General features: G+C 36.1%; 6 protein-coding genes across 10 annotated transcripts; 3 read left to right on the top strand and 3 right to left on the bottom strand.

Moving 5' to 3' along the window:
- The first annotated feature begins 6139 nt into the window (after positions 1-6139).
- Positions 6140-19754, top strand: MS3_00008853 (uncharacterized protein). 3 transcript variants are annotated; one of them, XM_051217196.1, is made up of 9 exons: positions 6140-6522; positions 6554-6756; positions 8875-9036; positions 11309-11497; positions 11638-11926; positions 11963-12178; positions 13835-14038; positions 15727-15926; positions 17644-18584. In XM_051217196.1, the coding sequence occupies exons 1-9, from the start codon at positions 6418-6420 to the stop codon at positions 17804-17806; spliced, it is 1731 nt and encodes a 576-aa protein (XP_051073891.1). In that variant the 5' UTR covers positions 6140-6417; the 3' UTR covers positions 17807-18584. The 3 variants fall into 3 exon arrangements, with proteins under 3 accessions (XP_051073891.1, XP_051073889.1, XP_051073890.1); XM_051217194.1 differs by having other exon boundaries at positions 11638-12178; positions 17644-19754; XM_051217195.1 differs by having other exon boundaries at positions 6554-6785; positions 11638-12178.
- A 494-nt stretch (positions 19755-20248) lies between these two features.
- On the bottom strand, positions 20249-35384 carry RSF1 (respiration factor rsf1). The gene is made up of 6 exons (XM_051217182.1): positions 35297-35384; positions 35123-35253; positions 32969-33420; positions 31416-31879; positions 28724-30715; positions 20249-21912 (listed from the first exon to the last, which is right to left on the bottom strand). The coding sequence occupies exons 1-6, from the start codon at positions 35341-35343 to the stop codon at positions 21219-21221; spliced, it is 3780 nt and encodes a 1259-aa protein (XP_051073888.1). The 5' UTR covers positions 35344-35384; the 3' UTR covers positions 20249-21218.
- A 15755-nt stretch (positions 35385-51139) lies between these two features.
- On the bottom strand, positions 51140-68312 carry TRAF3IP1_1 (TRAF3-interacting protein 1; the record flags this gene model as incomplete). 3 transcript variants are annotated; one of them, XM_051217168.1, is made up of 11 exons in its annotated part: positions 51140-51966; positions 54506-54726; positions 57166-57248; positions 58329-58519; positions 60640-60702; positions 62974-63025; positions 64165-64387; positions 67362-67618; positions 67657-67848; positions 67878-68108; positions 68149-68280. In XM_051217168.1, the coding sequence occupies 6 exons, from the start codon at positions 63015-63017 to the stop codon at positions 51804-51806; spliced, it is 765 nt and encodes a 254-aa protein (XP_051073887.1). In that variant the 3' UTR covers positions 51140-51803. The 3 variants fall into 3 exon arrangements, with proteins under 3 accessions (XP_051073887.1, XP_051073886.1, XP_051073885.1); XM_051217167.1 differs by lacking the exon at positions 67362-67618; XM_051217169.1 differs by lacking the exon at positions 67362-67618 and having other exon boundaries at positions 67657-68108; positions 68149-68312.
- Positions 68313-91429: 23117 nt separating this feature from the next.
- Positions 91430-95874, top strand: MS3_00008819 (uncharacterized protein). Its single transcript, XM_051217161.1, has 4 exons — positions 91430-91460; positions 91509-91598; positions 94351-94451; positions 94485-95874. Exons 3-4 carry the CDS (start codon positions 94396-94398, stop codon positions 94858-94860), a joined length of 432 nt encoding a protein of 143 aa, XP_051073884.1. The 5' UTR covers positions 91430-91460; positions 91509-91598; positions 94351-94395; the 3' UTR covers positions 94861-95874.
- A 437-nt stretch (positions 95875-96311) lies between these two features.
- ZDHHC5_2 (Zinc finger, DHHC-type containing) lies at positions 96312-129155 on the bottom strand. Its single transcript, XM_051217151.1, has 14 exons — positions 129007-129155; positions 128851-128972; positions 128644-128813; positions 128439-128611; positions 128269-128371; positions 127439-127530; positions 127270-127396; positions 120319-124743; positions 117421-117573; positions 110313-110529; positions 108617-108906; positions 101965-102229; positions 100785-100971; positions 96312-99506 (listed from the first exon to the last, which is right to left on the bottom strand). The coding sequence occupies exons 1-8, from the start codon at positions 129096-129098 to the stop codon at positions 123154-123156; spliced, it is 2469 nt and encodes an 822-aa protein (XP_051073883.1). The 5' UTR covers positions 129099-129155; the 3' UTR covers positions 96312-99506; positions 100785-100971; positions 101965-102229; positions 108617-108906; positions 110313-110529; positions 117421-117573; positions 120319-123153.
- An 11399-nt stretch (positions 129156-140554) lies between these two features.
- On the top strand, positions 140555-142369 carry PNO1 (pre-rRNA-processing protein pno1; the record flags this gene model as incomplete). Its single annotated transcript, XM_012945012.3, has 3 exons — positions 140555-140900; positions 140936-141169; positions 142127-142369. The coding sequence occupies exons 1-3, from the start codon at positions 140658-140660 to the stop codon at positions 142367-142369; spliced, it is 720 nt and encodes a 239-aa protein (XP_012800466.3). The 5' UTR covers positions 140555-140657.
- Positions 142370-144179: the final 1810 nt, after the last annotated feature.

Genomic DNA, 144179 nt, shown 5'->3' with positions numbered 1-144179 from the left:
GTTTTGTTATTTCTCCTGCTTTGATTAGCTTGTTTAAGGTCTTTGAGATTTGGTTGTCTAATTTTTTGACGGGATTTGTATCCATCAGTTTGTATGTGCTCTTATCTTCCAGTAGTTCTTCGGCTTTTTTGACTTATTCTTCTTTGTCCATGATTACTGTGGTGCGTCCTTTGTCCGCTGGTATTATGACAATATCCTTTCTATTTTTGAGTTCTTTTAAGACCTTTTGTTCTTGTGGAGTCAGTTGGTTGTTTTCCTTCGCCTGTTGAGTTAGCGGTACTATAGTTTGCCTTATTTCTTGTTGTGTTTCTTCTTTGATTCCCGAAGTTTTGAGTGATGACTCCAGTGCTGCGAAGAATTCCAGCTTCGAGGCGTCGCTTGTATTGTAGTTTAATCCTTTTTGGAGTAGGTGTTCTTCCGTATTTGTTAGTGGTTGTTTTGACAAATTGATCACGCAGTTGTTTGTGTTTTCTTCCATGGGTGGTTTTGAGATCTTGATCAGTTTTTTCTTTAAGGCGTTTCTTCTTTGTTCTCTGTGTCGTTTGCATATCTCGATGGCTGTTGTCAAGATTTCTAAGTGTTCTGACGTAAGTGTCCTTTGTAGCTTCATCTTTTGGTTCTCTATGGCGTGTTGGTATTTGCGGATTCTGTAGTGTGCATCCGTTATCATTAGGTGTACCATTTTTCTTCCACTTTGCTCAGCTATTTTCCATCCTAATGGGCAGTTGATTGGAGGTCTATATCTTACACTTGTTGGTAGAACATGCTGGCGAAGACACTCATGGAGAAAATATAGTTGTTCTCGGGTGGAAGCCTGCCTTTTGGCGAAATTCCCCCATTTTCGAACAACGAGAAGCGTATTACGCTCATATGATTTTGAGATGGTGGAGAAGATTTGTAGCTCAGGTGGATGATTTTGGTGGAGTTTTGTTCTCTGAGCTGGATGGTTTGGTCGTGGAGCTTTCAAACCAATGGGAGACACAACCAAAACAAAGAAGTAAACAATGATAAATTTAAGGTCAACAAGAACCAATGAACATCGAGGTGCACAGAACAAGCTGTGAAACACATATGAAGAGATTCGAACACTTCACTTCTATCGGAAGTTTGTGCTGATGATGTCGTTCAGAAGAACGATGAAAGCTCCACGACCAAGGCTTTCGACAAGGTGCCAACTAATAGACTGCTATTGAAGTTGGAAAACCTTTGTATTGCCGGACCTCTTTTAAAATGGATTAAGGATTTCCTAGTAGGTTTTAGACAGAAAGTAAGAATAAATTCCAAGTGCTCCATCTGGAGACCAGTACTTAGTGAGGTACCTCAAGGTTTCATCCTAGGTCCTTTACTTTTTGTAATGTATGTTAATGATCTTCAAGGTATAGTAAGGTCCCCAATACGCTGACAATGTAAAGATCTGGCGAGTAATAACTGGAGACGCAGATGCATGTGCTCTTCATGTAGACTTAAATCATATGACTAACTGGTTTAAAAAGTGGCCGATGCCTATCAACGCGGCAAAAGGTGTATACATGCACTTTGAGGATACAAAAGTTAATTGGTACAGCATAGGGGAAGTGCCAGTACTCGTTGTCCGGTCTCAAAGATCTGGGGGTGACAGTGATTCATGATCTTAAGACGACGGCCCATGCCGGGAGGTCTCAGCTAAGGGGTTTAGAACTCTATGGGCTTTAAAACGGACATTCACTAAGTTAGATAGTACCACGTTCACCACAGTATACACATCCTCAGTGAGAACTAAGCTTAAGAACTGCGTTCAGGCTGCAAGCCCCTGTTTAAAAGGTGAATCGGATATCCTGGAAAAAGTTGCCCATGCAGTTCGAGCTCCGGGGTTCACCATACAAAGAGCGGCTTGAAAAGCCCGACCTGTTGATCCTGTCCTATCGAATACTAAGTGGAGATCTTATTTTAATGTACAGAATACTAAGAAATGATTTTGGACCTAACTTATTCTCTCCTTTTCTTCCCACTAGATCGGAACATCTCAGAGGACATAGCAGGTGAGTAGAAAAGCGAAGAACGAACAAAATAATCGTGGCATAAAGGTTTTCACACCGAGTTATCAATACTGGGAACCTGCTGCCCGAAGCTTTTCGAACGAGAAGTTTAGTCCTTACGTGATTTGCATTTCTCAAACTTTTGCTGTGTTCTTACGCAACAAAAGTACCATTTCTGACCAAAAGAATCTATCCTGAGCTATACGTTCGGTAGATTACTTTTTTCCGAGTTTCACCCAACTTAATAGTTAACTGTGGTTTTGCCTTAGCTTACTTTTCGGTTTTTTTTCAGTTTTTCACGTAAAAACTAGTTCAGTTTATCTCATCCGTTTTATCCATTTTTGTCCCTTTTTAGTGTGCTTTTCAGTGTATTTTTTAAGGTCTTACACTTTTGCCAGCATCTACAACACAGTTCACGTCAATACAGTCATGAAAAAGTCATGCAAACGACCTGGATGCCGTTTTGCTGTTACATTTGGCATGCAGTGCGGCAACTGCAAAGGTTGGTTCCACGAAGCGTGCACAGATCTCACAGCAACCGCTTACAACAGACTCAGCAAGTCGGGTCATAAGTGGGAATGTGTTACATACAGCGCGGATGCTGTAGTCTTGCTGAGTAATATCATTGTCCTACTGACAGGTCTGCAGAGCAAGTCGTCGGCAAACTTGGGAAAAGACAGTCAAAAAATGGGTAGACAAACAAGAGAGCGTATTGAATACGAGAACAGGGATGTCGATAGGTCTACCAACGACGGAGCATGCAACAACATTAATGATGACACGCTGAAACTCAGCACCATGATTACGACGACGGTACTCGACTCCCTCAGCAAACTCGCGTCTCGCAGCTCTAGGTCCTTGAACGCGACGGTGGTTCCCAAATACCCTGTAGGTGATTGGACCCATGTTAAAAGAGCTAAAAAGGACCAGACATCACAGTCTAAGTTGAACATCCCAGCTGTTGAACGGAAGTCAACTGGTGATCTATTCGCACAGTCTACCCCCAAGAATGTCCGTACGGTCATCAAAGAGCCAAGGATTCATAAACGTGCTTCAACCTCCAAACAACAAGGTGCTTAACCTGAACGCACCGAAAAATCTGGGACGACAATAACGGTTCGTGATGACTCTCTCATAGTCATGAACTTCAAAGACAACCCTGACCTTCCTCTCAGTTTGCAGGACAAAATGATAGGATGCTCCGGGGAGAACTGAACAAGAAACTTGAACTTCCAAGAATAGAGCCTTTGACAGTCACACGGCTCACTCGGGTAAAGGAATCCAAGCATCAAAATCACCCGAGGCTACTTCGTGTAACACTTATAAATGCTACCGATGTAGAGGATGTCTTACTAGCGAGTCATTTACTGAAATCAGATAGGAATGTAAGATTACTGCCTGACATACCGTATTCTGAGCGCAATCTCATCCGAAACATCCCCAAAGAATCTCGCGATCAGTTTTTCCGCGGGAGGAATATAATCGTGCAAGGTATACTGGAAAACACGGACCCTACTCAATCAAAAACTGACATCAGGGAATGGAAATTCATCAAACAGTCCTTGAGGCTCAAAAACATACTGACTCAATATGTGACGAGACTAGCCAAGAAGGACGGTGATCCAAACCCCGTCCAATGAAGATAACCTTCCCATCTTCCCATATGGCGGCTGCAACTCTGGAAGCATTTCGTGCCAACAGACGTCGGTTGTCAACTGGAATCCACAAGCACCCGGACAGGCCATATGAAGCCAGGACCAAGCACAAAGGCAAGTTGGAGCTGATCATTCCACTTATGGACTGTCTTGATGATAAAAAATGTGTAAAGGACAGGGCCTACCAACTCAGCAAACCTTATACAGGTGGGCTACCTGTCCATTCACGTAGGATATCCCACCAATAACTTGCGTTGGAATTTTAAACGATTGAATGTGCCAGCTCTACACGACTATCTACAACAGGTGGTTTGGGATGTTCACCCCCAATCCGATGTGGACGGTCATTGGGACTTCTTACTGCACACGCTCTTACGTGCTACAAGCCATTCAGTTCCTCAAACGGTTCCCAAAAGCTGCAAGCCACCTACAATAATCAAGAACCGTACCCTTCGCCTGCTAAGCCGCAAAAGGCACTGTTGGGCGGAATACAAACGAACTGTTAACGACGGGGCGTACAGGTAATATAAGCATATCAGGAACATATGCACGAAGGCTATAAAAGAAGATAGACTTCAGTACCAGACAAAGTTTATGGACAAATTTTCCTCTAACCCTAAAAGCTTATTCCGTTATGCAGCCTCTCTTCGTCACGCCAAAACTGGAGTTTCCCAACTGGTAGGTCTTAACGGCCCAACCAACAACGATGGCGACGCCGCTAACCTTCTGGCTGAACATTACTCCCAGACATTTCAAACGACCGACATCAACTTTACTGATGAAAGTTTCATCTGCAATTCCACAAGACTTTCCGAAGTGAACCTAAGCGCTGACTTGGTGTTCCGGAAACTGCAGCACTTAAGACTAGACACTTCTCCTGGCCTGGACATGGTCCATTCCGCCATACTGAGGGAAGCAGCCTCAATCCTGGCAACGCCGCATAGCGTGATGTTCTCACACTCGCCAAGTCGAGGAAAACTACCGGAAAATTGGAGGCTGGCTCACATCACAACAATTTTCAAAGGAGGTTGACGCGGCCAACCTTCAAGTTACTGACAGGTGGCTCTCCTCTCAATACCTTCAAAAATCATGGAGTCCATGATATGCGATGGTATAAATGACTATTTACTGTCCTTAAATTTCTTCTCACCCCAACAGCATGGTTTCAGGAAGGGTTACGATTGTATTACCAACCTGCTGACTGCGGTTTACAGATGGATAAGCATCCTTGATCACAAGGGGAAGTTTGATATCATCTACCTAGATTTCTCAAAAGCTTTTGGTAAGGTTAACCATACATGTCTTATCAATAAGCTCAAACGATTGGGTATCAGACCACCTCTAATCGATTGGCTCACTTCATACCTGAAAAATCGACATTTTAAGGTCACGGTTAATTTCACTTTATCTCAGGCTATGGAATGTCCTAGTGGGGTCCCCCAGGGTTCAGTACTAGGACCTCTTCTCTTCTTGATATACATAAATGATCATCCTCAACAGGTAACATCAGACTTATTACTTTTTGCCGACGACGCGAAACTTTGGAGAGAGGGATACGAAACCAAGACGATATACAGGCACTTCAGTGGGGTCTGACTCGATGATAACCGGCTTACCTTTAATACTTCAAAGTGTAAAGGAGTCCATCTGCGACATGTTGCAGACTACAGTTATAACTTAGGAAACTCCTCTCTAGTAGTATCCCAAGTCGAAAAAGATTTAGGAGTCCCGGTGCCCTACGATTTAAAGTCTTATGCTAACTGTGACAAAAGTGCCTTCCGAGCAAACCTTGCACTGGCAACATTGAAGCGCATTTTTGGCCAATTTGACGGACGAATTTTCCATACAATCTTCAATAGTTTTATCCGTCCCTATTTAGAATACGGAAACACAGTATTTCCCCCCTCACTCCAAAAGGATAAGGACACTCTGGAGCGTATCCAACGGCGAGCCACGAAATCAGTTCGAGGACTCAAATTTAAACCTTACGAAGAGCGCCTTCAATCAGTTAACCTTTACTCATTAGAGTATAGGCGTCTTAGAGGTGACGTTCTAATGGCTTACAGTATCCTTAACACTTCTGGACATCCACTTAAACACCTACTTAAGCTTAGTTCCAACACTAACCTAACAGGTAACACCTAGAAACTGGAGATACAACATAGCAGAACGGACTGTAGACACGACTTCTACTCCTTAAGAGTCGTCAAATGCTGGAATTCGCTTCCGGTCGAGCTAGTCTAAGCGACTTCCCAGGAGTCCTTTTAAGAGGCAACTCGATCTATTCTTAAGGACTAAGGATAGTATCACACAGTGATTTACTAATTTCTTTTCCTCTTTTATTGTTAACATACCTAGGTTCCTGCCTGGAGGTATTGGTGATTCCCTGCTACTAGACACGGAAGCCTGTTAAGCGAAAGCTTCTTCTATTCCGTGCACAACCATTTGAACCATTTGAAGCAGTGGTGACCGCACCTTCAATTGACTCTTTCAAGAGAAGACTGGACACTCACAGGAGCATAGTAGAAAAGGACTAAAATAGGCCGTAATCCTTCTGTCCTTACTACACAAATCTGAATCTAAATCTGAACTAAAATACCTATATTAATGGACTAATCAAATGCGAATAGAGATCTGGCGCGAATATTCAACTGATAACTGCTTCTGCTGTCGTTTCTGTCCGTCCCAAGTGTCTTGGAGAATGGATATTGGGAAAGATTGCACCGTGAACTTTAATCATTGAAAAGATGGAAGAACTTCAAACTGCCTTTGTGGGGTCACCTCCACCTTCAGGAGAGGAGATTTGCGCTTCCGATATAAACTTTGATAGGACTCTTCCTGGTTTGCATCAAGTAATTTAACTTCTATCTAAGTAGTTTTTAGTATCTTGGAACAGATTTTGTAGATGTAGGCGGGAGAACGTTTTTGGAGCCTGGGAGTGAGACTCATATGTATGCATTTTATCGCAAGGATGTTGTGTTGGTGCCCGGACATTCTCTTCCACTGATACCTTATGATCCATTGGAATCAGATCTTCTCCAAAAAATTAATAAGGAGAGAAAGCCCTTGATATTTCTTCCTGGGTAGTGAGTTGTCATTGTTCTACGTTTTCCTAGTGAGCATTGTATTTCACACATTTGCTACTTGTTTTTAATTCACAAGAACTAAAATAAATTGTTTTTATTTTTGAGTAGAAAATATTTGTGTAACTTTTTTGCTGTTCATTTACCCCTAAACCGCTAGCTATGATAGGTGCAAAATGAGTGCTGTTTTACTCTCAAACTACTGCAAAGTGATGGACCCAGGCAGACTTGCCCAGTCATCTCTACAAATGATTTCCTAGTTTTAAAGTGTGCGTATTTCAGTTATCTATTCGCATATCTATCTAGGCTGTTTATGTCTAAGGTTCAACCCTGAAGCGATCACTTCAGAGAAATATATGACTAATTTATATATATCAGGACAGGATGTTCGTTTGACAGCTGTCTTTTGTAACTGTATAAATCACTAGCGATTCCCGATAATTACCACCATCGCCAGGATTACCTACAGATCACAGTTTCTGGCTCAGGAATGCTTAAATGATTCATACTGGGGTCATTTGCTGATAACTCGAATATGTACTGGACCTGAAGTAATTTGAAATCGTCTGTTGGATTGTGATAATGATCTGCTATGAGCTAAATTTATCTTCCGTTTTGGCAGTCGAAAAGTATTGCGCTTAACGAATTTGTGTAAGTAAACTGGCTTCACTTACCATTCCATTCAAAGTGGAAAAATATTGGTTTAAGTCACTTGACAAAAAATGTGTGAATTCTCTTACCAATTCGTTGTGTCACAGTTATGATCAATGGGCTTCTGTAGTCCTTACAATTTCAGTCAGTCATTCACAACGTAGAACCTGATACGTATGTACATCTGTTCATGTTGCCCTACCCCTTAGCACACCGAGATGAAATCGTCAGGCCGAAACGTGGAGTTTATTTATTTAAGCACATAAACATTGGTACAAGGAGGCACCAAACAGATATGCGCCACATAAGTCGAATGATTTGTATGAGGGCCGGGATACTGCCCGGGTGCCCAAACTGAAGCAGGAAATCCCGGAATAGTGAAGGTAGTAACAGTATTAGTGGGAATAGGAAGATCAGGCATCGAGGATACAGTTCGACAAGAAAATATAATTTAGTGAAGGAAAGATAAGATACGTCCTGGAAAATTTAGAATCTCACGATTTGAGGTAAGACAAAAATGGATTCATCTGTGTCATTGCAAACGATTTTGAGCCATGTCATTTAAAGTCACTAACCATTGGTTACGATTATCGTGCGGACCCCAGCCAGGCAGTTCACACCTATTAACATGGCTAAGTCCAGTGGTCTATGTGTCCCCTGTTTTTATTTGACTGCTTATTGGCTTTTTCCCGTTCTACTCCATCAGGAAACCGGTCGTTAAGGTTGATGGTAGTTGGGCATACGTGACATTTCCCAACCATCTCAGTCGATGAAGATTTACTACATCGTCAGTCAATTTGTCATCCTTACCTAGCATCATGTTCCTAACTCAGGCATTACTTGCTTCCTGGACCTGAAATAGACGAGCAATGCTTCGAAGACACATATAATCGAATACCAGTAACCTACGAATATCCTCTTTTCTAATGGCCATGTCTCACCTTTCAATGAAAAACATTGCCACAAAACTTCATGATCAACGGAGTCGAACTCTACCTTAAGGTCTCTTACAATCCGGTCTTTTCCAGATTGCATGTGCGACAATAAGCCTAAGTCCGTAAATTTACAATTTTCCAATCCTTACGTAAATATTCCGTAATCTTTAGGTCAGTCTGTGATACAGAGTTGGGAACAATAGGTGCACTTAATAATTAAGGAAAACTGTTCTGACTAATCCCAAAGACTGTCGTTTCCAACTCTTAAGGAATGGTTTCATAATTTATGAAATTACCAAGGGTCGCACATCTCACCAGTTGAGCTATCCTCTTTACATCCAGATTGTCTATCATAAATTTTCTTGAAATCTGTCCTAATCTCTTTTCAGACAAATAATTATGGGGAACTCTATTTACTCTTCCTATAGAATTTCTTATAGCTAATTTGGGAATATCTCATTGTGATATTTTCAACCTTTAAATACTTGTTTTTAACATTGGCTTTCATCTTGCTTTCCTGTTTGTTGAATTTTAGTCAAGATCATGTGAGCTTGGGGGATTTTATTGGTTGTGTTGGTACTACGGCTGACTTAGTTGCCATCTGTATTCCTGATTCAAACGAAAATGCTCCTATTCGTGCTATGTTTATTGGCAGACAACGGATTCGTATCACTAAAGCAACGCGTGACTCTTTATAGTAATTTTTTCACATAAATTATCGACTTCATACCAATTTTTTATTTGATCGTAGCATAACTATATTCTTCGTTAACACTGATATAATAGTTCCATGCAGTCCAGATTTATTTCAATAAACGAAAATACTCACTGAGAAGAGTTCTCTTCTCAAAGAATTCGTTTTTAAAGCTGCACAACCGCAACTATATACTTTACAGAAGGATAATCGGTAATGAGTTAATTACGATAATAACAACTACTCATTATAGCAGTAATAGATTCGTTAAATATAGTAACCGAGCGAAATAAACTAAAACACATAAATGTTATACTTAATAGTAAATTGACGGTTCAGTTCCTATAAGCTTGAGTAAGAAGAATAAATGGCATTTTGTGGTAAGATGAAATGTCGAAGCTGTGATGACTTCTATGATCGGAAAAAGCATGGTAACAAAATGAGTCGATTGGGGGGGGCAAAAGGTTAGCTGAGAAGACAGGAGGGAAAGTGATGAGTTTTAAAAACTTTAAGATTAAGGCCATAGTTTCTCGTGTATATATAGTTCTGGGTTTTCCAGATGTATCGTGAAAGGTTCGGCAGTGTTGAAAAGACGATGATTCACTGTCTTTGACAGCTTTTTGTTTACATTGTAGATGACTAAACTATATGTATTTTAGTCGAATGACATGTGTCCACATGGTGTTCGATTTTGGAACTTCGTACCAAACCGATTCTGCATCTTTTCAGCCAAGTTGGATTGTGTTGTTGAATTCTCTCGTATAGACCGCGCACCGAACGACACGTAGAGGTAGCCCACGTGAGCAGGTGGATTGATTAATGTCTATATAATTGGTCAAACATCAGAGTTTGTCCTATAAATTGCAACTGAACATTGGTCGACTGTAAAATACTAATCGTAAGGTAGCTTGCTACATGGATACGAAGAACTCACAGTCCCAAAACGACATAATAAAGTAGACTTCTTATGGAAAATGGCTATCGAGAGTGGGTATCAACAGAAATTTGTTGACAAATACAATTCAAACTATGCTCCGACGTCGATTTTAAAGGTGAAAAATATGCGGACATCTTGAGAAAAATTTGTGACTATCAAAAGAACTTTCTTCGCACCCACCTTACGATTAGTATTCCACGATCGACCAATGTTCATTAACAACATTCGACTATTTGTATACGTATTTATCAATTCTCCTGCTGTCATATCATCAGAACTGGATGAAATTAAGAAGATGAGAAAATAGTTATCTCCATGAGATTATATATAAAAGATAAAGTAGAGATGTTGCGCAACTCTGATTGGAGAGTAGCTAGAGGTTACTTTAACTATTACTCACTGCTTCACCCAGTCGCCAGGTCTAAAAGTAGAAAATACAGTCTTTTTCCGGTATATTTACGTTGGCCGCTGACATTCTAGTCTCAATTCTTTTGATTAGTCTTCGCAGCTGCCCCATGTTTAATTTCATTAAAAATCTATCTATTTTATCTCCTGTCCCCATCAGGACTCAATATCTTTGCGTTAAATTGTAGATATGGTGTGAAATAGGTTTTAAATGTCAAATGTTGTGACTTTTTTTAGAGTACAAGTATTTTGACGCATGTTTTTATTTGTTGAAATAATGAAATCCTCCATAATACTTTGTACTTGATCGATAATTACTCATAACATTGAATTACTGTCCTAGCCTCCTAAAATAAACTGATATTAATTTAAAATTGAGATGAAATTTTTCCTGGTAAGTCGACACGCTTATATACAAAACACTGGACGCAAGAATAATCATTATAGGTTGTTTAGAACAAGCAGTTTTTATGACGTGAACTTCGTAAGCCACTTACGCATAAATACAGCTAAGGCTTGTCTGTCAGGGTTATATCTTGCTCGTCACCTCAAATACACTTTACTACTCATATTTTGAAGAATAAATATACAAGTTGACGTAATGAACCTTTCAATTAATATCATCGCGAGCGTTTAGTTTTCATTCAGAAATAAGAAACTTAGAGTCATAAAATCTTTTGTCATGTTTTCCTATCCATTCAGTTTTATAAGGATTGGTAGTGTGAGCAGTAAAACCTCCTAAGGTAGTAATAATTGAATATCCTAAAATAGAATAATGTAATTTTTTCTTGTGGACTGCTTTCAGAATGATAGTTTTCCTCACTTGGCCGTTTCAATCTTAGTTATTGTTCTTGTAAGCTTCTGAACGATACATTTGTAAATTCCCACGTCTTCCTTCATATTCTCTGTTTCACTTCGCTTTCTTAATTATAGCCCTCTTGTTTGTCATGGTACAATTTTACCAGAAGCATCTTTTGATCGTGAAATGGCCAGTCACCCTTTGGGTTGGGGATTGATTCCTCGATCATGGGCTCGTTTCGGTCGCGACCCACTACCAGCACGTCCAAGTTCTCAGAATTCCAACTCATTAAACCAAGTTTCAGTCAGTGCAGTGTCTACAAAGTATGTTTAGCATAGTACTTTGTTGAATGATAACCAAATTTCATTGTATTTTCAAAAAGTCATTTTTTAAAGTGTCAGTTATGATCTGTTGCGGAGGATCTTCATTGTTAAGACAACTTCCTTGCAATTATTATTTTTAGGTATTCAAACACTCGTCCCTCTCACAATAGTCTACCCAGTTCTCCCCCATCACATTCTCTCACAGTAAACTTTTGTGTCCCACCAGCAGGTAATGCCTTTTCTATTTTCGATTCCCGGTTGAGTACCTGGAGAACTGCAGGACCCATCAGCTCTGGAAATATATATCCGTCATGTAGCTCCGCAGGAGCTCGACTTGATCATTTTGTTGACGATGGTTCAGACCAGGAAGACAACTCAAAAAAATCGAAATGTGATCCTGATAAGTTTGACAATGAAGGCGATACGGAGGTAAATTGTGCATCATCCAGTTATAACGAAAAGCAGGGTGTAAAATCAGGAAATAAACTAGCTAGATCTTCCTCACTTTCAGAAGACATTGAATTAATTGTGGATCGTGCTGTTGATCGAGTTGGCAGACCCTTTCATTATCGTATCAAACAGCTTTGTGATCCTCGTCTCTTGGCTCGTCGTGATGTTTTAGCCGCAGTTGCGCAAGCTTACGCTTCTCTACCGTATTGGGTTTATCGACAGTATGATTTGGTAGGTTTCAGTTATCATCTTTCTGATTTTCATGTCTTTAAATTGATTTCTTCATAGTATTTCATCCGTTTCATAACTACAAAAATCAAATAAATGTTCAAATAATTTGTTTATGAGGATCTCATTTGACAGTAATATTGATATCAAAGGTGTACGTAAAACAATAGTTTATGTTGGTATTCATGAAATTTACTTCATTTTACTTAGATCTGTAAATTTTAAGCCTTTTACTTATATGATCTGCCAGCGATTCCGTGAGAATAGCCAATTCATTTACAGATCTAGTTTTATTTGTGTATGTAATCAATAACAGGTGCATCAGGAACGTTAAAATTTAAGATTCGTATCTTTAATGAATAATTCCTCTCAGATCACATTCAATTTTAACCTAAAAGCAATATATCATTATCCTACTATGTCAAGGCCATCGTTTTATGTACCAGTTTAGAAATCATCATTATGTGTGAAGTGTTGAGAAGTTGGTGAATCGATGAAACAGTATATATCGTGTAGTTGTGAATATATGATGATGTTATACATATAAGCTATTGTTTTGTTTACATTAGCTTTATTTCGTATCCACGGCTTCACTGTATGACCCTTAGGTACAATATTCTTGTTCACTTTCCTGGGAATATAAATATTATTACCTCAAAAACATTTAAAATTTATATGACTTTCATGTTTACGTATTGCACTAATATATGTGGATTCTCGATTCATTTGTGTAAAACTAACATTACTTTGGCCCACAATCTTTTCTGTTTTTCATCTTTATTCATTATCACTAGTTATTTTTTAGTTTTAATACGTGCCTAGATTCCAAAAAGGGTTTAGTGACTAAAGTTCACTCGCTCCTGTACGTAGCCCTGAATTTTTGTTTATCGATCTACCAAAATTGGTTCCAGTTACCTCTTAATAACAGTTACATTTTTATGTGACTAACTATTAGTGCCTCCGTTTCAAATAGGTGAACAAGCTTATAAACAGTTCGGTATCAAGTGTGGATATTTAGGAGCTGTTGTTAAAAAGTTTTATTTTTCCATATTTATAACCTGACTGAAACCGATAGTCTGTTGGATCAAATACTTTATCTTGCTTTGTGGATAAATATTTTGGACTAGTCTTTGCAACTCATTTTCATAATATACCAGTATATTTGGTAAAATATCTGCTAGTTTTTAGGAATACACTATACATGGTGTTTTATTAAGAGTAAAATGTCACTAGATATGATCATCTTATTTGAATAAGACTGATAGTTCTAGAGGAAGATTGATACCATAGCATGTTCCAAATTCAGAAAAAACGTTCAGATTATTCTGTAAAAATATGGCATAATAGAAAAAGGTGTTAAATGAGCTAAAAAAACCAAAGTTTAGTCTGCTATTAGCGGTATCGCATTTGTGGTTTTTTAATCTTTGGTACAAAAAGGCTTTAGTGACTTACTGATATGGTCGAAATCGCTTACGTGACTAATGGTAATCTCAGCCACTCATTGATAACTTGTCCAAAACGAATTTTCAAGTGATACTCCCTTATTCTATACATAACGAAGCCAGTTGTATTTTGGAAGTGAGTTTAATCAGCCCACTTGTTTGCTAATTTATTGTACATCTTCTAAATCGGAATGCTGTTATATTTAATTGGTTGTAGAATTATTTAGTTGCAGCCATTCAAGCGGAACTTTATAATTGGAATGATACTTGGCAAGTTGATAAATGGAATCCTGAATTAGCCGTCCCTTTTTCTTACTGGCTAATACAAAATCTTCCGATGTCTGGTTCGTTGAAATCTCATATATTGGGTATCGATCATGTTGTACAACGTTTACGAGCTTTGCTAGAAGTTATACGCCGTGTGAGTATATGTATACATATATTTGAACGTAAACTTTGTTACGAAGGGAAACGAAAATATACATGCGTCACACAAATAATTGGGTTTTTGTGAGCTTGAATACTACCTGGGTCCCCAAAACGGTAGTAGTTGGTTTTTCTAGGGAACCACTCTGAGCGTTTGACCCAGAGTTCTAATCCAAAAGGTAGTGGAGCAGCGTTATACGATGCGATCATACGGCAGCCAGTGACCAAGAATATGTTCATACGCCATTGATTTGGAATCGAAGTTTCCATATTCCTCTAGGTAGATCCTCTCTACTTGCCAACCCGGTTTAATTACCGGACTTCGCTTTTCTTCCTCTGAATTTTGTAAACATGCCCACCACGAGAAGGCAGTTTGTAGGACTTCTGGAGAAGTGGCTATATACACCTAGCCATATAAGAGCATTTCGAGAGTAAGAGCGGATTATTCTCACTTTCCGTCGTGCCAGAGCATTTAGGCTCATATATATAGGAGGTGGTTTGTGATCAGTTCGAAGTTAGTTATTTGGTCGATTTGAGTTTTTGAAAGTATATCTGTTTTTAGGGAGGACGCTATCCAAAAGCTTTTTCATAATATAATGACTGATGGAAGCCCAATATCTTTTTTAACGCTCAGTTCTTGTCACTGATAGATGATGGACCCATATAGCACTTATATAAAGGTCTCATAATACCTTTCAACTAAATCCGCATGATAGAATGTTTTTAACGGTTGGATTCATGTGCTGATCTAAGCTAGACCATCATTGAAAACCTGAAAACACTGAGCGGCCGTCTCGTTCTAGTGTGGGACTCCACAGCAGTGGGCATCCACAACCCTACACGTGGGACTCGAACCCAGGACCTTCGGTTCACGTGCGTATTCTTAACCTCCAGACCACTGAGCCGGAATCCAGTGATGTTAATGTCTAACCTCAGTCGACCCATGATCTTGCGCAACCCTTCATCCATTGTCCGAGATGGATAACTGTCTCACTCGACACGGACCAAACTCCATTGGTCAATGCTTCTCACTAGAACTTCAGGAAATCGATCTTAAAGCTAGTCACTAGTGAGCTCATGATTATTATCAGAATGCGAATCTGTTGAAATCGTAGTAATTTTGAAAATCGACTCATGAATTCAACTGTTAAAATCACTACGATCACAAATCCTCATTCTGAGAATACTCTTTATTAGATATCATATGGTTGTTTCTAGTAGTCGATGGTGGGTGTGTACACATTTGCCGGTACTATTTCTTTATATCTATTATTAAAAATCCAGAAAGTTCTGCTTCGCTCCGAACTCGTTGAAAGCTAGCTTTACTAGTTTTTCATGCATAATTTATTTACTGTTGTTTCGTTTTGCTGTCTCTTATCAGTATATAAACAATACGAACGATGAACTGCAATTGTTTTTTGTTCATTAAAGATCACCAGTACATTCCCATTTTGTGCCAGCTTACCGACGTCATTGTAGTTGCATACACCCTTATATATACTATTTTAATGATTCCCATTCATAGGCTGCTTCAAAATATTAAGTACTATTGTTGAATTGCGTAAAACATTATTATCACATTTCCCCCTAAGTTTTTATGTTAATTTACTGATAATACCCATTTTCCTCTTAAAAATCAATCTTAAATTTCTGTTTTCTAAAAACACTATGAATTTTCTTTAGTCGACAGCCTGTGTTTGTTCATCATGTGATGCAAATATCACTTCAAACCAATATATTATATGCCTTGCTCAAGAAGGAAGTTCACAGACGTATATTAATCCGTCTGGCATTTTACACGATATTGTAACTGTGAGTCAAGTCACACCGAATTCTGTTAATCTTATCGGTGAGGCCTCAGCTGAATATTCCTGGTTCCCTGGGTATGTTAATAAGCTGCTTTTCTGAATATATCTATCAAATATTTTATAATGTAAAGACGCAATAAGTCTTGTATTACCGAAAATTTGATTACTGTGATTCTTGCGGGACGTTTTAAAAAGGATTACCCCCCAAAATGTAGACGTTGTACAACACTTTCACGATTGGGATTTTTCAACCATTCTGTTTTGACTTATGGTTTGTCTTTTTCAATCGGTACGCCTACAATCTTCTAATATAATGGAGACAGATCTTCCTCAAACCTTTACCAGGCCCCTTATGCGTACTTCAATATATTAAATTATTAATTGTTTCCAATGTTCTAGCATTATGAGTTAGTACAGACGTTGTGTGTTGTCACTCTATCTAAGTTTGTTTTTCATTAGTCTTTAGAAGTGGTAATTAGTCTCCCATGAAAACCACTTATTATAGACAATTTAACAACTCAAACGAACAAATAATTCATCCCAAACTCATCTCTTCAAACATTTAGGCCGTATCAAGATTTGTAGAACAAATTAACAACTCATTATATGTGAAAATGATATTTGAAATAATCTCAGAGATTGCAATTTAAATATCATTTTCGCATATGATGACTTCTATATACTCGGTGCCCAATTTCTGTAAAACTATTCGTTCTAATCTTGACGAATATTCGTATAAATCAACAAATATTTTGGAGTTTTGTTACTTAAATGACCCGGCAAAATCAATTGAAAGACAAACATCATAAATTATTTCTAAATACGTGCATTCTGTGCAGATTGCCTCTATATTGCCACTGAGTCACAAGCACTATAAGAAAAAGCGGACAAGCCAGTGACTATCTGAACTCAGTAGCTTGGTGGATAACGCGATATTGGACGGTACTGGGTTCGACTACTGGAGTGAACATCAGTCCTGGGATGCAGGTATATCCGACTGACGAGTTCCGAACAGGTCAAAAGGCGCATCTCGGATTCCACTCCTAGCTACCATCCACCTGTGTTCACTATAAAGAGAGCCTTCTCGATTCATAAATGTTCATGTCTTTCGCCCATAGTGTATAATGTACATACTGATTAAATAGACCATACCAAAGATATCAAAATTATGAATTAATTTATTTTGTGATTTGGCTCCATTAAATGAACCATTGGCACGAATGTGCATAATCATCAAAATAAAACGAATTGTTGATTCATTTCATTGGTTCTTATTATTGTGAGAGATTATCTCATTTTCTCATTGTTGTAGTTAGTATTTTTAAACAGAATAACTCTTCCATGTAAGCTTTTGCGCTGCAAAACATTATGTGTATAAAAATATTATCACTCGAAAAATAATTCAAGATTCGATAGGTCAAATAACAGATATTCCATTCTATAGAATTGTAGATGACCATGTACTACATACTGTGTCACATGAGCAGTAGTAAACTATTAAGGATAGTCGCCATTACTGGGTAGCCAGATCAAAAGATTTCGTATATTAGACTTCAGTTCCCCTCTCTCAAATCGGAGGCAGTCAACTGTGATCTTTATTTACTCAGTTTGACGAATCAACCTGGTAAAATAACGCTATTCGTAGTCAGCATACTGGTGAAAGATTTGTGTTGGTTTTGATCATCATAATCTGTCTAACCAAACTTTTGTACATAATTTTTTCTAACAACGCCTTTTAATTTCTTATCTACCTTGTGTAACTACGTGCTCTTCAATACTTTCACTATTTTAGTTATTCTTGGACAATAGCCAATTGTAATAGTTGTTACCAGCATATGGGTTGGTTATTCAAAGCGTTAAATGATCAGTTACGTCCACGAAAATTTTGGGGTATCCGACGTCAGACAGTTGTACCCGGTTTAATAAGTGCATCAGATTGGCGTCCTTGTATTTAATTTGTTAAGGAAAAGTATCTTGATTTTTATCTTTCTTTAACAAAATTGTTATCAACAGATATTGTCTTGTTCATTTCCTTTGTCATTAAAGTTTTATATGTGAAATTTGAGTCATATATATCGACAACACATTTTAACTGTTGCGAGTTGTTTATACGCATAAGTTCATAATTTGTCATTATTTTCCTCTAAGGTTATCCCTCGTGTTTATTATAATTTAAAGCTGTAATATAAACAAACATAACTGTATTTTTAAAATAAACTGTTCACCTCGGCTTTAGCTTCTAAGGATTTTTTTTCGAAAATACTGTTCACATTTCGATTGTACTGCTTTTCTTCCTAAATGTGATTTTCATTTGTCAACTCTTGCTCAGTTCAAGTCTGTTTTTTCTGTCGGTCCACAGGTTTTTTGTTGCTTTTTCATTAATTTTAAAATAAAATTGAACAATTTGAGATCGAATTAATTCGTTCATGTTGAATGCATGGGTACTCATATGATGCTTTTGTTGAACATTTTATTGCTTGTTTATCTATTATTTCTTTCACACTAAGCAGAAAACTTCATTGATTTTATGATGACGCTCTCACTTACCTACTCATTTAAATAACTTATTTTTCATGTAATCAATCTGTGTACATTTGGCATTCATTTTCTATCTTATATGATTGAGTGAATGACTTCTATAAATTGATTTATAAAATTTAGGGAGATTGTTACTTTAGCTAACTTTATATGTCAGCATTTTTCATGCTAAAGAAATGTTATCAGTATTGCTGATATTGATTTTATTGTTTATATTGTTAATTTTAGGAAACCAATCAGTGTTCCCTCATTGCTTCTTTATTCTACCATTTACCAGGGCCATAGTTTTATAGTCTAATGATTTAATATAGGTGCAGGTTTGCCTTTGGTTGTCGTCAGTATGAACTGACGATTAATTACTTTTTATTGGGAGCTGATTAGATAAATAACTACATGTAACACTTGATTATTATTCACTATGAAACGCTCATAACATTTGACATCCACACATTTATTCTCTCCCTGTAAGTACGTAAATGATAGGACAAGTTATTTAATTCTCTTACTGTTATAACACAGTACACCTCATACGTTTATGGTGTTAGATCTGTTAGACTTGTGATGTTATGTCAGAAAGTCATATTTTTGATGACACTAGTTACAACTTAGCTGCTATCGATAAATTTGAGATTTCACTTAACACGGAGGAGGATAATCATATAGTCCTTAATTTTATATATACGATCTACAGGTACTAGTTACTAAAACTTCTTACATTGTATGATGCTTTAATTATCATTAGTTTGTTTTTTTTGGACTGGAGAAGACAGTTTATCCTGGATAAGCAGCTCATTAGGTTATTTGATATTGACTTAATGTTAGTCTTCAGACAGCTTTAAATCTGTTGCAATAAATTTGTTCTGTGTAGTACCTACCAATTACCGAGACGTTCTACTTCAAAAGTTCTCACTATTTCTCAGTGTGATTGAACCACGACGATTATACATATAAAGAGATCAGAGGCCAAATGATTATCTCGGAGGATCTACGTTTCATTTAATTCAATACGTTGAATTGTTGAGCCAGGCACTAAAGTATGTCCTACGTGGATAAGTCGTGTTGAGTAGACAGCAAGGAGTGAGAGCACAGTAAAAAAATGAACGAGAGTAGCACGTGGTGGAAGAAACAATTCAATATTCTCTATGAATGTAAACCCGAATAATCGTTATTCAAACAGTAAAGTTAGGATTTAATGTAATGCGTGAATTTATTTCGCTTTCGATAGCTGAGTGTAGAACATACAATGCGCCATCAGAGCAAACGGACTCTACATACACAATATTTGCTGCGGCAACCTCCGGTATTTTTCTGGTAACGCATCTACAACTTTCATTTCTTCATACAAATAATTTGTTAGGTCTTCACACTGCTATAATATACGCATGAAACTGGTATTATCTATTCTAATTTATCGTGTCTTGATTGCAATTTCTCAAAATTATAAATGCTGCATGGTGGCGTTTTGTTTGAATAATATGCAACCGACGACAGCCTGACAAAATCGAACAGATTCACGTTAACTATATTTTCTCTGGTCACTGACTAAAGATGTGTTATTCCGACAACTCACATATCGTGTCTTAAGCTTGCATGTAATGCTTACACACCGCGAATCACCAAAATATACTACGGATTATTTCATTAAAGCAAAGCATTCCAAGTGCACAAACTACATGCTAGTTAGGGATCAGTTTCTATAAAATTGACGGCGGGAGTACCAAAACCGCTGAGAGGATGTTACTTGCTTGTGCAAGTCTCCTTAGCAGTGCATATTATACGGGGTCACAGCTCTGAACTGTCGCGAATATATGTTTAAAACATTGAGTCAGAATAGTTGTCAACATTGCTCATTGTACGTACACCAATATCAACGGACTATGACACAGCATAAGTTAGTGACATCATCTATCCTTAACGACAATCAATTTATGAGAGCAAAAAAATACTAATTGTCTGAAACTCAACGATCCAGTCCTACTGATTAGTGGCCAAATGATTCAAATAAGGATCCAGCGCTCGATAGTTAACACAAGTCACCACCTATAACTGTACCGCGTAACTCGATACGATAAACGATGTGTTCACACGCGATTTTGTGTTGTTAGTAATTTGGAAAAGTAGTAAACTGGGGTTTAACAATGAAAAAGTCTATTCTCATAACGTCGAGTCAACATATATAATTGCGAAATCAATCCAGGAGAAGTTAGTCTATGTTGTAGTATCTGACAACAATTTGAACTTGTTCCCAAAAAGATAAATTTATACATCTGGCACGAAAACTCTGCCCTTAATTATTTTTTGTAACTACCTACTTTACGATGATAAGACACGATATCATCGAATTACAAAAGTTTACAAAGAAAAGTAAGCAATATGGGGAATCTTTTGTGAAATTTTACGAAGAGAAAAAAGCAGTTGCATAACAATCTCACAAAAAGAAAAATCAAATCATTTACTCATTAAAAGAACATTATTTTTTGCATCCGTTGATAGTGTTTAAACGTAGTTAAATGCTTTCAATTATCATGAAAAATTATCATACTGCCGAAAAGGCAACTAAACATTAAAAATAAACGAATGAACAACACATCATAACAAATAAATCGACAGGATTCAACTATGTACAATAAGATAATGAGTATAGATTATTGTAGGACACCAAAAAAATTACACTGAACTTTAGTTATTAGTTTATTACTTGGCGACTTTTAAAACAACTACTGAACACTACAAAAATCTCCCTGAATGTCAATCAAAATGGAAAATATACAAAAGTAACATTAGTCATAAGCATACAACAAAGAACATAATTATAAATAAGTTTAAACTTTAAAAAATATCCGGAGAAACACAAGGTTTGTTTTCAATAATTTGCTTATCAAATTGAGGAGAAACATGTGGTAAAGTACGAACTGGTAGACATTCATCAGCCTCATCTTCTACTTCTTCATCATTTTCGTAATTATTTCCATTTACATGATTTTTAGATGTATCAAATGAGTTTACCATAATATTGTCTGTAGATTCAACTTTACAGCCACCTGATTCGACAGAAACCGATTTCACATTATCTTTGAAAAGTGAATTATCGATATCACTTGTTTCGGAGATGATCAATTCTGAAGTTGAATGTTGGTGATTTGATTCATCTGATTGTGATTCAATAATACCTTTTGATTTTATAGAGATATTTGTTGGTGGAATTTTCCCGTCCGTCGTTAAAGAATCACTATCACCTTGACTGTCCCCTTCTTGATCATCATCATCATCTTCACACGGTTGATAATCACTATCAGAAGAATACTTTAAAACTGTGCGATTAGACTGGGAGCGTTTTACTTTTAGACTGACAGATATTGGAGTAGGAGACCGATCAGCATCCTCTTCTTTTTCTTCCTCTTCATCATCTAACACTCTACGAACTTTACTTTTACTTGTAACAGGAATTTCCGGAAGATTGTGTTCAGAATTATCTGTTGTTTCATCGTTTGATTCACGGTAACTAACAACAGTTCGGGTACACCTATAAATAAAAATAATAAAGTTTCATCCTGTACACTATACCAAACAGGTAATTGATGAGTACACATTATCAACCAGAAAAGATTAGAAAACTAGTTAACAACCATAAAAACACACAAGTTTGTAAAATTATTATGACCAGTATTTATTTAAGACTCACAACGTACTTAAAACGTCGATTGGTTTCAAAACTTCATTAAAAGATAGCATATCTGGGCTGCTGAAACTCATTAAGAATGAATGAAAGTTAGCGTGCCCAACTATGGAAACTTTTATTGTGAAATCAAGTGTCAGAGTGATAAATATTGAGGTACACATTGGTTTAATCTACATATACACTAATATCTAACAACAGGGGTTACCAGACATTGTTGATTGTAATTAAAAAAAAACAGATTAAAATTAAAACTAAGCGGTTCATTAGTGAAAAATAGTTTGCTTGCTGACTTCTCGATCATACAATCCAATTCTTTCTCATGAATCAACATTACTAAAAGCAGATCTAGAATTTCGGCGTAAACAAGGAACGAAAAAATTCTACATATGTTTATAACGCTAATGTATTGAGTATCCAACCATGAACTGGAGGGAAGGAAAATAATCATCATAATTGTGAAACCCGGCAGCCAGTTGCAAAACTTTAAGACAAGGCACAAATGTGTATTCGTTAAGCTTACAAAAAAGGACAAAGACAATGTGACTCCCCACGAAGGTTCAATCGCGTAAGAGAACAAGAATGATAGTTGAAGTGCTAACAGATATGGATAATTACAAATCATGTTAATTTTTATAATCTGAAGTAACAAGCAAATTTTGCTATTATTAACTAAAAAGCAATATAGAAAGCAAAGGCCCATTCTATAAGGATGTTTTTTTCCATGACTTGTAGGATAATATTTGTTCACAGGATAAAAACGATAAGGACGGGCCAAAAATCTACGAAGCAATGATACAACAGAGTCAGCAAAGGTTCTGATAGGCGGATCACAGTCTGGATTTGCAAAAGCATTTTCAAATATAAATCTGCGATTTTTATTTGCGGTTTGCCATCATTTGATAGACTTGACGGTATCTTTATGCGATCAGCCTACAAAAGTCACATATCAAACAAACTCGTAATGCTCATTGACAAAACAAAAAAGGAATTCTGGGGGCTTAAACTGTTATAATTTAAATGTGATGAATGTTCAGTCCGTAGAGAAGGGGGGAAGTGAATTCAAATATTAATTCCTATTTAAAATCTGGGGGTATACCAGGAATATCTTAGATTTTATGTTAATAGTGTGATTTTAATCTAACTAAAATATGATTTCAACGAAAACTGAAAAAATAAAGAAAATCAGAAGCACCACTGTTTTACCAATCTCCCAACAGAAAAATTCTACATTATGTCGTTATTTATTTATTTGAAAACAGAGATATTGATACAAGGGGGAACCAGATAAATATGCGCCACACAAATCTCATTTGAATTGTGTGAGGGCTGAGATACTGCCTGGGTACTCAAACCGAAGCAGGTGGTTTTCTTAGGGGGCCACACCTGAAGCATTTAACCTGAAGGTCTGATTCACAAGGTAGTGAGGCAACGTAAGGTGATGCAGTCCCATGGTAACCAGTGACCAACAATAGGTCCAAACGCCATTTCCTAGAGCCCATATGCACGATTGGTTTGAAATCAGGGTTTTCCAACTCCTCTAGGTGGACTCTCCGTGTCCACCAACCCGGTTAGAGCACCGGACATTTTCTTTTCGTACTCTCAATTTCGGAAACAACTGTAATGCCAAGAGAAGTCAGTGAGTAAGACTTGCTCGGCAGTGGTTGTACGCACATGGCCATATGAGGGCATTTCAAGAGGGAGAGCCGACTCTCCCCACGCTCCGCCGTACCAGGGCATTTGGGGATTAGTGATACTATGGAGCGAGAAGTAAGCTTTCCAGTTAGGTCTTAATCTCACTAACCAACGAAATCTGTACTTTCCAATCATTTACCTTTCAACTGGCGCCTAACAAGATCACATTAGCACAGAGATGCAATGGTCGATTCAAATCCCGTAGTGGTAGAGGTAATAAGAGTATAAGCAGTAATCGGGAAAATTAGTGTTTGGAGATGTTATTTAAAGAGTATAATACAGTGAAATAAATTTGGGAAGAGAAAAAAAAGAGACAAGGAGGAATAAGGAGATCAAAATTTGGGAGAACACAAAGAGTGGATGCACCTGCGCCATTGCAAACGATTTTCAGCCATGTCATTCAGGGTCTCTAACCATCGGTTGCTATCATCTCGCGGTCCCCAACCAGGTAGTCTACACCTACCAACATGACTCAGTCCACTTGTCAGTGAATTCATGGACTTGTGCCATGTTTTGGTCTGGCCGCCCCTAGCTTTCTTCCAACCTACTCCTATACCACTGAACATTGCACGTCGAGGCAGTCGGTGGTTGGGCATACGTAACACGTGTTCCAGCCATCTCAACTGATGAAGTTTCACTACGTCATCAATTGATTTGCCATTCTTACCTAGTACCCGTTTCCTAACAACTGCGTTACTTACTCGATAGTCCCAGGATATACGAGCAATATTTCGAAGACACCTATGATCGAATACTAGTAACCTACGAATATCCTCCACTCTTACCGGCCATGTTTCACTGCCATAAAGTAGGACGGAACGAACTGCTGCGCAGTAAACACGTCCTTTGGTTGATAGACGGATATCTCGCCTACGCCATAAATGACGCAAGTTGGCTAAAGCTAGTTGAGCTTTCTGTATCCGTGCTGAGATTTCGTCACACACCAGACCACAAGGGCTGATGAGACTTCCAAGATAAGTGAAGCGATCGACAGGCTCAATTACTTCACTCCCTATCATTAGTTCGGGTGTCGATGCAACCCAATCCTGAAGCAACATTTTGCATTTCGAGGGGGAGAATCGCATCCCGAACATGCTTGCATTGTTGCTTAGAGTGGTCAGAAGACTCTGCATTTTGTCAGCGTCTTCACCAAATAAAACTATGTCATCTGCATATTCTAAGTCAACAAGTGAACCTCCCGGTAGAAGTTCAACCCCTGGAAATCTAGACGAGGAAAGTGTTATGTCTAAAAGTACGTCGACGATAAAGTTGAACAAGAATGGGGAGAGTGGACAGCCCTGACGAACACCACTTGAGGTAATCAATTCTGATGACAGTTCGTCATAAGCTCTCACTCTACCAGTTGTGTTCGAGTAGAGAGCCTGTATAAGGTTAATGCACTTCTTTGGTACTCCTTTCAGTGACAAACACTGCCATAGAACCTTACGATCAACAGAGTCGAATGCCGCCTTAAGGTCGAGAAATACTACCATTGTGGGGCGTCTGAACGTGTGTCTGTGTTCTAGAACCTGACGTAGTGTGAATATGTGGTCTATACAACCACGTCCAGGTCGAAAACCAGTCTGATTTTCTCTAGTCTGCTCTTCACGAGCTTTAGTTAGGCGTCGAAGTATTATTGAAGCTAATATTTTAGACACTATATTAGTCAAACTTATTCCTCTGTGATTGTCACAAGAGGACTTTTGTCCTTTCTTATAGACTGGTACAATCAGTGATTGAGACCAGTCAGATGGGATTACGTCCAGTTCCCAAATTCTACCTAAGACCTCGGTTAATCTCATTGCTAATACTAAACCACCATCCTTAAAAATCTCAGGAGTAAACCTGTCAGGGCCTGCTGCTCTCCCTCGCTTCACATTTCCTATGGCTTTTTCAACTTCGTAAAGAGTCGGAGGACCTACATTAACTTGCCATTTAGGTTGACTGGAGATCGTGGGAAACCGAAGTGTGGCTGAAGGCCAGTTGAACTGATCCCTAAAGTGTTCTGCCCATCGATCCAATCTCCTGGATTGAGAATGTATATGTCCATCTTTCTCTGAGAGTGTTTCGCTAACAGTTGGTTTCCTAATACCGGTTTCCTTAACAAGTCTGAACAATTGTCTGCCATTACCTATTGCCGCTGCCTTTTCCATCTCTCTCGCTTTCGCTACTCACACTGTTCACGATCATTGCGTAGGCTTCTTGTCAGCTTGCACTTAAGCTGACTCCGCTCCTCATTATGTTCAGAGCCAGGTAGAATGAGTTTCCGAGCATCTATCAGTGCGATAGATGCTGCTGAGATCCAGTGTTGCTCCCTAACCTTACGGGTTACCGTACTAGCAGATATCACTGCTGTTTCCACAGCTTTTCGGATATCATTACATGCTGCATCGGGGTGGGCATCACATACATGGCTGCCTAACTGTTTTCCTAGTTGTTCCTGAAATATACTCTTAGCTTGACTATCATTAAGTAGGGCCCTAAGAGGTTTATTTGCAGCGTCTTTCCTACGTCCAGTAAGACGCTGGCAAATATGCGCTCGTACTAGAGCATGATCTGAATCTAAGCATGTGCTCCAGAATGAGCGACAGTCTTGTATCGAGCCCCTCCATAGGTGGCTGATAGCGATGTGATCTATTTGGGTCCAACGTTGGGACGAATTAGGGAGTCTCCATGTTAAAAGATGTTTTTCCTTATGCTTAAAGTTAGTATTTGCAAGGAACAGGCGGTTATCTGAGCATAGCTGCAACAGACGGTCGCCATTATCTGTTCTTTGAGCCACGACACCATAAGGTCCACCCAGGTGTCTTTCCCTATCGCTTAGTTTACCTACTTGAGCATTAAAGTCGCCGGCCATTATTAATACTACATCCGAGCGCCTAGCTTTTCGGAGTTCGGAGAGCTTTCTGTAAAACTCATCTTTTACATCGTCTGCGCTGCAGTCAGTGGGAGAATAGGCACAGACGACGAAGAGGCAACGACGAGCGTCCCTATCTTTCCGGATTCTTACTGTTCTGTTCAGTCGGACAGCGCACAAACGACTGTCTACTGGGATCCACTCTAAGAGAACTAGTTCTGCCCTAGGACTCAATGTTATACCTACGCCGGCAAGGCCACGGGAAGCAGAATCAGGGCTTCCAGATACACGAAGCGTAAATCGAGTCGGTTATTTATTTTGGTATGGTGAGGACAAGTGAGTGACGCTACTTGGATCCTGTATGCGCGTTTCGGAGACGCAGCACACATCGATGGCGCGGGATTCTAAAGTCTTAGCTAAGGAAGCCTGCTGTCCTATTTGGCACAGTGTTGGGACGTTAAAAGCTCCTACGTGTAGTTTAGAGCGTGGTTTTAGGAGACCAGGAATAACGTTCCGCGTAATCGAATCGTTTGCACCAGCGGTGTGAGGTGATGAAGAGACGTGAGGAGGGTTAGTCATGGAGATAAGAGAGGTATTAGGAGGTGTAGGAGGGATTTGAATGTGATCAACTTGGTCTCGTGTGCTGTTACGGGTATGAGGGCTGATATCACTTCCCGGCTGCCCACACCGTGGAAGGGTATTTCTTGAGGAACCTGAAATGGAAATTGGATTAGTGTTGGTCTTAACGACCTGGGAGCGTGACCGCAGAGCCCAAGGGACAACTGCTTGAGGCCGGTCGCGCACGACCTTTTCGTGGAAGATTTTTAATGTGTTAGCTCCGTTCTTCAAAGGGCCTTACCGCCAGAGACGGAAATCCGTGAGGTGTGACATTTTTAGGGTCGACCTTTTTTAACCCCACCCCTCCTTGTGGGAAGGCAGCATCTCTGCAGATGCTGGTTGTCCGAGGGAAACACCTTACTGCTGTCACACCCCTCTACAGTCAGCAGTACGACTTCGCCCTCAGACCTTGAGTTGCTGCTTTTAATCTTACCGTTCTCCAATCGACCTGCCTGGCATGGTAGAACCTACAGCAACATATGTTCCAGCCAATATAGCTCGGTTGGGTCATCACGATAGGCAAGCCCGACCACCGCGTCAAGGTAGCAGTTTCGGTCGAGACATTAAAACATCCGTTTTCTGGCTAATGGTTTTGTCTTTTGACGCTAATTTCGGGACGTTCAGGTTTGTCAATAAGTCCCATCAGCAGTTATCACTCGCTTACATCGTACCACCACATATCGTCGGTCAATGTGTATTGTATACATTCCCAATCTAACGATTCCAAACTCGTTCATCATCATAAGCATAAAATTTTAATCCAGAAAAAAACAAGGAAGCTTTGATTTGGAAATCCAAGATTTAAATGTCAACAAATAATAACACAAGTTCGAAGCGTCTATAACTTCCCATTTTATTCTTGAAAACGGGAAAAACGCACCATCAGATACTGTAGCTGGGGTTTATTTGAGTAAATATTGGAAAATATTAAATGACCAACTAACTGGAACAACTGCTTATAGTTAGCAATGAAATGGTGTGTAGTTTACCTACCCGTCAATCGTGTTTATAGTGACAATCTACTAACAGAATATACCTTGATATGCAATAGTACAGTATGGCATACAGTATAAATATACTAGTGAGTGAATGTTATTGAACTTTGTCGCAGCTGAAAGTTGTGATTCTGAATTAGACAGTTGGATGCCAACTACTGAATTCCGGGTTAAAACCAACTCTATTTAATCTAGTTTGAGTATCTGGGTGTTGTTATTAATCATAAACAATATGTATAACTAGTAGTACAACACACAAAACTATATTCAGCCATTACGTTATATACTTCCCCAAGGTCAGTAAGCAGACACAACTTTGTGTGCTAAGCTCTGAGCAGAAGCTATTAAGTGGATGATAGTGATAATTCACTTTTAACAAAAAAGGAATGAATGTACGGGATTCACTGCTGTGATTTATTGACTGATAGTTTTCTTTTTAAACTAGTAAGAAATATTTTAAAAACTTGAATGTCGAACTTAGTAAATAGCTCACCTTCTAGTCCGTAATACTGCACGATCAGATCCTTCATCACTGTCTTCAAAACAAGGGACGGGTTTTCGAGACCGGTAAGAATAGTTGGATGATCTTTTCTTTTTTCGAGTATTTCCACGTGACGAACGAGAATTGTGTCGTGCAGTTGAAAGCCAACTATTATCACTTGACAATTGTTCAAACTCATCACTTGAAATATGCTTCCGAGAGTCGACATCATCTTCACTTTCTGACACTTCAGAAGATGATGGTTTAAAATCTTCATCTCTCGTTCGACAACTCCGTCTTGCTTTACCATCTACTGAATCTTCATTCGAATGTTCACTAGAAGAACTAGAAGACAGATCAGCAATGCGACGCTTTTTACGAGATCGCATACTGTTATCTTCTTCGAATTCTTTCCAATCCGGCCCCAAGATATTCGATAGGTCTTTTCCACGTGAACATTTAGGCGTATGACCGTTGAGCTCACATTCTTCGTCGATAACATTTTCACCATCAGTTTGGTTGTAATGTTCACTAGTCTTTCGTTTTAGTTTGCGCTGCTTTTCTTCTTGATATTTTTCGTCAGCTTCTAGTGCTTCATCTAGCTCTTTGAATGCCTCGCTCACTTTATACCTAACTTGGCGTTGACGAGTATTTCTACAAGGAAGTGGTTCATAATCAGACTCGACTGACTCTGATTCTTCAGACGTTTCTTCTCGGAAGTTTACACGGCGTGGTCTGGAAAACGGAGTCTTTGCTTTTGGCCGAACTTGACGACGACGCCTAGTTGGATTCCCTTGAGACCTGCCGTCAACACCAGAGTCAGTGTTGGAGTTAGTATTTTTAGTATCCGAATGGGATACAGAAGCAATATCTTCGTTTTCTTGATCACTATACGAGTCATCACAAGCATACTTAACATTGTTCTTTTGAGTATTACGCAGTACTTTTCCTTTCTTGTTTTTACGCTCATGGAAATCACTATCATCATCTCCTAAAATGTTCGTCATACTGATATTAACAAAATTCAAGCGCTCTTGCATACGCTTCCAAATATTTCGCTTCTTTGATTCAGCCTCAAGAACAGTAATGGTTTCGTTTAAAGCTGATATCAGAGTAGCGTGTTGACAACGAGGACAAAACCAATCGCCTTCCGGAATAATATGTAAAGGAGGTGAGAGACACATAGCATGATGTCCCAAATCGCATCGGTCGCATAACAACATCCAATCGGGTAAATGTGACTTAAAGCAAACCTGACACGGTTCTTCCTTTTCGTCTGCATTACAATTAGTATTTGGATCTGATTCAAACTTCTTTTGTAAACGTTTTTGCCTGGCCAAGTTCCGTCCATCGGTTACACTATCAGCATCACTTTGAATATCCAAACCATTCGGGTCGAAATCACTTTCAGGCGCATCTGACCACTCAGGATTTACGTTTTTGCCTGTTTTTTTTGGTGAATGAAGATTTGATTCATCGCTATCTACATTTAAATGTTGCATAAGTGCATTTTCAAATGAGTCATCTTCACCATCTGAGTCACTTGAAGATGTTCCATAAATCCAAGGATTTGAACCCTTTCGAGGTTTTTTACGATGACGTTTCTTTTTTCGTTTTTGGTTTTTATTTACTACATGGCCATTTGAAGTGAGGTGTATTTTTACGACAGGTATTTTCTGCTTTTTAAGTTTTTCGTTTTCGTTATTGACCTTGTGTAATGAGTTTGAAACTGGGGTTGGTAACTTTGGACGTTTAGATTGAGATGGTTGGATATTAAATACCTGAACAGGCTTACGTTGCCTACTACTGCGTCGTAAATCCTGTTCATTAACAACAATTTCTGAGCTCTTCGTGGAGCTGTTTTTCCGAAACTTCTTTGACAAAACAGTAGTACATGGTTCCACAGCTGATGACTCGGAATCTTGGTTTGTATGTTCATTGCAATCATCTTCTGGTCTTAGGACTTGTTCAGTGGTACATTCTTGCTTGATGTGATATTCTGTGCTAAAAGAATTTAAAGGAAATTGTATGTTTATTATCTTTAATACTGATTAGTAAAAAATATGTAGTTTGAAAAGCAAACAATACTTGGATATTTGATCTGCAGTAACATAATTGTTCAATAACCTGTAACGATTGTTAACCAGTTTTACTTCGTATTTAGTGATGGCTTAAATTCATGGAGAACTTTTGTCATACAAGAGAAGTTAGAAATCAACTGTTTGTTGGAGACATCAGTTGATACAGACGACTGATATTGCCACACATACAACAAAGACGCTGGCTAATAATATATTCTGAAGACAAATCATGACAGATTCACAAATGATCAAGCAAGATTATAGTTTATCTGCAAAAAGTAGGCAAGTTGTTTTTAAATTGTAAACTAAGCTTATGCAGTAAAGTAAAGCGTATTCTGATACGTTATATGTTTGTAAGATAGTGTTCAACTACAACGCCATTTGAGTATATAAGGGAAAGAACGCAATAAATTTCGAATTCTGGATGCTATTTCACCTTCACTTCAATTGCAAGAGAGGTTAATGACTGATAGGTAAATATCAAACACAGACCCCTGTTTTTTTGTCTCTGTGTATTGTATACGCGCTACTTTGGACAAGCAAAATGAGTACGAACAAACATTAGTCTAAGATTTGGATAACTATACAGTAAAAAATGTTTATTGATAGGTAAACAGACGTACTTTGCATCAAGACATTTTTGTTCCACCTCAAATTCGTGAACATTATGATTTTGATCATCCGTTTTCCCTCTGTCACTAGAAACCACTTCTTCACTTAACCCACTATTTTCTTGACTTTCTGTTTTGACTGAATGCTCAATCTTTGAAATTGCTAATAACATGTCGACTGAATGAATAGTTGGTTTTTGATCACAAGTAGGAGTTGGTGGTGGTGTAATTGAAGGTTTTAAGAAATCATTTGGCTGCGATAGCGGTGAAACAACAGAATCCTCGTCATTTTTTGAAATTTCCAGTTCTGGAGAGGCTACATTATCCTGTATCAAGTTTGTCCATTGATATTTCAGATTTGATCTGTCTGAGGCTTGCTTTTTCTTAAAAATACTTTCGAGCTTTTCATCTTCCGAAAAGGCTTCTTTCAATTCCTCGATGAGACCACGAACGTCGTCAAAAGATTCACACAATAACTTAGTGAAGAAAAACACAGAATGAGCAAATTAGGAGTGCTGAGCTAATACTCTTGGATGAAATTAAAACCATAGTTCCTAATATGCCAATCCATTAGTAGGAGTGACTTTAGCTCTAAGATAATAAAAACAATAAGTAATAAGGCTAGTAAAATATGAATTCTGATCAAACAGACAAAATCCTTTCAGTTTTTTCTCATTCGTTCTTGTTTTTTTTAAATATACTTATACATCTCTTATTTAGTTCATTCAGTGTTGTTGAGAATTTACAGAAATTGAACTAAAATACTCTCTAGAGTATTCACTTAATGTAGATAGGCTGTTTAATAAATAAAAGTGACTCACTGGAAATGTTTACATAATTTGCTTGCAGTCATACTATTCATGTTAGCTGTAATACCGCGCGGTTGCCTCGACTAAGGTAGATGAAATGGGATTCCATCCTTTAACACAATGGTTGAAAGCTCAGTACTTTACAAACTAACCTAACACTTCTTGGTCAAGAGACAAAATATAGCACAAGAAAGAGGGTGGGGGGCGCCAGATGTATATGTTCCACCAACCCTATGTGATAAATAAGAGCAGCATTGTTTAATGTTTCACAACAAATCAACCCAGTTCAACTAGTAAATTCCAGAGGAAAAGTGACAATCAAGCACTAATTAAATATTGCGTAAAAAATTATTCCAATTAAAATGAAGAATTGATCTTAAAAGACTTACACCAAACCTGTAGTAAAAGCTCATTGATCTGCTGAGTTTTAGAAATAAGTTGAAAGCTATTTATTGAATATATAATACATAAAATAACAGGATTCTCGCAGTAATTTACCATCACAATGTTAATTTACTTGAATTATTCTTTTATAAGGTATTAATAAAAAGGACTCAGTAACTGTGTACAGATTTACGTTCCCGGCTTCCAGCCATTTTCAGCGAAAGTTATCAATACTAATTTTTGTTCAGACCAAGGTACATACGAAGCGGTATCAAAACTTGGAACTCAAATTTTGAAAATTAAATCATTGAGTAAACAAAGCCCTACCGATAAGTATTACATGAATAAGATAGGAAACACACAAGTACTTACCTGGAAATTGTTTTCCTGATGATCTTCCCTATATAAGTAAATATTTATATCTGAATCCTTCAGAAGCCAATAGCTTCTACCCCAAACATCAATCCCCAAGGGAGGAAATCGTAAATCGACAGGAGAGCGTAGATTTGCCTTATCTTTGAAAGGCTGATTCCGATCAAACTGAGTTTCCAAAAGACAGAGAAGAGTTTTAACACGAACGTTAGGAGAGAGCCTGTAGTAATTAGAGACATATTCAGATGACTCTTGAATGAATACATTCAGCTTTTCATTATTTCCACATTCACTGTTTAAGAGAAGCTCAGCAGCTGTTTGAATTCCATCAATATGAAGACCATGACTAAGCAAGAAACGACCCAAAACTGGTTCCCAACGATCAGGACGAGCGCGGTATTTTAACTTATTGAGCAATTTGACGTGAAGAGTTTCCCATATTTTTGTTTTTGCTAATAAAAAAGAACTGCGAATGATTAGCGCATGACATGCTTGTATATACACAAGAAAATTACACTTTCTGTACACAAAGTAGGGATATTTATTTGTCTAAACATATAAACATTGGTACAATGAGGCACCAAATATACATGCACCACACGAATCACTCAATCCGTGTGGGGGCTGAGATACTGCCTGGGTACTCAAACCGAAGCAGGTGGTTTTCTTAGGGGGCCACACCTGAAGCATTTAACCTGAAGGTCTGATTCACAAGGTAGTGAGGCAACGTAAGGTGATGCAGTCCCATGGTAACCAGTGACCAACAATAGGTCCAAACGCCATTTCCTAGAGCCCATATGCACGATTGGTTTGAAATCAGGGTTTTCCAACTCCTCTAGGTGGACTCTCCGTGTCCACCAACCCGGTTAGAGCACCGGACATTTTCTTTTCGTACTCTCAATTTCGGAAACAACTGTAATGCCAAGAGAAGTCAGTGAGTAAGACTTGCTCGGCAGTGGTTGTACGCACATGGCCATATGAGGGCATTTCAAGAGGGAGCTGACTCGCCCTACCGTCAGCCGTGCCAGGGGATCTGAGGGGCATCTAAAGGGTTCGAGGAAGAACCTATACTTCATTGTGATAATTTACGGACAGCTCTTATACTTGCAACTGATTTATGATGTGCTCGTGATACTTAATGAAGCATCCTCCTGTACTTCGTTGACGGATATTTCATTAACAGATATTTTTCGCGGTATGTTTTCTTAACTAGAGACCATAGCTTCTTTTAAAGAACGTGCTTTGACCAAAAATGCTTTCTTTGGAAACCACATGTTTGTATGTTATTAAAAAAGGAAAGTTACAATATTTTCAAGCTACGAACATAGGTGATATGAAGAAAGAATTATATATATATATATAGTAGGCAAAGAATGGCAGATATATTTGGTGTACAACATGGCATACAGTTAGGTGTAAAACGGTAGTAACAACTGTTGGCTGGGGAATATATACTGAAATATTAACGAATAAGCAAAATATAGTCGATAAGAATTTCAGGTCTCACTCCATCTACCACCTCTTACTGAATTCATTTGACATCAGTACAAAACTTTGTCAGTTAACAGTTTGCCCGAGTTAATCAGTACAGAGATGTGTAGTCAAAAAGTACCAGACTAATTACTCGGAAAGAGATAAAAGTTTATGGTTAAGTGAATTTAAGGACTTCTCGCGTTGTGAACCCAGAAGCTTTCGAGACCCCATTTCTTTTAGTATATAGAAAATAAAATATCGTTCATGTATAGTCAGTTGATGACTACTCATTTGGGCCAGATATACCAACAATCGGCAGTAAGAGCATGCACACTTCTACTTACTTATGAAAACGAAGCTATTTGGTTTTAAACTATTACAGCTAATTGCTTTAGTAACTCAAGTGCTACGAACATCAGACAGTACAGAGTATGCATGGTGGCAAAACGAGTAGTGTAGCATTACATAGAGGAATATAGACCATAATACTATGCGGACTTTATTACAAGTAATCTTTAAGACGACTGGAAAGTTATTGACTAAGTAATAATGTTAACATATACAGTTCCCTTCATAATTATAACTAGTGTTTAGTATTCCAAAATCTATTACGAAACAATAATTTAACAACTGGAGTAATGGTCAGATCAATAATGTATTGCTTACTGCTGCACTTCATACCTGAATTTTGAAGAGCGAGGAAATCATATAACTGTGGGAACGTAAGGTGAATACCAAGATCAGAACCAAAAAATGTCAGGAAAGAACAAAGTGCAGCAAATTCAGGAAGGGACCGCAGATCTCCCGGATTCCTAAATTAAATATGGAAGGATCAACAAAACATGAACAACATACGGAGGAGTCTCCTTTTCACCATCGTATTTAGAAATATCTGCAATCATCCAACGCGACCTTGGACCACTACCATGTTAGGCGCTTAGATTTTCGTTCAATAGATTGTGTGTAAATGACAGTTTCATGTACATTGTTCTTTACTGTTATTATACTTTTCTAAAACCAAGCTTTTTGTCAAATCTCAAGCGGATGTTTTTGGCATGCATATAATTTTCTTCTTTTGGGTCTGATCTTGGGAAGCCTAATGTACGGGATGTTCAAATGGTTCAAATGGTTGTGCACGGAATAGAAGAAGCTTTCGCTTAACAGGCTTCCGTGTCTAGTAGCAGGGGATCACCAATACCTCCAGGCAGGAACCTAGGTATGTTAACAATAAAAGAGGAAAAGAAATTAGTAAATCACTGTGTGATACTATCCTTAGTCCTTAAGAATAGATCGAGTTGCCTCTTAAAAGGACTCCTGGGAAGTCGCTTAGACTAGCTCGACCGGAAGCGAATTCCAGCATTTGACGACTCTTAAGGAGTAGAAGTCGTGTCTACAGTCCGTTCTGCTATGTTGTATCTCCAGTTTCTAGGTGTTACCTGTTAGGTTAGTGTTGGAACTAAGCTTAAGTAGGTGTTTAAGTGGATGTCCAGAAGTGTTAAGGATACTGTAAGCCGTTAGAACGTCACCTCTAAGACGTCTATGTTTCCGTACTCTAAATGTGGACGGATAAAACTATTGAAGATTGTATGGAAAGTTCTTCCGTCAAACTGGCCGAAAATGCGTTTCAATGTTACCAGTGCAAGGTTTGCTCGGAAGGCACTTTTGTCACAGTTAGCATAAGACTTTAAATCGTAGGGCACCGGGACTCCTAAATCTTTTTCGACTTGGGATACTACTAGAGAGGAGTTTCGTGAGTTACAACTGTAGTCTGCAACATGTCGCAGATGGACTCCTTTACACTTTGAAGTATTAAAGTTCAGTCGGTTATCGTCTGCCCAACTTCGAAGCCGAGTCAGACCCTTCTCAAGTACCTGTATATCGTCTTGGTTGCGTATCTCTCTCTCCAAAGTTTCGCGTCGTCGGCAAAAAGTAATAAGTCTGATGTTACCTGTTGAGGATGATCATTTATGTATATCAAGAAGAGAAGAGGTCCTAGTACTGAACCCTGGGGGACCCCACTAGGACATTCCATAGCCTGAGATAAAGTGAAATTAACCGTGACCTTAAAATGTCGATTTTTCAGGTATGAAGTGAGCCAATCGATTAGAGGTGGTCTGATACCCAATCGTTTGAGCTTATTGATAAGACATGTATGGTTAACCCTCTCGCTATTTACTTAATAAGTTACTGGATTAGCAATGTATGGATATTTAAATATCTTGGTAATATTTCATTATAATTCATCCATGGAGCAAGATGAACTCAGTATATTCCTAAAAACCTCAGTCAGCTGTGAAAATGACCGAAGTCAATCTAAAAACCAAGTGGTTTCGATAATCTACTAAACAGTGTCATATCTTTAATTAATGTTTTACTTGCTCCACTGAAAATCTGACGATTGTTTGCACAAAAAATAGGCGACACAAATCTAACACTGAAATCCATGCCAGTTTTCAGGAGGGATAGCTCAAAGTAATAAGTTTTTTCTCCATATGTTTTCAAGCTCTGTCATCTGAAAGTTGAAATCTCACTGATGTCAGTCATGATAGTTAGTTTTCATAATGTTCTGGGTTGGTTTCGTCTAAATCCCCTGTTGTTGATAAGAGTAATCGCATTTTGCCCTCGAATTAGTATTAAAGTGCAATTCTATTCGTCTGTTAAACCTAAGTTGAATAGAGGCTCTGGCCAGTTTTTCAGGTAACGAGATATTTTTCTCTGCTGTGCTTCGTGTGTTCACACTGTACAAAACTCTAGTACATCAAGTAATCTATTTTCCAAGTGATAGTTAATTTGCTGACAGGTTGACATGGATTGCAAGCCACCACCCTTTGTTTCTAAGGTTTTTGTATGTGATCATGGTACTTGCTGGACTCGTTAGAAATAAGCAGTAGCGTCACGTTACTGAGTGAAACGTCAGTTCTTACAGTCGAAACGCTTGTTACAATGTTTTATATGGCGAATTATTAGACCTTATATGTGTGGAGTGAAAGTACTTTTAGATATACGATTTCTTGATTAATAAAATCTGGGATCTAATCTTCGTGTAAAAATTTGTTGCTTTTAAGGTCTCTTGACAGGTCAGGGTTTAACTGCACCACTTCTAGTAACTAACCTTATCATCTATTTCCTACTAGAAACGTGACTTCATCGCTAATAGTCATCTAGTACTCAGAGTGGCGAAGAAATCGACGGATAACATGGTATTGTGTTTTTACTGTTTCTAATTACAGTAAACCTCAAGTACCACAGGATTTAATCATCCTTTTGAGCGAATACTAAAAACCTGGTCACGGAGTGGCATGTGAGTGATTTCCTACTGGAGTCAAAAAGATGAAATCCAGTTCAATGAATTTAGAATTCAATGAGACCTAAAAATGAACAGTGCATACAGAATCTCAGTTATTAAGTTCAAAACTGTTAACGAAATCACAATAAAAGTTGAGTTTACAACTGGAAGCCTGTAATGGCTATTATTGTCAATGTATGCACACTATATCTGTCAAGGCTTGGTGTTTGTCCGCACAAATTTTGCTGAGTGGTTTTCATTGAAATTTTGTACATTTTTTCGATGATTTGTCTTAAATGACATATTCTCAATACGCAAGTTCTAACCGCTTGAAATAGATTTTTTAATAGATGAGCAAGGGTATTTATCACTGATTTAATAAGGCACCAACTACCAAACTAATGGTTTTGTTTTAATTAATAGGACACGAAAGAAGAAAACGATTCATCGTAATAAGGTCGGAGAGGAGAATTACTGGCGAAGGTCATAAACTTATAATAATGTAGGCAGTCATTCCTTTTTGAGACAGGATTAATCAATGTTGGCTTCATAACTTTGATGATTAAACATCTGGTTCATTTAGCTGTGGTGTGAAGGAATCTATATATGCCAGACTCAGAGATAACGTGAACTCACGCACCTTATAGTGGACTTTTTGTTTGCAAAGCCTGGCAAATTGGGTAAAATACACGTTTTGCTCTACAAATTAGTTCAAATGGAGTAAGCTGATCTTCAGTAATGAAATACACAACTTCTAGATTCTTGTGTTGTAATTAGTACTCTGATTTGTTGCACATTAAATGTGATAACAGACAACCGATCTCTTTGAAAGTCATTCAAAATGGTATAGGATTTTCAGCCTCCATACAACTGTGGTCTTTAAGCACATGCTTAATTAGTGAAATAATGTTTACAACAGGAGTAATCAATAAAAAACGTCGTTAGCGAAGTTTTTGTTATCTAAATTGACGAAAATAAAGCATACTACAAGAAAGCAAGGTTTCCATCTACCTGTTGAGGACCCTTGACATGTAGCTATTACGTTTTTGAAGAATTCAGGTAGTATGACGATCTCAAACTTTACAGAACATTCTGTCATTATTTCGAAGAATAAATTGCATGTCAAAAACAGGATCCGATAGTCCTAGAAAACCAACAGTTTTGCTGGGAGACACATGTAATTCACGATACTAACCTCTGCAATGCCTAATAAACTGACTTACTAGCAAATTGAAATCCATCAATATCTACGGCGTTCACCTGCAAAACACCTAATATGCACTGAAAACAAGACGTCAACATTTCTAACGATTTTTAAACTTCTATTTAGTTCATTGCTTCAATTACTCAATGAAAATCATTAACGCCAGAGTGAAATTCCGCTCAACTGAAAAACCTTTGATCGATCACTCGTTGTCGAGAAATAACGTATAGGTTTGCAAAGCCCGTCCTGGTACCAGTTGACGTGGTAGAACCACTAATATACATAGGTAGGAAAAACTAAATAACGCATAAATTTTGTCTACGTACCGAAAACAAGGCAACAAACAATAAGTGAAGTGAATCATTAGCAGAAATACCTTGAAAGCTACCCAACGTTTCCAAATACACATACATACGCATCGCGCACGACTTGTCGGACAACTTCGAGCTATTCAACAAGAGATTGACCATTATAATTCGGCTGCCTATGGTCGTTCAAACTAAAGGAAAGTAATTTTAAAAGAGATCTGGTGTAGAAGGCTGAACTATCTGCTTCCTTTGGTTTCGATCACAAAATTATCTTGATATGAAGCTTATGCTATTACTGACTATTATCTCTCCATAACACCACCTGTAGCTCTTTTAGAGTTAGTGCTGGTGTGAAGACCGGGTAAAGAAGAATGATTGGGCGTGGGGTCGGCAACCACATCCCGTGGAAACAAAACGTGCCAAAATCGCCAACCGGATTAAACAAATTAAACCATCTAATCTCTGTTGTGGGAGTTGAAGGAAGAATTATGACATCTCAGGATAAAAACTGACATTCTTCGAAAGTCACAAGGCCGATACACCTTCTAATAACGAAGGCAATAGTTTTATAGGTACATGTAACGTCCGGACAATGTGGGAGACCGTGAGGACTAATCAAATAGCCACGGAAATGATGAGATACAAAATGGTGATTATCGGAATCAGCGAAGCTCATTTGACCCCAGCAGGACACTGAAGGTTAGATACGAGAGAGATGCTGCTGTACTCCAGTGACGAAGATAAATAATATCCAAAGACTCAAGAATTTGCTCTGATGCTGCCCAAAGAAGCACATTATGAACTTATAGGATGGGAATTCTATGGAGTAAGCATCATCAGAGCATCCTTCAAAACAAAGAAGGAAGTAATCACGGTGAATGTTATCCAGTGTTATGCACACACCAATGATAGCAGTGACGACTATAAATACCAGTTCTATGAGAGGCTGTTCTCAGTCATAGCGAAGTGATCAGGAAAGGATCACACCATCCTGATGAGGAATCTAAACGTCAAAGTCAGAATGGACAGCATCGGACATGAAGATATCATGGGACGACATGGACTGAGAAAGAGACGAAAATGGGGAGAGATCTGTAAATTTATGTGCATTCAACAAATTTGTTACAGGCGGCACAATATTCCGCCACAAACGCATACACAAAGCTACATGGATCTCATCGAACCGCAACACGGAGAATCAAATAGATCATATTTGCATCAGTAAAGAATTCCGAAGCACAATGGAAGATGTGATAACTAGAAGAAGAGCTGACATAGCTTCAGATCATCACATGGTTGTGGCGATGATGAGACTGAGGCTAGAGAAACACTGGACAACTGGGGGGAACAGCATCACAAAGGTTCAATACAGCCTTCCTTTCACATACTATTAAACTTAACGAATTCAAGACAACATTCCACGATAGGTTCCAAGACTTACAAGATTTGCTCAACAAAGAAGAAAATACTATGGAGGTCAATTAGGAAGGAGTCAAAGAAATAATAACTTGAACGTGTGAGGAGGTTCTGGGTCGCAAGAAGCATCATCACTAGAAATGGATCTTCATGGAAACCCTGCACAAGATTCAAGAAAGGAAGAACAAGAAGACAACAATTAGCAACGGTCAAGCAAGAATAGAGAAACTCAAGACACAAGCTGAATACACAGAATAGGAGAAAATTGTGGAAACTTCTTCGGCACTATGGAGGACGTGAGAAAATCGTCAACACCATACGGAATCGATACAACAGAATACAGTGCGAAATCGTACATGAAAGATAGCTGACAGACGTATTCCAAGTAAGGACCGGAGTCAGGCAAAACTGCCTATTCTTCCACTTTCTCTTTCTTCTGTTGGTTGACTGGATAATGATGACATCCACTTCTGACGGGAAGCAAGGAATACAAAGAACAGCTTAGAATTAACTAGATGATTTGAAACTTGCAAATGACCTAGCTCTTCTAACCCATACACATCAATAAATGAAGGTCAATAAGTCAGTGTAGAGGTGGCCTCTTCATCAGCAGGCCTCAGCATACTCAATAGAAGAAGCAAGATCTTTAAACAAAACACAGAGAACACTAAGTCAATCAATGTTAAAAGTAAGTGATTGTGTGCTCTAGCTTGGCCGTTGACTCAAAGTTTCTTTTGCTCTTCTATTCTTTTCAGCTCGCCAAACTCACGCTACTCTGCATGCTACTCTAGTAGACGAAGTTCCTTCTGTCTAGATCTAAACCTCAACATGTGACTTTTCAATCATTCTGCTATTCTGCATTTTGGCAATGAAAACCCGAATTCTGGATGTTGTTTATGAAATTTATTATTGCTTTCATTAAGAATAAAAGTTTGGTGTTTTTACACATAAAAGCAGGATGAAATTATTCTTGGGACTTATTTTTATCACCTTTTGGTTAGAAGCCTGGAAATTATGAAATAATCGCATTTTGATAAAATAAGAGCTGGAGATTTAGGCTTGTAACTGGGTTTGTGTCACATTTACCTGATTTCAGATCAGTATAATAAACTGTGAACGTCAGTTGTCATATAAAGGTTATAGCGAATTCACTGGATCTGTCTAGTCACATCAGTAACTTATAAAATACCGGTTTATACTTCCAGTGCGTCAAGCAACTTACCGTTAACATGACTACTTTACAGGATAATAAAAACATATATTTCTGACATAGCAGTTGCATGCTATGTTAACTGAAATGTCCGATATCTGACAGCAGTGTATTCCAGACATGATACTCAACTGTTAGGGAGAGTAACATTTTTAGAAACACTAATAACTTTACCACTCATCATCTATCACTTTTACTTTGTCATACATTTCCATGTGATTACAGCCCCTACGTCTCAATATCAGAGTCTGAATAAATTTGTTATAGATTATCGCAATATAATAGCGGTGTCAACAAAATTAGTAACGTGAATCTGGGCAACAAGAGTAGAAAACGACCTCAGTATCACTTATTGTTTGCTTGGTCTTTGTTCATAAGGAGCCTGAAAAACAGTGTTCTGCCCCACAAAAGTGGATTGACTGAAATTATCGCCCTCGCTATAAGTGTTGCTACACAATAACATTACTGTGCATAGCAATGTTGTGAACTTCCTTTGATATATTTATGTAACCTATAAAATCACATCGTCGTCTTTTCTGACACATGCTTTTATGATATTGGGTAGTATGTTTTTCATTGACCTAAACAGAAGACATTAATGCTGCGGACAGAATTTCTGTTCGGTTTCTATTCAAGAAAGCTCTACTCTACAGAGCTGACACTCGAGAAATGCTACAAACGTCGTCAGGAAAGTACAAGTATTTATAAACGACTGTCTACGTGAGATGCTCAGTGTCATATGGTCGAATACCATCCGTAAGGACAGATCGTGTACAGACCAAATCGCAGCACTACGGATCATTGTGGAACAATCGATTGGGTGGAATTCATTACTCGACATCAACTTCATTGACTACGAGAAAGCATTTGATAGCGTTCACAGAACAACACTATGGAAGCTTCTTCAATACTAAGGTGTACCTGAGAAGGTAGTCAACATCATACGGAATTCCTGTGATGCATTACACTGCAAAATCGTGCATGGAGGACAGTTGACAAAGTCGTTCGAAATGAAGGCCGGTGTCAGGCAAAGTTGCTCACTCTCACCCTTTCTCTTTCTCCTGGTAATTGACTGAATTATAAAGACGTCAAAATCTGTAGGAGGAAGCATGGGATACAGTAGATAAATAGGATGCAGCTGGACGATCTAGACTTCGCAGATGATCTGTTTCTTTTATCGCAGACACAACAACAAATGCAGGAGACGATCAGTGTAGCAGCAGTCTCAGCAGCAGTAGGTCTCAATATACACAAAGGGAAAAGCAAGATTCTCCGATACAACACAGCACGCACCAATCCAACCAAAATTGACGGGGACAACTTGGAAGATGTAAACACCTTTACATATCTGAGCAGCATCATTGATGAACAGGGTGGATCTGGTGCAGATGTGATGGCGCGGACCGGCAAAGCAAAAGCAGCACATTTACGACTGAGGAACATCTGGAACTCAAAGCAACTGTCAACCAACATCAAGTCAGAATTTTCAGTATAAATGTCGAAACAGTTCTACTGTATGGGGCGGAAACCTGTAGAACTACGAAAGCCATCATCCAGAAGATACAAGTGTTTATTAACAATTGTCTACGCAAAATACTTCAGATTCATTGGCCGGACACTTTTAGCAACAACGTACTGTGGGAGAGAACAAACCAGACCCCAGCGGAGGAAGAAATTAGGAAGAAGCGCTGGAAGTGGGTAGGACACACATCGAGGAAAGCACCCCACTGTGTCACAGTGCAAGCCCTCACATGGAATCCTCGAGACCAAAGAAGGAGTGGAAGACCAAAGAACACATTACGCCGAGAAAGGGAGACAGACATGGGAACAATGAACAACAGTTGGATAGGACTAGAAAGAGAGGTCTTGGACAAAATGAGTTGGAGAATGATGGTCTATGGTCTATGCTCCATCGAGGGTGACAAGCGTAAGTACGTAGTAATATGTATAGAAGTACATCAATTAGGGAACCAAGATTTAAGAAATTGGCATGTTTACCTTCTCTAACTTGTCAGGCTGCTTTGTTTCTCTTATTGTCTATCTACGACAACAATTGTTACATATATACATTTCCACACTTCTCTTTCGTAGTTTACATATTTTGTTTCGCTATTCTGTAACACGGATTAAGTCGAAATTTGAAGATACAAAGGCAACCAACATCCATATTTCAGTAACACCATCGCTTGATTGAGTTGGAGTTAAATCAACCACGACCCCTCTTTATTCACAAATACTGAGGATCATCAGCTTCTAAGGTTGTGCGTTTTACATCAGTGTATTTTCACGCAAATCATAAAGTTGTTAGCTAAATACTTGTTTATTTTATAAATAAATCTACACTCAGTGCAAACTTGGAAGCTGAAATTTCGCTCGACATATTCGCGGAAGATTATTACGGCAGATTTTCTAGCAAAATGAATGAACAGAAGAAAATATCCAATTCTCGTGGCGGTGATATTATTATGGGCATGACAACGCAGTTCCAACAAGGTAACTGACCACACCTGCTTTCTCGGTACACTCCATCACGTAGTTCAATATTCTCCTACATTTTAACTGCCCAGCCCTCAACTATAGTGTACATGTTAAACTAACTAAAAAGTGAAATTTAATCTAGACCACCATGTAAAACCCGAAAGCACTGGACGACTGTTTCGTCCTGGTTTGTGACTCATGAACTCGACTATTAAATTGCTACAATTTCCAGAAAACCACTTTCTGATATTATTCATCATGTGCTCACTAGTGACCGTTTCCAAGAGATATTTCCTGGAGTACTAGTGAGAAGCCGTGACCAGTGGAGTTCAACCGAGTCCGTTGAAGACAATGGTGAACGGTGGCGCAACTTCGTGAATTGGTTGAAGTTAGACATTAACACCGCTGGATACCGATTCACTGGTCTAGAAGTTAAGCGTTCGTGCGCGAGACTGAAGGTCCTGGGTTCAAATAGCATGGGCGGGATCGTGAATGCGCACTGCTGAGGGGTTCTATAGTCGGAAGAAACGGCCGTCCAGTGCCTCCAATTTTTCCATGGCGGTCATGAACTCAACTATTAAAATACCAGAACCTCCACAAAACCCCTTTCTGATAAAAGGTGAAAGATGCCAGTTATCAATAACTAAACAACGCATCACGTCATTTGTTGCATTTTCTAAGCTAGTCAATGCATCACAATCTTCTCTATGGAAGTTATACGGCGACTATTTCAACAACAGTTTTAACACATACAAAATGGGAAAAATAGTTAAAAACCGGTCACCAAGTGAATTAGAAAAAATATTACATTAGGTGATCTTCTGATATCATATTCCTCGTGAGTTTTGTTCAGTCTTGTTAATAAGTTCACTAATCGAGGATACAGCTGAGTCAATAAATCTTGAACTAAGGATGCTGTATAACCGCCATCGATTGATCATCTTGTTTAAAACATATGATAAATAAACTAAAGTGATTATGAAATAGCTTTAAAATCTCTTAAAATCCCTTCGCCATATGCAAGATTCAACCATGGCGTAAACACTTTCTAGCCTACACATAATTCACTGTAACATACTCATATACGGGACTTGTCCAATTTACTTCAATTATGATTGGCAAAAGGTTTACAAACGTCATGGATTTCAAGCCATGAAACGAACTCCTACGAAAAAGAATGTCCAATATCTACTGAATGAAAAGAATGGTGCCGTCAGAGTACATCGTTGACTAGAACAAAATGGTACAGTCAGAGAAATATTGTGAAATAGAAGCAACATTGCAGTTTTAAGAAACAAATGAGTCCGAAAATTTTTGACTGGGAAAGACCTGAAAATGACAATAAAGAACGTATGCGACCCATCCTGGAATATGGTGTCCTATTTCACAGAGATCGTAGGTATAAAGGCCCTGTAAAAATTAAAGATGTCAAGTTAAGATTAATTAAGGCTATTTTAAGGCATTAAAAAGATAGAAATTACTACTTAAGGTGTCACGAACTAAAGTTAGCCTCTGTGGATCAGGCTTGCTGATCTCGAGTTGGAGTTTATCTACATGCTCCTAAGTTGCATTTCTTACTTTTCGTAATCCACCACATAATACTCAGTCACATAAAAAACATCTTACCAGTTCCGAGACTCCGTACAAACTTACGCCCGAATTGTTCGCTATTCAACCCAGTGGAGCAAGTGTCCAGGAAGTAAAGCCATAATCCAGTTCATGTGTTTCATCAATGAACTTCTGTCCGAAATAGGATTTTGCAAACTATTAAGTATCAATGAAATCACCCATGCTTCATACATATACGTACCTTACATCTTTCTGAACTTCACAGAACCGGTTAAAATATCGTGAATGTAATGCAAATCTTGGTGAAACAGTTGTGTTTTGGACGATTTGTCATGAAATTCTGTGATAATTAGGAGTATTCGAATTATAGTATGAACTGAGAATCCCAGAAATAATGTAATCGGATCAAGAAGTACTAGATGACCACAAACGAATGTACTGTATTTGGAATTCGAAATCAAGCATTCAACAAGTGCAAAGGTATCATTAGTTCATTCAAACACCACATCCGCTACAGCTTAAATAAGAGTATAAGTGTCTTTAATCAATTGTACGTTTTCTTCTTCAGTTCATCCTGTGTCTGTCCGATATTGTATGGCATAAAAACTCTATTATCTAGAATGCACTCATTAGTATTAGAATTAACAACCGAAATCGGAACAGACTCACCTGCTTCCTGGGATTGTGTAGTCAGCATGTCGGTTGCATACTGAAACCGCTGCTTCCTAGAATTTGAAACATAGACTTTTAGACTATCCTCCCTCAAGAAATACTCTTGGATCTTTATATCCCCAAGTTATGGATGGTGTGGCTTCATTTAAAACATATTTCTCACATTGGTTAGGCTAAACATTAGAAGTGACTTTGCGATAAGGATAAACAGCAGTTGATATGAAATCATCCGAATTTTAATCAAACTCGAGCTAATTTAGTACTTGTGCTTCGCATTGAACAAGTTTCTCATAAGAAAGAAATACACTACGAGGACAAATAATATTTGATAAAACATCAAGATTTGACTCTTTTGAAATGGTTTCCTCGAATTTATTAGGAATGTCATTGCAGAGTAAAGGATCATTAGAAAATCAGCATCTATCAAAACTACATCAGGTTTTCGATCATAATTATGTTCACTCAACTTATTTTCTTCAGATTTGTAAGAAATTTCATCAGAAATATATGAATCATTAGGAAAAGCCATATTTGGTACAATAACATAAGAAATCTGATAGACCGATTGGTTAGGAACTGTTGTTTCGCAAGAATTTTGAGTTTCATTTAACTCTGAACTGCTTTGTGGCTCTACACTGTCTATTGCAATCGTTGATAAAGATAAATCATCATTATAAATACTCTACATAGTAGAATCAGAATTACAAGACTTTATATTAGTTGCAGCAAGATGAGAAGTTGTGTTAGAAACTGACTGAATATGTCCAATATCACCACGTTTAAAGCACTTAGAATTACGAAATTTACATGAATTAAAAGAGTGGGACTTGTCGCAGGACAAACAATGACCAAACTTGTGCCCATTTTCACGAAATGTATCGCAACTCCTCAATGAATTATCTGCATAACTTTGAGTATGAACTGGGTTGGAATGACGTTATGTAGTGGAATTTTTTATATCCTCATGAATAACTTTACGAAATCTCCCTTTATCGCAATCGAAGTTTGTATACTTAGCATAGTCTAGCAGTAGTTCCTTGACAGCTGTATAAGGAAGCGAAATGGGCTTTTCCGGCATAGCCAGAGTTTTTAATAAACCATATGCTTCTTTTCCGATGAATGTGAGGAAATGTGCTACAATATTAACATCCTCATCATCTTCCTTGGTCATAGCCCAGATTTCGAACCCTTCAAAGTAATCCTCAAAAGCATCAAGATCTGAATGTATGTCAAACCGTTCCATCACAGGTTCAATCGCGATGCCAATGTGATGAATAGGAGTATTTGAATTATAGTATGAACTAAGAATCCCAGAAATAACGTAATCGGATCAAGAAGTACTAGATGACCACAAACGAATGTACTATATTTGGAATTCGAAATCAAGCATTCAACAAGTGCAAAGGTATCATTAGTTCATTCAAACACCACAAATTCTTAATGGTTTCTTCATAACACCTACACATGTACGAGTTATTTGTAAATAATAATATAAAAATGACAGTAATGACACAAAAGACAAATGAAGGGACTGAAAACAGTAAATCCTGATTTTTGGTGAAACAAGGGGATATTACCAGATGAGATACAAACAGAAAAGATTTATATATATATATATACCATGGATATTGCATCAGGGGTTAGAAGCAATTGTGACATCCCATTACATAAAAAAGTCGGCGAGACTATAATTTAGGGACGTCCTTTGAACGTTTCTTAAATGACCTTGACAATTATCCGTCAATCAGAAGACAGTATAAAGTAAAAATACATTATAAGAAAGTAATAAATTACAGTGGATATTCTTCTTTTACATGATTTAAAAACTTGTTAAGGTTTGATAAAGGTTCAGAGGTTCTGAATTCATTATGTATACGGTATAGAAACTCATCCATAGGGTTAGGGTTTGAGGTTAGGGTGACGAGACTCTAATATAGGGACGAGACAATCAGAAGCGTTTGAGCAGTTTCAGGGTCACGAAGCCAAGTTCAACACGTAATGCTAACATACGATCGGTTTACAGCGGATTTTAGAGAAGAGGTGATTATTGAGAGGCTACAACCCTAACCCCTCACACTAACCCTAGCCCTGTAGGGCCAGTGAAATGTCACTGAGCCCTAGCCAAATCATCTGGCAGTTGGATCACTGAATGTCGAACAGATCGTCGCTCCCTGCCAAGGTCATGTACAACAAACGCGCATTGGTTAATCATATGCCATGGACTGGCCCATGCGGCAGTGGTCTTACTTCCGCTTGTATCTACCTTAACTAATATATTTCTGTAATAACGTCCTCTGTGTTGTACAGTCTTCAAAGCATCTATGGTACCTTGATACGTCAATGGGGTAGTCCACGTAAGGTGCTGACCACGAGGTGTGACTTCGACGTTAGCTACTTTATCACACCATTCACGTCTAACTCGAGTAGGCCTCCAATCATTTCGACATAGATCATCTACGTTGGTGATCAACAGCCCTATGGACGAGTTTCTATACCGTATACATTATGAATTCAGAACCTCTGAACCTTTATCAAACCTTAACAAGTTTTTAAATCATGTAAAAGAAGAATATCCACTGTAATTCATTACTTTCTTATAATATATTTTTACTTTATACTAACGGTCTTCTGATTGGCTAATAATTGAAATTTCTCAAACGCTTCTGATTGGCTCGCCCCTAAATTAGAGTCTCGCCGAATTTGTCATTGATTATCTTTTTAGTTCACGCTAACCCTTGTATTAAGTGCTCCCATAATTAGTTATAGATTACTGTGGCAGTTGATAGTTGCATTGGAGTATCCAAAATATTCAATATCTTAATAAGAGGCTGCGTTTATTATACATCATCATGGTTTAGATATCTGTGTAACTTGGCATTCACGGCCCAACATCTTGAAGAAAACTTACTTCTACAACTAAACTGTGGAGATAATATTCACTGGCAACATTCCGTCCAATGATGTCTTGTTTGGATGTAAAACGTATTAGGGGGCTGTTATTTGCGTCTTAACACTTTCTCGTACGAACTACAAAGAATGGATTTCACAACATACTTTTTAGGTTATGTTGCACAAAAATATAGATTTGAAGCGACCACAGATATGCAGAATTTGAAAACACGACTATACCAAACCTCTCCTTACTTGATAATCTCAAGATTGGATCTCACATCAGCAAATATGTGTTGTCATTAACTGGAGTGTATTTTGAAATCTGTAATTGAAGAATCTGCTCTATGCCTACTTAGAAGTATGCAATAGGGGCTTTTCTGTTATGACGTTCATATCAGCTTATCCTAGATTATTAGTAGACGATTCATTCGGATACCACTAGTCATTCTATACACTTGACTCATTTATTTGTTTGTAATCTTCAGAGTCCTTATACGTATGTATTTGATAGTGTCTGTTTACGTGTATTTTTTAAACGGCTTAAAAAATTAGTCATCTCAATATTTCTTGAGTAGATATATAATCTATTGCTAACTCATTACATATACTTCAGCTACATACTTATATTTTGTCCGCCACTGAACATCTGTATGCATCAAATTTACGTATCTAAAGTACCCGTATTCGACTTCGATATACATTGCATCGATTTCATCAGTCGATAGAAGATTTCAGGAGTGAAATAAGCTCAATATTTTGTTAGCATTGTTCGGTCATCATTGTCAAAATAGGGTCAATACGAAGGCACACGTTTTGTCTGTTGAATAAAATATTCTTTTGCCTATGACAGTTTCGAGAATATTGGAAAACCATAATGTTCTTCCAAAATTGACTGAGTGGATAGCAGCTTATGATGGGTCTAACGTGCACGCATTCACAATTAGATTTTGGATTAGAATGTAAAAGTTCTTCTCACTGACAACCATTTGATATAATAGGGGAAAAAGAAGTTTTATACGTCACAATTCAAGATAGTGTTTATTTCTATGTCTATCCTTGTTTTATGACCTTCATGAAGGTGAGTATACCGTTTTAATAAACGCTGCGATTTGTCTCAACAGCACTTGATAGCTTTCTAAGGAACTTTCAGGAATGGGTGACAAGATTTTGCTAAAGATTTAGTGATGCAATTAATCATTAAGAGGCTTCATTTAAACATTACGAAGCAATTTCTTTCCACATGCTCAGTACTTCTTTTAATAAAGCAAATGTATTAGAAGTACTTCAATAACTGCTGATTTGTTAGTTAAAATACATCATAGTAGACATAGATTTAAGCTTAGACTGGATGGACGTAAAAGCAAATCAAATGTCAAATCAACATCCTAATTATGAAGTGAATTAAGGACATAGGAATGAGTAAAATGTCTAGTGAATGTTAGTCACTGGCGTAATTAACAAACTTATGTCCCATACCTTTATCTTGGAGCTTCCTAAATTCTTTCATGGGTGCTTGTTAGTAGTGAATACTTCCAAAAATTTATATCATACAAGTTTAAGTAAATATAAATCTTAAAAATGGTTTTCTGCTTTCTATATTAAATGATTTTACGTTCAAAGTATATTTTACGGTTCCAACTCCTTAATTCGTATGTGCATAAAATTATTTATTATTATTTATTTGATATAACAAGTTTTCACCAACAAATGGTGTTGATCAATTTCCAGTGGAATGACAAAATAAATGTATCAAATCGATAAAGTAAATCCCAATCTCCTGGTTTAACAAGTTCCTTCAAAAAACGATGTTCAATTAATAAAACAGACTGTTCTTTTTTCTGGTGAAATCTCACATATCATCATAAGATGAAAAACAATGAGACAACAAATTTAATCGACCTCACAAAAAATATATCGCAGATAAAGATTTAGGGAAAGCAATCAATTAAATTGAAATGAACAACTAAAAGATTCTTTGAACAAAACACAAAGTAATTTATATCATAAAATATCTTGAAATAATCAACAAAGAAACTCATAATTTATTCGAATCATTCAACAATAGTTTTTAACATTACTTGATAGAAAATGCTTTTTAATTATTTGATGAATAAAATGAACGCGGTTGGTTAGATGAAAGTAAGATCTTTTAGCCAACTCCAAATTCTTTAGGTTTATATATTTTTATTTAAAAAGTGATTGACTTTCATAAATTGTTCAGTAAATAACATTAAACTTTGTGGAAATATATACGACACTATGATGAAACAGAATGTTAAGATGAAAATTCACTATGTTCACTTATTTATTTTATTTTAAATAACTGTTCACAAGACTTTTTCCAATGATTTAAACAATAAATTTTGTATACGCTCATTGTTATGAAATATTTTAGCTTTACATTTAATAATAGCCTTCTCTTTTTCTTTGGCATATTTTTCCAATTCATCTAGTTGAGCTTTCAAGGGTTCTATACATGTTTGGGTTAAACTGAAAGTATAAAGTAATCATGTAGTATAATATTGTCAAATAAAAAAAAATTAAATAACTCGTAAAATAGTATTTTTATTCAGAATTAATGATGAATTATATATTGTGTTATTTAATGAGTCGAATCATTGTTTATTTAACATCTTATTAATATTTTATTACTTATTAAGTAGTATAACGTGTTAGTTTATGAAAATGAGGACTCAAAATCTGAATAGTTTCAATGGTAAAAATGGAATATATTCCACACGGCAATTGAAGTACTCCATACACTTTTAAAGCATAAACTTTTAACAAAAACTACCCTCATTTATCTATTTCAGTCAATCCCAACGACAAGTGGTAGAATGCTTTATGAAGACTGACAGTTTTCTATTGATCTGTAATGCAGTTTAAAATGATAAATCTAGAAATGAATACGAACAGTTAGCATGCCTCAGGTCTTAACATCTGTAGAACACAAAATAGCTGTCCATAGGTCTTACGGGCTTTACCTATTCCCATGAGACAACAACTGGGCTTTGCGTCCCTTGATCCCCAGAATGTGAACATTAAGGGTTATGCCCTCGTCCATTTAGTCCAAAAGGAGATTTCATTAGGCTAACCATTAGTTAGATTCAAGAGCATCAGTTGCTTTTGCAAATACAAATGTAGACAGAATACGGCTGACATTAAATTAGAAGCATTGTAGAAGTATAACGGAAGAAAAGGTGATTGGAAAAACAAGATAAATTGAAGTGCTGTTAGAGGTATGGGAACAATCAATATCTTTTATTTACTCACTCTGTGGAAGAGCATTATTTCAGATGACAGTGACCAATATCATGTGCCCAGATGCTAATCCGAAACCAACTTCTAATTTGATCTGTTATTTGGTTTATGATCTAGTGTCTCTGATTTGCCTAACTACATAACCAACCAGCACGAGTGACCTTGACTCGACAGTTAGGTTCCTGCTGATCCACTGTTAGCTAGCACCGCTATATGCCTAATCTTGGATTCAGACGTAGCAATCAGCATCTACCAAGTCTTCAGTTCGAACAGACGTGGTTTATATACAGAAATACCGGATCTCATTATATCATGAAATAAAAAATAACAATCATACACAAACAGGACAAAAATGTCTGTGAAAAGGGGAGACTGTTAACAGGAATAGTAATTCGTGTGACATTTGTTTTTAAAATTCACCAGAAATTTCAGATAAACGAAATACATAGACATAGCAATTTAATTCCTAATAATTATCCAGTAATAATACACATAATAATGACAACAATAATAATGCATTACTTCCAGGAGTTGCCAATCCTTCAATCTTCATCCTAATATAACAATTACTAATTGAAATCAATCACGTGTCACTATTTTTGAGTAATCATCTTTATTTGCTTTTAATACTCTATTACTGGTCACAGAAATTCTTTAGGTATGATTATTAATGCTGACCTTGGGGTCTACCTTTATGACCACGCCATCCGTCTTACACAAGAAAGTGTCATTGAAAATTCCATCTTTCTATGTAATGAACATGAATTCTGTTAAGCTCTGGTACACTCAATACTATGATTTTGTACCTGGCCCTTTTAATTTTTAGTTTTTTCTTTGCTCACATTTCAATGTGGTAGAAACGCCCAAGAAACATAGCCAAATTTTATCTTCTTAGTAGGTGAGAATAAGAGACATAAAGTAGATATCTACTCTCAGAATACACAACAATTTATCGCTTATTGCTATTTACCTAATGTACTATAATTAATATAACTTACATTATATCTCTCTTCCTTTAGATAAGGTATATCTGTATTAGGCTATTTAAAGTCTTAGTAATATATACAGTTGCATTTATGAAAATATAAATCTAAACTAGGTTATTATTGATATTATGTATAAGACGGTTGTTCACTTTATTAAAGCACAGCAACTAAGAATTATCTGTTAACATCCATTCCAAACATTAAAAAATCAAAGATACAAGAATTCTATTTTAACCGTTACACTGAATATGTACACGATGTTTTACACACTCTACTCAGCATATTGGGAATAATTAAGTTCTGTGTTAGTTTTACGCTTACAACTTTAATATCGATGATTTATTGTGAGTAATACCTCAAGCTTAAAATGAAATCTCTGTTTGGGAAACAGTATACTAAGCAGTTTTATGTTGATTAAATGTTATAGTAAATATTTAATCAAATTCTGTTATTAATTAACATCTGATAAATTAAATGAAGTTTCAAAAACTAATAAATTGATTTGAGAGTTTGCATTTTTGTTATTAAGAATTAAATTGAATCAGTATGTCATCAAAACAGAGGTTATACTTAACCAAGCATTTACATAAGCACTAAATATATATAATGGAAAAGATTCGTAGCTTAAATGAGTTCTTCGGCATTTTTGGGTACTCTGAGTTACGTGGCTGATTTGAGGAGCTTTCATTATCTTTCTGGATAACATTATTGACTCTTACTTTTTACAGTTTACACTAAATGATCATAGTTGAAAGCAGAATATTGATAAAACTAACGCTTACTTTTCCTGTTGTTTCAATTGAGATTTAAGTATATGATTTTCAGTTTTCCAACGTTCATATTCTTGTTGCATTGTTTCTAAATCTTCTTGAACAAAATCCATCAGTTTACTCAATGGAATAGCTGAACGGGATAGTGTTTGCAGTGAATCACATAAACGATTAATTTCTTTTTTTAATAAAGCTTTCTCACGTTCTTTAGCTGCTTCATTCAATCTGCTAGACTTTTATTGAATAAAATGTGTATAAAATAAATCATTTGGTTTGATTGAGAGAAGAAAAGTTATTGTGTTTTGGTGTTTATAATAAAAGACTTAATGATTGGATAACACTTCTAATTATTAACAATCGTTTATAACTAGTTCTTGCAGTCAAATGATTAAATGGCAGTTTAATAAAACAATTAATAACAACTTATAACTGAAAACGATGATAGTAAATAATTTAAGAAAACTAACATGTCATCAGTAGCATTAGCATAAACTAATAAAACCGTTAGACGTGGTTCTGAAATCTGTAGCCGATACTATTAGTATAAATTATACAGTAAAGATGTGTAAACCCTAAAACATCACAACACCGAAAATCGAGTTTTTTTATGGAAATTCACAATTTCTGGAAGAAATCCACATAAACACTCAACTGATCAAACTTTGTGAACTTCATCGATTCAGTCAGTCAGCTACAACGTAGAACTAGGCACATATATGCATCGATCCAAGTTGCCATACCACATTAGCACAGCAAGATGAACATCCGGTTCATATAAGTAGTTAATTCAATGGTGGTAATATATAAAAGAAAGATTGTATATAAAGATATAGTACAGGAAGAAAGAATTAGTACGTAGAAAGATATGAAGCGATTTTAATCCCATCGCTCAGTTTAGATTAATGTGTTAAAAATCAAATTTAATCCTGGTACATAGTAACAAAGACAACGTACTAAGATGTAATAAGATTATGTTCTCTAATTTCTTTTTCTTTATCTAACTTATGTAGATGTGAAGAAATGTACCAAATAAGTAGTTTATCAAGATTTTATTAGGAATTTGATATTTCTTTGAAGAATAGTTTTTATGAATATAAATATACTTCGGGTATATCTGACAACATTTTAAAACTACTTTAAGTTATTAAAATCACTAGAAATATCAAAAATTTCCAGGAAAATTATTGATATTAACAAAAACACCGCTGCCAGTTGTGTTAAATTAAAATAGTTTAGAAAATGAGACTATAAAACAATCTTTCAGATATGTAATTAACCAAGTGAATTTGTATGTAAAATTGAAGTGAATAAAACATCAAGCAGTTATATCAGTTAGATGAACATCTGGGCCACTTGTTCCTGCCATCTAAATATTTCAACAAGCTATCCAATTTTGTTTGTTTTAATGCATCATTATGATTATTAATCGCATAACATATTCAGGTGCGTTTCTATAAAGTGTACAAACTTTCATTGTACAAGTTACAAGTGGCCCAATCAGAGATATCGTGGTTGCTGGCAGTATGCAACGAAAAGAATGTACATTATTTAGATATCCATTTACTGCACTTCCAACTGACGACCACTTAGTAATTATCGTCACGATGGACCAACAAGTAAGAAACGGAAACTTTTTGAAATATTTTGTGCTGTGACTTCGCTATTGTACCAAAAAAATAATCCTGAGTAAAGCTTATGATAATAACGTGACACGATAATTTATGAACGACCTTTGGGCGACGCTAGACTGACCTTGAGAGTGTCCGATTAATAACCAGGACCAAATAAGGGTTATGAACCTGTGTATGAAATTATAATTATAATTTACAGTTGACGATTAAGCTTAGGAATTAAATTTCGGGTTTTCATCACGAGCTGATATCAGTTATAATCTATGTATTTAGATGGATGGGTGAATTTCGCGCTGAAATCCGTGACCAGTTATCTTATACGTGATTGGTTCGTCCATAAATATCTTCTTGGCGATATTATGTGCAGGTTGACTAACAGTGACCAATAAACAATCATGTTGCATACTTGCAAAAATGTATTTTCAGTTATTAAGCCACTGAATGAATAGTTGATCAGTATCGCATGGATTGCTTAACTCGTAAAACTGCAAAGCTTCGAGCAAAGCCAGTTTAAGACAGATAATTGATCAGTGATAAATTCACAGCTTTACACTAGCATGAATAAAATATGGAATAAGTAATACCTAATATCAATGCTGTTTGTAAATGAGGAACCTTGGGTTTTTGATAGTCTAATATCTTAATTACATATGGTGGATGATAAGACCTATTTAATCATATATCAATTTGTTTGAAAATAAAGTACATGATAGATTAAAAATAAACCTAGTTTTAAATAAATAAGGCAAAACTGGAAACATATTTGTCAATTAAGCCTCAAGATTGCATGTTTTGACTTGATTAGAAAATGTACCGTTTTTAAACTAAGATGTTTTAATGGTCAGAAACTGGAAATACATTCATTTTATATTTGAATCATTCAAATGGAAATGATATCGAATTTCACTCGTTTTCCTTGCATAAGTTGAAAAAAACTTGATGTTTTACTAACTATCAATTACTTTAAACGATACAATAATTTTACTTGAAGAAATTAAGATGAACTATATTTAAGTTGTAACTAAAACAGAGATAACAAACCTGTACTTTTAAACTTTCTTTATTCATTGTATTGACATTTTCATATTCTTTTTTCGTCTGTAATATTTTAGTGACTAAACCACCTAGAATTGTTGAATATTAACATAAAAAGAAAGAATCTCATTTACATTTTTCATTTATCAAGACATGATCACTATGATGCCTACATAAATATGTTGGATATTAAATTAATTATCTTAAGAAAGACTGAAGCTTTTTATGTGAGTGATTTTAGGTTTAATCGAGTGGTACTACTGGGTATGGGTTGTTATTTGATAAAGTAAAAAAAGACTGTAATCACAATTGATTGATCATCACCAGTGACCAACCAATTGTGATTACATCTCAGTCCTACAGAAGTTCGGTCGCGGCCCGGACAGCCCACCAGATCCCTTAATATTACAGGTACACTTTGCTGACGAGTGCCAAGTAGCACGAAACCCGGGTCCAGGGTTTCCTGTTGACTACTTCTGACCACCATCTTAAAAAATGACTGTATATTACTTTTTTACAACTAGGGTTATTTGTAACAACTTAAAATAAACAAAAATAAAAAAACAAAGTTAAATGTGAATTTATATCTAATCGGGTTGTCTATTTTAGTCGTATATTCGGAAGGGAAAACTAAATATCTATTAGACTTTGTTTAAAACGCTCTTGATAACAGTTAAGCAGAGATTTGATTTAAGTAGTAATTTACTTTAATTCTGATAATGAATTTAAATTTCCCGTAGAATTATAAACGTTTCTCTAGTATATACATAAAATTTCAACACAAATATTAAACAAACCAAGACATACGGAAATGAAAAGAGTGATTATCAGTATGTATGACATTTCAATGAAACTACTTGAAAGGTAGTTTTCAAGGAGAGAATTTTTAAAATCAGTTTTGTAATTTGATTCTTTACAGGAGAATAAATAAGTAATTTTTGAAGTTCTTCCATCAATTATTGATGTTCAACTAGTATCTGATTAAACTGAGGAAATCAACAGACAACAAAGCTTACAATTTTAACTAATAATACCTTAAAATGTTGTCAGTCACAGCCATTATCAAGTGAAGAAATTAATGGGTATTAGAAAGCTTTTCTGTGGTTGATGATAATTTTACGGGTAGTTTTTTTTAAAATTTATGTTTATGTCATGATAAATAAGCTTACCATGTTCATGATTATCTTCTGGCTCAGTTTTATCCCATTGTTTTGTTAAAATATTAGCTGATATATTATCAGGAGTTTCTTCGCTAACAAATTTCTTATCATCATTATTATCATCATCGTGTTCTTCATCAGTTGTATCTTGTTGTGAATCAGAAATAATAAGTCCAGATATACATGTCATATTCACTTGTCTAATTGATAAAAAAGCATAATAATAGTTTACTTATATTGTTTATAAAAAATTTATTCAAATATAGTTTTTCATTGATCTAATTGTATGTATTAAGATTTATGGTTTGAATTGTATTGTTTTAACTATGCTGTTAAAAAGCTTTGTGATGAATTCAAACATTTTAGACGGTTACTACAATAGGAATAGATAATCGAATTTCATAATAAAAAAAACTAGGCATAAAAAGCATTCTCAGAAGAATTCATGAAAACTGGAAAAAAAGAGTGATTATGTTGAGATGTTAAATTTAGAGAAGGATAGAGAACGAATATATCTACACTACAATGATTGATCTCGATTCTTGTCATTTAAGGAATCCAGTAGTAGTAGTAGCAGTAGTATTAAAAGAAATCAAATTTAGGAGTTGTACATTCCTTTTATTATGTAGTGTCAATGCTATAAAAACAAAAATAAGAATTTTAAATGTAGCTAAGCAACTAAATATTATATGGGGAATGAGACAAAAAAAATTGAAATTAAACTACATTATGACAGACAACAAAATATAATTTTATTAAAATATAGAGAAATAAAATGACGATTCTCATTTAAAAATATGTTGTATCTTGTTGCGTAATTATACCGCCAATTAGAGAACAGTAAATTGTTGATCGGATCAATGACAACAAAATAAATTCAAAATAGTATCCTAATTACACAGAAATAAATGTTATCTCAAAACGTTTTAAAACTAATTGTGTGTATAAAGATAACTAAACTTGTTAAGGGAACAAATTACTGAATTATTTCAATGAAGAATGAAACTTAAAGAATTTCTTATTTAAATGTATTATATTCTATCCAAAATATACAATCAAGCATCTTATCTAATTTCTTCGTTATCAAAGATCAAATCCCAACTAGTAAATCGGAAAAGATAAACTGATGGAATCTATATTTTTTTAGAATTAATCGCCTGAGTGAATATCACACATGAATAGAATCTACATCAGTTATCGAAAGGAATTACCGTTTCCATATATATAAATGATACAAAGGTTAACATCAGCAGAAAAAGTAAATTTGTAGTAGACCATAGGTAAAGTGTTTTGAAGAAAACAAATAGTGTTGAGTATTGAAAAGCAGTCGGAGAATGGTGTTCGAATTTCTTTGATAACATTTAGCGCTCATCAGTAAAGTGTGTATATTAGTAACGTTGCTAAAATTAATATTTTGAAAGGGATTTCAACCTAAAGTATACTAGGTCACAAATTAATTTAAACTACGATAATATTGAAATAATCACATACTACAAAAACGTTATCGGAGCAGGTACAAATCCAATTTGGTATAAATGAGCTTTGAAATAAAAGAAATGTACATTAAAAATGTGCAACATAATTAGTGACCGAGATAGATTAATAAACCTTATCAATCTAACATTTTTTCTGTGACGAAAATATTTTCAAAATGAGCAGGGAAAATCAAAGTCGTATGTAACTGACGAAAAAAAAAGTAGACTTAGAAAAGTCGAAGACGTTATTTTAAAAATATCATTTGAAATCAATAACTATGGAGAAATAAGCCTATGGGGTCAAGGGAATTAGTCAAGTGATTATATTGAAATAATGAATCATTCAAAGGCAAATAAACTCAATTTCATAAACGAATTAATTAGTTTTTGCGGCAAGATGATAATTTACGGACGACTTTTGAGCGATACTAGAGAATTCTTTGGAAACTTCAATCACTTATTACATTTTAAATAAGGTTATAAATTAGTGTGAGGAATCAAAACTTGAAGTTAGAGTTATGAGATAGGATTATGATGCAGAATAAAGGTCTTCATTATAAAATGATAACAGCAATAGTGAAAAAATGTAATTTAGCCATGTGAATGAAGGAATTTCGCGCTAAAATTTAAAATCTTAGATCTGATTGCTTCGTCCATAAATTATAGTTTTGTTATTCATCGTTCATCAGAAATTTCAACTGCACAGTTATCTTCTTTTAAATTTGATGTTAAAAGAGAAAGTTTGCGAATCTTGTAAAGTAATACAAGATCATTTACCTAAAAAACCTAAACGTTTTAAACAAAATCCAATGCTGAATATCTCATTTATAAGACCGAGCGCTTACTTGTGATTATCTTCAATTATAAAATCTCCAGAACGTCTTGGGCGAGGTGGTACCGATCTTGAGCTAACAAAAAGCAATTTATGTGAAGAAAATTTGACAAACAATGTGTTGAGTTTTGTATTTTTCTATCACAAACTAGATATACAAAATCAAAATTAAACTCTGAAGGCGATATAGTCACTAATATTTCTGGTAAATCATTTGAGGAACCGCTTAAGAAATTATTTTATACCTAAAATTTCGGAGCTGTTTTATTATTCCCTAGGCTTATAAGGTAATCCTAAAAGTGGAAGCTTATGTATTCCATAATCTTAATGTGTAATTTTATGTTTGGTTCCTGGTCTAAAACTCAATCCGTAAATGAATGATTAAGAGTTTCAAATAACTTCCAAAAAGATATTGATGTGCTAACAAAGCACTCGCAGTTTAGGGTTCTAAACTGTAAAACTGGGAAATATAATACAAATCTTCCCTTGAACGCCCAGTTCCCTTTAAAACTCATATATTAAGTGGCTCTGATCCATTTTTTGTTTTCATTTCCTTATTTTATACTATCTGTCGTTTAAATTGCCTTTACTTGATTTGTGTTTATTATCATAATGGCTATGACTCATGACAAGGAATTCTCCTGAGAATTTCTACTCTTTGTATATTATGTTTACTGACGAACAACTACACAAATACTTTTTTAAAGTCTTATTGCTAAGGTTGAGCTTTATAATTTTAAATAATTTGGGGGATTGGGCTGGATGTTAATAATAAATGATATATTTTATTATTATAGATGTTTATATTTAAAAAAATTTGTAGTCTTTGTTGAAACCAAACTTTTTAAGGACAATAATTTATTTGAGTTTAGAATACTCGAAAATAAGCCATTTTATCGAATTAATGTCTTCCCAGAAAGGGATTCAGGAGTACTATAGTAATTTAATAGTTGAATTCATGAGTTAGCTGAAGCTAGACCACCATTAAAAACTTGAAAGCACTGGTTATAATCATCATTTGCCCAACAATAGGTATTTCGTGGAGTTATAGTGAAAAGCAGTAACCAGTGGAGTTCAACCGGGTCTGTTGTGAGATAGTAACTCACTGAAGACAATGATGGATGGCGGCGCAATTTCGTGCATTGCTTGAAGTTAGGCATTAACACCGTTGGATACCGGCCCAGTGATTTGGAGGTTAAGCGTTTGCCTGCGATCGATATGCCCTGGACTCAAATCTAGCGGGACGGGTTCGTGGGTGCGCACTGCTGAGGAGTCCCATAAAATGACGAAACGGTCGTCCAGTGCTTCCAAATTTTTCATGGTAGTCTAGCTACAATTGGCTCATGAATTCAACCATTAAATTAATATCTTCTGTTTATGAAAAATGATTTGAACAATTTTTCACCTCCCGTAGCAGTTGATAGAAAACTTATTGAAAGCATAATATACTTCAGCAAACAAACCATCTCAATAGATACGATTTTGAGTGTAATAATGAATATTATATCTTTTGACAATTAAAGTATAAATTTTTAGGATACTTCAATCATTACAGTTGTCAAAACTTATTCTAGATTATTTTTTAGTTTAATATTACTAAATAAGTGTTAAATATACACTTCTGAATAATGTCGGTAGTTGGGTATTAATTATCTTAATTAAATTGTATTGTTAAGAAAAGTAGAGCGATTTGGAAATCATTTTAAATTATCTAAAATGTAGTTCATCTCTAATTTTTTCAGACAAATTCAACTCAAAAACTTAAATTACTCAGCTTATATAAGTATAATATTCTGAATAGTACAAAGTTTCTCTACCATAAACTTGTATTATTTTTAACATATACGTAAAATATTTAAGTTGATCGACTGTCTCGGCAGTATCGAACAATACAATTATTGATGCTGTATACAGTCTAACATATTGTTTGATGATAATAACAGTAATAATAATAATGATAAACTAACTACTAGCACTAACCAACTGTCCAGTATTTTATTTTTTTCATTAGTTGTTTAAGATAAGTTGCCTATGTATTTTATGAAATTTAACAGTCTAAATAAACCGTTTACTTCATTGAATGTTTCTCACTTATTGAAATGGTGATTCGAAATTAATTATATTTCATATATATCCAAAGATGTTGATTTGATATTGATCAACTTCTTCATAATGAATATTTTAAAAATGATGTGCAATCATTAGCGAGAACATCCAGATCATTTTATTAGTAAACTATCTGCTCAATCTGTAGTTCAATAAAATACAGATGACTAACTTATAGCTTTACCAAGATAATTTAGTATAAAATCGATGTTTTTTAAAAACTTTAAAATATTTATCTTACTTTTCAGTTGGTTCACGTTTACTATCCTGTTGATCGGTTGACATCTTTACATCTGACAAGATTAAACAATAATTAACGGATAAGCATTACTTCGGATATAGATATTTCCGCAGAACCTATACAAATAGTTATCAGTAGTTTATGTCCAAGTGCTCGGGTTTTTGGAGGCCTATTATTCATGGGATTCAAGGTCGATTCAATCGACAAGTTCTCGATTCGGACACACTAATCACTTCGGAAATTTACTAAATCAGTTGATATCTTATAACACTGGTCCGCTTTCTAATTATTTATCACTGTACATAGCTCATTATGAAGCTTCGATAGAACTGTCTTTAAACTAGGCGTTATTATCTAAAATCATTTATTATGCCTTTGAATCGGTATATTCTATTCGAGAACAACCCTCTTTATCCAGTTACAACCTATCAACGACTATATATTGGTTTAAATATCAATTGAGTTTACACAAATAAGTAAAACAATTTAAGACCTTAATGAAACCAATTGATTTCCTATAATTCGTCTTTTTTCGGCATGGATTTGGTAGAAAAGAAAAGCTGAGCATCGAGTCTATTCCGAAAGATTTCTGCACCATATTAATTCGTCTTTATAACTAGTAAAATTGGTTTGACTGATGAACAGCCCTATTCAAACTAATTGACTGATTAGAATATAACTGAAACTAGCCGAATACCTAATACTTAAATTTGACCTGTTAGATACTGGAATATATCATCACATTATTTAAGAGTAAATGATTCTAGGGAAGTACCTATTATTATTTATAGTAGTAGAAGTTAGGAAACTGTTAACTAGAACGACGCATATAAGCGAAAAATATCGTTTTCAATTGGATCTTCAGGTTTCAGTATAATTTACGGAATTATCCATACGCATATGTGAAAATTATTAGACCAATGACCGCAAGTTGAGTTGATAACGAAATAGATTGTACAGCTAAATATGGTATGTAAAAAAGTATAAATGCACATTAAGATGGTAAGTGTACCGGTAGTGATATCACTATTGATGAAGACATGATTTAAAACAAAAATTTTTGCTTATGTTAGTTCGTATATGATCTGTAAACGTTTAAGATTAATTCTGATGATCCAGAAATTCGGGTTACTTAGTCATCAAGAGATCGTGACTAAAATACGTAGAAACAAAATGATGTCAAACAATTACCATCTCTTTTCACCCTCTGTCCTTTGGCGGATGCAGGTCTGTGATGTCGAGGTTGGAAGACTGATGCTTCAGAATTTTGGAGGGAAGGAGCAACGATTTCCTCTTGTGATTTTTCCGGTGTTTGTAAACCACATTGACTGCCAGAACGACTTCCAGAATCTTGAAACAGATGATTTTCCCTCGCGCTACCACACTTTTCTATATTAACTGGGTCTGTTGAGTCCTAAAACAAACAAAAACGTTCTCATGAACAAACAAAATGTAGAAACCACTTCAATCAATTTGAACATATTTTTCAGCGAGATTTTCTCAGTTTAAATCTACCTTAAAAAGTTTTGTGAAAATATATCTTGCCTGAGTAGGTCCTTTTTGTTATTAGAACATGACTGTCTCTTATTAATTAGTTTTGACTCGCATTTGGTATAGTTTCTCGTTAATTTTGTATATTTCCTTGGCTATGCTTGTTGTGTAGTCAAAATTCAAACGAAAACGCAATATAAAGTAGTCTAATACACAGTGTGTTGGGAATATATATATTTTACACATGCTAATCACAAGATTGAGACAGAAGAAAACAAAGTGAATTGATTGTGACGTCAATTTACGTTGGAATCCATCGTATCTACGTGGGGATTGATATGTTAATTATTCGCTAAATCAATTGTTGAGCAAGTGTAGGCAATGCAGAAATTCAGTGCACGAATAAGATCATGAGGGCACATGAAAATTTGCGTATATGTAAAACTGTTTGCATGGATTAAAGCTCAGAACTTATCATATACATAAGTGAAAAGTAATTAATAGAATTATAATGACCATTTGATTGTCATATGGGTGCTCTGGTTTATACCTTCAGAAACTAACCTAGGTTTGAATAGGTGTGTGAATTCCATATTTCAAAAGAACGATACGAAGAGTCCTCAGTTTATCTGCCTAATTGTAAATAATAAAAAACGAATAGCAGATAGCGGATATTAATTTTTATTACAGTTATCAATCTAAATCCGTTTTAGGTTTGCTAAATAAAGCTAATTCACTTTATTTCTGCTAAATACAGTAGTAAGACAGACGTTTAGTGCTGAGACAGAAGCAATAGGATAAAGATCACTGAAGGCAACAATGTATCGCAAAGTGGTTCTCTTAATCGGTTAAAAATAGCACGAGATGCATTACAGTTCCTATGATGTACCTAGGTCAATGTTTTCACAAACCTACTCAATTATATATTAATAATCGTTTACATGCAAAATATAAGAATCGCATCAAAACAGAAGTCAATTTAAGGTAGTCTACAACGTGGAATACTGTGTGACATTCCCACATTCTTTTAGTGACTGGCGTACTGTTAGGATTCTACTTTATGTCCCCTGGAATATTCAAAAAGTTAGTGTTCCCACAAAAATACATAAGCATACTTGACTTATTAAATTATACCCAGTTTTAAACGTCAAGAATTTTATAAATAATATATTAAATTATCAAAATTTCAACTCTGTTTAAACAATCCAACCACTGGGAGTACAGTTAGACAAGGTCGTCCGTCCTGCATCCAGTTTTAATGTAAATGGACTTATTTTGAGTGTCAGAATTGCAAACTCCTTTTTATGTCGGGAAACTTTATTCAGTTTTAAAATGAAAATATTTTTATGCAGCTGAATTAAACGGAAAACCCTTGACAAGGAAACTTCTACATATTTTTTATACTTTGTAATCGGAGGAATTATAATTTAGTTATAAGTTGATGATTGTATAGAAATTATAGTCACTCTAAACAAATGACAGTATAACTTCAAATCATTTTTAAACCTCCATATAAACAATCTGTTTGGCAAACGTCATACAAAGCTTGAGGAAGGTTTAACTCTAAATAAATGTGTTGAATAACCTGGCAATTTATTCGACTCCACGCACTTTTTAAAAATTAATATACCATGACATCAATACAGGATCTTAGTCAGTATATATAGTCTGGTAACTGATTGAACTGCAAGGAAGTTTTAAATTGAGTTTGCATTGTCTGTCGTAATTGTTATCAAGTATACTGAACTAGTAGTCTGACTTTTCCTTACGATATAGATGACATAAATTAGACAGATGGAGTCTAAGAGGCTTCAAAATTACTCGCTCAGCTTTCATCTGTGTTTTAAAAGAAGCAGCATAACAGAAGATAACATCTTACTTTTGCATGGATCGAAAAATACCTATAAAAATGTGTGCTTAAGCGACTTTAAGATGGTCCTCTTTGAGGTTATAGCATAGTCTGGTGTTAATCAATTAAGATAACATATAACCGCTAACAAGGGGCCAAAGCAACATGAACAATATTATACATTCACGCTTGTAATTCATCTATTTTTAGTAGGTTTGAGGCATTCAGCAATATATTGCAAATAAACAAAGTGCTGGAAAATGATGTTTGAGATAACTACTAAAATGTAACAGTTATTCGACAAAACTGATATTTTTTTTACAATGAACCAATAAATAATGTTCACTTATTTATAAATATTATAACCGATAAATTTGATCGAATTTCAAGTCATAAATTAGATCAAGCGAGATAAATTTCCGGAAATTTCAACTTTGTACGTAACTTCTGGGGTATATTTATGTGAAGTTGAAATTTTATTTTATACGGTAAACGCATTTGGTTATCTTTTGTGATATGGTTGTGACTGAAAAGCACTATTGTCTCAAATTGACCATTAACGGCATCTGATCTACCAGGCTCATCATTACTAGTCTGACCATACCACAGAGTAAAACGGTACATTACAGGTTGTAAAGAGACCGTGTGGTGTCAATTTCTCCTACAAATTAATGAAAAATCAACCTCCTCCAGGGTATATTTACGATTATAGATTGGTATTATGGCAGAGGAACATTACTCGCGTGGTGTCAAAAAGCGGTTGATTTGCTTTGCAACGACTGGTCGGAAAATTTTGACCTTTGACACAGTATTGCCGTAGATTATATAAAGACTTTAGTATGACTCACAGTATACTAAGAAAGAATTTTGGGTTGAATACACCCGTTATCTTTACACTAGCGGGCAAGATTAAAAACCGTAAAAAATATAAATAGTAAAAAGGTTTTTTGACAGAAAAGTAAACTGTTCGATTCGACTAATGGATAAATTGCACCTTTATTCAAGAGTGGGCACATGCATAAAATACCGGTAAAATACTAACACATACCTCCAACCGGCTTTGAGAGAACAAATGTAAATCTGGTTGTTGTTCAGTATGTTTTTAAACAACGTACTTCGAATGTCTTTGTGCCATATAAACTACGATTCAAAACATGAGTATAAAATATCAGAACTAAATTGTAAAGTATTTGGTGATTTTAGGTTGATTGATGCATGCAGAAAATAAGTTGGGCAAGTTAAGACATTATCTCAACTAGAGCACCCCTGATAATTCACATACAACAAGCAAACTGTATACCTTTACTATCATCAACGAAAAGTTTGTTTTCAATTTCATTTACTTTTTCCACACTTGACTTGTTTTTCCGGTGACTTTGAGTCACCTTTGTTCGATGATCCACGAACTTTGACTCCATACCAGGCTTTTTCTTTGAATGCTTAGTTTCTGATACTTGCTTTCCAACAGCACTTGATTTAACATCATTGACTTTACTTCCTTGGAGAACTCGGGCAACATATTCTTCGTTGTTGATCTAAACGATCATAAGTTATTTGATCAAACCTTTTTGTTGACAGCTTCAGCTAGTAGGAACAGCATCTCATTCGTTTTCTCAGCCTCCTTACCAGCAACAATGCTCATTGTTCTGACAGGAATGGTTCGTTCATGCACTACCGACAAAAAATCTACCAACTTTTGAAGAAATGCCAACTTTTTGTCTTTGTCTTTGACATTATCAGCTTCCAACTCTTCTGAGTTAAATAAACCCTTCATTAATCCTGTCGACCTAATAACCTTAAAGAATTATACAATACAAATCTAGTTGTTTACTCACTGACGTACATATATCGTGAAGAAATCTAAATGGAGGTCTTGACAAAAGTTTTTCAGTAAGGACCGGCTTTTTGATTAACTTTCCTAGGGTTTCTTGAGTTCTTTTGATGATTTTCACATCTACCTCGCACATGTTGCGAGCAATTTGAAAAAAAGAATAGCAACGAATTACATCTTTCAAAAAATACAAACAATGTTATCAGAATTTGTTTAGTAACTTTTTGTTTCCAGCCAGTACCATCTAACTGTAATCTGTAGGATTTTAAAAGCCTCAGAAGTTGCTGAATAGTTCCGCTGTTTTTTTTGTTGAAATCACTAACATATCTTTAATAGACAACCATGTAATTCAGTACTGAGATGCTTGTTGAGATATATGACTGCAATAGTAAAATTGAACAATTTGTTCGCTTTATGCTCCGTTGTTTATCTTCATTTTCACTTTCGGCTCACTATTTGTTTTGACTAGGCAATGATATCTTTTGTATTAGCATCTGACTGATTAAATGAGAGTTATGCCGTTCCTCGTCTTAAAGCAGAATAGCAGAATATAAAAAATGAATTATACATGAGTTTTTAATAGATGAACTAACATGAAATAAGAAAATCGCATGATATTGTGCGAATAATCATGAGACTTGCGGCGGTCCCAATCCATACAACTTGAGCATAAGCTGCATCTCTATAATCAAGTTCAAAAGTATTTTCCATAGATTCTACACAACAAGTGTAAGACCAGTGAGGTAATGCTGAACTCTTAGAAAATGTTTCATCAAGCAAAACCCCTTCTGAATCAATCGGTATGTCAATAAACGTTGAATGGTTTGCCAAACTTCGTCACACTGAAGGATTACAATCATGAATTCGGCGATCCCACATCATATCAGTGTTTCCACTCTATACAAACCCAATCGGTTTGTGTGTTCGATTATTTCGTTAAAATCCTATTTATTACATGTAGTCTTAGATCACCAATGTAGACGATTGATGTACTTCGATGACCGCATAGGACAAAGACGACACTAGTATAGAAATATATTATTAAGAATAAGTAGAATATACGTAATGCCGAAGCTACCGCTTAGACTAGTCCATGACTTGCTGGTTGGTTTTTCTTGACCTTGACGAGGGTCGGTGAACTTTTCCTACATGCACGGTGATTTATCAAGGGCTAAATGAAATTCCTCTCAACTTACGTAATTGCCAAGGCATTAGGATGAAGTGGATAGCACGACAGCGCAATCTAGGCTGGAATTTACCCAGGAGACGTGACATCAATGCAGACTAGGTGACATGTAGCCGATATTGATCATCTGCACACATTTATGTGACTTGACATGAAGAGGTATTTGCAACGATATTTTTCAAGTTGCTTTTACTCTCGGAAAATGAGAAAGTGGATATACTCCATAGTACCTGTGGAAAAGTTAGCATCACCCCGTGATGGATTCGAATGTATCAGTAGTCTGGATGACCGGTACTGCTTAAATGTCTCTGGCATTTTTATCTTGATATTTCTCTTTGACTGTGTTGATATAAAGCTGACACCCTGACCTATGGACATTTATCTCAAGCTCTGTGCTGCTTATAGTTGATTGGCATGCCCACTTCAGCATGGTTAAATCTCTTTCTTCATTCGATGGATTTGCGTAAAATCTCACCTCTATTGACTGCATTGTTCAGGTAAATGGCTGTAGTGTGATTTTTGGTGGTAAGATAGTAAAACCACATGAACCCGAAGTTGTCAGGACACTACCCCTAGTAACTGCTGTCTGTTTGTTTCATCAGTATGCTTAAGTACTTACGACTGCGAATATCCTCTTTGAAGCCCATCACTCCATTTTTACCCAAGTAGAAGGGGAATCGTATCTGTAGTTAAATGCTTAAGCAGCGGCAGTTTGAAGGTTTAGTAGCCCCATTCAACTGTTGAATTATTTATCTGCCCAATGTAATTCAGACACTTAATCCACTATGTAAAATTATGTGTGAGTGTGATTGAGCGCGTGTCTGCACACTGATCTAATCTATTCTCTCATTAGTTGTAAGTACAGGCCATCAATCATTTATCCGCAACCCATTAAACTCATAAATACATATGCATTTTTAACACACACGTACTCGTTTCCTTGTATGCTTGTTTCCTGCACGGTCGCGGATCTTGCTAATCTTTAACATCTAAATTATCTCTACAACTGTTGTTCAGGATTTTGAACAGTCTCGGGTTAATTCACAATTTTAATAGGAGATTTGGCCTTCATTAAATACTCAGTTGACGGGATACTATTTATTAGAGTTAGATATAGAGGAAATTAACCTCTGAAAATATCGGTATATTGAGTGGGGAAAGGCAGCTTTTACTGATAGATATCAGATTTTGGTTTCAATGCCTTATAGTTAGTATGCAAAAACTTCGTCTGAAAACGGCTGTGCGAGCAGCATGTAGAACATGAGAAATGGTAACAAGGAGTCCGGAAATATCTCTATGTGAATCTGTAATTTACAGGTGACCAAACTTCTGATGTTAATAAAAGTCGGTTAATGGCGACGATAAGAAGAGCGTTCTTCGCTGCAGGACTGCGAATAACATTCGCTATTGGGAGCTCGTTTTCTACATCCAATAACCTTTATGTGTATCTACTAGTTCACCTGCTCTTGTAAAGTAAAGTACATAGGCTGTAGCCGGCACTTGCTTTTCACTCAGATCTGGGAACATATCTCAATGTGGTCTTACAAGGATGAGAGAGGAGCAGTTAGAAGTTACATTCATCAACGTTAACCGACTCTAATCATTCCACAGATTGAATCTAAGGTCGTTCATATAATTCGTCTAAATCTACTTGGATATGTTCGTGCATAACTTCTAAAAATAGCAGAAGCTCTTGCTATCCATTTGCTGCAGGCAGAACTGTGCGTTTAAAAATATTTGTCTTCATAGCATTATTATAAATTATTATTTCACAAACGTTTATACTAATACATGTTTTACTCTCTCTTCCATTACATAACTTTACACGTAGTCACCTGAGTGTACTGAAAACTTTAAAAAAATAATGGTTTACTCCAGAGGTCGATATTCGTTACACTCTTATTATCATACTTAAACCCTAACACTGGTTGCTTATTTCTTTTCTCTATCACACCTTTCTTCTAAATAAATATCATTCCCAAGTATTCAAAGTTTGCAAATAAAATACTATCTTTTTTTACACTTAAATGAATTAACTTCTCGGATTTATTATATATTCACTATGTATATATGGCCCATACACATTAATGATTGATTATCCTTTGCAATTAATTGAGACTTTCATAGCATCACCTCAACCTATTACTTCACAAACACTTATTCTACCGTCAAATCTTACTGCAACGATAAGTTATTAATTTATTTGTTAGTTTTCAACTATTACTTGATATTTCTTTGACGATACATACATATTCGTGTATTCTTGTTCTGTCTTAACATACACGGTTATTGAGCTATTCAAGTACATTGAGTTTCCTTTATTTCTATTCCCTTATTTTTTCAATCTCCTTCTTCAACGTCAACTCGATTTTCTCAATTACATAGAAGCTTATTCTTTTTTTAATCTGGCAAATATTATGCTAACATCATTGAAACTTTTGCATTGTTGCATTTCTGAAGAGGCCTGAAATAGTTTGTTCACAACACTTATGTACCCATGAGTTATTTGTGAATAATAATATTATTATTATTGATAATAATCTTTACCGTTACCTAGGCGTTAAACAATCGTTGTTGTGATTATCATTATTTTTTTTTATATTTCAGATCCGAAAATATCCTCCTACTCGTAGTTATTATTCACATCCTCGTGGTTTTATTCACAATTGTCCCTGTTATTACTTCACCTTATTTAACTCTTCTATTACTTTGGATTATCGTAACAATCACTTTTAAATCGTCTTGCGCCATTCACATTACTAATCAATACCAACTTATTCATTTTACAAGGTTTTCTATTTGTATACATACAATCTTTTATTGTTACCATTCACATTAATTAGTCAAGTATCGCGATCTTTCTATCAAACTAAGGATGCCACTTGTAGTCGGAGTTTGGCATCTCCTTTGCTTGTGACGCCCTTATAATCGAAGTATACCAACCGAGTCAAATCAGAAGTCAGAAACGAAAGGTTTAGGAGATGTATATGGAAAGATATCGACATGCTGAAAATCGTTTAGTCTAAGACGTTAATACATACAGATGATTAGCACAACGTAATCACCCGTGATCAGGTGTGGATGCGTCTTTAGCAAAAGTATATCCGGTAAAACTAATAAGGTCAGCGTCATTGTTGAAGACAAATAGTACTAGTTATTTTAGAGAATTATTTACCGCTGCAATAACGTCTCTCTTTGAGCTATAGAGGACTACTAGCTATTCAATAACGGTAGAAATGTAATCAACAGTTATGGTATATACGAAAATAACAGTCCGGTAGAATTGCATGCTGGATAGAATGCTACATAGATACAGTCATATAGACCCAGGAATCTTTATGCTTCCATTTCTTCGGCGTAAACAGATTTTTATTTTTATTCGAAGAAAATTCCCCATCTGACTTATTAATGGTAGTTTTCATCATTTCCAAAACCCAGAAACTTTGCTTCTCTCTATCGACCTTAAAAACTATCGACTATTTTTATATAAACGAAGGTTTTTCTTTTGTTAATGAACTGTTACATAGTTACTGTAGACCCAAATTAACTGTTCTGTCCAGAATTTAAAGCGCTTGTAAATATTGAAAAATCTTTTTTATCTTCATAAATACTAGCAGTAAATATTTACCTTCACACTTGACATTTTAAAGTATAGAGTTCTTAAAATCAGCAGGTTATGTTTGTCCAACAACCTACTTTATAGTAATTATATTGTGAATTCCACCCGTTGTAGTTTTCAGCCTCCATTTTTTATGGTCGTCTCACTGCCTCACTGAAGCCGAAATTCATATCATCTATATCTTTCAAAGATAGGTCGTTGTAGAAGTTTCATTTCACAACCCTTTGGGCTTGCGCGGAACCTGTCTGATTGAACTTAGGGTTGTACTGTGATAAACCTACAAGACATGTTTATCAAAGGCTGCACTTGAGTGATCTGGTACAAAACCAATAATTACATAGGTGTTTTTATACTTATTTACAATTTATTCGGCCAACGTATTTCTTTGTACGTTTTGATGTGCTTGGTTACTCGTTCATCTGTTTGGCTGACGAAGTGCATCAAATTTATGGACCGTATTTATAATTTTTTATACAGTTACTTACTTTTCTTAATACGAGTAACACGTGTTGCTCAAACTTTGATCCTTCACAGCTTGTATGCTGTTCCTGTGTTTTTTAAGTACAACGCTACCTAGCAGATAGTATTTCTTTTGGTGTATTCACACCGTTGATAATCGTCGTAAAACATACTCCTTAGTGGTCTAATGATGAGAGGCTCCATATTTACCATACTTATTACTATGACGAGTGTAACATGTAGAGTGGTCACCTCTGCATGGTTAACAAATTCGGCTTTATTCATTGATTTTCTGCGTCTTTGAATGACCCTATCGACATTTTATCCAGCGCCTGTTAGTGTAGTGTACACTTTGCTTAAACAGGCATGTGGTTAGACTTCAACATTATTCTATTACTGCTATGAAGCAATAAGAAAAACATATTTCACCGTCATTATTGGTCTAAATTATTTGAGAAAGATTGCTATATAGTCCTTGAGATGGAGATATTACTCAATGAATTCTTGTCAGTGAAATAGTCGTTTAGGCGTTTAAGAGAAGGTAAACTAAATATCTTGCAATTAAACCAAGTTCACTACTTTCTGACGATCATGTCGTGGGACTAAAACCGTTATCCCAAATCATTGGCACGTCCTTGGTAGAGGGTCTGTGACCACCTGTTGTGAATCTTATACATTTGATTCATGTATTTAATCAAATTAACTGTCGTATAATCAACCAATATGACAGGCTGATGCAAATTATGGTGTTGATATTTTCTGACTTTTGAATGGCTTTTTAGGACCAGTGAAATATCAGCGGGCCCTAGCTAAATCACCCGATGGTTGGGTCACTGAATATCGAACTGTTCACCGATCCTCGTCAATTCCAAGAACAATCAGCGCGCATTAGCCAGCTGCACGCCATGGACTGGCTCACGCGTTCGTGGTCGTAACTTTTCTGTTGTGCCCACTTTTACTAATACACTTCTGTAATAATATTTTTTGTGGTACATGGTCTTCAAAGCAGCCATAGTACTTCGATACGACGAAGGGGTAATATACGTTAGATGCTGGGAGCCAGGTGTGATCTCGGTGTTAGTTGTTTGTCAAACCATTCCCGTTTAACTAGAGTGAGCTCCCAATCATTCGATATAAATTATCTTTGCTTGTGATCTTTATGTTATTGTGATCTGTTTCGTTTTGTCGCATATATTTGTATATGTGATAGTGTACGTATTTGCTAACTACCTGTTATTTATAATTCTGTTAGCTGTAAACATTACTAAACAAATTTCTCAACTGATGTGCAGATGTATACTGATATTCATTATGCATTTGGTGCATTCAATTTCCTTGTCGTGTTTTGTTGAACTGCTGAAAAATTGAATAATCGACTGCGCGTTGGTCCTAGCAATGAGGCTTTCAGATGAAACAAATTTCCTTCACAACTCGGAATCTTTGTTGGAGCCCAACTAGGAATGCATTCACTCGTATGAATAAGTCATCTCTTGTCTTGATATAACTAGGTTAAGATAGCCCTATGCGTTGAACTTTGTCAGAAATATCGCTAAATTGACAAAGGCTGCATCAGGAGTTGGCTTTAGTCTCTAAGACGGCATCATGTTTGTCGAGTTGCCAAAAAGTCTTTGAGATCTGAATAACCTAGTCTCAATCATTTTGACTTTCGGAGAGAATTTCTTATCCGAATACCTAAGTAACCACCTCCGAATAATCTTTTCTTGATTTTTACCAGTCATGCCAGTTAAACTTAAGTGCTGGTGGTTATTAGGTTTATGTGTGTGTACCCGTTTGAAAACAGAACATTTTATGGTGTCCTCTCTTTTGCTTAGTAATCTTATTTGAGTTAAAAGCAGAATGAAATATGTCCCTAAAAGATTCACAATGAAGTCTCGTTAGTGAGCTATGATGCCTCCAACTGAGTGCGGTTTTCCATATTTTCATTCTGAGCCAGTTTTTGGTTTTAGACATATCTCACTTGCAGTTTCAAACACTACTTTAGAAGTCCTGCTAAATACAGACCTAGTCTTGTACGAGAGTTAAGTTGGTTTTTTTGACCTATGCTTTTTAAAAAGTGAGAAACAGACCTGAAACGCCACAATATCCTAATTTTGGGGCTCCTGTTTATCAGGTACCTGTTTTCAAACACACTTCGTCTCTTTGGTCTGCTATATTTTTTTAAATGTCCTGGTTTTGGAAAATTTCAGACATCTTTTCGCCACACATTTAAATCATCCTCTTGAGTATCGGCAGCCCAAAGATACTTTTTTCATACTGCCTAGTCATGAGTCAAAAGCTCTTGACTAACACGTGTGAGGTACGTAAACGCAAAAAGCGATAACCAGACACTCAGAACATTTTGTTAAATTACGGCTCCTTATGCTCTAGTGGAATGTCACTAAAAAGTGATATTGATGTTGATTTTGCATACAAACTACCTCTTCAAATCGTTTTTGTGACGTTGAATCGGTTTCACTTCCTACCGAGTAATCCTTTTTCGAACAAAACTAGACAATTTGGTAAAGACGAATGAGTACTCATGACCCTATAAAATCGATAAAATTAAAAGTGAACAGAAACAGCTTCGAGTAAAACGGGAGACAGTCTTTTGTGTATCAGAATACTGTTTTCAGTGCTATATTTCAGCAATTCACATAATCCTATAATTTCAACTTCTTTTTGAATTACCTCCCTTTTTCAGCCCCCTTGAGATATGCCACCGAAAACAGATATGGAACGGGTGACTTCATCTTGCACCGTCATCAAATCCCCAGGTATTCCAGAGGGATATAAGGTCGCGGTTTCTAGAAGCCCCCGACTTCACACAGATCTATTCTTGACCGTCAGTTGCACGTCGTTTATAGAGCGCGTCAATTGTGATACTGACAATACGATTTTGCTAAAACTAACTACATTCTTATCATATGAAATATCAACCCACCTGAGTAATTTACTGCAGTGTAAATGGTATCTTTTGTAACAGTTTCATCTTGCATTAAAACTGGTATACCTCATGTAACAAACTGCTATTTGAAAATAAATTATTATGATTATTATTATTATACAGTTCTTTCTTAATTCATCCCATCTTTACGCTTATTTTCTTTAACCTGCTAGAATACTCTTGCTTAAAAAGTACTTTGACAATAGATAGTTAGACTAAGTTGTCATACAATCACTATTTCATTGCCAATGGCTCAATTTCGATATGCATGAACGTTGTCTGTTCTGCTTCTCGTCCGTTGTTTTTCTTACCCATCTTTTCAGCCCTATCAAGATATTTCATCGAAAACAAATATGAAACGGGAGACTTTGTCCTATGCCATTTTTAATGTCTCAGGTTATAAAAGCTCTCAAAAGTACGTGTATTTACTCCCGACTGTCAGTTGCACGTCGCAACACTACGTCTAATAGCTCGCCAACTGTCATATTGACATTACGGTTCTTACAAATATTATTTGTATTGATATGTGAGAAGTATTATCCCCGATACTTTTATGTTCAATGTACCCTATAAAATATCAAACTAACTGAGTGGTGCATTACGGTGGAAACTGCATTTCTGTAACAATTTGATCTTGCCTGTAAACTGGCATGCCACATGTTGCAGACTTTTATTTGAGAATTAATTATAATCACCATAACAGAAAACGCTGGCGGAAAACCTTGTGTAAAGTTTGACCTTCGCCGTATTCCAAGTGTATATAAACAATGTAGATGGTCTGTGTGACGGTTGAACCTACTGAATATGGACGGCAGTTATGTGATTTAGCTTACGCTGAAGTCTTACCTAGCGGCTTATGCTCAAACTGAATTATTATTTAACCAGATACATTGAACAAATTTCCAAAATGCAAAGCGGCAGTGTTCTTGAAATGCGTGATGATGGCACTCAGCTGATTGGTTGGCGGTAGTCATCGTTGATCTTGACGATCTCTTATACTTTGTCAAGTGTTCACTGATTTGTTGTTTGAGGTAGAAATATTTCATCGATATGCACTAAATGAGTAGGTGAAAAAGCGGACGAAAGCTGGTGAATTCCGTATAATTACGTGGAATTTGATATAAGGTAAAGCATACGAGTGGTACTGCTCAATCATGAAACTTTTAAAGACAACTAGTGGAACCAATGTGAGTACATCATACGTATATTAAACCAATTTAGACGATCATTACCCGGATATAATTCGTTTATTTATAGCTCAGATCATTAGGTAGTCGATTAAACTAGACACACGGGCTGAATTCATGTATTGTGCACACTTTCAGACAGAAAGCCCGTTAGTATATATACAGATTAATACTTCACAAGTAAGAAACAACTTAGACTGAGAAAACAACTATAAAACTTTATGGTCAGTTAAAGAATTAGGAAGAACACCTGTTATCCTGTTTTTAAAGTGCACCTAAGCCTAACCTGCCGAAATAAAAAGATGCGAATCGTATTTTGTCTAATTTTCAAATCACATAAGCGTTTCGTAATACCTCGGCTCACAAAGTAGTATCCACCCAGCTCAGTGCTGAATCCGTCGAACAGAAATGTGTTGTAATATACCCTACCTGATTATACTCCATTCAAGACTTCTTAAACCTTAATATAACTGAATGTTCCTTCTTTAATTTCTTTTGCAACACTACGCTCTAATACTCAACATTTATATTTCCTTAGCTGTGTAGTTAAATCTACGTATTTTATAAAGTGTCTCAAATGGAACACATAAAAGACGTTAATTGTTTTAATATTGTTCAAATAAATGTTTCTAAGAACGATTCCATTATTCTGATTTTATTTAAATTCAGTTTAGGATATTGAAGAAATTCTTCTTAGTTGCCCATCTGCGCGCATTGTGGCAAATTGACCTACCTTTACTCATACATGGTGAAAAACAACTTAGCTTTACTAAGGTATTTATTATTTGTAGCTGCTTTTCGTTCGAGATATGGTGGAGGTATGGCTAGTGGTTGCAGTAGTTTTTATTCAAGTCGCTCGACGGAAGAGGTAAGAGCTTAATGTTCTGAAATCAAACGCACAAAACTTTCAACATTCAGTGTGGAAAAGTAGAAAATATAGTACGTGAGCTATGATGTTTTGACACTACCAACATGTTTTCGGTCAAATATTAATAACTCAGCTTGAGTTGTTATATCAGCTTACTCTTAAAATCGACTTGCTTGGGAATCTCAAATCTGTCAGTTAATCAAGTAAAAATGTCATTTCACTTTTCGCAGTGTAATGAAGCATTACTAAGTTGTTCAGTATATGACCTCACCTCTACAATCATTGCCGACCCCCGTTCGCTTATTATTCATTTAATATTCCATCAATGCAATATACAATATTAGTTTGCCACCTTACTTCGGAAACATGTTTAAAAGTAGTGTTTTTTGTGTGATTTACGGAACCAATAAAATGAATATAACATAAAAAATCATATAATGAACTAGTGAAACCCTCTCCGACTATTTACGGAATTCGCCGTTATATCGAGCGTTCTCAGTTTGACGTGTATGGTAGACGTTCACAATTATGTTGTTCGATGCTTCCACTCAGTCTTTCTACTGATTTCTACTATCGGTGAAAACATATCTACAATAAATGGCAAATTCCTTATGCTTAATCTGTGCACATCATTGATATCAGAGAACTCTACTTTCCCTTGTGACTTACCCTAGAGGTTGTACTGTTTCTAATTATAGTTCATGCTGGAGTTTTTAGGAGTAAATCACCAATCTACTAAGTATAAAAACGAATGTAAAACTCACGAACGATGAGTAAAAGACACCAATTTAGAGTACTACCATTCTAGTTATGTTTCTGGCCCTTTTGGTAATCGATAAATTGTAAGTAAAGAGAAAATGAGAAAAATTTCAATTAGGTAAAATCGTGGTTGGTATGTAGTGAAACTTTAATATTAGGTCAAAGATCCAGACATCATTGGCTGAATAATCAGCTATAACAATCTGATAGTTTTGATCACATCCAGAGAGCTACCGTTGTTGTTTGTCAATTCTGTAACTATTTTGTAGGATAAAAGTTTTAATACTGTGCATTTTAAATGACATGATAACTATTCCAGCTGTCAATGGAAGGCACACCAAGAAATCTCCAAGGTATTACATAACAGTTAGGTGTAGTAGCCTGTTTAGCTTATTGTATTGACTACTGAGTGGTGCTGAAATACGTCAGGTGAACGGCGTATTCAGTGCAGACTTAATTAACTTCCATTTACATAGTATTGGCATGTCTAAACTAGCTAATTGAGGAACAAAACCAGCTTTAACGGACTATGTAACTAAGAAGTACAGGATGAATATTTGTAATGAACAAAGATTACGCTGACAAATGCCAGCCAATGAAACTGCCTCAAAGAAGCAAAAAAAAGTATCGACCTCACGAGATTCGAAAATTTACCAATATATATCGCAAAGAAGGACGAAAAATTGATGGTGACATCAATCCCTGCAGTCCCGTATGTTCAACGCGACAAAGATATCAATACAATTTGCGCGATGTAAATGAGTGTACACCTGGTTGCTTAGCGTTTTTTTAACACACCAAACTGTAACCATGTAACCTAAACTTATCTAAACTTAACAGTTCTTATATGTGTACAAGAAATGCATCCACGGGGTTGTACATGCTTTCAACAGACCAAGAATATATGAATCACTGTGCGGCGAAATCTGGTGATTAACACCCGTCGACAAACATTATTTTTTCTCTACTCAGCTTTTAAAATAGGGTTGCTGAAACTTATGGAAGACTCTGTAGACGCCCAAAATTCGAGATCATCAGGCTGGATTCCGTAAAGATCAGTCGGGCACAGAACAAACTGCGATAACAATAATCATCATTAAACAATCAACTGAATGAACGTCCTCACTTTATATCAACCTCTTTGACTATGAGAACACATTTGACAGTGTGGATAAGAGGAAATTATGGAAACTTCTACGGCACTATGGTGTACGTGAGAAAATCGTCAACACCATACGGAGTCTATACAACAGACTACAGTGCAAATCGTACATGAAGGATAGCTGACAGACGCATTCCAAGTAAGGACCGGAGTCAGACAAAACTGCCTATTCTTCCACTTTCCCTTTCTTCTGTTGGTTGACTGGATAATGATGACCTCCACTTCTGACGGGAAGCAAGGAATACAAAGGACAGCTTAGAATTAACTAGATGATTTGAAATTTACAAATGACCTAACTCTTCTAACAGATACACATCAGTGAATTCAGGTCAATACATTCAGTGTAAGGGTAGTATAAACAAAGCTACATGGGTCTCATCATATTTGCATCAGTAAAGAATTCCGAAGCACAATGGAAGATGTGAGAACTAGAAGAAGAGCTGACATAGCTTCAAATCGCCACATGGTTGTGGCGAAGATGAAACTGAGGCTAGAAAAACACTGGACAACTGGCGGGAACAGAATCACAAAGGTTCAATACATCCTTTCTTCCACATACTGACAAACCCAATGAATTCGAGATAACGCCCCACAACAGGTCCCAAGCCTAACGAGATCTATTGAAAGAAGCAGAAATTACTAGGGAAAACAACTAGAAAGGGATCAAGTTAGTCAGTGTAGATGAAGTCTCTGCATCAGTAGGCCTCAACATACACAAGGGAAAAAGCAAGATCCTAAAACACAACTCAGAGAACACTAACTCAATCGCAAGCGATGGAGAAACTCTGGGAGGGGCGGAATGTTTCACGTATCTGGGTAGTATCATGGATGAACGTTTAAGATCTGATTCATACAAAAAGGCGAGGTTTGGCAAACCAAGGGCAGCATTGCTACAGTTGAAGAACGTATGAAACTCAAAACGAATGTCAATCAATATCAATCAGAATCTTCAATGGGAACGTCAAGACAGTTCTACTGTACGGAGCTAAAACTTGGAGAACTATCACAAACAACAGCTGAGGAGGAAATTAGGAAAAGACTTTGGAGGTGGATAGGACATACGTTGAAGAAATCACCAAACTGCATCACGAGGCGAGCGCTGACTGGGAATCCTGAAGGGAACGAAAAAAGTGGCAGGATAAAGAACACAGTGCGTTGGGAATCGGAAACGGACATGAAAAGGATGAGTAGCAACTGGAAGGGATTGCCCGGGACAGAGTTGAACGGTGAATGCTGGTGAGTAACCTATGCTTCCTCACGACGAATGGCAGACGTAAGTACTCACGAAAGTTAAATGTGGTACATGTCATTGGATATCAGCATTTTCCCCATTCACTGGAAGTGGATATTATTAATTCCGAACACGATTCTTTGGTTTACCAGCTTCATTTAGTTTGAACTAATGGAAGAGTAGTGGCTAGATTTTATCCTTCCGTTAAAAGCTCGGCGAAACTTCTGTCATTTTATGTGTAAGGAGTACACTTTTAACTCAGTGCTCTGAAATTCAAGGGCCAAATTCCACAAGGTTTGGTGTGACCACCTTAAACAGTAGTATTTGTAACGATCGAAATGCTAATATTCGTTTAGAACGCAGAACTAAAGGAGGAAAATTCATTCGATTAGACCAGTCTACGTTCTTCTGTATGGCGTATCAAGCGCTTTTTAGTTGCTCGTATTAAATTATGTTGAAAAACAAAATCTATGCTAAATTTAAATGGCTGAACTTCAATGAAAAGAATAAAACACATCAAAATTACAGAACATGTCCAACAGTTCTGTACAGTTAAAAGATTCTCTAACACAAATGACCGTGCTAAACAACAAAAAACAATTAGTTAATACACAAGAGTTCAATACTTGAGATTGACTCACTCATTGACTGCAGCTTCCGATGCCATAAATAAGAACTCTTTTGGAAAAGAAGGCTTTGATACAATTTGATTCGCTATTTCAAACTCCTAAAAAACCTTTACCATTCCACATATAATATGGCTCTTGCCCAAAACTCACATGCGATCCTCGAGACAAAGTATCCACGGATCGAGAACTCGGGAAAACCTCCTCATTAGGAATGCATTAATATGGAACAGTCTCCTCTCTAAAATACGCATGGCAGATGAATTGCATACGTTTGTAAGGCTTACTGATTAAGCCCTCACTTGCACAGATCTAGAACGAACGAACGCATCTGCGACCCACACAAAAATTATGGGCTTTCTACATGTATAGACCAAATTGCCTAATATTCCTACTTTGTAGTTGTATTAGATACTTCTTCCTCCCTAAATATTTAATTGATATAGACAGGTAACTCACTGTACCTATCGATTTTTGGTTTCTAAGAGGCGCTCATTATTACCCCAAAAAGCCAAAAGAACCGCACAATTGACTACCTGCTACCAGTGGTCTTGCATCTACGGAGCCTATTACCCATCAACAGGTTAGGATAGCACAAAATAACATCGTAACAAAGTCAATGAAAGTGGATTCTTGTCTATTCTTTATCAGCTTTTTACTCACCAGTACACTATATTGACCTGCCATTAAGTTTATTTCTCCACTCGTTACCTTATTTGTAATTCTTATATTTCTATACTTTTCCACCTATTTTGGTATACAGCTATCCTACAATATATCCTTCTTATAGACTATAATCTGATTGACAACCTATATTTTATACTATAGCCAAATAAAGCATTGTATCGAAGCCTTGCCCACAGTCCATGATTTGTAACTGCCTGATATAATTGTAAAATGGTACTTGTATAAATATTGTTTTCCAACAGGTTGTGATACACAGAGTATTGTGTGAGGTATGATATGTATCCAAAAATATGCCTAAATGAGCCTAACATCACAAAAGAAGGGGGGGATTTACTGACCAGCAAGCATAGACGGTAGAGGCGATGAATTCAATCCACCCATCTTTGTGGGGCAGAACATTTTGTATGCATCAGGTTCTTTATATTTGAGAACAAGTCAATCAATCTGTGATATTGAAATTGTTCTCCTACGCCCACCATTCAGACTCATGTTTCCAATTTTATGCTGTATTAGCTATTTTACTAAGACAACCTATAAAATACTAACTCAGACTTTTACATTAAGACTGTATGGCAGGTATCGGATGGAAAAAAAAGAAAAAATCAGACAATTAAAGATAGTTATTACTTTTCCTAACACTAATATCTGTATGAAACTTTCGTTCTAATAAACAGCCTTCCTTTTTCCAACCCTGACTTTCCTTTCATTTGAACTTACTCCACCTTCGTAAATATCCCAACTCATTGTTCTTTAGTAATAATAATAATATATTTCTGCATGAACAGGTACACACCATTTATACAGGCATGATCTACCAATTAGAACATTTGTTGGCGCCCAGAATGCTTACCAAATTATTAAGTTGATAGTTGTTATAAAGTAGACTCGTAGAGCTCTCGCTGTAAACTATTGAAGATGCCAAAGGTATTCGAAGTTTGGCAACACTTTAACCAGTAACACCTCTTAATATGAAGCGTACCCACCAAGTGAAATCAAAAGACATAAGCGAGGAGGTTCGAAGATATATTTGATAGGCTATCAATAAATCGAGAATCGTCTGATCTAATCTGGCTAGCGATTGCAGTAGATGTTGAGCACGGCATTCCCACTCGTGACCTGGTGCGGATGCATGACCGAGCGCCTTCAGCTAGATGAGTCCATTAAAACGTGTAGTCAGCATCCAATGTCGAAAACGTACAAGGCTATTTATTTTGGGGATTTGTTTACTGCTACAGATCACTCTTCTCTAGTGGGGCAGTGATGACCCTAGTACGAGGCCAGCCAGAAGTTTAAACCATCGAGGAGACGCGTACGTCAAGTTTGTTCCAGACTTCGGAAAGTCCATAGCTACGCTCTCAGAGAAAGAGTTTCTAACAGCAGGAGCTAGTGTGAATTTATCCTAATAATTTATCTTACCTCTGTCTGTTTCACTACAAAATGCTGAGTATTGTTTATCATTCATATCCAAGTGCATTGCTGATCCTCGGTTTCTCTTTTTTTCAGAACGTTGCTCTGAGGGCACAGCTATGGAAATTCTGACATCTGGAACAGTCTCGACGTACTTGTTTTCACGAGGTTATATTTCACTCCATGTACTCTACAAGCCTACTTTATAACAACTATAAACTTAAAAAGTTGCACCGTATAGGTACTTAGCGCGATCAAAATCCTAACACAATTATGCCGAAATTGGATCTAGTGTTTAACTTGGATGTGATGCCGTATTGGAGAATATTTTCAAAACCACTTATTATGTCTGAACGAATGAACTGATATTCACTTTTACAGATTATATTTATTTGACATCCCTGCTTGGGATGCATACTGTGAACCAGTAAATGTTGTAATTTGTAGACCAGGCCTGTAAAAATGGCGTGTACTTGCCCTTGCAGAAATAAACTTGAGAGTCTATAAAAATATTCCCTAAAAAATGGAGTCATATATCCATCTGCAGGGATTCTAGCACTCTTTCCAAGCAGACAGCGAAAAGCTTACAGTCACACACTGAACCACGCTGTGACCTCGAGTTTGGTCAAACATGACCTTATCGTCAGTAGTCCAGCAATATGCAATAGAACAATTAGGTAATCAATGTCATCTAATAAAAGCTTACATAAGGAAGAGTAAATAACATAAAGTGCGGTCGAAAGAGATCTAAATGAAGGTAAAAATGCACGAAAGGAGGAAGAAACAACAGTAGTAGTCATGCAATTTCGCTATATTGAATTGTATAGAGATTAAATCAGGGTAATATGAAGATAAGCTGATAAATATAGTAAGCTAAAATAGACACACTCTTATTCGCCGCAAATTAATCACTTATGAAGCCACGTACACAGGAGCCTAAATTAGAAGGCCCAAAAATGCTTCAGAAAATGTCTTATTTTTTCAGTTTCGCTTTTGCGTGGAATCATAATATAAGCTCAGAACTGACAGGTCATATCTGCGCCATGCACTTTGCTACGATTGATGAAATTTTCAGATTAACGACTGTTGCGATGCACAGAATAATTAAATATGATGTTTAGGACAGTCTAGACAACTCGAATGAACTGGTATTACTATAATATCACAGTAATTGCTTGTGAATATTGTTTCAGAAAATTAAAGCATACACGTAGAATAGTTTTCTGAGAATCGTACAAGTTTCTTTCAGAAGCGTGCATAACGCCTTCATTATTGATTTGCGAAAACCCAGAAACTCGATGCCACACAATTCAGGTTATATTCACAAATTATTGGCAACAAATGATGATTGTTAGAAGGCTTGTTGACAATAACGGTGGGTTCGACGGACTAAAAGGAACTAAGCATTCTGACATGAGTAAAAGCAGTTTGGTGTTGAATTCATAATAATCAAATTATTGGTATCACAAGACATCATGTAGATAAACTCTTCAGTAGATGAATTTACTCTTTGTCGTTTTGCTAATCTAAATCTACATCAAAGTCAGCACAATAAATTCCTCAACAGAAACTGTAATAAGCAGTAAAAATTCAGTAAAAATAAGAACTTCTAGACGACTGAGACGGAAGGGATGAAAATAATTAACGACAAAACAGAACAATCTTGAACAAAAAATCTCCTGTCTCCTCAGCCTCTATCGAATCAATAAACACTGAAAGATCAGTCGGAAACAATGAACGAATAATTATTAACAACGCGAAATTTGTACATAGTAGTAAATAGAAAGTCTCATATCGACACAGGAGCGATCTATCGAGGCATCAAGACAGAAGTATCACCAACCAAATAGCCTTGTTGATTACTAACATAGATTATCTCTGTCGAATTATTGGGGGCCTACTCGAATTGGAAGGGAATGATGTGACGAAACAGCTAACAATGAAATCACACCTTAAGATAAGAACCTAACGTGAGCTACCCTTTCATTGTATCAGGTACAATAGCTACTTTGATTACCGTACAATATAAAAAACGTTTTCGAGAAAAAATATATATCGGTAAGAAAAGGTACTAGGGTGTGACTTAAAACGCCGCTGCATGTGCCAGTCCATGACGTGCAAGTAACTTCTGCGCGTTGCTTGTCCCTGATCTTGAAGACAATCAGTGAACTGTTTGATATTTATTGACCCAACTGTTTGATTATTTGGCTCGGGCACGGTTACTTTTTACCGGCAGTACAGAGTAAAAATGAACTTTAAACTGGTCAAAATAATGAAGCTTCCTAGCAACTGAAAAATAAAACTTCCAGCCTGTGGAAGGTATGGTGGCCAAAAATATAAACCATGTTCGTCAATCGATCATACTTCAGAAATTGTCAGACCATAAGAACAATTGCAAGAATTCAGAGAAGAAGCAGAATACGAGTAGACGAACAGAACAAAAGAAATGATAGATGCAAAGAAACAAAAACGGAATAGTTGCGTTGTTTTTTCACATATTCCCACAAGAGCATACAAATGGATTCTAATCCGTTATACTGGAAAAATGCAATAATAGAACAATTGTTCTACTCAACTTATGCTAAAAGTATTTTTGTTAAAAACAATGCTCAATTCTACTTACGACGAAACTGCAATTTTGTCGTGTCACACGTTTCTATCACTGACGTATGTTACAGTATTGCCTCAAGATATAACAACTGACAACGTAAGTCATTTGACGCTCGGCCTAGCAAACATTTTATGCGCTTCCCTAATAAAATAACATAAAATTCTAATCAGTCTTCAGTCTTCAGTAATAAGGATAAGAGGTCTATCGACCTATATTAATACTTTCAGTTTGTAATACTGTGGAGATCCAACCTCGTTTTGAATATATTAACAGACGGTGCTGATATAACGTGTTCCAGTAGAGAATTCCAGTAATTCAATACTCGGTGCGAGAAACGGAACTCCAGACGTAAACGATTTGATCTCGGTTCTTGAACTTTCTTTGAATGTCCTCTCAAATGATCGGTTCTAGACGGAAGCAAAAGATAAGACATGTTAATACCAAGGTCATCGCTCAGTATACGACAAGCCAATATTAGATCAGCCCGTACTCTACGGTAAGATAACGGAAATAAGTTAAGGTGTCTCAGTCTGTCTTCATAAGATAGGCCAGATAGACCTTGTACCATCTTAGTAGCTCGTCGTCGGACTCTTTCTAGCATATCTGCTTCATACTTGGAACAAGGATACGCTGCTTGAATACCGTATTCTAAATGTGGTCGCACATAAATCGGGTATAGTAATCCAAACATTTCATCATCTAAATACTGAAAAGACCTACGAATTGACCATAATACCCTGTAGCCTTTTGCAGCAGCAGCCTTACAGTGACTAGTGGTTGTGAGATCATGGCTTAAAATAACTCCTAAATCTTTATGGTTTCTTGCTTTGGGTAGCACGAATCCACGTAGTGTATAGTCATACGATTCATCAGAGTTATTATTATTATTGTTATTTAACTGCATCACTACACTCTTATTAGGATTTACTTCTAGTGACCACCTGTCTAACCATGCCACCAATGGGCTAAGATCGTCCTGTTATACTATTCTATCCGACATACTATGTATGGGTCTCCAAATCTTATGTCATCAGAGAAGAGCAGAACGCATGATTTTGCTACAGTTGGCAATCCATTTACATAAAGTAAAAAGAGAAAAGGACCTAGGATTGTGCCTTGGGGAACCCCAATTTTTACAGGTACTCACGAGGAGAGAGCCCCATTAACCCTTACCCTTTGTCTCCTGTCATGGAGAAAGTTGCTTAACCATTCGACGACTGTATGATGGATTCCAAAACGTTCTAGTTTGAATTTAGGACAAGAGTTGGAAACCTTATCGAAGGCCTTACTTAGATCTATGAAAATCACATCCACAGGAACATTCCGATCTTTTGCAGCAGCTCAATCTTCACTTGCAATGAGAAGATTTGTCAAGCAAGATAGGCCTTTCCGAAAACCATGTTGTGCCCTTCAACATAGTTTATAACAGCTATCTGAATGATTTTCTCCGTCAGTTTTACAACTGCACTAGTTAAGCTAACGGGTCTATAGTTACTAACTAAATCCCTACTCCCAGCCTTATACACCGGACTTATTATGGCGTATTTTCAGTCTCTAGGAAGTCTGGACTGTCTCAGAGATATGTCGAATAATATCGCTAATGGTTCAGCAATTTCATCTGATATGGCTTTCATAATCCTAGGATGAATATCATCGTGACCACTGGACTTATCAGGTTTGAGATGCTGAAGTAGCCTTAAAACAGTATCTTTCTCAATGACTACAGGATCCATCAGCGAGCCGTCACGGTCACGATGAATCATTGGTCGTTCCTCATTACCGATAGAAAACACTTTACTAAAATATTCCGATAAAGTTTCAGCTTTTTTGGCATCATTCTCTGCTAAGATTAACGGATTGTCTCGTATCAAAAGTGATGGAATTCCATCGCTTCTCTTAGTTCGCCTTTTTATATACGAGAATAACCGTTTCGGACTATATCTAGAATCCCTAACCAATTGTTTTTCGTATGAATGTCTAGTCTTGCTTATTAACGCTTTACAGGCATTCCTAATCTTACAATAACTGGATCTGTATTGTTCTAAGCCAGAAGAGATGAACATATTCCAGTGATTCTTCCTTTTTCTAAGGAGTTTCCTGACCGTTTTAGTTATCCATGGTGTACTGTTATTCGATCTTCGCGGTACCAGGTACGGTATGAACGGGGACGTAACTAGTCTAAATTTACCTTTAAATACAGACCATGCTTCTTCAACTGATATGCTAGTATCTACTAACCAATCTGTCTTAGCAGCGCATTCCTGAATGGCTGGTATGTTAGCTTTCCATACATTTGGGCGAGGTGTAACCTGATCGTATAACATGTTCCTAGTTCTAAACGCGAATGACAAAACAGCGTGATCGCTGTTCACTAACGGTGGGAGAATACTTAAGTCGACAATATCCTCAGTCTCATGAGTGATTACCAGGTCCATCAAAGAAGAACCCTGGTTAACACCAAAACGTGTGGGTTGGGACAAATGCTGCACTGGTGCATGCTCCATTATTGCTATCAGGAACCTACTATCAAAGGAGTTTATAGATCCTTCTTTGGTCATATCATTCTAACTAATATCAGGTGCGTTAAAGTCTCCTATTATCAAGCATCTGGTATTTTCACTCCAAAGATGAATGTGCTGTAAAATAAGGTCATCAGCTAAGCAGATTGGGCTGCCATAGATGACACCTAGCATAAATGTACTACACCCTATAACCAACTTACAGCTAATAACTTCACAAGTGCCGCTATCATGGGATTCGCTAGTAGAGGAGAGGATATTTATGCTATTGGCTATATATAACAGGATGCCGCCTCCTTTTCTACATCCATGTCTATCACTCCTGATGTAATGGTATCCGGATAATTCTGGAGTAATGTCTAAGTCATGGACTAACCAAGTTTCTGTCACTGCTACTATGAATGGCTTTAACCTGTCCACTAGTGCTTCTAGTTCATAGGACTTATTTCGTAGACTACGAGCGTTGGCATATAAAACTCCTAAGTAGAACAGCCTATCCACACAGGCCTTGGCAGCATTCGCTTCCAAGACCTGACTATCCGAAAACCCACTAGCCGGAGATTTTCTTCGCTGTTTTGCCGACGGGCTTCAAGTTCAGCTAGTGCTTTCTTCCTTTTTATTCTATCTATCATGTCAGGTCTAACTCGGATGTCAGAATTGTCGTGACAACGAGCGCTACTTAACAAGAGATCTCGTTGCTTCTCCGATCCTAGGATTACCTTAAGGAGTCTGCATGGACGGGGTTCAACATTGTCCTCGGTCCTCTTGCCTATTCTTACCAATTTTTTGACCTGAACTCCTTTGGAGTTATCTGGTAAAATACTACGAATGTATTCTCCTAGCTTTTCTAAGTCATGCGCGTGTCTAATTTTCGGGTCAGGGTCGTTTGACTCCCGCAGTTTGCTCACAATAATATTCGATGTTATTAGATTTTTCTTCTCAGTCACGCCAGGATGGGTTTCACTCTTACCATCAGATCTTGGTAGTGCAATTTGTCGCTCACAATTTGAGTCCACCAGTGAGTTACTAACTACCTGTGTACTGTTTGCAGCTTTTTTCTTTTCGTTTCGTCTTCTACGTACCGTAGTCAACTTTTCATCCTTCATAACACTGGGACTATTTGGAACGGTGACTGTTTTATCCAGATCTTCGGTTCCCACTAAAGGTGCATTATTAACAATGTCAGTACCAGGTGGTACTACTCCCCCTGTTAATGTCAACGGAGATTTCACTTTTACGTCGGCCAGAGTCGGTTGTTTGAGGCGTCGCGTAACAGCAGGTACTACACCGACACATTCGTCACTGTCAGTGCCCGTGTTGTCAGCGCATGTGCCATCGTTCTTCTTACAGGCCAAAGCCAATAAGCTCATAGCCTCCTGTATTAGTAATGCCTTGATGGCACAGCAAAACATGCAAAGCCAATGTGAGTTAGGCTTCGAACATCTTTTGTATGCGGTGGGACTTAAACGGGTGCACATTTTGTGGAACCACTTATTGCATTTGTCACACTGCATTCCCTCCTCCACAGGGAACAAACAATTTGGTTGTCCACATTTGTGAGTACTACCAACCATTTTAGTCAGATCAAGGTGTAACACACAATATGATCACAATATGAACACAAATGTCAGTCAACGAACAAAAGGTCACCACAAGACAAACTTTAGCAAGATTTTAAACCTTAAATAAAGTACTTTGGTACAGACCAAGAATGCTTTCGAATGTAATAAATACACAAAAGCCGAAAAACTCTATAGAATAGCACTTTAACTGTAGTAGATTCAATTAAAGTGTAAATCGTAGTTTTGATACGTAATTTACGATCAAAACAGTTAACTAATTCAACGAGAAACAATACCACTGTCCTTTTTTAGATAGCGCGCGATCAAGCCATCATATGTAAAGACGAGTTTAGTACTTCTACCTATTTCGTTGAAAGTTTGCTGGAAATATGTAAAACCTAACTTCTCGAAGTTTCCTGTTGAACAGTTTAAATGGATCAACGCTCAAACGGATACATCCCAGTGCTTTGTTCGACCTATTTTAAAGCGGTAAGTATAAACGTTTTTCATTTCATAAAATTCACTTGGTGTATATAGCAACCGGCCTGTCGGCTAAAGTTATGTACCGTATTTCTATTACTAGATCTCAACACTTCGTCGGAAAGATTATTTATCGGACTTATCATTGTAAGTCGTATACCCTAAGTGATTTTAATATGCATGTGTAAATCTGTAAATTCCGAAGCTACTAATTTTGGGGAAAATTTGACCAATTTTCGGGAAGCCGCTATCGTAAATTTTCGGGAAATGAGATTAAACCCCAAAATTTCCCCAAACGTTGGAGAAATTCCCCCAAAACACCCTAAACGTTTCGGTTTTTCCTGTAATAGTTATTTAACTCAAAACCTCTACAAAAATCTCTAGACATCACGGAAGAACTAGCGAGAATGCTAACGTACATTTCTTACTGGGATGTTCTATTACTTTTCGTCAATCGCGCATTGTTAAAGAAACTTAATGTTAACCGATTTATCGCGATTATTAAAAGACTGATTTATGGCATATATAAATGTTTATTACAGTTAATAAAATTACAAATGATTCATTTATACAAAGTTTTCCATTGCGTTGTAACAGCAACACCTTACGTAGATGTAGAACTGTCATTGATATTGTTCTAAAAAATAAAAAAAATCATTTTTAGTGTATAATAACGTGTCAAGATATGTGAAAGGTCGATGATGTACCGACAGTATGACAATGTTGTTAATAATGCGAACAAAGAACTTACAGTTACGTCTGATAAAGCCTGCGAAGCCAGCTGAAAGGAAAACGGACAAGACAAAAGTTGTATCAGTTTAAATATTGATCACAAAGTAATATTGGAAGTGCAATATGTATTATAACAAATATGTTAAGTGGTTTTAGTTCACCCTTTCTTTGAATCGCCATCCACGTTTATTTACTTTATCTCTTGCGTCATGCAAGAAAGCCTGGCTTGCTGTAGCCATGGCGTGTATTATTTCCTTTTCCGGGCAGCTTGCACTTCGGAAATGTGAACACAAAGCACCTACAAATATAATAATACAGTAATGTGTACTTACTTTGAACCATCGAGTAAAATCTGTACTTACTAATACCAAATTTACTTCTGGTTCCGTGCAAAGTGTAAATGTTCGCCAGTTCCGGCGAAAGGAGATATTGCAGACAGGCTTTCGCTGATTTCCGAGGATCCTCACATAGTAGGTGGTATAATCTTTCCACCTAAAATTTGTTCAAACACCTGTTACAACTTACGAAATGATCCCGGAAATTTCGGTTTTCTGAAGCAGCCTCTAAAGAACGCAACTCCTCATGTGTTCTTAATGAGAAAGTGATAGCACCACGATCCTTTTCTTCCATATGCCTGTCACTTACACCCATGGCTAAGCGTTCACATACAGCGATCACTTTATCCATCTTGCTAGACAGTTCAGTGACCGCTTTCAGGATAATTCTGAATATTTGATTTGTATCATCGCACAAACTTTTGTTATCAGGAATACAGTAAATGCAACTTACCGTTTATTAACTTCCCTAGACGTATGTGGAAGTGGTGGTGATGATACATCAGCATTTGATGAACTGTTATATGAGTAATAATAAAGTAGGTACAAACCTCGCAATAGGCGAAAAGTTTCCTGTCAAAATGTCGACAACTGGAAATTCCACCGGGGCGAATCCAGCTTCAACCTCAGATTTTTGTAGAGGTTTTGAGTTAAATAACTATTACAGGAAAAACCGAAACGTTTGGGGTGTTTTGGGGTTTAATCTCATTTCCCGAAAATTTACTATAGCGGCTTCCCCAAAATCGGCAGCTTGGGTCATTATTATTCCTGATGTCAGTTCGTGGTGAAAACCCTAAATGGGATTCTCAACCCTAACCATCAACTGTAAATCACAATTAAAAATCTTCACACTGCTTCATTACCCTCGTTTAGTCCCTGATAGTAGGTGTACATTCTCAAAGCCATTTTAGCGTTACCCAGAGGTTTTTCATATATTATTATCTCACCACTTTTAACGATTTCTTATTTTCACTAAATAGGACACTCTACACATCGTAACTTTTCAATACACTTGAGACTTCATTTAATTTGGTACATCAACTGTAGCTCCTTTGGACAAAATATTCAAGCTTTTATAGTTGGTTCTTAGGAGCCCATAGGACGTTGTTAATATTGCACTAAATCCCTATGTAACATGCCACACTCTTAACCAAGTGGTTTGATCCCCGTGGTAGACAAAATATATGGCACTTGTTGCTATTATAAAGATCATTTGTAGCATGAGCGACTGTCTAAAACCTAACATTGTAAGTACGAAGGCCTTATGTTCGTAAAAAGCCCTTTGCTTTTGCCGAACTTGGTACATCGTAGCTATTCAAGCAGTTCACATTCTTGGCTTTGAGCTACCATAACAAAAATCATTACGAACTGACTGTCCAGCAATCTTCAGAATATTGTCTGAGACTTAAGGGATCCAAATACTGAAGTACTTCTTTCCTGTAAAGCGATGTTACGTTTATTACTATGAAAGAATAAGGCCGAGGAAACTGAGAAGCGCATAAATACTTGAGACTGTATTAGTTGAATTTATATTAGACATGTTTTTAGATGCTTTGTTCTCACCATGGTACGACGTTTCATATGTGCACTTTTTTACAACTGCAGATTGGTTCGACAAATACGTCAAAAACTGTTTTTCGCTACATGTGTAACAGTAATCAGTTAGTTTGGAAGATACATGGGTAAACATGTTTAAGACTAAGCAATTATTACTAAGTATAGCTGAGATTTACTCAGATACAAGCTGCGAACTTTTAAAGTTCTCAGTGTTCTATCAAGGTTAACTGTTCTGAAGGAAAAAAAATATATGACGTAATGTTTTTATTTTTCAGAATGACAGTCGACGATTGACGTAGCTCGTAAAATACTCCTTTACAATGCCAGCTGAGGAAGGACGTATTGCTCGCAAATCCACGGTCTCTAAACAAAATCGGTAAGCATCTAGCTTAAATCATGGTTTTTTCAGAAAACAAGTTCGCAGTGTACTAAAAAGCGAGAAGGTACTTCGTCGATCAACAAGAAAACAGGTTGTAGAAGTAATTACTCCACCTATCTCTGCAAGGCTTAGAAGTGCTGGTACACGACAAGCATTTGAAGAAACAAATGTCAAGTTGGATACCCTCCTTTTGAAACCGAAAGGTCGTAAATCTGTTGCTCATGTGAATCAAATAAAGCAGAATGGTACACATCTTGCTTTATTAGTCGAAAGTAATGGTATACCTGATGTATTGAACAACCATAATCCGTCCACTGGTTCCTCGCAGAATGGGACAGGAAATGAAGTCTCAGAAACTCCTGTTCTACAACCCATGACAAGCTCACGTTTTTGTAGCACCATGTAGCAATATTCATGATTTTGTCCAGCTTTTTTATACTTGTATTTTATTTTTAACAAAATATATTTGTGAGTATTTCATTAACGTGTGTAACCTCGATAAATGAAGCATAACGAGCGCATGTGTAGAAGTTAGTATGTTTGACTGTGCGTCTTTTAACTAGACAAGCTAAAAAAAGCTTTAAGGACTAGGCTTTCGTGTAGTTAGGTCAGGGTTTGATATCCTATCGCAGTGTTTTCAGTAACTGCGACAAACGACGTAAGTGCCTTCGCATGGCCGAGAGTGGGGTGGGCCCGCCCTCCCTCTCCAAATGCTCTCACACGGCCACGCGTGTATAGCCTTTGCCAGGGAAGTCCTATACACTGCCTTCTCGTGGCGGGGATGTTGTCTACGAAAATGAGAGAACGAGAAGCGGATGTCCGGCGCTTTAATCGGGTCCTAAACTAATGGTGCACATGGACTCCAGTATCCTGAGTAAACAAATGGCGTATGAACCAATCGTTTGTCACCGGCTACCTTGAGACTGCATCTCCTCACGATGTTCCACTGCGTTGTGGGTCAGACCTCTAGGACAAAAGCTCGCAGTGTGGCCCCCTAAAATAACCACCTGCTTTGGTCTGGGCAACCGGGCAGTATCACAGCCCACACACAAGTAAAATGAAGATGACGATATTTACTGAGAATTCTATTATCGCTTCGATTTACAATCAAACAATTCACATTATGATTATTATTATTTACTATGTAATTTACTCACTTTTATTTATTTCCACTTTACGTATCCTTATTTTTCGACTCATACAGCAGCTCGCTTATGGTGGAAACTCGGTTCTATATAAACGTTCTCGAGTCACTGAAAATTGTATGCTACCACTAAGTGCGAATACTGAAGCAGTTTTTCTGAAACCACGTGCACCATTCAAACTGGCTGCCTTCAACGTTCGCACACTTATGCAGGTCGGACAACAGGGCTGGCTATATCTTTGGAAAGACTTAATATCGACTTTTGTTGTCTATCCGAGAGCCGTATTTAAGACTCTGCTGAAGTACTACAAATTCGCTCTCCATCTGTCGCTTCAAGAAGCTTGTTTTATGTGCGTTCATCTGGGGACCCTGTGGCATCTTCGTCTGGTCTTGCTGGCGTTGGTGTCACACTAAGCGCTAGAGCTGAGGCAGAACTAATCGATTGGATCCCCATTAACAGTCGGTTATGTGCTGTTAGATTAGAAAGTTCCATCAAAGTGAGAAGAAATCGGCGTGAAAAACGATGTGTTTTCGTCATCGCCTATGCCCTGACAGATTGCAGCCTGGATGCAATCAAGGATGAATTCTGCCACCAGTTAACTGTTCTCCTTCAGAAAGTGAACCCGACAGATATTGTAGTACTAGCCTGAGACTTGAATGCTCAGGTCGGGCGTCTAGGCACAGAAGAGAGTCGCTTAGATGGCCGATGGGGACTTGTTGGTTGCAGGATAGATAACGGGGACCGTCTACTGCAACTTTGCACAGACCACAACCTGTTCCTGGCTAGCACTAACTTCCGGCACAGTCATCGCCGATGTGCCACCTGGCGTCCTCCCTCTGCATCTCAAGCCTGGACTCAGATTGATCACATCGCGATCAGCTACCGCTCCTTTTGGAGTACCTATGTGGACACTGATCATGCCTTGATCTGCGCCAACCTTACCTTACTTTTCAGTGGCCAACGAAGTGACCGCCACCAAAGGATTGATGTCAGCAAGTTGGTTGCAACTTCTGTTGCAAGTAAGTATCGAACCGAGCTAGTTTCTAGGCTAGTTACCATTCCACCGAAAAGTATAGATGAGCATTGGTTGCAACTGCACGGCCCCATGAAAATGGCGACTGATCCACCAAATGAGGCGGAAGTCCGCAAGGAACTCCAACTCTTGAAGCGCTACAAATCACCTGGCCCAGATGACTTACCTCCGGCCCTGTTTAAAGATGGCGGTGGCTTTCTGCGTAAGGAACTGACGGCGTCGTTTACAAAATCTGGGAACTAGAGAGTGTACCAACGTCATGGAATGAGTCGATAGTTGTCCCTATCTTTAAAAAGGGTCCACGTCGTTCCTGTAACAACTATCGGGGGATAAGTCTAATTCCGATTGCGTCCAAGCTATTGGCTTCCGTCATACTTCGTAGGTTGTTCAAAACCCGAGAAAGATTGATTCGCGAGGAGAAGGCTGGGTTTCATTCTGATCGAGGATGTATTGATTATATCTTCACTCTCCGCCAAATGTTAGGACACCGTCATACTTTTCAAAGGCCAACAATCGTAGTGTTTCTTGACATCGGGGCTGCCTTCGATTCGTTGAACAGGACTGTCCTCTGGGATTGTCTATTGAAGAAGGGTGTGCCTGAGAAGTTTATTAACATCCTAAAAGCCCTATATCCAAACACCTCAGGCAGAGCGAGGGCAACAACCACCTCTCTCCATTCTTCCATTCGAGCAGTGGGGTTAGGCAGGTTTGTCCAATCTCACCATTCCTCTTCAACTTTGCCATCGATGACATTCTAGAAACAGCTCTGATGGATGTAAGTAATGGCGGTGTGGATCTGTTGCCTGGAGAAAGACTTCTCGACCTTGAGTATGCGGATGATATTGTCTTACTGTGCGACAATGTCCAAGTCATGCAATCCACACTTAATCAGTTGGCAATCAATGTCCGTAGGTACGGTATGTGCTTTGCACCTTCGAAGTGCAAAGTACTTCTACAAGACTGGCAGGATTCTAATCCTGTACTCACTCTGGATGGTGAGCAGATAGAAGTAGTCGGGAAGTTCGTGTATCTAGGTAGCTGCATAAGTGCTGGTGGTGGCGTGAGTGATGATGTCGATGCAGGTATAGTGAAAGCCAGAGCGGCTCATGCCAATCTGGACCATCTTTGGCGCATTCGTGATGTCAGTCTGGCTGTAAAACGTCGGATCTACAGCGCGTCGATGAGAGCAGTTTTGTTCTATGCTTGTGAAACCTGGCTTCCGAGTTGAGGATGTCAGACGACTCTCTGTGTTTGATCATCGTTGTCTCCGAAGAATTGCGGACATAAAGTGCCAATGTGGTGTGTGCTACTTGTATAGACATAAGTAGTATATGATGTTAGTCGTGAACAGAAGGTCTGACAGCAGAGAGACAAGAGGATTGAACAGTAAAGAATGGAAACAGGATGCAATTTGTATGAAAATGCAAGGACAATGTGGTCTGAGTCATCTTGAGACAATTGGTGTGCATTTTGCAAATTAAGCATTTGATTTATGATTGTTAGATTTTAGTAACAGGTCCTGTAATTTTGTGTTAAATGCATCCGATTGTACCCACCCGTGTTTTGTTCACTATAGCGACACCATGTCAATAATGCAGAGGTTCGGTACCGTGTGTTCGGGCACAGAGACGATAATGCAATCGATGTCACCATCTTGAAACACCGACTTCGGTGGCTTGGGCATGTTCTACGAATGTCGTCCCACAGAATTACACGTCGTGCATTATTTGCCGACTCTGGGACTTGTTGCAAAAAGCGGAGAGGTGGTCAGTGTATGACATAGTGTCGTGGCATGAAAGAAAGCTGCAAGGGGCTGACTTCTGTTGGTCCTTCATGACTCAGTGGCTGGGGTCCGAGAGATAGTGCGACACAGTGGCTAGAGACTTTATCAGATATGGCTCAGAATAGAAGCCAGTGGCGACCCTGCTGTAACCTTTCTACTTTCTTCATAAAAAGTGGTTGTATCTTCCTTAATTGAAAGATTTCTTCTAGTTATACCTTTCCGTTTCGCTCATTATTATTATTATTACACTACCTTACACTAATCTGGTCGTTATTGTTGTTTTTTTCTCTTCCCATTCTCATTGTTTTGAGTGGTGCATATATATTTGGTGCCCTCTTGTACCAATATTTATGTGTTCAAATAAATAAATAACGTAAGTTTTAGCAATTCGCGGACCAAATCTTGAGTGCCTGTCAGAAAATATCACAAACCGATTCCCGTTGAGCATAATATTTCGTAAATAAGTTTTCGAATGCACTAAGGATATTAAAGTAAATCACCTAAATACATAAACAGCTTGAATAAGAATACATACTAAGATTAATGAGAAAATTATGCAGAACTAAATAAAAAACTTTGAATCAATTCTCAGCTACAATTAATATCCTCAGCAAATTATCTTTCCTAGACTGGTAACAAGAACAATATGCAAATAATAAATTTCATGACCAAAAGCTTTGTCAGAATGTAGTTTATTACAATTTGAACATAACTTTTACCAACAGTTTGTCAAGATCTTGAGTTTTGCTCAAGGTAGGTATGTGACTGACTTTTGAGCCCTATATGAAAGTGCTCTTGTTATTTCTACTTAGAATTAGGAGGAATATGTTATTACCCAATGTACTGTATTAAGAAACCCGCATTTAATCAGTTCTCCATTCCGGGAGTTGTATACTGTGTTTTGTGAAGTCGATTAGAACACGTGTACATGTATAACTAGACAATAATTATATATACTGTGCATAATGAAACGGAAAGTTATGTAGACAATGGCGCATCGGCGAGTTCCAAATTCCTGAATTTTTCTGCATCGTAAAATCCAGCCTTCACGACACGTCCAGCGAAAAATCGGCCATTTAGATCGAGTACCGCTATAAAAAAATAAACCAGCGATGAATATTGAAAAAGTGGGAATTATATGAAAACTGACAATGGTAAGAAATTAGAACCACAAAACTTCCTGCTAGACAAAGCTGCATAAGTAGGAGTGGTTGCGTAGTTGCCAAATAATTCACTTTTAAGCTAGTAGTTTTTTGGTTCAAATGTATTTTCCTCATTAGTTCACACAAGTGTGTTTTAGGACTGGATCTGTGGGCCTGCCCTTGAGTTGAAAATTCTGAATCACATCAGAAGCCGTGTTTATTTTCAAAAGTGTAGCTTGCTGTTGTCTTAAATCAGTTGAGTTAAAAATCCTTTTATAAATAGGTAGTTATTTACGGGCTGATTTCAGTTATAGAACTACTGCAAACAAGGATAACCTGGACAGCTATTTTGTCCGAGTTTTGGACCAGTCAGTAGTGTGCTTTCAACATTACTAAGTACTGGATCCATGACTTTCAGAGAAAGCCCAAGATTTAAACCGTTGAGTTAGTATCTAGCGATTCGCACTTCCAACTTAAGTTAATTAGTGATGTTCCGCGCACCCGACCCGCTGCTGTTGGTGAAATTTGTGTCAGCCCATCACGGCTGAACTCCTGTGATCACAGCTGTCACTAGAGATCCAGGAACTAAGCCCATCACAGAAAAGTACGAAACAGCTGTTCAGTACTTTTTTGTTTCTTCCCAACAGTACTGTAACTGAAACCAATCTGTGATGTTGAATTTGGAACTCAACGATCTCTACAAACTCAGTGATAATCTATCATTTATAAACATTTAATTGAGGCAAAGAAGTTCGTGCATAAACTGCATTGTATAATAAAACTTTCGCTGATGCCATAACAGCCGGAGATTTTAATTGAGATTATAAACTAATCACTAAGATCATTCAAAATCACAGCGATGTTCCAACAAACTAGTTCCTCTATACATTTTATCAGCGATTGTATGGGTTAAATGATCTGTCTCACGAAAATATTTTGACACCGACAAAAAGCGGACTCGCTGTTTAAAATGACTTCAAATGGCAACTAGTTATTCACATAAAAGAGAAAGACATTGGTAACATGCTGGAACTTTACAGAAATTAATGAGTTCTGAGATCTTTTTCTCTTAGAAATACTTGGTTAAATAGTACGCAAATTAATACATTATTACGTGAATATGAATGAATACAAACGACAGGAAAATGATACACGACTGGAACTACCACTTTTTCAGAATATTGAGAAATCAACTCTGCATGAAAATATATGCACATTAACACTTACCTTTCGTTGCTGCTTCTTCAGATTCGAATTCCACAAAAATACGAACTACTTCATCATCTGGAGCTTCAGGCAACTCATAAATCATACACATTACTACTTTGCCATATTTAGCACATTCTTCAGCTGTTTCGGGTTCTAGATCATCATCAACTTCACCTGGTCCACACATATTACGCAGAAGAATAACCTAAAAACCAGAAACACAGATAATCTTAAAGCCGTAGATTCTACGTATGAGGAGTAGGAACCATTTATGTTAAAGAAAAACTATACTTGAACTACTCAAATATAAGAGGTAAAAGATGTAAAAATGTATGACTTTATTATTCAACTATCTAACTGTTTTACATAAAATAAATAATTAAAATGTAACACTAGAAACTGACCAGAATGTGTTAACTAAAGTATAATTCCTATTTATCTTTGCTGGACATTGAAAATAAAAACCTAGATTAGACTAGAAAATATTTTCATTCCAACAGTTGTTAAAATGAAAGTGAAAAAAAGCCTTGTTACACATTGTTTTATTTATACAACATGGAGGTTTTCTTTTACCAGTGTATTTTTACTAAAACCTTGCAAAATATTTATATTGAATATGTATATGAAAATTAAAACATGAAAAATTCAGCATGTGGACAAATACTTTGTCGATCTACAAAAAGCAACTAATTTGAAGGCAGGTAGTCGGTGCAGTATTTGGTTAATTTTACATGAGTAGATTGTATTGGGAAAAATGAAAAAATGAAGATAATAACACCAAAGGATAGGAAATCAATTAGAGTGTTGAAACTACTTTATACTATTATCGACCCTGATACTTGATATTACATATTCTTGAAATATTTTGTTTAGAAAAAATTTCACTTTCAATAACAAGGTAGTTTATAATATTTTAAATGTGTAACATGAAAGCAAGAGCAACACGCCTCAGACTTAAAATCTTGGTAGTTAAGAGAACTATGTTTAAAACTGTTATACGAAGTTTTTAAAAATAAATCGACAGAGCTACTTGTGGAGCTAGAGTTTCACTCAATAGCAGTAGATACATTTACTATTTCGAAAGTAACTATCACTTAAACAGGGAAAAATAGGCTGTGAAATTTATTTTCCTAGAGGATTATTTATAATTATTCACTAAATGATACATTCATTCGATACGAGAATGTCTATAACTTACGCAGCTTCGATTCTCTGGAAGTGGTAGATTATTGAATGTCTCTTCTACATTTGCACTTAAATAACTAGGTAGATTATTATTATTAACAGCAGAAGCATTGACTTGGATTTGTTGACGTTGTTGATCTTTTTCATGAATTATCTTGCCACCACGTCGACTAGTTTTTTCAACAACTAATGCAGTGGACATTCCTTGACTTTCTCTACCTAGACCTTGTCCTTCTCGATATCCCATTCGAGCCATCATTTTCGCTGCAACAACATTACTATTGAAAATAAAAAGTTCAGTGAGAATAAATAAACACGTCAATAGTTGTCATTTAAGGATGTAGAACACAAACAATGAGATATTACATACTGATTAGAAATGGAAATCAAACAACAACGTAAATTTAGTGATCATTAAGTGCCAGTTAGCTGCATTTTCATCACATTCATTAGTCATACTTGATATCTAAATCAAATATTACAACATAGTACTGTGTGATTATTTAATATGGTAGCAAATGATAATTCGCTAAATGCTTAAACAATCCAAATAACTATATACTTTGTTATAAGACGTCAAATATCAACAGTAGATCTCGATTGAAGTCCAATCAACTGTCCAGTCAGTAAAAACAGAGAACCAAGACGGACGTACATCGGCTCATGTTGTCATTTCCCATTAGTGCATCGAGATGAAATTACCAGGCTAAATACCAGAATAGTATAGGTAGTAACAGTATCAATGGGAATAGGAAAGATTAGGCATCGAAGATACGGTTCGAAAAGAAAATATAAATTAGAGAGGTGAAAACAAAAAAAGATTTTGAGAAATTCGTAATTTGAGGGAAAACAAAGAACAGATGTACAGGAGCCATGTCCTTCAAAGTCACTAACTATTGGGTACGATGTGAGAGAATCTTATTAAAATAAAATAGTCGAATAAGCATTTTCTATTTACTTACGCTTGTTACTTCTCATGGAGGAGCATAGGCGGCCCACCAGCATTCACCGTCCCGGACAATCCTTTCCAATTGTTCCCAGTTGCTAATCATCCTTTTCATGTCTGCATCAAATTTTCGATGCAGTGAGGTCTTTGGCCTTCCGCTTTTTTCGTTTCCCTTCCGGATTCCCAGATAGCGCTCGCCTCGTGATGCAGTTTGGTGATTTCCGCAATGTATTTCCTATCCACATCCAACGCCTTTTCCTAATTTCCTCCTCAGCTGGAACCTGGTTTGTTCTCTCACAGTAGATTGTTGCTGATGGTATCCGGCCAACGCACACTTAGTATCTTACGTAAACAGTTATTTATAGATACTTGTACCTTTTTGATGGTGGTTGTGGTAGTTCTCCAAGTTTCAGCTCCGTACAGTAGAACTGTCTTGACGTTCCCATTGAAGATTCTGATTGACATTCGTTTTGAGTTTCATACGTTCTTCAACTGTAGCAATGCTGCCCTTGGTTTGCCAAACCTCGCCTTTTTGTATGAATCAGATCTTAAACGTTCATCCATGATACTACCCAGATACGTGAAACATTCCGCCCCTCCCAGAGTTTCTCCATCGCTTGCGATTGAGTTAGTGTTCTCTGAGTTGTGTTTTAGGATCTTGCTTTTTCCCTTGTGTATGTTGAGGCCTACTGATGCAGAGACTTCATCTACACTGACTAACTTGATCCCTTTCTAGTTGTTTTCCCTAGTAATTTCTGCTTCTTTCAATAGATCTCGTTAGGCTTGGGACCTGTTGTGGGGCGTTATCTCGAATTCATTGGGTTTGTCAGTATGTGGAAGAAAGGATGTATTGAACCTTTGTGATTCTGTTCCCGCCAGTTGTCCAGTGTTTTTCTAGCCTCAGTTTCATCTTCGCCACAACCATGTGGCGATTTGAAGCTATGTCAGCTCTTCTTCTAGTTCTCACATCTTCCATTGTGCTTCGGAATTCTTTGCTGATGCACTAGGTCCAATTCTGGCAGATATTTATATGGAGTATCTTGAAAACATGGTGCATAATCAAGCGATTAGCGAAACGACGGAATATTCCAGATATGTTGATGACACGTTCATTGTCTGCAACAACAAACAGCATGCAATCCGCCTGCTAGAACTCTTCAATAACGCTCATCCTAACATACAATTTACTATGGAACACGAACAGAATGACATGTTCCACTTTCTTGATGTTGCTATAAAACGTAGGAGACGGGACAGTCCAACGTTCGGTTTATCGAAAAAGTACTTGCAATGGCCTTTACCTGAATTTCAATAGTTTTTGTCCACTCAGCTACAAGAAGGCACTAGTTAATACTCTATTTTATAGGGCAGAAAAGATATGTACCACTGATAAGCTGGAAGAAGAATTGATGGACGTGCAAAAATGCCTACGAGACAACTATTACCCACAAAAGTTTATTGACAAATATAAAAAGCGTAAAGAAAATAATACTGAAGTAATTACTGTCAATAAAAAACCAATAACTATAAGTCTTAACTTCAAAGGTGATGATGTTGTTAACACAATCAACAGGAGACTTAATACTGCGCTAGCTAGAACCTATCCGGCGGCCAAAATTCAAATTCTGTATAAAACATGTTCAATCACTCAATCAAGGGTTGATAAGCATCCTTTTCATGTTACCGCCAACTGTATTTATAAATTTACATGTACCTGCCAAAGCAGCTACATTGGCCGAACAGAAAGGAGGGCATATCTCAGATTTTTTGAACATGTTCCAAAAAGCCTCAGAACAAGAGAAAGAAAGAGTCTAAGTCGTGCAATCACTAAACGTCACCTTGACACAGGCCATCAGGTTGACACCCTACAATCATTCAAGGTGATTAGTAAGCAGCCAAACTCCAGTCTTCTGAAGTTTGCTGAAGCGGTTGCTATCAGGCGCCAAAAACCTGATTTATGTGTTCAAAAGGAGATGATTGTTAATCTTTCCCTGCCTTGGTGACAAATATTCTTCCGCTGCAGCTTAAAATTTTTATTTTTATTTTTTATATTTATTACGTCGTTGATTTTATTTTTTCAACTATCTTTAGAAAAAAATTAATAATCTTTCAACTGAACTCTACTCACTATATTCCTATCAATTGTTTATTCATTATGTAATCAATTGTTTCTAACCCTTTTGAACTGCTGTCACGATTAATGCTCTAGAATATTCTTTCACATCATGTATATATTTACAATATTCAGCCTATTAATTTCATTTACACCCATGTCATATTTTACGAATATTTCTTCAATATAAACCCTATCATGTAAGCAATTTAAACCCATCATGTAATTATTATCTTTTTAAATACCACAGGTTGTAAGCAGCTGACGAGAACCTACGAAATAAAATGAATTCATGTTATTCTGCTAGAATCTTTGTTCTTGCTCTTTTCAAAATGATAAAGAGAACTATGTGTATCAAATATGATCTATTTGATTCTCCGTGTTGTGGTCCGATGAGACCCATGTAGCTTTGTGTATGCGTTTGTGGCGGAATATTGTGCCACCTGTAACAAATTTGTTGAATGCACATAAATTTGCAAATCTCTCGCCATTTTCGTTTCTCTCCCAGTCCATGTCGTCCCATGATATCCTCATAACCAGTGTTGTCCATTCTGACTTTGACGTTTAGATCTCCCATTAAGATAATGAGATCTTTTCCTGAATACTTCTCTATGATCGAATGAAGTCTCGAGTAGAACTGATCTTTATCGTCGTCATTGCTATCATTGGTGGCTGCATAACATTGGATAACATTTGTTGTGATTACCTGCTTCTTTATTTTGAAGGATGCTTTGATGATCCTGGATCCATGAGTGCCATTACTGCTTCTTTGGACAGCATCTTGGCTTTCATCATGAGGCCTCATATTTCTTCCTACAACTTTCGGGGCAGAGTTTAAACGGTTTAAACTTTTTATTCTGGTAAGCGTTCTTTTTTAGCACGGCTGTTTTCTACGGGATGTATTTGCAGACCTCATGCCCAACCCCCCTCCTTTACCGATATCTGTGACCGGCAGCAACCTTAGAAGAGCTACAGGCGGAGTTATTTGATATGTAAACACAGTAATTTTTAAGGAATCAGATAAAACTATATTAAAGTAAAAATGGTCGTAATGGAAACATGACATGGATGAAAACAAGTAAGCCTGAGAAAAATGTCCTAAGTTCGTTGGACTGACAAGACCGATATCTAACAATCGTTAGCATCTTCAATGAATCATAGTTATTTTATATAAAATTTTATTCTGCAAAAAAACTTATATTTCCGTGACCAATGATTCAGTTCTTCAGGTATTAGCCCATTCTGAGCTTTAGCCGGTGATTCGAATTCGTAAGTAATAATCATTAAGATGATCGACCGGACATAACCCGTAATTTATACAGTCTTTTATCTGTTGTAACTAAGTATGATTTAGTATATAAACAGTTTTAAATTCCAAATAACAGCTTAATTTACTAGTATGTATACAAATACACAGTAAATTAGCTGGTGGTTTTATTTTTCAAAATTTTTTGCTTAAGATTTTAAAATTAATAATAAGAGCGAATTATCAGTTCATCTACTAGATAAATACTTCACCGCCAGAGGATATTTAAGAAACTAAGATTCAAACTTTTATTGGTGAACAACACCTATTGATACATGTTATTACTTTAAGCTGGTAAATAAAACTAAAGGCTAAAATGTGTTACTCCAAATTACAACATTGTTTGAATAAGATTAAGAGGTTCAAAAGAAGTTCAAAAATGTTAATAAGAAATGTTCATAAAATCCAATAAATAAAAGGAGCTGATCGGTTTGATTTGAATTTTTCTTGCGATCTATCTATCGGTGATTTATGTTCTTACTAAGTTACATTTAAATATTCACAAACATACATACTTTATGATTAATGTACCAAATAAAACTTAGTTACGAAAGTATTTCATTTAAGATACTATTTTAAACATAATGATTTATTTGAACACATTTCTAAACACAGTATATATATATATATATATATATATTGTTGTGACTCCAAATCAAACTTTCAAAGTATTTCGAAGATTAAGATTATCATAATATTTGCTAAATGTAATCAGAGATTATGTAATCTTCACAAAAATCTATCAGATATAAATGACATGCAACATTATATTCTATTCAGTCAACCGAAAATCCCAGTACAAATCCGATTAGATGAAATAAAGAAATTATACATTAGAGTAAAAATCATTATTCTACATGAAATTATTCGCAATTCTTATCGCAGCAATAAAACAGATGTAATCAAAATAATACTTGAATAATTTATTGCATAACAAAAGCTACTCTCCACAAAAGTACACAGAATACAACTTCCATTGCTTATAAATAGTAAGGAATGACCAATTGATATTGGACAGATATTATTACATATTACTGACAACCTATTTGTGGTAGTAAATGTAATAGAAGTAATTATAGTAAAAATAAATTTGATAATTATTTAAATGAGATTAGAAGTAGACATTCTGGTAGTTTTCTGTTAAGAATATTTGATCCACATAATCATTAGTTTTAAATAAATAGAAACCAAGTTGATTAGATATTTTTTTCCTTTTCTTTAGTCAATTAAGTCGATAAACAGCAAACATTCGCTTGTTATTAATCCGAAATGTTCAACAGTGTTATTAAACAGATAATATATAAATGCCAAGAATTGTTGACTGAATTAAATAAGTTTTCCCAGAGAATGTATACGAGAACCAACCAATTGGAAACGTAAAACAGATAGTTCCCTTCATAGACTCATAGAGTAAGAACAACAAACATTTTGGGATGAAGTAAATTCATTTCATTTAGTATGTTTTAAATCTTCCATCAAAGTACTTGCGTTTCCTAATAAACGCTTTAACAAGCGAAAACGATAATTATTACCACTAATATTATGATCAGTTTACTATTGCTTTTTGGCAATTACTATTACGTATATCATTCTATTTGTTACAACTAAAACAATTTGTATGAGTCTTGCGGTTGATTACGTTACAGTCTTTCGCAAAATTCTTCTGCTCATTTTAAAGTTGAACGCTTATGAATATGGAGAGTGATTTTAGTGGAGTTTAGTTCAATGAGTAGATGATTTGATCGTGGAGCTTTCATTGTTCTTCTGAACAACATCATCAGCACAAACTCCAGATAGAAGTGAAGTATTCGGATTTATTCACTGATGACTAACAGCTTGTACTGTCGACCTTAATCTTGATTGGTCAGTGCTGATGTTGCGCAGTAAAACAATGAAAGCTTCTAACATCGAGCACAGTGAACAAAACTCCACTAAAATCATCCATCTGAGCAACAAATCTTCACCACAATCTCAAAGTGATTTTAATTATACTTCAGTGGTGAACTAAATGAATTCATGCATATTACACACAAAATCACATTTATAAAACATTTTATTTATTTATGCAAATCAGTCGCTATGTGGAAGATTTAAAGCACATGAAATAAATTCGACTGATCTCACAGTGTTTGTTATTTTTGCTTTACAGCAAGAAATGGTAATATAGTCCAATATAGAAGTTTTACGCAGTAAAATAAACACATGGTATACAAACATTAAAGTATCGCAGTAAAAGGTGAGTAAAATCAAGTATAATAAATTGCACAAGATATGAACAGGATAAGTTAACGAAAACATACATTCCAAATTTACTACTAGCTGTGCTAACTCCAGGGTCATCATCATTAACCGACGATTCAGAGTTTTGTGATGCATTTGAACCAGGAGTAACAGTTACATCTTCGAGTAAAACAGATGGAGGTGCAATAGCAGCACCCTTTGTTGGTTGTGAAGAACTCCTACCGGAAGCTGCAGTATATTCTGTATCTTCGTCATCTTCATCTGAATACTCATAACGACGACACATTCCGGAAGGATCATTCATACCAAATGGATCCAGTCGGTGGTGTCTGTCTGCAAGCGCTGATTCCTAAAAAAGGCAGATACATGAAAAAATAGTTAAAGTGAAGTATTAAACACTGGATGTATAGTTTTATTTTTAAAAAATCTTGAAACTATGCATTATATATATATATATATATATATATATATATATAATCATTCTGGAAATAATTACAGCGCACATGCATATTTAAATGCAAGGTCAGAATGATATAGAAAGTAATGTCATACGTAAAGGACGAAATATGTAAGGTTAGGTTGATTGAAAAGATACGATTCACAAATTGTTTTGAAAGGACATTTGTTACAGAGATCATAATAATGTCAGACAGTAATCGCGATTCGGATATCCTGTAAAAGTATAGATATTGTGCCACAATTCCAAATACATACCCAAACAATCCAGTCATTATGAAGTTTGATGGCTATTTATATATGCAATCATTCTCTCACTAATGGATCTAATAAACAGAAAGTTCTTTATTGTTTTGCATTGCTACTGTTTAGCTATTTATAAAAGAATTATGAAGAATTAATGAAGAAATAGTTCATTTTAATGATGTTTGTAAATTCATTATTCTTTTAGGTGAAAAAAAGGAATAAAAATACCAATAGAATATCACTTAATCATTTGCATAGAAGTCATAATAATTAGTAGACTTAATTTTATAGATCACATAAGTATACTGAAGATAATCTACAAACTGATAAAGAGTTTGAAGTTTTAAATTTCAAAGTCAAAAATGTTCGTAATAGTTCACAAGTTAAAAGGGGAATCATTACATATATATTTCTCCTCAGGAAAAATGTAATTTTAATATTCAACATTTTGCCAAACATGATTTTTATGATGCGACCGTAGAGATTGAATCATATACTTATGACATGGTATTTTCTTCCTGCTGTCTTTCAAAAAATTAACTATATTTGTTATACTAAACTAATATGAACAGCCTATTATTTGTAAAGATGGAATATTTAAGAAATATATTCGAATAAAGAATTGATCAATATTTACACAAAAGCAATGTAAAGATGGAAAGTTTTTTTGCGACATTACCATTTACTGGAACTGTGTAATCCTAGTATAAGTGATTTACCAAATAAAATATTTTTTTCCTATCTTAGTATTTTTCTCTTACTCTTAGAGCATTATATAAAGTTTCGGTGAAGCTATTCAAACAATTTATAGTATAACCTTTTTATATTTTTCAACAGACTATTATACTCTTAAAATCATTAGAAATACTATTATGCAGGTTTAATAAGCAATATAATCAAAAAATTGAAAAAAAATCCTTTGTCAAATTGTCTTGAGGTCTCCTTCAATATGATAAGGGGAATTTCTCTGTTTTAAAATAGATTATGATAAAAAGAACTAAATCCTTCGAAATCTGGATAATATTTACAATTAGACCTGGGATAATTAATTACCTCAGCACGTCTACGTTCACGTTTAATTCGAGCTAATTCTTCATATTCATTAGGAATCATGGGATTATATTCATCCATCACACCCAAAGGTAGATTTGGTTCACCAAATAGTAAACCATTCGTCATAGCTGTATTGGAATATTTCAACGAACGTTTAGATTTACCTCCACTGCTTCCCGAAACACATCGTTCTAATCGTCCAGTCAATTGATTAAATCTAAATGGTCATCAACATTCAATTAAAGTGAATATACAATATTAACTATAGATAAGGAGACATGAAAAGGGATATTAGTAAGGATGACCATCACGAGCAATCATAAAACTATTGTTAATTCATAGCAAAAACAACCATTTTTGTCAAGTTAGAAAAGATTGATAGCAAACAAAAACATTATAACGATATTTACTTCCCTTAGTTGTTTACTACAGTGACGTCACAAAATATGGGTTTGAGTAATACATACCGTTTTTGTACTGATGCTCCCTGAACAGATTAGTATCAGTTAATGCTCTTTTCTTCTGATATAACTTGTCTTTTGAAATGCATGATTTATCAATCACTTATGAGAACTTGTAAATCTAATCTGCGCTATTATTTGTTGAATATGAAGAAGAGTACCACAGCGAAGTTTGTTTACATAATCACAACAGTAGCAAAAAAGTGTTTTGTAGTTTCTGCTTACAGTATTTTATTTACTCAGTTTTTCACACAAATCGTTAAGTTGGTTAGTATCAAAAAATTGCAATATATATATATAATCATTTAGGGAGGCAAATGTTTGATTTGATTTCAAATGCAATTTTCAATGTACAAGTGAATTCCTACTTATTTACGTAGATAGTAAATTTCGGATTTAATTAACTTATTTACATTAATTGGAGAGTCATAACAATTACATAGTGATTCACTCGAAAAAATACAGGCACTTTAATATTCTTTCAAAAAATAACAGTGGAAGCTAATTAGTTACATGTTATTAGAGGTCTTTTGGAAAAAAGAACACATGAAAAAGGTTTCTATGTTAATGAATTAACTAGAAACATGTGAATAACTGAACAGGTTGGTTAAAAAGTTATGTATATGTATGTACATATTTTCCTTTCATAAGGTTATCAAAATAAAAAGCTGAACTACACAACAGATATTTTACAGACTCCAATCAACTAGAAAAACGTGAAGTTTTAGGTCTCTCAGTGCATATTAATTACCATATTCATGTTTACTATAAGTTATCATGGCATCCTAACGTTTATTACTATTAGTATATATATATATATATATATATATATATATATATATATATATATATATATATATATATATATATACTAATAACACACTTATGAATATAGGACACATTCTTAATTTAGTTTTATACAGTTGTAAGGACATTAAATAAATGGATGAATTGTCAAATAATCATGAAGGGATACGATAAAGGCGTCAGAAAAAAGGTTCAAACTATAAACGTTGTTAAATAAGAAAGATTAGTTTAACGAAGAGTTTTCTTTTCGGCGAATTCATTTTCAAAGCTGTACAATCGCAAATAAATATACTTATTTTTCAGGATGATAATAATTACAATAATACTGATAATAAACTTCTGTTAAACATGATGACAGTGAGGTAGAATAAACAAACGTTCCTTCAAATAAACTTCCGGTATTCTGATGGTAACCTTATTATTATTTATGTAACTGCAGATAAAACTGATGGTCTCTGTGAGTGGAATATTAGTGTTGTCAGAAAAAAGAAATTTTTCTGAATAATTTAACAATTATTCGAAATCCGCACAAAAAATAATATGAAGAGGATTTTTAGTATTACAGTTGGTACATGCAAAAGAAACACTGATAATTATTAATCTATCTACATACTGTTTTAATAAGATTATTAAACTGAAGAAAAACTATGAAAACCTGATTCTTTAGAGTAAAACTAATGATATGTAATTAATTAAATCAACATAATAAATGGAATGATTAAAAAATAACACTCATGATACCCATCTAACAATATCAAAGCATTTAAAACGGAAATAACGTTGATGGAAAAATGAAGAGAATAACTGAAAGTATTAAAACGAGAAGAGAAACATGGATATATAAGTGGATAAAATGTATTTCCTACTAGAAAGCGTCTTAATAAGAATCTTATGTATATGTACATATACATAGAACGAGCTCTAGGTGACATTCGATTACACAAACAAATAAAAAGTATCTATTATTAATGTTAGTTACTTAGCAGTGTAATATACTTGACGTTGATAATGTCTAAGTTTCTTTTATTGAAAATAACGGAAATAAGCACATAAACAAGCGTATCATATTTCACACAAAATTAATCATGGTATCGACTTTACGTAAAAAAAGTAATCACAGTCCCTAAATGACAGAATTTTAACAAGTTACGATAAAACAGTGATATTCTCATTTAATGAAGAAACAGAAAACATTAGTATTACTTCCGTTTGCAAGATCGCAGAATTAAATAAGCAACAGCTGGGTAACTTTAAACAATAGTAATCAATTTTGAAAGGAAGGTGGTAGGTAACCAGAAAAGCAGGTAGATGTACAAGATAAGAAAATAGTGTAAAAATATTTCATCCAACCCAGAGAAGCCTGAGAAATACGTTGACAATAATTTTAGACTATTAGTCTTTCAATAGGTAGATAGATCATCAAATATAGGTATTTTCATTTCCTTTAAAAGTGACTTGACTATTTATATCTTATTTTGAGGAGGAAGTATTGAATGATCAATTGTTATTCAACAGACTGTCAATAACAAACTGAATGACAGAGAACTAGTGCTTCTAGCAATGTTTCTGTAGCCTTAAGTATATTCACATCACCATTTATCGAACAGTTGTGAAAATATCAACGTGTTTTATTTTCCTGAGGTTATAGTTACAACTAGATGTTTTTAGGCAGAATAATTTTATATATTAAGAATATCATAAGGTCAAATTCTCTGTGTTCAGAGATACTCATAGTCACAGATTTCGAATATGGTTATCCTTAATTTGTTGACTGCCATTTTACTATACAACTGTTCAGATTAGCTACTAATGAAAAAAAACAAATAGTAGTTATGCACAATAATTAACAGCATAATCAGTGTTCTACGAGGTTCAAATTAAATCTACTCATGATTTCGCTTTTGGATTAACTTGGAGTCAAATAAGTACGTCGAGATTATTACGAAGAAATTTTTGAAGTCGAAAATAGCAAACACTTAATTGTTATCGCCGTCTTTATTACTTAAAATGAATAACATAAATGATATTTAAAATTCCTCTTCATTGGCTGCCAAAGACGTCCACTATAAGTACCTATTTACACAGTACAGATTTTTTGAATTACAAGCAACTGTAACATACTTCTGAAACACATAATCTAAATAGTAGGTAGTTGATAACATCAATTACGTGGAAACAAAAATAAATACAACAAATAGTTTACGAATGGATCGAAAACAAACAATATGAGGATAAAATATGAAATGAAGTCAGTAATAGTAATAGTAAGATGTTTGCTAGATTATTTCTCATTTCGGTTTACAGAGAAAACTGTTTATGTATGGAAAAATAAACAAATAATTCATTATCCCACTTTTCATTACTTTGGGTTTTTTTATTTGTTTAGATGTCTCAAAATTTCAGTGTAAAATATTCTTTATTGTCTAGAATACTAGATAGCAACAGGTTCACTTTTGATGAAATAAAACTGTTATAGCCCAAAGCCACCAATCAGAAGCAGCGAATTTTCGACAATATTCAACAAGTAGCATTTAACACATATGTTGATCAGTACGGATTAATTGATCACCTAGATATATTACTAAATTAACTAGGTATTTCGTAACAATTCCAGTAAGCCAACATAAAATTATTGATTATGAATAAATAAATTAAACTTCTTAACTTAGGTGATTGCAAAGTTATACTAATGACAATGTCCAGAGCCTAAAATATTTTTCAACTGATAAGTCACAATGAATCGGTTAAGATTCAAAAGCAATTTAATGTACAGAGCACACATCACTTACCGTCTAAACATCAAAGGGTGAAACAAAATAGTGAAATATAATGGAAACATTTATTTGAAAATGAAGTGGTCTTACAGCGACTATTTAAATCAGTAAAACATACTCATCTCAGTGTGACGGGTATACATTTTCATACAATGGGATGAACCAGCTGTTCAGGGTTCCTTGGTTTCCAATAGCACCACATTAGGAATCAGTCAGTGACGAATACCTCATACAGATTTGCTTGAAGAACTTATACTATATGTTTATATCTATAAAGTTCAACCCTATGATAAATAATGAATAGTTTCTGAACCAAGAATGTAAAGTAGGTTTAACCATATGAGTTGATATATTTTTGAAGTCGAATGAGTAGTTCACACAGTTATTGTTTTGTCTTATCAAAGAAATAAAATCATTAATTTTAAAAATGTAAGCACCTTTTAGTCATACGTAATAGCCGGTTTTTCTTATCTATATAAATCAGTCATAATCGATGAGCATAAATAACTAAGTACATTAATAAATATTTATTATTTAAACGTAATATAATAATATCGGCAAACCTGCTTACATGTTATATATAGGGCTAAAATGAAATATCAGTTTAATAATAAAAAATAATATAGTATAGTGATTCATACAGAAATCAACACGGGAATTGACTATTGTAGATGGGTTTCATGTGATTTAATGTGACCATAACACGTTATTGTTTATCGATAAAAATACATATGTTGGATTGTTGAAATTATGATAAAAACACCCTGTTTCCAACATTAACCCAGGGTTTCGAGCACTGCAACATCGAGATAGGTTTGGGCACATATGTAGACTCACTAGTCAACACAAATGTTGTTGATTAAAGCCCATAAACATTTCCTCGGTAAGTAGGCCATTAGGGACCAAGCCAACGGTTAGTGACTTCATAGACTACTTTCAAATTATGGTTTGGTCACCGATATATTTCTTTAATTATACATCGGGGTTATCCAGGATTGCTCAAAGAGAAAAGCAGAGGGTGATAATACACAAAACATTTCCCAGCCACTTAGTAGACGAAGATTTAAAGTCACCAACTGTTCTGCCATAAACGAGCAATGTTGCAATATTACGCTGATGTTCTACTTTGCTGTAACTGCCAATGTGAACATTGATGTCGGATACAGCTTAATAGTGTCATTTTAGATTATATTTACTCAGAGGGGTTCAGATAATTAAATAAGTTCGACTACACAGCATTTAATAGTTTAGTATACTTTTACAACCCAATCAAGTTCACATATCACTCTGAAATATAAGACACTGTACCGATATCATGAAATATAGGTAAAAATGTATCTGACATAGATACAATGCGATATAACTGAAACATCCAAGTGCAATTGAGAGAAACTGGAGATTTGACATATTTAAATATCATTGTCATCATGAAGAACATTCAAAAAAGACATTATTATAACAAATAACTTATAGTTAAATGTTTCATCAATTGGGAGTATAGACAACAAGTAAATATCATAATTATCAAGATTCCAATTAGTAAGTTTTAAAGGTTTTAAACAAATAAACTGGTTTCTTGGCGTTCAAAATTACTGATAAACAACCGTCGAAATTTTATTCTTCAGAATGTATACATCACATGTATAACTGATGATAGATTAAGCAAAAAAATCTTTTCCAAACTAGAGGACATGAAAAATTTTATGACTGTGTATTGAGACTAGTAGTTTAATTAATAAAGATTTTTCACTGATATTGGCACTATTACAACTTTCTCAGGATGGATTCAACATATCACAATTTAAAAGAACATTCACAAAAATCAATTAGGTGATTGGTTAACAGATTTGATGTGAGGAGATTTACTCTTACACGAAGGTGATTGAAGTGTGATAGATTTACACTCACGAAACTTGTACACGTGCTTAGTAAGAACAAACCATTAATTCAAAAAGGCCAGATAGACTTTTTCGGCTTAATTCATGAGGAATTTTACCACGATGCATGATATTACTCGATGACGAATGTAATCAATTTTATTCCAGGAACAACTTTGTATAAAGATTTGGACAGAATATTTTCCTTTGATAATAGTGATGGAAATTCAGATAAGATTATTGATTCTCGACTTACTGTCAGAAGTTATGGTATCTCATAGAAGTAAAAGACTTTTATGTGTACTTAATGCAATATTTACAAGTTTGCCATATCAACTAAACCTTCTGGAGCAAGTACGTAAACGCTTCTGTTATCTTTAATTTTAGACAATTTTAAAGGATGATTGATAGGACTTTGGTTTCCCTATGAATAAGACGTATGGATTCTGCATATGATTTTTCTGGATGTTTTCAGTAATTTCATAGTAGCTTGCATTTTCTGACACATCGTTTTAAGTTTTTATCTCAGAATTAAAATAGCGGAATTTTAATTTAACAATCGCTTCCACATGTCTAGAAAACAGGTAAACAGCATTCATCAACAATTATGCGGAACTGTTCGAATATATTGATCAGTATACAATCATAGTAGAATACCCTATATTTTACAAATTCGAGGTAGAAACCAACTGTATCATTACGAAAATATAGTAACAAAAATTTCGAACTGACAAAACCAAACAGATAAATATATTTCTTTACAAAATTAGCGCTTAACTTACTTGAGAAATAGAAGGAAAACAGTAACTATACTCAAAAATATCCTTAAGCAAGAGGGCATTAATGTTAGTATCAAAGGAAATACATTATTCTTCAACATATACGAAAAAACTTAAAAATACAAGTCGTTAAGATATACGCAAAAATCATATGCCCAAGTATGTTAAGGTGGAATTTTTGTAACAATAGTACTAGGAAACCTGATGGGATAATCTTATATCAATTTCTAAATAATTCCTTTCTTCTCAAAAACTGTAACAAATAAGCAGACTGTAAAGACGAACCTTTTGTTCAATAATATATGTTTAGATACATTCAGAAAGTATTTCAATAAACGTTAATCCTTTAAGTTTTAAAAAAAGCATACAAAACATGCAAAACACGTATACGGCTGGACCAATATCATTACCTGTAAGAGCCATCTACGTGTGGTACACGCTGTTTCAAATCGACCACTGGGGCTAGTGTTGTGCGAGTACTCCACTGAGAATTGGAAGAATCTGTGGCGGGGCGTCGACCCTGAGCACGTTTCACAGCCATGTGGGATTGCATTAATTTTAAACTAGAAGAGAAATTAAATAAAGCTGATTGCATACAAACGAAATAAACTCATGAATATGTATTTCAGTGAAAGCTCGGTTAAACTGAAGAACTGTACCAAAACGTATGGATTAAGTTTACTAGCTCTGATTTAATATGCTTAAGAAAAACGATTAAAATTAAGAAAATCCAAGATTACAACACGATCTAAAGAAAAAGGGAATAGGCAGCTTGTTTGATACCTGAATAACTCGACGGTTTCATAACTTTCAAACTACATCAAAGAGGCAGGGAAGTGAAAACAGGTTTGCAAGAAGATAATTAGAAAAGTCAATATACGTAGATCAGTTCAAGTTTTAGCCCATAACAAAACCACACAGATAAGAATTATTGGAATGTTCCGGAGAGAAAAGCAAACAAGCATAGATTATATCCAAGATTTGGCATCTTCCTAACTATGGACTTCAACTAATGATTTCTTACATTACGAGGACAGTTCACAGTTCGCAGCACAATTTCAACAGTACACAAAAACACTATACACTGACGCCAACATTCGACTATCCTTTACTTCATTTTAAACTGAACGTGAATGTATAAACCATATATTCACCCTTCGTCAGGTTCTGGAAAATCGATACAGTTTTAGACATCCGACTATGGTCGTATTTCTTGACCTTAGGGCAGCGTTCGACTCCTTTGATCTCGAGAGTCTATGGAAGTGTCTGTCTGGTTACGCGGATGATATGATTCTGTTTGAGGAAGGCGCTGACGAAATACGGTCTTTTGACTGCCTTAAACAACAATGAAAGCACGTTTGGGTTGAGGTTCTCGCCCCCCAAATGTGATATACTACTTCAGGATTGGCTTGCATCAACGTTTGAATTAATGATAGTGAGTGAAGTGCTTGAACGCATCGACCGCTTTACTTATCTTGGAAGTCTCATCACTACTATTCTGGGATTTGGCCAAACAATTTTATCTATCTCTGCTAAGGGGGTATAGCAAATCGAACTGTTGTCTATACTTACTAGATTCTACCCTGTGACCGAATGTTATTAACAATATGTTATATCGATGGGATATTTTCTCAACATCCGACGGAAGCATTATGGAAGAATTCCTCTAAGACAAAGAAAATGGGGAATTACGATGAAAAAAGTAATAACTAAAATAAAATTTATTTACACTTATTTGACACACTTCAACTTTACGCGTACCCACTTAACTACGCGTACATACACATAAAATGGGAACGAAAAACAGAAAGGGAAAACCATTCACTGTTTACACTAGCCACGATAATCAGATTTTAAAATCTTTTACGGTAAACACTTATATGTAAAATTATGATGTAAATGAGTAAAAATGTTTGACAACTATGAATGTACTACTGAAAAAGTAAATCATGTTACCTACCGCTATATTCTGGTGATTATTGACTATATTATGCATTTCAATATACCGATACATTAATTAATAGTTTTAGGATGGATATATTTGTATAAGGGTACTTACTTGCTTGCTTACGCCTGTTACTTACTCCTTGTGAAGGAGCATAGGTCGCTCACCAGCATTCTCCATCCAACCCTGTCCTGGGCAATCCTTTCCAGTTGTTATTCATCCTTTCCATATCTGGTTCTATTTCCCGACGTAATGTGTTCTTTGGCCTTCCTCTTTTTCGCTTCCCTTCAGGATTCCAAGTTAGGGCTTGCCTCGTGGTGTAGTTTGATGATTTGCGTAATGTACGTCCTATCCATTTCCGTCGTCTTTTCCTAATTTCCTCTTCATCTGTAAGCTGGTGTGTCCTCTCCCACAGAAGGCTGCTGCTGACGGTATCCGGCCAATGGATGTTGAGTATCTTGCGTAGACGGCTATTTATAAATATTTGTACCTTCTTGATGACGGTTGTTGTAGTTCTCCAAGTTTCAGCTCCGTACAGTAGAACTGCCTTGACGTTCGTATAAAAGATTCTGACTTTGATATTGATTGAAAGTTGTTTTGAGTTCCATATGTTCTTCAATTGTAGGAATGCTATCCTTGCTTTGCTAGTCCTCGCCTTTACGTCTGCACCTGAACCTCCTAGTTAATCGATGATGCTTCCCAGGTATGTGAATGATCTTACATCGTCCATCAAGAGTGATTGGATTGCTGTTCTCCGTGTTGTATTTGAGGATCTTGGTTTTCCCCTTGTGCATGTTGAGGCCTAGTGATGCAGAGACTGCTGCTACACTGGCTGTCTTTATCTGCATTTGTTCGTGTGTATGGGATAGGAGGGCTAGGTCATGCGCGAAGTCCAAATCGTTTAATTAGTTCTGAACTGTTCATTGTATTCCGTGTTGTCCCTTAGATGTCAAGGTCTTCATAATTCAGTCGACCACCAGAACAAAGAGGAAGAAAGAGAGTAGACAGCCTTGTCTGACTCCGGTCCTCACTTGGATTGCATCTGTCATCTATCCTCCATGCACGACCTTGCACTTTAGTCCGTCGTACGAGTTCCGGATAATGTTGACAATATTCTCAGAAACTCCGTAGTGTTGAAGAAGTTTCCATAAGGTTCTCCTATCTACACTGTCAAACGCCTTTTCATAATCAATGTATAAATTTTCCCATTAGTATTGTTTAATATGAAGTTAAATAGTAAGTAGGTGTAAATACAGGCAAAGGGATGAAAAATAAAATAGTAAACCAATACTACTCTTAGTCAATCATTTCACCAGCTGAAAAAGCGAACTAATTTAAAGCCATTGAATTAATGATAACTTACCTGGAATTTGAATTGACTGAAGAAGCATTCACATTGAATTGATTAGATGATGTTACATCAGATTCCGACCAGTTAGCAGTGACACGCAAACCAACTAATGGAGCATTTCCTGACTTGTTAGACGACTCGCTTGATGTTAAATTATCGAGAGGTGTTCCGTCTAAAATATCCAAGTCATCATATAAACTTGACGTCATTGTTTTAAACTGAAGCTTCGATTCTATGCATTCAGCAAAACAACTGAAAAAGAACAATAATTCATTAAGTAACAAAGTTCGACGAATCAAAGCGTAATAATGTACAAGCATTCACTTATACAAAAAAAAAGGAATTTTAAAAACCACATTTTAATAAAATAAACTTATTGAGATCATTGTTTGAGATCTATACAGACAGAGTACGGTCTATAAGTTTGGATTTCTACAACTTATAATGTAGATTACAATAACGGTTGTAATATCCTTGAACAACTTTCCATGTTGTCTGAAATTCACGAAATAATGTAATAAATAAAATTTATTTAATTTGTTCTACACTGAAAAAAATTCGCAAATTTATAAACTTGGGAGGACCCTCAAGAAATATAGAACAGTAACCAATTGTATGTGTTTAAAGAAGTTAATATAGTTATACAGGATCTTCATATTTAATACGTGAGATGCAAACTAGAAGTCTTCAAGCAAACATTTTCTGGCTTATTAATTTTATAAGCCAGATTCTTTTTGATTAGCTATTTGTCACTGAAAAAGAACATAATGGTAATATATATGGACAAATACAACTATGCTTGAGTCAATGTAAAGCCTTTTTAAGGTGAAAACTGAAGATAATTTTAAGAAACTTGATATTTAAATGTAATGAACACTAAAAAGTGGAGTATAGATACGAAGTTTGAATTATTTAGAAATACACGCATGACATTAAACGGTACTTCTTTCTAGAGTGAAGCAACAAAAATTCAGCCTGTTTCTAGCACAGCTATTGCAACAAATCAGAAAATGAAATTTGAATTCGAATTAAATTTTAAAAAGATAAAAGAACGGGAGTAGTAATAATCTCGAATAAAATTCATAGTTAGGAAATATAGGGATTATATAGTTATCTAGTGATATACGTGAAAATGACAAATTATTTCCAACTCCAACTTTAGAACGAAGCTGACTTTTAAGACAAAAAAAGATAGGTATGCAGAAATGTCAACTCGGGCAAATGATAACCGATTAAGAACTCTTAAATCAGTGCTATAACTGTAACCAAATTCAAGTTTGCTCTCCAGGGAGCCATTGCTATAAACTGAATGATTACATGCAGAATATATTTTTGTGCAAATACGAAGATATACAAAGAGCATACTAATAAACATCTGTACACTATTGTATTAGACTGATATTATCATTAACTATTAAGCAGGTGCTACAGATTTGAACATCATCTCACTGCATGGGAGATTAGAGTACTTTCAAAGTTTGCTGAGATCCCTTTTAATATAGTTTTACTGTTAGGGGTAAATTAGGGAGAACTGAACAGTACTCAATAGTTTTGTCCAACTGAAGTCAGTAAATCTGAATCTTTTAATTCTGAATTAATGTCTAAATGATGTGCTTTTTCTGTAAACCTCAATTACCAATTTAATCACACGTTTATATTCCGATTTTCTATAAAATGGATAAACAATACATGATTAATGAGGTTAAAAAGAACAGAAAACTCGACTCTCAATGTATAAAAGCCTTAACACTATAACGGACAAGTCGATGGCAGAAAGCACAATCGATATATCATTAAAGTAATATTTTAGAGCAACCGTTATTCAGAGCCAAACAGACGTATCAAAAAGAGTACACACTGCATTAATTCACTTTTATTTTCTGTACAGAGCAGAAAATTGTACATAAAATTGACGTAACAACGTACTACATGAAGGTGTACACAGCACTTGTTCAATAATTAGGCATAATCAATCCAACATAGTATAAACGTATATTTTTATTGTATGATTAAGAACAAAAAGGCCACAAGATATATAAACACAACACAGTTGATAATATTTAATTTAGAGGGAATTTTCTTTCAAACAAATGTAGATATTAAAGGCAGTTGTAGGTCACCCATCAACATTAGCAGCAACAATTTTATGCACCGCTATTATTCAGTGAAATTGGATTCACATATTTATGAACAAATAGATGCATATATAATTGCAATTTTTAAAAAAAACGGTAAAAATTATGTAATATACAAGCATGAGTTTTTTTAATTATTTTGTTTACATTGTCGAATACTGAACAAATTTATAAAACGGTATGAAATTTGTATATTTTTTCTTTGATTTGATTGAGAGCCTAGATATTAATAAGAATTCGTTGTATAGTTTATAATAATGCATTTTCTAAAAGAAAGAATACAGTGAATAAAACGTAAACTATGCGTAAAATCCTGAAGAAGAAATAGATAACAATTAAGAGTGGTTGTTTTTTATTGCACATAAGTATATGTATAGTTGTTCATTTCATAATAACGTTTAGAATATTCCATTATTTGCCTATGAATCCTTCTTTTTCAAATTCATGAATATTAAACTTTATGAACATATCGTTACAAGTAGAGTACATAGTAGTCACAGAATATAGCCTAGAAACGTTATTTATACAACAAGTTGTAGAGATTTATAAAAGCAACAAGATAAATTCTTTCGTTGAGTGACAAGCAATTTTACAGTGGTCAAAGATATTTTGAAAGACTAACGAAAAACAACGAAGAGAACAAAAAATGAAAGAACTTGGTTAAAAATTTTAGCATCACTTTTAGGTTAAAGGAATTATCAACACACATTTTCTAAACTGAAATTTCAAAAGTCCCATCAGGAGAATTAGAATCACCATCCTTTTGCCATCGTGTGACTAAATGATTAGAATTCCTATGTCCAGTTGATTGCATTCGATTGTTTGGTGCATTCAGTTTAGAAATTCGATTATGCGGAGGTAATGGTGGCGTAGGACGTGAACCAGCTTGTGTCATAATTGAAGGACAATGAGTCGAACCAAATGACTGAGATACAAATTTTGAAGCTGACTGCTCATTTGTACGTGGACTACCTATGAAGTAACTAGATCCATCCACTTGAACCCCATGAGGATTACTGAAATAAGGTGGTTTGACCAAACGAAGATTAGAGGATGCTGTGGTATTACTAAATTGACTAGCTGTATCAACCGGCAAGAAATATGGTACTGATTTAGAAATACCGTGAGGAGGTACAGCTGGAGGCCAAAATGGACGAGCATGAGAAATATTTGTCTGGGAGCCATGAGGAGGTAGAGGTGGAGGAAGACTGTGAAGTGACCGTGGAGATAAATGATTGGCAACTTCATTATGGGGTAGTAAGTGTCTTTGATCTACTTGCATTCCAGGAGACCGAGGATAAAACTGGTGCGGAAATTCATGACGGCGTTGTTCAGATCTCATTGATTTCACAAAACCCCTCGATATATTGCTAGTTGGTAGATTTACAGATTCAGGGGTGTAACAATCAAGTGTAGCTGACGTGACATAATGTATACCACGACCTGTTGAAGGAGAGTAAGATTTAGATGTACACTGTGTACCATTAAAATCCTGAGGAGTGCTGAATTGTTCGGCAGTAGCAGCACGCGGTTGAGAAAATGGCGCACCATGTGAACTTATCGGTAGGGTGACTCGATCGCGGATATTCATCATCGAATTAGATGATGTACAAGGACACATATTTTCATTGGAACGAGAAGAAAAATCACGTGAAGAACTTCTTCCAATTTCGGTAGCGGCACTCTGATCCTGTTGTCTGAGATGAAGCGAATTACTCGACTTACTTTGGTTTTCTATGGTAAGTTTTTGCAATTGACGTCCCCGAATCAAGTCAACGTCCGAATTCGCTTGAGATCCTAGAAGTGGAGTTAAATGGTCACCTTTTATGCCGAAACGATCTCTATCGGATATGATTTTCGTGGGGACATTAGTAGATGTTACAACAGAATTGATATTAGAGTTAAAGCTAGCACTATTTTCATTTGATACATATTTTGGTGTATTTGTCCCAATCAGTAGACTTTTACCTTGATCTTTGTTACCTAAAGACTTTGACTTTGTTCCTACTAAAGCAAGATTTGGATTTGTTTTATTTAATTCGCCAGTCCTTCCACAAACAGGAGATTGCGATCTAGACATAAGGTTTTCATTAGTGTGGGTTGCATTTGAAAACTCTTTAAGGGATAAAACTTTTGATTGTGGGTTGGGTGAAAGAGATTTGTTTAATTCATGATGAACACTTGATATTACTTCGGATGTGTTTCGTTGATCAGAAGAATGATTAACTATATCTTCCAAATCCACCTTTTCACAAACAACTTCTCCCTGTTTAACAATATCAACCGGGTTTTTAGATGATTTCTACAAAGATACACAAAAAAATATTGTCACACAAAAACTAGAAATAAGTTTAACAATACATTTCTCGAGCATTTTTAACGCAAATGAACTTGACAGATAATAGTTTGTGTGGGAACAAAGGGTAGCAGTAATTCATCATGAACTAACTAAATCATTTTACAGAACTTATGAAAGTTTGAGCCATATTGGTAGCTGAAAACTACCTGATTGAGGTCCGTGCGATGACTGCTCTCAATGGTTGAGTACACTAGGTGACATAGATAAGAATCAGTCACAGAAACAAACATCCATTCATTCTTTATCTTCTAGATCATGAATCCCAGAATATATTCATACATATCCTTTCATTCTTTCTTCCTAAACCTTAGTCTTAATGTTGTCTTTTTAATTATGATTGCTACTACAATTATTTTGATCACATATCTATTCATTTGATTAATTCCACCTTGTGTTAACAAAGTATGAAGAATCGAGTTGACCAAAATTTGTGCAAGTTTCTACGTTGATTATGGCTGATAGACAGAAATCGTTTCAACAACATATATGCAAACTTGGTCTGTATAACTTTGTAATATAAATATTCAACCACTTGGCTAGAAATTCAAGACTTTAGTCAGACGAACTGCACAAATAATCGATGTCATATAATGTTTATATATTATTGATTCATAGACTTGGCCTTTAAAGTGTGTTGTGGGGTCAAACTCCGGCTATCCATATATATGATGCGATAACCAGCCAAACAATTGATAATGAAATCAGTCTCATTTATTACGTAGTACACGAATCCCTTAATTACGTGAGACAAGGGTATTTCTCTGTATCTGTAATGATTGAATTCCACAATTAGACGGTTTTCAAAAAAAATGACAACTGACCAGTCGTTAGTAGAAATGGCTAAATATTTCTAAAGGTAAACGTTAGGATTGTTATCATAAAGACAGAACCAGTGCCAAGTAATTTTCACACAAGTTAAATCTCAATACAACTGAACAGCTCAGTTGAACTGAGTTACAACAGTTCTAGTCTTAATTACTACTCTAAACCACTTAAATTCCATCGTAACTAAAAATTTGCTAAAATAACGTCACATTTTGTAATTTTTCGGGCTCATAAATGTATACAAAGCGACTCATAGTTCAGTGACAGAGTTATAAATTGAATAAAATAAGCTGGCTGTTGTTGCGATCTGAATTGAAATTAAAGCTCGGTAGCTTTCAAACAACGGTATGAATTGACAACAGAGTGGTCAATCGGTAGAGTATATCCTGTGCCATAACAGTTGTTATGCATTTTAGCATATATTTAACAGACTTGTAGTGACTCACTTTTATCACGAGAACACGACTGGTTTAATGAAAACAATTAGTATTATAACCAATTGTACTAGTGTTTGATTTGATGTGCTCTTTGTTTAACTGTGCTAATGACAGCTACATTGTGTTTCCATCATTATTATTATTACACTTTGATTGTGACCTCGCGCGAATTCGGTTACGTTCTGTAACCAAGCTTGTATCTTGGAACGATTTCGGTATCCTTTCGGTACCACGAGGTCGCCAGCGAATATATCTCGATTTGGTCCATTAACTGCCTTCTGATATTTCGCTTCCGGGGGATATTATGGATATCCTGGCACGCGTTCCTTTGTAGTGGTGTTCATAGTCTATCGCGACTCGACACCACGCTACAGACTAATATTCGAACGAAGAATATTATTTTCGATAAATTCTCTTCAAGTTCTACAATTATATATCCAAACTAATAATCCGAAAAATGGTCAGGTTAAGGGAAAAGTACATCGTTTAAAGTTAACGCGTGTGAATTTATGATTGTTAAAATAAATAGAATAAAATTGGTAATGTTGATATGACCCATACAGAATGTTAATTCGAATCAGCATATATGTTGAGCGAAAATTTAAGATCCACGTTTAGAACCTGAAGAGAATTTATCGAAAAGAATACTATTTGTTCAAATATTGGTCTTGTAATATGATGAAGATCTTTAAACAATTAATATATTTAACAACTAAAAGAATAGGAAGGCAAATATTTTACTGAAGCTAGTAGAATCGCAAATCAGAGATTGAGATGAATTACTCATGAACGAAAGTAGCGCGTGATCACTAAACAAGAAACAGCCGAAAATAAACACCTAAACATGATTTTAATTATCACAAGGCGAAAAAAGATGGAACACAAAGTAAACTACTTCAGCAAAAATAGAAATCATATGTAGATACGTGTTTGCTAAAGAAAGGAATTTCGTATATGGGTGAGTGACTAATAGAGATATACATAAAATTTTTCATATGAAGCGTGAACAATCAGTTGAAAACTTACACACAGTTAACAACAGTAAATATTAAATTGTATTCATCGAGAGACTTAACAAGTAGAAAGACTAGAGGTCTTATCTAACTGGTAGTATATTTTGAAGTTTAGTCTACAGATTAAAGAGTCGAAACAACGAATCAGAAAAACAACTATTTACAAAATACTACGGCAGGATGAATTAACTTACAAAAGCATCAGAAAGCTTGTAGTTATTAGAACCAGAACGCAAATTTGATGTTTGGCGGTGTTTGATAGGTTTACCATTATAGGATATTTCCCACATATCAACTTCTGCTACATTTGGTCGATTCAATCTACATGGAAAATATAAAATAAATTGAGGAAACAAAACTTACATAGGTGGTTGAGAGGTACAAAAAATGTGTAGCCAGTTCTTGCACAGGCCGCGATCATAAGGGTTCATATCAAGATCATATTTTGAAGTGACCTTTGAAATTATGAAGGAAAAAAATGTTGCACAATGAGAATATAACAACAATGAGGTAAACAAGTGAAACAAGAGTAAGTTACATTACCATAATTAAGCAGTTGTAGGATCAGACTTGGGAATAGAGTGACTATAAACTTACGAAGATGAAATTGAAGTCTATTAAAAAAATAATTCGCAAGAATTAACAGATATCAAAGAAACACCTAAAAGACTAGAACTATACATATCATTTCAAGTCTAAAATATTTAATACCAAACTATCATACATCGTAAGTCCGTCGTCTTTTGTCAGAAGTTCTATAACAATTGGTTTTCATTTTTCGGTCAGTCTGGAGATATAAAGACACAGGTAAGACACTTTTGAATTGAAATCACGTTGTAATTTCAGACTAAAAACACTGATCAATAGGTTGCCAAGAAAGTTTTCCATTTTTTTTAAATCTTACAACCAAAAGTAATACTTAGTTGACCCATGTGTTGTGGCTGTACACCCTAACTCATGAAGCACATGAATCCCAAATCATGGAGAATTTAGGCCACTAAAGTCAAATTGGTAACTTATTGAAGATAATTAAATCCATGCTCAAATCCCAAGTCATAGCGGATACATTCCTCTGACATATGGGAATTAGCAATCTCAGCAGGTTAATATCGACAAATAAAAGATATTTGTACAAACATCTTGATGAAATATATAGTGACAAAACTCTCGGGCGAAAGTCACCTAAGACTTACCTGTTCATTTGTAGTTCGTCCTTTGCTGACTAAAAAAATGTGAAATCCCGTCAGACCTAGCACAGGAAGCAGCAATAAGCCTACCAAAATTAACACACCAATGCTGAAAGATAAGCTAAGGAATACTGGAAGTTTTGTCCTCAGTTAAAAAGACACAAGATAAAGGATACGCAATAATGACTTTGTAGTGAGAGAGTTCATTCGTACGCATTAGAACATACGTCATGGACACGCCAAAAACAATAATCATATGAAGAGTTAATGTGAGTAGGAACGAGAAAAAATACCGATAGTTTCGTTTCCCAATACAATTGTTCAGCCAAGGACAATGATGATCAAACGTCTGAAAATCTTTTGGCGGACTGAACAACTTACATCAATGCAATGTTTGCAAATAGAGCAATGAGAACAGCGAGGAGGTCTGTAAAATTCACATGTGACACACCATTTCAAACGGGTGGAAACTCCATTTATGTCAACAGACTTATACATTACAGTACGAGGGGAACCTTTCTCAACAGTAGTCATCTTTTCACCGGGAACACCTATTTACAAACGGTTAGTGTGAGGCTCAGGACGCACCCATAGCATAATATCCAGGGTCCATGAAGGTTGCCTTGCCAAATGCAGATACCACAAAGAAAAACAGCAAAGAATGACACACAGTAAATGCATAACTAGTTTCTTTGCTAAAATCCCAACAACTGAAAAGTTAGTAGTAAGCTTATAATAACCTACATAAACACTAAATACAAAACAGTAAGAAATATAAGGAGAAACCAAGCAATCAGAGCTGGACCAATATTTTTTGAAAAGGCTTGGCAACTCATAGTCCATCAGTAACGAAAACCCCATCAAATGTTAACAGTAATTTGGTTGAAAAGGCCGGCATTTATAGTGATTAGCATAAACAAATGGCATGGTAGTACTAGTCACTTAGACTGAAAAATCACGTAGATTTCGTCCTGAGATTCGCATTTTGCAGATTGCTTTTCTTTTCGAGTTTCATCCGAATTAATCGACAATTGTGTTTGTGTCTCAGCTCTTTATTCTGCATACAAGGTTTTCAAGTCAATAGGCTTATTTTAGTATGTCTTAATCTTTCATAGTACTCGCTTTTAACCACTTTTCCGATTCGATGATCTTGTTGTCTTCACGATCGCGAACTTCTGCCTGAATATGTTTAACAATTTATATTTCACCATGGTCACTAAGCTCTCATGTAAGCGGTCTGGGTGCCATTTTATGGCCACATGTGGTATAAAGGGTGACGAGTGCAAAAGGTGGCCTCAAGAAGCAAGCATGGACTTAACAATAAAGCTGGGGATTCGCTGAGCAATATCATCAGTTCTGAAACGAATAAACAAACAAAGACGTTCAGTGAACTGAAGGAGATGGTCTTCAACGGTATTCACTTTCATGAAATAAACACCAAACTGTTGAGGATATACTGAACCTTAGAACCGCTAAAACATATACGGCACTAGACTCTGATTAAACTTGTGTTTCCCTGTAAAGCACCTTCGAGTGCTACTGGGGACCTCGAAACTTCTGCTGAAGGAGACCGGACTCTCGTCAACAAGGCTGAAAAGGATCGAGAGTCAACGTCGAGAATGCTGAAAAGCCCAGGTCCCATATGAAAATCAGCTGATTAATTTTCTGTCCAACCTACACCCAACATTGCTCAGCCAGTCAAGAAAAAAACGGTGAGAATATAATTTATGGACGAACCAATCAGATTTACGATAACAGGTCTCGAATTTGGGCGCGAAATTCACTCACCCATTTGGCTAAATAGAGTCTTGGCATTATAGCTGATGTCAGTTCGTGATGAAAACCCTGAATCTAATTCCTAAAACCAACCTTCAACTAAAAATCATAATCCTTTTTCTTCAAACTGTTACATAACCCTCATTCAACCATAGTAATATGGTAGACATTTTCAAGGTCACTTTGGCGTCGCTCGAAGGTCGTCCATAAATTATAGTCTCACCGAGAAAACACGAAAATTCGGATCGTAATCCAAATGCAGAAGAAAGGACCTCAACTTAAATGTACCCGAAAACTTGTTAAAGTGTTTACAGTTCGCGATGATTCGCTAATAATCATGAACTTTGGAGACAGCTACGACCTACATCCTGGTCCGTAGGACGATAACGACCGGATGCTTTGGGAAGTTGGACAGAAAGCTCAAACTCCCAAAAATTGAGCCGCTAACGGTCACACGCCTTTTTCGGAGGACGGATATCAAAAACTAGATGTTCACTAACATCGATGACGTGAAGGATGTTTTGCTACCCAATCAGATGTTGAAACCAGACGAGAATGTGAAGATACTACCTGATATACCGTATTCTGAGCATGATGTCATCATAAAAATTCTAGAGGAATCTGAAGAAACGTTCTTTCGTGGAAGAGATGTATTTGTCCAGGGTGTCCAAGAAAAAAAGAACCCTGATTATGCAGATTACGATATTCTAAAATGGAAGTGCTTTAGGCAGTTCTTAAAGCTTTAGAACATATTTACTCAACAACAGTACGATTAGCCACGAAGGACGAAAATTTTATTACCTGGCTAATGAAGATGACTTTTCCATCCGCCAAAATGTTGGCCGTTACCCTCGAACCATTTTGTATCAACAGACACCAGTTGACAACTGTGTTCTATATACATCAGAGCAAACTGAAGCCAGTTATTTCAGTTGCAGACAGGAAAAAGCGTAGAAAAGATAAGGTTTACTCAGCCGGGAAACATTGTGTAGGTAAGTCGCATCTCCATTCATAGTAGGTTCATTCAGACAAGCGGAACGAGAACGCTCACGCTTTTTAAATCGAGAGCATCTACTGCCTACATTAGGACACTACGAGTTTATCAAAAAAATAGGTGAGTTGCGCTAATTGTACTCATTTTTATAAAAATATTTGGAACCTAGAAAATTCATTTTACGAACCAGGAGATTGCAATACCCGGCATAAATTTGTCCTGTAACGACAGAAGAACAGGAATGAGGGGATGGAGCATCCCTGTAACTAGGATCAAGTGTACACCAAAGAGTTTATCAATCTTGAGCAATCTTTATGGCGCTCAGTAAGGTTTTCTAACACCTTAAAGTGTCTCATTGAAGTCATCTACAGAAAGCCCACTGCGGACAACGATTGTATGCTGGAGGATTATCCAGCTTTATTCGTCTTGATTACACTCATAACCTGATTCTGCAAGATTTCAATCCTCCAAAAGTGAATTTTGCTGAACACACGTAAACTGAGGGCAACAACCCTACTGAATCTCAGTCCTTCGACTTTACTGAAGATCTGGAACTGTTCGAAAGCGTGAAGCTAGAAACTCGGTTGAGAAACATTTAAAAGCTGTCACACCTAGACTGCACATTTACAAGTGAAGAATTCCCAATTGACAACAATACAAACTTGATTCTTATCTTAATCCATATGAATCATCTTTCATAGAAAGCATTCGTTATTTTTTGCTGAAGATTTGAAGCTTTGGAGAGAAGTTTGCAACCAAGATGATAAGCTGGCACTTGGGGAGTATTTGACTCGACTTCATAGTTCAGCGGACAACAACGGACTTGATTTCAACGATTCGAAATGTAAGGAAACCCGTCTCAGACAAGTTGCAGACTACGCGTAAAACGTGGAGAAATCTTCACTTGAGATACCTCAATTTGAAAAACATTTTAAAGAATTGGTACCCTATGGTCTGAAGTTATGCGTCATCTGCGATAAAAGTACACTTCAAGCAAACCTCGCACTAGTAACGTTGAAACGCATTTTCGGCCAGTTTCATTGTAGAATTTTCAACCCGACTTTCAACAGTTTTGTTCGACCCTATTTGGAGTATGGAAACCAAAGTGTTTTTTCTCTCCCTACAAAAGGACAAGAATACACTAAAACGTATCCAGTGGCAAAATATGGTGGTATTAGTTCATAACCACACTGTTTATGAGGCTATATATGTAACTACTGGGATTTACATTCGATATGTAATAAAGAGAAGGTTAAAAATGGAGAGAAAAATGAGATTAACTAATGGTTAATAGTATGCTGAACACTCCTAAGCAACCCCTATGATATTTACTTAAGCTCAGTCGAAACATAAACCTTATCGCTTACATCTAGAATATAGAGACGTAACATAATAGAATGGTTGTAGGCATATCTTTTACTCTTTACAAGTAGTAAACTTCTGGAGTTCGCTGCTGGCTAAGGTGGTCTTAGTGACTTATCAGACCTCCCAGGACAGTATTATATCATAGTTTGCCAATATGACTCCTTTTATGGTTAAGCATACCTGTGTACCTACCTGAAGGTATCGCTGATCCATTACAACTAGGAACGAAACCCCGTTAAGCAATAACTTACATTAGAATCGTGGATACTGTATGAAGTTTTCCATGTGACGTTCGGACTAAAAAGGGTCACTCCAGTGAAAATAACATTGAGATAATGTTTTCGAAGCGAATGGCTACACGCCACACCATATTTACAAACTCTATTGATGTATTTACTCAGATACGTATATTTTCAGTTTCGCTTCCTCATTCTAACGGAGTGACTGCGCAAACCTTAGCGACGAATCGATGCTAAATAGTAATACTAGTAATAATTTATCCTCAAATTTAGCTCTGTTACATGAGGAATGCCAGTTTACAGGCAAGATCAAATTGTTACAGACGATACAGTTTTCACTGTGTTGGGCTACTCAGTTAGTTTGACATTTTATAAGGTATACTGAACATAAAAGTATGGGGGATAATACTTCTCACTGATGAATACAAATAATGTTTGTAAGATCCGTATTTTCAATACGACAGTTGGCGAGATATTAGACGTAGCGTTTCGACGTGCAACTGACAGTCGGGAGTAAATCCACGTAAACTTGAGAGATTCTAGAAACTGTGACTCTATTTTAAAATAGCTATGCGGACTGTTCTTGCACAAATACCACTTTATTTGACGGATTATTTGTTTGGAAATATATTATGCGCAGAGAAACTATAGAAACTTGGTGTAGTGGAGAAAATTGGAAAATTTACACAGAAAAACAGAACTTACTCAAATACAACAATTTGTAACGTAAGATAGCTAAGGTCGTATATGATGAAACGCTATTTTGCTGCTTATATGAAATTCAAAAGTGTCCAATGCCACTAAAACAACACTGAACATAGACAAAATTCTCAGTCAACCAAAATGCATCTTCAACTTAGAAGGCTGGTCACTTTATGTTCATCACCACCACACTTCGTCGTTGTCACGGATGACTACGTAAGCTAATGGAGTGAGGACACAACTCCGTTATCACCGATTGATATCGTTTTGTACATTACCTCTGCCAAATCTCCAGCTGATGCTTCTGGTAAAATTCTGTCGGACATCCAAAAGTACTAAGGGGGATAACCTGGGTACTGAGTTAAACTGAGTTAGAATAATAATTTGCGAGTTCAACGTAAGATTACGTAGATTAACTGGTTACAGCATTTCATTTCACTTCAGTAGGTGGATAAGTGACACTTCTGAGGTAGTACCTTCGTGTTTGACAGATGACTTTAATTTATTGTGCCTTGTAGTTCGCCTTGTAAAAACAAACCCAAATTTAGAATTATTTAATGAAAGAAGTGTGGATTCATTTTTTAAATTATTTACACTGTATGAGACAAAATTGGGTGACACTGTTTCTTAGTTATTATTATACTATCTTATCTAAACGCAGAGGGAAAAGGCGATGAGAGATTATATCAACTTGGTTACATGTAAGCTAAAGGGACATCAGATGTGTATATTTCCTGTCCAAAGTACAGGAAGGATTTCACGTCAACTCGTGCAGAAATCTGGCGTGGATGACTGATTAGGTACCTCCGGTTGGTAGCATTCAATAAAATCAGTGAGATTATTATCAACATCGAATGATCACGGGACAATTTGTCCCAGGAAGCTATTCAATAATACAGCTCATTCAGCTCCTACTATGATGTGTGGGACACTGTGACTCTAACAGCCAGAAGTCTTAACAGCATAGCTGCTTCAAGTAAGCTTCTCTTGATATCTTACCCAGCTTTGCAGTATATGGTTTTTCGCACTGACGAGTCTTGTGAAGAATAAAATATAAGATTACAAGACGGGTTCTTACCACTTAACGTTGCCTTTGTCTTTTCCAGCCAGTTATGCTAGTTTTGGATCCCAACTGACTTTACAACGACCCATTCCCAACTAAGAGTGAAAAACGTAGGAATAAAAGAAAATGAAGGTGAAATGTCCACAACTTTTGCAGGCCGAATTATTTATCTACAAACCACCCTCGTTATAAAGTAGCTACCTGAATGTTAAACGCCCTACAGTTTACGATAAAAAAGTTTGTCGATTATGACTTGTTTGAAGCTTAATGGGTGGTCTTCAACCGCCAGTGATGTCGTTTAACCATACCTCTAGCCTACAAAATGGCAGCCTGTCGTTCTATTCACGCAGCTACTAAAGATCTGTCTAACCTAGGTTTAATTTAGACTGGATATTTTTCGATCAGAACCATATTTTTAAGGAGTTTTAGAGGGCACAAACAACTGTATCCAATCACATTGGTTTATTAATTTACACTTTACATAACTAACAAAATGTAATCAAGATTTTTTAGCTTACTTGATAATCAGACTGTAGAAAATTGATCCCAACATTGAATCGTTAGAAATTCCTAAAAATAGTAACAAACTTAAATAGACCATTTGTTACGTTCAGTAGGTGAGATCAAATGATATAAACTGTGCGCCTGTGGGAGATTTTACCTAGTAGTGGTTTCTGAGTCCGGCCGTTTCTGATTATCGTAGGGTGTAATTTTATACACAGTAAGTGTGAATAATTTTGATACAGAATGAAAAGTCGTCATGAAACTTCATAGGTTCCCGCTATAGCATTTCTAAAAAAAGGTATGTTTTTGGACAAACTTAAAATCAAACAAACCGTACGGAAAATGTTTATTTCTAATTTTTAAAGAAGGCGAGAACAAGATTTTTAGAACAACTTGAATTCATTATATCCCAAGGTGTCTTCAGTAGTTGCGTACAGCTTAAATCTAAACTAGTGGTATGTTATAATCATTTTTAAATATCATAACCAATTACGTTTGATTCAAAACGACATGATGATTAAAAAGAGAAAACAGTATGTTTTTCTGCTTTATTTACATACATCAAGGTATCACAACGTATAAATTTCGACTTTATTAGTTATTTTGTACATGTTCATATATTTCTCACTACTGATGTTGATGAATAAACGCTATCCTCTCTATAGATATATATCTTTGTCAGTGCGTAACTTACTAATTTACCTACGACTGTTATCCCTCGTGAAGGAACATAGACCGTCCGCGTGGATTCTACATCTATGTCATGAATATTAAAGGTTCCTATTGTGAAAATTAGAACAACACATATAATCTATGTCATGGGCAATCTTTTCCATTTGTTTTCAGTTGCTATTCATTCTTTTGATGTCTGAGGTTTCTGACACCATCCATCAACTTTCCTCCTTTATCCGACTCAGTATCAACCGTAACATATAAAGGTTACAGCTGGAGCTCCTTTGTATAAGCTTAATTTGCATATTGTCAAATCCCACTGTTTCCTCTGGATCAAGTTCATCTGTAAGTTTTATTTTTAAGAAGTCTTGGTATCAGGATGGTTATGAACATGATTTGTCGACTCTTGGGGAATTTTTGCATCTAGTGAATGTTTCATTACAATGGCTTGATAATAACAAGACCATATCAGAATCGCCGTCTACCACTATGAATACAGGAATACATAAATATTCAGTCCTAAGATCAAACAACCCTCTTTGTTCTCTGAACCACGTATGTAGGTAGTGCTTTCTAAGATACATTATTTACCAGTACTCTTTAGTTTCCACTACTTCTGGTGGATCCCAGCAATAGAGCTTATTCAAGATATTACAATTCACAAATTTATCAATCATATACAAAAAAGAATCGATCGTACAAACCGAAATGTCTGTCTATAAGTGAAGCAAAACGGTAACAATTTGCAGTAACAATATAAATAGTATATTAAATAACAAGATGATTACAATTGTTATGAAGTGAACGTCACTTGTGGGCTGCTTCTGAGTGAAATGACCTAAAATATGTTGTAATACTGTCACGTTCTTCAATCAAAGGCCGTGGCCAATGAAGCAGTAGACTAGACGGTTGAAATGGCGTTTATTTTTAACAATCGCGATAGTGTGCAACCAAGCAGTTATATCCGTTCCTTTACCATTGATACAGAGAAACAGTAGATATTGAATATGAACATGATTACATATAAATTAAAATTTGGCCTATATTTTGTCGTTAAAAAATGTAAATGAATATTCTCGTCACTAAAAATGTGCATTTCTCTTTGGGATGCTGAAAATGAGTTTCATCGGTATTCAATAACTTGAATTTCCGAATATTCCCATTACTTTACAAGAAATGTTGCGAAGCAATTTTTTGAACGGTGATATGTAATTCATCATTTAGTATAATACTGTGTCGGCTTTCTATACCTTTCTGTAATGTCTCTCCTAGTGTTCTCTGTTTCCAAAGCGTTAACTGAGAGACAATTCTTAGACGGCTTATTTGCACTGGCTACATTGAGCACATTGCTTTCTAACACAAACAAATATTATGCATCTCTTTAGTTTGTCCGGTGGCAGAGTGTTTAAAGTCATAGAGATAAACCTAGCAGCAACATGCGTCATTATTTGTGCATTATGGGTAGTCACAAAGTAAAAGTAGTGATGATGCACCGATAAACTTTAGCCCATCTTTAGCCCGTCTTCGTTGTAGTTTCATGGGAGATGTACCAATTATCTTAATGGGTGAATGTTTGTGAAAATTAAGAACTACTAAGTGTTCGCTTTATAAGTACCCGTTTTTTAAGAGAACTTGTAGTACTGGATCAGTTTGGAAGTTTCGCTAGAATGTTGCATGTATATATAATTTCCCTCACTATGACAGTATATTCGGATGGATACCTGTAGTGGAATTGTTTTTTGATCACACGATCTTCCAAACCAAGCATATAATGACTGAAATGATGTATATTAGTCATGTAACTCATGGAGAAGGTCTGCAGTATTGGGTGTGGAGACATTCATTTAATAGGATGGCATGGCTCAAATATTCAGAAGTGGTCATTATGTGTAACTTATTAATATTCATATTAAATATATTATTCTATCCCCAGGCCCGATGTGTCCTTCAGAAGTACTAAGTATCATTGATAATTGTCACGATACGATGAGTCAGTGTAGACAGTAAGATATTACAGATTAGACAATCACATCATGACAAATTCACCGTTTTGGGATTAGCTTTATTATTAAAGTAGCATTAGTATAGAATGAGACTACAATTATACATATTTATGGTGCAAAAGACTGAGTATATTCATATTCAAGTAATCCATTAGATGAATAAACGTGTCAGTAGTCAATATAAAACACAGTTGTCAGCTTGTAGATTGTTTCTTCACACAATCTTCCATATCCAGGCCTTGAGGATTCCAAGTGAGGGCTTGCTTTGTGACGCAGCTGACTGCTTTCCTCAATGTGTGTCCTATCCACTTCCAACGCTTCTTTCTGAATTCTTCCTCTGATAGGATCTGGTTTAATCTCTCATATAGTGGGTTGTTGCTGATAATATCTGGCCAACGGATCCGGAGTAGTTCGCGTAGACAACTGTTAATAAACACTTGTATCTTCTGGATGATTGCTTCCGTTATTCTCCAAGTTTCCACCCCATACAGTAGAACTGTCTTGACATTTGTGCTGAAAATCCTGACCTTGGTGTTGGTTGACAGTTGTTTTGAGTTCCAGACGTTCCTCAGTTGTAAATATGCTGCTTTTGCTTTACCGATCCGCGCTTTCACATCTGCATCAGACCCACCCTGTTCATCAATGATGCTGCCCAAATATGTAAAGGTATTTACATCTTCCAAGTTGTCTCCGTCAATTGTGATTCGATTGGTAGATGCTGTGTTGTGTCGGAGAATCTTGCTTTTCCCTTTGTGTATATTGAGACCTACTGCTGCTGAGACTGCTGCTACACTGATCGTCTCCTGCATTTGTTGTTGTGTCTGCGATAAAAGAAACAGATCATCTGCGAAGTCTAGATCGTCCAGCTGCATCCTATTTATCTACTGTATCCCATGCTTCCTCCTACAGATTTTGACGTCTTTATAATTCAGTCAATTACCAGGAGAAAGAGAAAGGGTGAGAGTGAGCAACTTTGCCTGACACCGGCCTTCATTTCGAACGACTTTGTCAACTGTCCTCCATGCACGATTTTGCAGTGTAATGCATCACAGGAATTCCGTATGATGTTGACTATCTTCTCAGGTACACCTTAGTATTGAAGAAGCTTCCATAGTGTTGTTCTGTGAACGCTATCAAATGCTTTCTCGTAGTCAATGAAGTTGATGTAGAGCGATGAATTCCATTCAATTGATTGTTCCACAATGATCCGTAGAGTTGCGATTTGGTCTGTACACGATCTATCCTTACGGAATCCTGCCTGTTGGTCACGAAGTTGGGCGTCTACGCAGTCCTTCATCCTGTTTAACAATACCCTGTTGAACACTTTTCCTGGTATTGAGAGAAGAGTGATGCCCCTGTAGTCACCACAGTTGCCGAGATCGCCTTTCTTTAGTATTTTGTTCAGAAGTCCTTCTTTCCAGGCTGTTGGTACTTGCTCTTCATCCCGAATCTTGCTGAAGAGAATTTTCATTTGTTTGCAGTTACTGCTACATCTGCTTCCAGTGCCTCCGCTGTAATGTTGTCCGGTGCTTGTTGAGTTTTAATTTCATCTTGGCGACCAGCAAGTGATGATCTGATGCTATATCAGCTCCTCTCTTGGTTCTCGCTTCCTCCATCGTCCTCCTGAACTATGTGCTGATGCAGATATTGTCGATTTGGTTCTGCGTAGTGTGATCCGGTGAAGTTCATGTGGTTTTGTGTATGCGTTTGTGTAGGAATATAGTGCCGCCTATGACCAGTTGATTGAAGGCACATAGGTTTGCAAATCTCTCACCATTTTCGTTCCTTCCTCCCAGTCCCATGATGTCTTCATATCCGGTGTTGTCCATTCCAACCTTGGTATTTAAATCTCCCATCAGAATGGTCGAGTCATTTGTTGGGCACTTCTCGACGAGTGTCTGCAGTCTGTCGTAGAATTGGTCTTCAGCGTCTTCATTGTAGTCGTTGGTAGGCGGGTAGCATTGGATGACGTTCATTGTAATGCCCTCTTTCTTTGTTTTGAAGGAGGCTTTGATGATCCTTGGTCCATGAGATTCCCATCTTGTAAGTGCCGTTTGTGCTTGTTTTGACAGCATCAATGCAACTCCTTGTGTATGTGGGGCATTTTCTTCATCATGGCCGGAGTATAACAGAAGCTCCCCTGAAGCTATTCGTTTTTGTCCAACTTTCGTATAATGACTTTCACCTCCAGGTTGATCTCTTTATTTCTGCAGCAGCTTGTAGGACTCTCCCTTCTTCTTCATTGTAGAGTATTCCATGTACCTAAATAAATGGTTGCTTTGGTTGTCAGAAGTATCAGCCTCGTGGCTTCCGAAGAAATTCGGTTTTCACCATGAGGCGTCATAACTCTTCTAAATGAAAACCTTCTGGCTCCCATGGCAGAGTTTAAAAGATCTGAATAATTTTTTCTGGTTAGCGTTTTTTAGCAAATTAGCTTTCTGCAGGACGAAGTCGCTAACCTTATGCCCAACTCCTCTCTTTTATCCGCGCCTGGGACCAGCAGTAGCCTCAAAGAGGCGCCAGGTGGAGTTTTCTCAGACACTTTGTATAATAACATGTCAATTCAGTCAAAAATGATGATAGTTAAAATGGATAGAACTGTTTATGTCTGTGTATTAACATATCATATGATATTCAAAGTTAGTGAAAAGCCTAATTGCTTCAACTTACGTTTTATAAACAACTACCAACATTCATGTTCATCATCACAGATAGGGATGTGAATCAAGTGTAAAAGGGTTTAGGGCTCATTTTTTCCTAAAACTCTGATTGCAGTCTATTTTTGACTTGACAAATGGTGAATTCATTTACTTGAGTTTGCATTGTCACAAATAACCACATTAGGCTGTCTAAAAAAACAAATGTCTAACTGCCAATATATAGAACAAGTGCTATGTAACTAGCACAAACATTACGAAAATTGACGTGTGACGGAAAAATGCTGTTGATGGCTGATAAACAACGACATTCAGAAATCTCGACAACATGCAACATGTGAGCGGAAACTAATGGCTTAACTTCTTGACCGTCCCGAAAGATGTCATCAAGCGATTTTATTTTGGGAAGTTTGATTCAGAATGGATTTATACGGAAGGGGTTCGAGCACCGAGATTTTAGCAAAGATGTTTAACGTGGTGAAAGATTTTACCCACAGTCATTTTATAGCATGTGATCTTTGCCAATGCCTAATGACCTCAGGCGCTCAGTTTGTAAATCTGCACATGACAGCCCCGGAGAACAAACTTGGTGAAATTAGGACCTTGATTGTCCCTAAAAACCGCAGGACACCAATCCGCAATTCGTGGCCTTCAATTGTTGAGGTACAAATCTGTATGTTGTCTAAAGTTTCTAGTAGGTGTTAACAAAGCAGCTCAAACTTATGGTATGCATGAAAACAGATAAGAAATTATGGAAAGTATTTATCAAACCATCTTCAGAAACAAGAGATGCCCAGCACTTACAGAAGGGTTGTGACTTCGTGAGCGCTTTTCTGAAAGGCTTTAAGTACGAAGACGCATTAGCTGTGGTCAGAATAGATGGTATCTACGTCAACTCATTCCACATAATGGATGTGAAACAAACACTCAGGGTAAGTTAACGTTTTTCATCCGTCAACTTAAATACGAACAATTGTTTTTAAGTCCTGCAACCATGGTTGACTATTCTCTTAAGTATAGTATTACAACTCCCGTCATGAGTAATAAGGATTTTCAGAGCTTAGCTAATGTTTCTTTAGTGTGGATGTCAAGGTCCTGATTCTGGTAAATAATACATATATGCAGTAACTGTTAGGTCAAAATATACTTAGTTTGACGTTTATGAGTTTCAAGTGACAATGAGTCATTGAAAAGTATGCAGTATCATTCGTTCAAAACCAGTCTCAAGTACACTTCCTGGTTTATTTATAAAATTCCGTTGTGGTATTGAAGTAAATTAATACTGAAGCGTTCGAAATTTAGTTTAGAACATCAGATTTTGGAAACATTAGACACAAATATCAAACTTTTCGTCGGTTACATACTACATGAACTACATGCTCTTAATGTAGACCTTAATTGTCGAAAATCATTAAAATGTAAGTCATTATAGTTCTCCTGTCGTAGAGCAATTGAACCAGCCTGTAATTCTACTAAAAAAGTTTGTTCATCGATGCTAGTGCTTCCCACAAATTGTGGTTTACAAGTGGGCTAAAAACGTTGCAGTTGAACTTTAAGTCTGGTCAGTAGTAATTTGTAGACTCAGAAAGTTGGTTATGCAACTCATTTGCGATGTATGAGTTCGTATGCCCGATTTTGAACCATTTTCCTGCAACAGATGGTGATAACTCGTGGCTACTCAAATCAAGGTAAGCAGAAAAAACTCCAAACAACAAATACCATTTTTCTGCGTAATACCATCCGCTTGAACAAATGTCAGGTTAGAGTCCGAGCTCAGTTTATAACGAATTCCCTGAAGTGTTAAGCTGAAACTTTTAATATAGCATGTGTCACACGATACCGTTTGATTAATATCATTTCTAATACGGTTTCTGATAATTGTTTTTCAGGGTGATCACATGGCTCGAGCAGTGGGGCGTATTTGCGGTGCTAAAGGTCGTATTCGTATGTGTATTGAAAACGCTACACGGACTCGCATAGTCGTTGCCGATGAAACCATCCATATTCTAGGAAGCAATGACCGTATAGCAGTGGCCCGACGTGCAATATGTGATCTGATATTGGGTGCTCCGCCGAACAAAATTTTCGGAAAAATTCGAACACACGCCGCTAGACTAGATTCTTCTTTGTAACTTCTTTAAACCTACGCGCTAATGTATAAAATTTGTTCATTCCGTTCTCGTTATCTTGCTGATGTTATTATTTTGATAACATACGTATTGTTTTCATAAAACGTAAGTTATTTAAGGATAACATTTGTAAATTATTTGCTATAAATGAGTGTAAACTTCAGTTGGTTACATGAGTCGTAGGGAAAAGAAATATACACACTGAACCTGTGTATTAAAGTATATCAATAGGGCTAGCCGTTAATCTTACTAAGAGTGAGTACACTCTTCTTTTAAAAAATATCAAATCGTTTGTTCTACCGTATAATACGTATATTTTGTGGTTTCATAGCACTTACTAAAATATTTAGAATCCCATAAACTCATTTCATTTCTTTTCCAAATGTAAATTTGCTCTTAATAGTAATCAGATGTTTTAATATTGAATTGATACTTTTATTTTAAGTGTACTAGAATGTTGTTAGAGAGCTTGACGAAGGTGATTCACCAAACATGTAACGTGTTACGATAACTTTTGGATACAATCCGGTTTATAGTTATTCGGTATCAGTCAGTAACAACGTAGAACTTCGTACGTACGTACATCAGTTCGAGTTGCCACACCACATTAGCACAGAGATGCAGTTGTCGATTCAAATCCCGTAGTGGTAAAGGTAATAAGAGTATAAGTACTAATCGGGAAGATTAGTGTTTGGAGATGTTATTTAAAGAGTATAATACAGTGAAATAAATTTGGGAAGAGAAAAAAAGAGACAAGGAGGAATAAGGAGATCAAAATTTGGGAGAACACAAAGAGTGGATGCACCTGCGCCATTGCAAACGATTTTGAGCCATGTCATTCAGGGTCTCTAACCATCGGTTGCTATCATCTCGCGGTCCCCAACCAGGTAGTCTACACCTACCAACATGACTCAGTCCACTTGTCAGTGAATTCATGGACTTGTGCCATGTTTTGGTCTGGCCGCCCCTAGCTTTCTTCCAACCTACTCCTATACTTCTGAACATCGCACGTCGAGGCAGTCGGTGGTTGGGCATACGTAACACATGTCCAAGCCATCTCAACTGATGAAGTTTCACTACGTCATCAATGGATTTGCCATTCTTACCTAGTACCCGTTTCCTAACAACTGCGTTACTTACTCGATAGTCCCAGGATATACGAGCAATATTTCGAAAACACCTATGATCAAATACTAGTAACTTACGGATATCCTCCACTCTTACCGGCCATGTCTCACTGCCATAAAGTAGGACGGAACGAACTGCTGCGCAGTAAACCCGTCCTTTGGTTGATAGACGGATATCTCGCCCACGCCATAAATGACGCAAGTTGGTAAAAGCTAGTCGAGCCTTCTGTATGCGTGCTGAGATTTCGTCACACACCAGACCACAAGGGCTGATGAGACTTCCAAGATAAGTGAAGCGATCGACACGCTCAATTATTCGGTATCCTCAGGCATTACGTCCTTTTAGTTTGATTTGGATTATGGGCGCACATAGCGTGGCTTGTTATGAAGTTGTCGTTCTAACTTAGTTACTTTTAGTCGATTAAAAGTTTTAATTAAAAGCCTACTTTTTTAAGCTTATAGTCGATCATACAAAGTGTAGGTCACATACTTGTTTAAGGTAAATTGTAAATTGGAACCTTTAATATGTCCCCAGAAGCTAAGCACAAAGTAATAAATAAAATAGCCCCATTGTGTTATTGAACAGTAATGTCTCGAAAAGGGTTTAATTATTTGTGTTGTAACTTTGTGAAATGCTAATACTGCTACTTGTATAGCTAGTTGTTATGACTATAAAAAATCTGTTA

Source organism: Schistosoma haematobium, chromosome 1 (assembly GCF_000699445.3).
Source record: "Schistosoma haematobium chromosome 1, whole genome shotgun sequence".
NCBI lineage: Eukaryota > Metazoa > Platyhelminthes > Trematoda > Strigeidida > Schistosomatidae > Schistosoma > Schistosoma haematobium.
This window is presented reverse-complemented; position numbering and strand designations above follow the sequence as displayed.

Bases quoted from the DNA above. Each gene is read 5' to 3' on its own strand.
- MS3_00008853 (XM_051217194.1), top strand. From the start codon at position 6,418: ATGGAAGAACTTCAAACTGCCTTTGTGGGGTCACCTCCACCTTCAGGA. The intron at 6,757-8,874 runs GTGAGTTGTCAT...GTTGAATTTTAG, and splicing joins TTGATATTTCTTCCTGGGTA to TCAAGATCATGTGAGCTTGG. The intron at 14,039-15,726 runs GTGAGTATATGT...AATTTTCTTTAG, and splicing joins TGCTAGAAGTTATACGCCGT to TCGACAGCCTGTGTTTGTTC.
- ZDHHC5_2 (XM_051217151.1), bottom strand. From the start codon at position 129,098: ATGAGTTGCCAAGCCTTTTCAAAAAATATTGGTCCAGCTCTGATTGCT. The intron at 127,531-128,268 runs GTAAGTCTTAGG...ATAATTTCAAAG, and splicing joins GACGAACTACAAATGAACAG to GTCACTTCAAAATATGATCT. The intron at 124,744-127,269 runs GTAAGTTAATTC...GTATCTTTGTAG, and splicing joins ACAAGCTTTCTGATGCTTTT to AAATCATCTAAAAACCCGGT.
- MS3_00008819 (XM_051217161.1), top strand. From the start codon at position 94,396: ATGCCAGCTGAGGAAGGACGTATTGCTCGCAAATCCACGGTCTCTAAA. The intron at 94,452-94,484 runs GTAAGCATCTAG...TGGTTTTTTCAG, and splicing joins ACGGTCTCTAAACAAAATCG to AAAACAAGTTCGCAGTGTAC.
- RSF1 (XM_051217182.1), bottom strand. From the start codon at position 35,343: ATGATTGCAGATATTTCTAAATACGATGGTGAAAAGGAGACTCCTCC. The intron at 35,254-35,296 runs GTATGTTGTTCA...TATTTAATTTAG, and splicing joins GGTGAAAAGGAGACTCCTCC to GAATCCGGGAGATCTGCGGT. The intron at 31,880-32,968 runs GTAAGTACTTGT...TTCTTCACTAAG, and splicing joins ATCAGGAAAACAATTTCCAG to TTATTGTGTGAATCTTTTGA.